Source organism: Nesoenas mayeri, assembly GCF_963082525.1.
Source record: "Nesoenas mayeri genome assembly, chromosome: 2".
Classification (NCBI taxonomy): domain Eukaryota; kingdom Metazoa; phylum Chordata; class Aves; order Columbiformes; family Columbidae; genus Nesoenas; species Nesoenas mayeri.
In genome coordinates this window covers 129925328-130049745 of record NC_137543.1, presented here as the reverse complement: position 1 = coordinate 130049745, position 124418 = coordinate 129925328, and the positions used below count along the sequence as shown (strand labels likewise).

At 41.3% G+C, this 124418-nt stretch overlaps 3 protein-coding genes across 11 annotated transcripts; all 3 read left to right on the top strand.

Annotated features, from left to right (window-relative positions):
• The first annotated feature begins 5131 nt into the window (after window positions 1-5131).
• Window positions 5132-19681, top strand: CCDC126 (coiled-coil domain containing 126). Of its 9 annotated transcripts, none has more exons than XM_080339132.1 (5): window positions 5144-5204; window positions 9274-9358; window positions 15693-15826; window positions 16421-16831; window positions 18390-19681. In XM_080339132.1, exons 4-5 carry the CDS (start codon window positions 16594-16596, stop codon window positions 18569-18571), a joined length of 420 nt encoding a protein of 139 aa, XP_080195258.1. In that variant the 5' UTR covers window positions 5144-5204; window positions 9274-9358; window positions 15693-15826; window positions 16421-16593; the 3' UTR covers window positions 18572-19681. The 9 variants fall into 9 exon arrangements, with proteins under 9 accessions (XP_080195256.1, XP_080195263.1, XP_080195259.1 ...); XM_080339131.1 differs by lacking the exon at window positions 9274-9358 and adding an exon at window positions 14799-14991 and having other exon boundaries at window positions 5184-5204; XM_080339130.1 differs by lacking the exon at window positions 9274-9358 and having other exon boundaries at window positions 5132-5204.
• Window positions 19682-32833: 13152 nt separating this feature from the next.
• On the top strand, window positions 32834-41057 carry FAM221A (family with sequence similarity 221 member A; the record flags this gene model as incomplete). Its single annotated transcript, XM_080339853.1, has 7 exons — window positions 32834-32889; window positions 34383-34556; window positions 35019-35209; window positions 37439-37645; window positions 38400-38510; window positions 39146-39234; window positions 40995-41057. 7 exons carry the CDS (start codon window positions 32834-32836, stop codon window positions 41055-41057), a joined length of 891 nt encoding a protein of 296 aa, XP_080195979.1.
• Window positions 41058-46941: 5884 nt separating this feature from the next.
• On the top strand, window positions 46942-86218 carry STK31 (serine/threonine kinase 31; the record flags this gene model as incomplete). Its single annotated transcript, XM_080364201.1, has 23 exons — window positions 46942-46969; window positions 47061-47113; window positions 48539-48637; window positions 49475-49549; window positions 50298-50456; window positions 52112-52467; window positions 54454-54622; window positions 56571-56686; window positions 57513-57672; window positions 63472-63594; window positions 68809-68988; window positions 71379-71495; window positions 72631-72750; window positions 73195-73326; window positions 74359-74460; window positions 75453-75533; window positions 75889-76014; window positions 77259-77384; window positions 77646-77732; window positions 78514-78663; window positions 79901-80026; window positions 81329-81397; window positions 86033-86218. The coding sequence occupies 23 exons, from the start codon at window positions 46942-46944 to the stop codon at window positions 86216-86218; spliced, it is 2940 nt and encodes a 979-aa protein (XP_080220327.1).
• Window positions 86219-124418: the final 38200 nt, after the last annotated feature.

Sequence of the window (124418 nt, the reverse complement as noted above, 5' to 3'; positions counted from 1 at the left end):
TAAATTTTCAGTTGCAGCCTGGAGAATTGCCTGTCAACCAGAATTTTGCTGAAAGGCTGATCTCTGCTCAGCCACATCGCAAGGGTGTCCCTGTTCCTGTTGGATCCTGTGCGTTTTTGGCACTTCTTCCTCCAGCGCGTGCTAATAACCGCAGCAGCCCGCACCTTGCTGGCAGCAGAGACTCAGCACCAAGGCCAAATGGGTAGTTCCTGAGGTTAGAAAATGTCCCAAGATGGCAAACCAGCTAGACTTGCTCTGCCTGCACTAAAAAGCCAAGAGAGAAGATGAAGATGAATGGCCAGCAGCTGAAGATGGCCCTTTCCATGAGCAGTGCCCACTTCCCTTTCCCAGCCTCTTGCCAGCAGCAGTTGCAGAAAGCTCAGCCGCTGCTCTGTGCCCCAGCTCAGCATCTTCCCCGTACTTCTCCAGGGGCGAGACTTTCCCTTCGTGGCTGGGAAGCTGTTCTGCCCAAATTTCTGCACTAGCTGGGGCTGGTTACATTCAGTTCAGCACGGTGGTAATCAAGAACTGACCAGCTGAGCTGAGCGCTCATGTGAGTGAGTATTCCCAAAAAGGAATGAGCTCTGAGCGTGATTCACAGGCAGGAGGTGTTTTCCTACAAGTCAAACCTCATTGCTACGTGAAGCACAATCCTGGGGCTTTAGGCAATGGCAGTGCTCATGGCACTTGTTCTTCCACAGCCTGTGACATTGGGTTTCCAATAGCTGCTGGGGAGCATGGGCCCACTGGCAAAAAGGCCACACAGAGAAGCCATATTCATGCTGCCCATCCACACGCAGTTCAATCCACAGCTTGAAGTTGCAACAGAGCCTTGACACACACTTGTCTTTATGGAAATGGTTCATGTTGCTGCCCACCTGGACCATAAATGATCTCGACTATTTCTTGAGTCTGTTGTAAATGGAAGGCTGGAACTGGACATGCCAGTCTTTTCTCCTTTTGCTTGGTGAATCAGAAGTAAATAATCAGAGAGAAAATTAACTCACAATGGTAAAGAGGGCAGTATCAGGGAAAGATCTTCCTTGTTCCCTAGGTTTGCAAAGATTTCATGTTCTTGCATGTCATTTACTTCAAAAGTTTTAGTCAACTCCTTAGCCAGTTCTTGTTTAATTACAATTACATTTTCGTTCCTAAGAGGCTAGCCTGAATTTTAGCCTCTGTTGATGCTGCATTTTCCAAAAGTCAGTCTGAATCCACATTGTAATTTGTATTTTATACCAGCTCTACTCCATTCAGCTCCAGTAGATAGATTTGCTCATCTCCCTTTTCAAGTGTAACTTTATTAATAAAGAACTTATTCTACTGCAAGATTGCATACTGTTCTGGTGTAATCTGATTCTGATACTAGCTGATGTTGCCTATTATTTAACTCCAGGAACAAAAGGGAACAAGCATGAAGGTCATGCTTAAATTCTGAGAGGAAAATGCTTACCAGTCTTCCACCATAATGTAGATCACTTAAAAAAAATGGAATATGAACCTATTGCAAATACATAATGATTACACACACAAACTAAAACAAAAGTGGGGAAGGGAGGGAAAAGGTCATGAGGAGAACATAGGACAAGAATATACTTTTTGTTAAGATGTACATATACAAGATCTATCTACAGCCCACATTTTGAAAGCAGCTCCTGAGAGTTACAGTAATATTAGTGCACATATTCAAGATATTTGCATTATTCCAGCAGGATTCTTTTTTTATTGCTGTGATACTAAAATATTCTGGCAATTAAATCTAAAATAAAAATAGCAGTCACTGATACAAATACCCATTTTTAAAAAGTCTAACCAAGTTTACATTTTAAATTGAAAACTACTAGTTTTCTTCACTGTTTTTCCATAACTCTTCTGCATTGTTCTCTACAATAACTTCACCACAGTTTCCTCGAATATAAAGACAATACTTATTTGATATGGCATTTCAACTTTCACTATTTATTAGTTGGTAAAACTGCAAAGATGATCTGTGTCTTTAGGAGCATCTCTGCTCTACACTGACATCACATAATTATATGTACTTTAAGCATACCTTATGGAGCTTTTTAAAACCAATATTAATATACTGTTATAATATACTATTAGCTATAATGTAGTAGTGAATATACAGTATTCACAGTTTGGGGAAAAAATGTACTTTGGGGGGGGTGGGGAATGGGCTCCAATCAGACCTATTCCTTAAGATGAAAGTGTATAAACTACTGGTAAGGGATGAGGAAGAGACAAAAATAGGAGTGGCAGTAGGGCGAGTAGAAGGTTGCATATATTCTTATCTAAGTATACAGAGCAGAGGATTAATCGGTAAAGTAGGAAGGCAGCAGGTACACTAATCACAAAGCATATTCATCAGAGTGCTGTTCTCTAGCCATTACCATTAAGCAGTTTAAATGTATCATGAGAGAGGACATTCTTAATACATATTTGCAAAGGACAGAGCAATAGCTATGCAAATTAGTGTCAGAAGGGCTGTCTTCAGATAGTGACTAGCACAGGAAAGGAACAAAGATAACACTGCAGCAGCAACCTATTTTTTCTTTTTTGCATTGTGAAAAATAATACAGAGCAGTATAGCAAGTTTTTACTCCCACATTCCTGGGCTTTTATCTATCTTTGAAATGAGCTTACTACCCATAAACATGAAGACCATGTAAACAGTGTTAAGATTTTCATATGTTACTGAGGAGAAAAAAGGTGCTTGATATTGTTTTGTGGTGTAGTTTTTACCACACATCTTGGATAAGGAGAAAAAGCATCACATAATATTGTGAGGTGCACACTCATGAAAGATGACCCAATACATGAGGCCTTCAGGCAAGAGGAATTAAGAACATTATTAATAGTTGAGAGTTCCTGTCAACAGAGGGTGCTTTTATAACAGATACAGATTTCTTAATACAATTTTCTGACCTCCACAAGCAAATCTTCCTGTGATTACACCATTGACAGATTTCCCTTTCCCTAGTAATCTCTAAGTATCACATAAATTGTATTTGCGAAGATGTTACAGCTGTTCACTGCATGTCTGTGAAAATAAAGGATTAATCACTGAGCAAATAGTACAGTAATAAATGACAGTAAATAGCTGCAGTACATTTGCTATGTGAACTCCATTTCAGACCATCTGGTTTTGATCTTTTTGAGGGGAAATCTTCACAAGAAAAATACCCACAGAAACTGTTGAGGTTGTTCTGCTTTAGAATATACGTCTATCAATAATTTTATTCGTGCTGCATGATACACAATCTGTTCACTCAAAAGCTTACTTATCAAGTTATTTTTATTTTTAATTTTTTTTGCCTGTCCTCATTCAACACTGCATAATTTAGCAGAAGACCTTTGTCCATGGGATGGATTGCATAATCAAATAAAAATATCAGTCCTTTGATGCAGCTTCTTCTGAATTCTCTGTGGGAATACAGCCCACAGTATTCAGTTCAAAAATTGCCTAATTATCGCGAATTTAAAGAATGAACATAAATATTTTCCAGAAAGAAAAGAAACATTTCAAAAAAATATTTCACAAGACTCTGAAATAAGGGACTGCAAACTAGAAAAGTTTCAGATGCAACTGATTGACTGGCTGACATGATACCACCTGCCAACACTTCTGTCTGTCTACTTAGGTCTAGGCCACTAACCCCTCTGATGTGTCAATATCCCTTTTTCTATTAGACCAGTGGATTTCAATGCTTGCTTTTCCTGCATCTAATCCATGCAGAAAAGGTTGAAAACCAGACAGGAGCCAGGCAGCCTCTGCTACACGCTAGAAAGGAAGGAAAGCTGCAGGGCAGGTGTGGAGGTACGGATGGGCAGGTGGAGTGGTGATGGGATCAGCGAGCTGCCAGGACAACACTTGCTGTACCTGTGTTTATTTTACAGAGGATGCAATGTTGCAAGCAGAACCTTCCCCTACATTCACCTGCCACATCTGCCCTGTAACTGGTACCTCAGCTTGTCTATGTAGGGACAATCCTGAAGGGATCGAGCTGGGGTGAACAACAGATACTCCTGGTTGTTAGCAACACTGCCACTGTTGAACACGGCCTTATGTTTACCTTTAGTTAGCTGATACCGACTTTCTTTAAATATCACCTGGCAGGAAAAGCCTGAGCCTACTTGCACAGTCCTATACCCAGAATGGATTTCATTTGCGGTCGGAGTTTAAGTACTGTCCAAGCCACGAACGGTGCAGCTTGTGCAGCTGCGGGTTACAAGACCGAGAGTGTGGACGAGTCCCTGACTCATACCTGAGGGACAGCCCTCACTCCCGGGGCCACTGTCAACATGCGTTTTGGCCGTTAGAGGGCAGAAACGACACCGTTCCTGGTTTGTACTTCTGAAGGCAATCTTTGCTTACGGATGTCCCTGGAAGTGGCGGCCACGGCCACACAGCTTCCCGGCTTCCCCGGGGGTTCCTGTCTGGAAAAGGAGGGTGAGTGTTTCCAGGAAGGACCGCGAGGCCTGCGGTGACCTGCCGCCCGCCCGGCCCGCACACAGCCTGCAGCGTTCCCCGACGACGTGCCCTGCAGGCAAAGACCCTGCGACCTGCCCTCCTGGCCCCAAGCGAGGGGTGATCTCATTTATGTTTATAAACGTATAAAGGGTGAGTGTCACGAGGATGGAGCCAGGCTCTTCTCAGTGACAACCCATGGTAGGACAAGGGGCAACAGGTACAAACTGGAACACGGGAGATTCCATTTAAATTTGAGAAGCAACTTCGCAGTGAGGGTGACAGAGCACTGGAACAGGCTGTGGAGTCTCCTTCTCTGGAGACATTCAAAACCCACCTGGACACATTCCTGTGTAACCTCATCTGGGTGTTCCTGCTTTGGTGGGGGGATTGGACTAGATGATCTTTCGAGGTCCCACCCAATCCCTAACATTCTGTGATTCTGTGAGGCGCGGCGCCCGCAGGGGCAGCGGCGGTTACCGGCGGTTACCGGCCAAGCCGCCGCTGCTCACGCTCCCGCCTCTCCCGCACGGCGCCGCCAGGGGGCGTGCCGAGAGGGGCGGACACGCCCACGCATGCGCGGCTGGCAGCGCGGTGGGCGGGGCGTTGCGGCAGCGCTCCCGACCGGGACGGGCTGGGGGGGAGGAAAGGGCGGGGTCTCAGGTGGTGCGTCGCGAGGCGGGCGGAAGCGGAGCGAGCGGCGCCTGTCAGACGGTGCGGGCCGGGAGCGGAGGTAGCGCGGGGTGCTGGGGGCTCACCCGGGCGGCACGTCGGAGCGGGGGATGGGAGAGCGGTGCCCTGCGGAGGTGGAAGGGCTTCCAGCTGCGTGGGGGCGGTGTGAGGCTGGCGGAGGCCCGGCAGTCTGCGTGGGGAGTCGGGGCGGCTCTGCCGGGCGAGGGTGCGGGGGGTGGCTGGGGGTGGCGAGGCGGGAGCCGGGTGGCTGCAGGCTGGCTGCAAACTCAGGTTTTCACCTGGCCTGAGCGCCCCGCTGTGTTCTCCCCCTCAGGCTTGCCCCCCTGCCTCGGGTCAGGCTTATCTTTCCTCTGGCCCTCGCGCCCCCCCCCCCCCCCCCCCCCCCCCCGCCTCGCCGGCATTCGTGCAGCCGCCAGGTCCCTCTCCTCCAGCCTTCCCCCGCGTGTCCTTGTGCGGCGGGTCGCGCTCCTGGGTGCGTGGGCTCCGGGTGCTCCCTGCGGGCCGGGCTCCCCTGGGCTCCACCAGCCCTGCTCCCCGAGCTGGCGGTGGTTCGAGTGCAGGCCCCGCTCCCGAGAGCCGGGCCGCGGTGTGCGCCGCTGCCCGCCCAGGATCCGTGTTCCCGCGGGTGGGTAACTGTGATGCGGTGTCCTTGGGCGCTGAGGAAGCAGTGAAGGAAACAAGGTTTGCCTGTTTTCCTTCTTCACTTGTAGTGGCCTTCTTGTCATAAGCTATGACTGCAGTGACTCTGCAAGACTGATGTCTTTCTTGTGCTGTAAGGATGTAACTTTGAAAGAGGCAAACCATCCTTAGGGTGATGTGATGGAACTAAAGAAGGAAGAATTTTTTTTTTAATTCATATTCAAGCAAAGGCAGGATCCTTAATAATGTTAGTTTAAGTGATCATCTGGCACTAAAAAGTTTGCAAAAAAAAAAAAAGGCAAAACATTTGTTTTAACTATAATATGTATTATAATTATATTTTATATATACTTAGTTATATGAAACCTTCTGACAGCAAGAGCTGTGGAATAATTCTTCCTTCTTACAATATAATAAAAATCCTTTTATAGGTAATATCTTAAGATATTTTAACTACATTTTAAATTTTCCATTAAGTTTAATTTTGTAAATATTTATAGCATACTACTATCTCTAACTCATATCTGTAGGTCTGTTAATCATTAATTATTAATAAACTTACTTTTCCATTTCCTAATCTAACATGGTAGCATCGTGTAAATTCTCTTTTATGTATCTTGTAATCTAAAAGATACTGACAACTGGACTGGAGTGTAATTCTGTGTTTGTGTGCCACAAAGCAAAGCCGAGGGAAATCTTATTCCACCCTATGACATGATGTGGAGTTTCTTTAGTGCAGTTTAGATCAAGTTAACAACTGGGGGTTTTGTTGTTGTTTTGCGCCCTCAGCAGGTGAATTGGGGGGACAGGTTTTCACTGTGAAAAGTGAGCTTTGCAGGAACTGTGACTTTTAATATTTATTTTTTTTATAGCACCTTCAGAATGTGAACATGCTGAACATAATAGCTGAGCATGCATGTGATTTGTTTTAATTGTAATGTAGTGTTTATTTTGGAGCGAATGTCATGAATTGCTGTTTCACTGTTATGAGAATATCAAAGAAAGGAGACAATATGAAGGTGATAGCAATATATTATAAGTAGCGTCTTGTTCTAGTGTCAGAAGAGGAGCGATTGCAGTTTTAGATCAAATGTGGAAATTTATAATACCTTTGTTCCCATTTTGACTGCTGGAGATACCCATGTGTATAAAGCCTAGATTTTTCTGTCCTCTTTTTATTATTTTATGTGTTACAATATATAATTGTTTAATAATTCATGTCACGTACTTGAGAACTCCAGAGGATTATGCAATTACGCTGGAATTCCTTTAGTCTAGTAAACAGGTCTTTTTGCTAAAGCTTTTACAGTTAGAAATAAAGCTGTTTCCTTTACTTTTTTTTTTCCTTAAAGCTTTTGTGGTCTCTTCTTTTAGAGACCTCTTTTGGCTTTTAGCTTCTCGAAGGAGGCATTTAGATAAGCTAATCACATATCATGATTTAGCTTGGGACTTGGATGTCATTTAACTACTAAAAGTAAAGTATTTCCCCTGGAGTTCCTGATCACTTGTACCTTTTCCAGGAATGGTTAAGGGCACTCATTCTTGCATCTTGCCCAAACTGTAAGTAGGATAAATGCATGCTGTCAGCTTAAATTGTCAGCCATGTAGTCAACATTATCGGAAGACCAGTAAGTGTCAAAAATAGCCATAGAATTGTTTCCAGTAGCTGTCAAAAATCTGTGGAGCTCGGTCATTCAAATGAACATGTTTTGTGCTGGTATAGGCTTACTGCTAAAATGCACTTTATGTGGTATTTGTTATTTGGCAAGCTCTTTCACCTGTGGTTGAAAACTTGTACCATTAGGTGGGCTGGTTTTCCTCAACTCAGCATTAATAATAGTCTGCTAAATTTTCTTTTATGATTGTCAACTTTACAAAAAATTATATATATTACCATTTGCCTTTGCAATTTAAAAGATTAATTTTGGGATTGCTCAGAACTAAATGGGTACTTTACCTGCATTAAACAAAGTCTAGACTAGAGGTCTAAACAAGAGGGCTTAAAACTTACTGAATTGGAATTAGTATCTTCAGTAATAACAAAGAAATAAGAAGCTATCGTGACATAAATAATCCAATTAAATTTCTGGGTACCTTCTACTTAATTTTAACAATAAATTATTTTGCAGTGCGTACCACTGTGGTGCTATGGTTAACTACTGTCTGTCATAACCCTTACTATGCTAAGATAAACTGACAAGTCAATCTAGAAATAATAAAAGATGTAGAAGAAAAAGAACTTATTTACCTTTAACATTGCCTCCAGTGTTGTTTTTCTGAGATCTTCAACTAGATCAGCCTTCTGGGAGCAAGTGTAAATCTGAGGCCCGATCTGTATTGTAGTTTTACCACTGAAACATACTTTTGGTGCACACCTTGCACACATCCATAGTCACTGTACCTCATCTTCTGTCATAACTTGCCCACATCCATAGTCAGAGTACCTCATGTTCTGTCATAACTGTGGTTCTTAGGAACCAGGGTCCTTCTATGACCTGAATAGCAGCAGCGAAGCATAAAGAAACCATAAAGCAAAGTGTCACAGATGGAATGGAATGAAGCTGAGATTCCTTATTTACTTTTTTTTCTCTTAAGAAGCTGCTCCAGACATGTAGAAACGTTTTGAAGCCCACATGGACCTAGTGAGAGCAGGGGAACTTCAGCAAGTATAATATACTGTCCCCATTGATATCTGCTCTCTTTAATTTTCTTCACAGCCATTGCCAAGTCATTTCCCCTCTCAAAATCTTGAATCTTGTCTGACTGCCCACAGTCAAGGAACAAAGAATTTCTGGTTTTAAATAGTTAATTTAAAAAGCATTCACTGACAGTAGTAGGCAAACTAAAAGGGGGGAGTTCTGAAAAAAAGCCGGGATACTTTAAGGTACAAAGAAGTACTCAAGCAGACTCCTTAGACATGCTAAATCAAAACAATTGTTGACAGAAAGTGTAAAATAAAACAATATGAATAGGGCTATATGCATTCAAAATAGAAACAAGTCACTGGTATTTCTAAAATACTGAAACACAGAAGGTAATCTAGTGTCTGAGCACTTGGATGAATTTATACCAGAGCCACCATAAACTTGATGTGCTTTTAACTCACAGTCTAGCTACTGTTCTTAGAAGCCTGTAGGAGATAAATCTGTTGTGGTTTAAGATACTTCTGAGGTAGTGGCAGCAGCTGTTCAGCAGTGGCAATCTCTCTCTGCTTGGTGAGCTATGACTTTTGTTGGCCCAGATGTCCTTTGGCTACACTGAGAGACGAGGACTGGAAGGACCATACAAGGAGATTTTCTTCTTTGTTGCAGCACTGTAGAAGCACAGGTGTTATTGGTAGTTGCTTACCCAGTTTTGCTGCTCCCTTAAACCTAATATCTTTCTATTAAATCGCTCAGCATATCCATTAAAGGTATTTCCCAAAAGTCATGGTAGCAATAAGTCAAAGGAATAATTTTTTGTTGTTTCAGTGTTCCTTCATCACTGCAAGTCTGGGGCATGCAGAGGCGGGGCATGCAGAGGCAGGGCATGGAGGAACATACGCTGTGGGAGAAGGTATAAAGATAGATGTCCTGGAAAAGACACCGAGTGCTTGTCAGACTCCTTTGGCAGTGCATTCCAAAAGTTGTGGAGAACTGCAGTCCAGCAGCCGTCATACTGATAGGGTGACTTTTTTTTTTTTTCCAAAAATATGCATTTTTACCTGTTCTTAAGATGTCAGTGTGCTGTATAGTGCTGTCCTTTTCACTTGAGCCTAGCAGGTATTAATATTAAATCCCTCTTCTATTGACTGATCTATGATGCAGTCTTGAAAGACCCTCAAGTCTTGTCAGCACACAAGTACAGCATTTTGATGGACTGTGTCAGGTTTTGCTGAGGTTTTGACAATGGGGTATCCTCTTTTCCCTCTCTGCTGGTGACATTTTTCTGTTGACCAAATTTTACAGCAACAATGATAGGAATCCTTAACATGCTGAGGGTTGATTAATGTCAATGTCAAAAGACATCTCAAATATGCTTTCACTTCTCTGAGGACAAAAATGACTGTTAATTATTTGCTTCTTAGTAGAATATTCTGCTCTTTTACGGTGCTCTGCAGCTGTCTGAGTGAACCTGGGAGCCAAAGGGCAGTGTTGATCCGCAGAAGTCACCAGTATCAATGTGCCAGTACAGGGAAATGGTTTTATTGGCGTCTGTTCAAGAGCTTATGTGCTCTTAAAAATATGAAGAGTGTGATTCTTCCTTGGGTACCGGTTTCATATATGAATGATTTGGATAACATGATTTGTTAAAGGGGGTTTGTGTTATGTATGGAAAGGGAGAACTGAAGTTTCTGTGTATTGCCAGGAATTGTCCTGTGTAATGGGATGTACTTAATTTCTTTGGGCACTTATTTGTCCGCTGCACCTCATGCAGACTTTTTCCTACTGCCAAACCGACAGCCATCTAAGACTGCAAATTACTACAATGAAAATGTCATTTTTGGTGTTCCAAAAAGTCTCAGCATGTAGCTCCTGGGCTTCTAGGTGCTTATTTCTTTGTCCTTGTGTTCAAAGGTTAATTGTCTAGTGAATATGTTCTGTGCTTTTTGTGTGTGTGTGTGAGTCATTCTTTAGACCTCCCATTTTCATTGCTGCACTGCGACTGCACTGATAGGTTTCCAAATAACCTAGAACTAGACTGTGTCCTCCTGCTCTTGGAATGGTCAGTACGATATCTGTCAGCTGAGTGACTGTAATGCTTAAAGTTTTCTGTTGGAGAGTCAGAAAACAAAAGATTTTGGACATCACAGAGGTAAGTGGGCAGAGGGAGCACACTCGAAATAGATGCAAAAAAGAAAACTAATAGGACAGAGATGGTAGAACTGTGGAAATATTTCAATGCCTTGTGATTTTTGTTGTCTCGAAATGTTTGTTGGCTATTGCAGTGAGGTGTCACTGTGCCTGTTTACAGCACAGCTTATTGTTTACTAATACAGTACCCTCACTGTACTGAGAGATGTTTGCTGCCATGAAGTTAATAGAAATTTCTCATATAGACGTAATTTTAGTATGTTTATGAAATTATAAAGGATTTCGAATCAACTTGTTATGCTCCCACTGAGATTGTACTAAACTCTAATTTTGTACTGTAGATTTACAGCAATTATTAATGTCAGCTTTTATTTGTACTGTCCTAATTTCTGTCTGCAGTCTGTTCTGTTACAATATCTTTTTCCCCTTCTGCTGGTTGGATGCAGTCTCCTATGACTATGTCTGACATTTTATTTTTTTAATCTCTGTCTTGGTAAATCACTTAATGTACTTATACAGTTAATATAACAATTGGTTGCAAAGCCAGACTTGCTTTTGAATTCGCTGTGTCATGTTGTTGGTGATCATAGTTTGGCAGTGAGAAACAGATAAGTATTATGGTATAAAATTCCCATTTATTGAGTCTACTTCTTTACTATATTAGTTCATTAGAAATCTGCATAGGTCTCTAGGGTATCACTGAGGAGCTACTGCCTCAGTATTTGGCATTCTATATTTCAGAATATAAAACCAAAGAGGTTACTTTATTGAACTGTATGTTAACAATACTGTTTTCAGTGCATTTTTCTTGGCTTTACTTGAGAGTCTTTTTGATCCTTGAATGGAATTTAATGGAATTCTCAGGCTTCTGTTTTCTCTATTCTTCACCTCCTGTTGACTCTGTTTTGTTAGTTTTTTGCTAAAACTGCTTACTAATAACTACCAAAACCACCTGATGGGCCTGCTCCTTTCTTTTTCTTATAAATAATCCTCCTCATCTGTCTTGTACATTTTTCAAACTAGTGGGTACACACTGTCTCTGCAGCACAGTTTTAAGTTTGCCCTGTTGATGCGGATAACCTCTTCTAGTAGTTTAGGAAGGCTGGGATCGCTCGGGCAGGCTGTAAAAATGGTGATGAGTATGTACTGGTCTTTCATGATACTCTGAGATTGTTTAAGAAAATGTATGAAGCATTCTTTTGTTTTACAGACTTGGCGTTTGTTTGTGTTGTACATGAATATAATCTCTGTGTTTTGCTGGGAGTAAGGAAAGCAGAAATTGAGGAAGACTTTGCAACAAAATTCAAGTATGATTTTTTTAAGTGTGGCATGGTTTCCATGGAGAAGGGTCAGTATTCAAACCAAAGTCCAATGCTGCTGTTTAGATAAATAGCATCAGAGATACTAGAACTTTGCTTTATTATGGAACATATAATGGGTTTTCTGTTGCTTTTTCTTTGGCCGTTGTTCCTTTTGTTTCATGTACTTGATCATATAATTTATAGATGACTGATGTTGGGACACAGCTCAGAGGATAGAGACACGACTTTATTTTGGAGAGGATGAGTGCCTTAGTTCGTTGCTGTCATTGCCAGATGTATGTCAGTGGTTGCTGTGGTACCACTGGACAATGTTAAATCCATGTTGGCAATGCATTTTGCTTTGGCAATACATTTTTTAGAGAACCAGCAGTGGCAACAGTGAAGAAAACCAAACTTTTTCTATGTGAAAGGCAAACCTAGTCTCAGATACTGTATTCAGGAATTGCTTGTAGTTTCAAGTTCTAATGTTGCCCCTGGCTTGAGCTTGTCATTTTTGGAATTAGTTAGATATGCATGTTGATTTTTCAAGAACTTTGAAAAATTGTGGCTGAAATTAGTCACTCAAGGCTGCCTATTGAAAGGATTATCAGGAAGATACTCTGTCATGGATTCTTGGATTGATGTTTTGCCAGCACAGTCAGGTCAGGGGTTTTGTTCGATTTGGTTTTGGTTTAGTTGTTGTTGGTTTTGTGTTTTGTTTCCTTCTTTTTTTGTTGTTGTGGTTTTGTTTGGTAAAATTTAGGTTGGGGATTTTGTGTGTGTGTGCGTTTGTTTGGGTTGTTGGTTGGTTTTGTTGTTTTCCTTTCTCTCCTCAGACTTTCAAATTTTGTCCTGGCTGTACTCCTTCATCTTCATGGTTGTCATCCTTTTGTCTCAGTCTCTATGATTAGAGATGGTAGGTATTCCAACAGGGCATAGCTCTGAAGTGCCTTTTTCCCTACTGCTCTGTTCCCTACTGCTCTTTGACCTGCTTTGCCATCAAAGCCCTTCAGCTGCAGTTGGGAGAATAGAAAGCCTGGGTTCCTACCTGGGCTGAGGGTGTGTGAGGCAGGAGGTCTCTGCTTCCCTTTTCCCCTGTGCTTCGAGGGGTGAGGAAGGAGGAGTTGTGAGAATGAGGGGGGAGAAGAAAGATCAGAAGAAACAGTGTTCCTTCTTGCATGTATGCTGTTATCTCATGGGATATTACCTCCAAATTACTGAAAATGAAGGTCCATTGTGAGTACAAGTTTTTTTTTCAACTATAATGTTCATGTAGGGAAGCACTGACTGTTCAGGGCAACAGTGGTGAAAAATATTCCAATCCACCCATCTTATTTATTGTGCTATTTTCTTCCTGATTCATACACCTGCTACTCTGATGCCATTTTTTCCTACCTGAAAATCACATGGGTATAAGCTTGCCTTTTTTGTTGTTTTTGGTTTGGTTTGGTTTTTTGTTGTTGTTTTTCATTTGTTGTTTTTTGTTTTGTTGTTGTTGGGTTTTTTGTTTGTTTGTTTGTTTGTTTTGGGGGGGGGGGGGAGTGGGGAGCATGCGGGGAGGGGTATTGGTTGTGTTATTGTGACCCCTCTTTCCTCCCTCACACTGTGTAATCTCAGAAGGCTCTTGCAAGGAGTGTTAGGGGTCACTAGAAGTACATGCTTGAGGAAGAAAGAGGAGACCAAACCTCCAGAAGTCTGAAATTATACTGGAATTCATTAAGTGGGAACAGCCTCTAGAAATGCCTAGGAAAAGTGACAAGTACAAATACTTCCTTTCATTTTGGTGCACTTGACTCCCAGTCTCTTTGCCCAGAGTCAGTATTTGGGTGTCAGGCCCTTTGCCCAGCAGGTGAAGTCCTCGATTTCTGTTGGTTTCAGCCATCAGCATGTGCGCTGTGAATCACATTTACATGGCAAAGCCTCAGTCTTCAATTCCTGCTGCTTCTTGGCGGGAGTTTATTCAATCTGTTCCATTTGGCTGGGACTCTTATCCTGGCTTGTGGTCTTACTTACAGCGTGATGGCAGAGTTATTTCCACTCCAAAGCTCTGTAGTGATACTGTCCAAATGCTTCAGGATGAGATATGGCTGGAGATCTGCAGGGAGCTGAACTTAATTTAAATTCTGCAGGAGCTATCTGTTACTTTCAGCCTTTTAAAAAATAATATAAAATGTAGACTTTGGGAATGGGGGTTGAAACTTGTGGTCTCTCCTTGAGAGATACTGTCTGGTCTTCTGAGCCATCACGTGAATACAGTATTTCTGGACCTCATATGTAAATGTTTTCCATCATATTGATACTGTTCAGGGAATATGTAGATGCATAATGATGTAGGTGCAGTTTATGCTTTAAAATCTGAATGCAGAACCGTGGATTTGGCAAAGAGACAGGGAAAAGAAGTTTTGGTTAGTTCATGTTCAGGGAGGATCTGTTTCGGGAAATCTTAAACTGCACAGCTCCAAATATTCATGCTGATACTGTAGAATATAACTTTTTATTGTTTTCTCTTATTTTTGCACTTAAGACAAATTTGTGTCTTAAAACATTTTTTTGGGGGGGATAAGCACATTCTTTTAACAAAGTACATTCCACTGAATTTCCAGTGGGATTTCAAATTATTGCGTGTTGGCTATTTGTCCATGTGCACAGTCATATACCACAATTAAGGTGAAGTAAGCTATTCCTCATTCAGTGACTTGTGATTAACCACTTACTTTTGCTGTTGGGTGTACTAATGTAAGATTTGGTTCGTTTGTTTGTTTAATGTACTGGCAGTTACTGCAGGACATTTTACATGCGATAAGTTACTTTACTCTGACTTTGGTGTCCAAGTCCTAATATTGCCCCTGCCTTGGCGTGATCATTTTCAGGATAATTTAGATATGCATGTTGATTTTACAGTGCTTTATAAAGTTGTTACCGGAATCAGTCCTGTTTGGCTGCCTGTTGAGAGGATTATCTGAAGAGTGGAGGGTGATTGAGAAGCACAACTCGAACACGGCTGGCAGTGGCACTTGTGTTTGCCACAGACCGTGGTGTGTTGGCATAAGGCCAGTTGGACTGGTCAGCAGAGATGATGAAAACTACTGTGGAGGTGGAGTTAAATTTAGAGTAGTGCTTAGCAGGATAAGAAATTTGGTCTCAATATTCTAATAAAAACAGAGACCTAAATACCACTACAGAAAGTCTGTTAGAGAACTCTACTAAATGTGTGACTTCTGTCTGAAAAGCACTCATGTCAAGTAATACGTCGGGAAGAAAGGGGAATAACAGGGAAAACGTAACTACTGTGTAGAATGAGTAGCTTTATCCAGACTATGTTAAATAAAAGAAACTATCTCACAATAAAGTATTGAATAATTGGAGTAGTTTCAGAGGTGGCCGAAAAATGAGAAATAAGGGGTATGCACATGCAAAGAGACTGGAAAGATGGGATTTCATTGGGCACAGAAAATGAAGAGGAGAATGAGACAGATGTAAATATATATGTGTATATACATATATGGTGAATCTGTCACTGTCTTATAACACAAGAAGAGGGACACATTTCAGTGACGTTACTACCAAGTTTTTTTTAAAGTATGTTGAGATCAGTTATTTGGCATTCACATGTATGCATTTATAATAAAACAGAAATGGATTCTTTGATTTTTCCCTAACAAGCTTGAAGCTAGTTTAAAAAATGTATTTCTGTTTTAAAAGCATGTGGCTCGAAGTCCTCAACTTCAGCCACTCCATGTGAAAATGAAGATCTCTTTAGCCCTGCACTTCGTTTGTTTGTTTTTTCCACTGCAGAGCTCCCTGAAGATGTCTGGCTCATATTGCTCCAAACTGTCTGGACACTTGCTGTTTAACTGCTGAAACTTTCTTACCATTTGTTTTTTCTCCTGAAGCCTTAAACTACTGAGGGATCAGAACTGGCTGCAGTGGTAAGACTTTCTTGCAGTGGTAAGAAAGACTTTCTTGCAGTGGTAGTAAAATGCTAGAAGTGCAGTGCATTCATTTTGGTTTTATTTCTTTATTAGAAAGACCCCAAAACAAAAATCTGAGTGCTTTACAAAACCAGAAGGGGATGATGCCCAACTTCTAAGTAACTAACCAACCCAGAAACTTTGTTCTGTATTATTATATGTTTATACTTGCCTTATGCTTCTAAGTGAGGAATAAGAATCAAGTGAATAATTTCACAAGATCTTTTTCTTGTCTATAGATATCTGCATATGTCTCCTCAGAATGTTGTGTGTAAGGGTTTTACAAGTCTCTTCTAGATAGTGCATTTTGTTTTAAATGCATTTGGGTTTAATGTCTGCTCAAATTAAGGTATTTAAAATACCAATTTAAAATCGGTAAAAATAATAAGAAGAAACCTTGTAAACAACAAGTGAGATAGAAAGATGACTGCACCTCTAAGCAGATACAGTAAACAGTTGTGGATTATGCAATGATACTGCATTTGAAAACTGGTATTTGTCCTTGATCTCAGCAGCTGTAGCAGTTTTGAATAACCATGTGACATTTTACAGATTTCAAGAATCAAGACCAACTAAAAGATGAGAAGGTGTATTCAAGATGATCCATCCAGAAGACTTTTCACTTCATAGAAATGTCATTTTTGTTTAATATGTGATATAATTTGAAAAAGCCAAGTTCAATTACTTACCGTGAAATTAAGACACACCTGTGGCCTTCATCAGAAATGTTTCTAACATTTTCAAGAAAAAATATGTCCCAGAAACTGAGTATGTTTTTACTAGTGTTTGGAATCATCTGGGGTTTGATGTTGCTACGCTACACTTTTCAGTATCCAAGACGCCAAAGCAGTGCCGAGTTGCGTGGACAGATATTAGATCTAAGTAGAAGATACGTCAAAGCACTGGCAGAGGAAAATAAAAATTTAATGAATGGTGGCGGTGGAACCTCTATGGCAGGATATGGTAAGAGGAAAAAACCATACTGGTTATTAAAATATCTTTTTTTCCTGAAAACCGTAAAGTTACACTTTTTTTTCAAAGTCACGTATACTGCTCTTTAAGAGGAAAAAGCTCTGTAGTAATAGATTTTATTTTAGATTATTCACTGAAATTGAAGATTAAGATGTGGTGCAAAATCAAGTAGCAACATGGGATTTTTGTCTTCCAGGAATTTTTTAGATATCTTCAGGTATATGACTGTTGTCACTTGTAGGATTAACAGTAACACTGACGTTTTTTTCTGAATTTAAGCTATCGAGGAATAAGCGCATGCTTGGTACAGGGACAAAGTTTTAGATTAACTCACTTCAAGATTCCAGATTCTTCTCGTGCCTCATTGCTAACTTTCTGCTTTTATTTCTTTAATTCTCTTTAAGTAGTAAAAGAGCAGCAGAGAGCAACATAGTATTTGAGTTTGCAGTCTTGAGACTGCGAGGCAATTACGAATTCCGTGGAATCTTCCCTTGCTTTAGAAGTACCATTAGAGATTAGGCCCTTGTCTCTAGAGCTTTAGTTCTTGCTGCATCATATCTCTCTCTGATTGACCTGATATACACTCCTAAACAAGAACTAGTTAAATTTGGAGAGAGGGACTGACCTGAGATTTTTTTTCTTCTTTTTTTTTTTTTTTTTTTTAATTTACTACCAGGTTTTTAATTTTATCCGGGTCAGTCTTTTTTTCCACCTTCATACCTGTGTTTTTCTTCCCTAGTTTGTGTGGTTAGTGAGGAACTGATTGGGGGGGATGAGGAAGACAGAAAAAGTCTGTGTGTGTTGGAAGGATCTTAACACTTTGTAAAGCCTGTTAAGTTTGTTCCTGTTTTCCAAATCTGAGAGAAGACAGTGATACGAACATTGACAACAGTGTAATTAGTTTCTGTCGAAAGGTCTGTTACTGTTTTTGTGTTGCAGAATATGGGAATTTTTTAGTGTCCTTTCTTGTGTTCTCTAATCAGTATAGGCCTAAATATATGGATTTTTTTCCTGCTTTATAGCTTATGGAAGAAGTGATAAGATACTTTCTCATAGCACTTTTTCTGTGAGATAGATCTGTTATTTAGAGGAAAGCTTTTAAGAGCTACATTTTTTTTAATGTTGGAAAGTATTTAAATATATTCCATTGCTGTCCAAGGCTGAAAGGTAGCCTAGCTGGGTATTCTAGTGCTGTTGTCTGGATGAAATTTGAAATATTTCCTTTGAATAGTCACTAGTCTAATGTTCCAAGTAGTGCTTTTGTTCTTACAATTGAATATTGGCTTTGTTCACTCTTATGTATAGTTCACTCTTATGTATAGTTCACTCTTATGTATAGTTCACTCTTATGGTATCTTCTTTGCTTAAAATAACAGAAACGGTATTAAAGAAAAGTCCAGGTATTTTATTCTATACTTGTATACTACTGTGTGCTCTTTCCTAAAAAATATAGTAGGAAGGGTAGCAAGTCTTAAGATGTGAATATATTGAAATAGCAGTTCTTTTCCATACATAGTAAGGATCTAATTGTTTTTTCCATTATCTTCAGCTGATCTTAAGAGAACAATTGCTGTTCTTCTGGATGACATCTTACAGCGCCTCATGAAATTGGAAAACAAAGTTGATTACATCGTTGTGAATGGCTCAGCAACAAATACAACTAATGGAACAAGCAATCAGGTGCCAGTAACTTCAAATAAACGTGTGAAGCCAGCGAGCAACATTAGATAGCAAACAGGGCTGCTTTGCTGCATCTATGATACATAATATTTAACATAAGCTTTTTATCTCTGGCTACGACAAAGCGGTAGTTGGCTCTAAAAGCAGCATAAACTATTCTATTATACGATGTGCTGGATCTATGTAGGCCTAACTTATGTGCATAGGTTCTTAAAGCATTATTTCATTGCCTTAGAGCAGTATTGCTGACGTGATCTTTGTTGTCTTTAAAGATATTTTGATATCCTAATTTGATGTAGGATGCCATTGGATAATAACAATAAATGGAAAGCAATGGGGAACTTGTAGGTTTCTAAAGATATTTATTTAAGTATAAATATAACATATCTTTTGGATAGGTGAGCAGTATTGTAGTTCATTTTTTTTATGATCTATGTTAAGCTGAGGTAACTGAGGAAAATGCATTGTTAAACAGATGTTAGAAAATGTGTATACTTACAATATTTTGTTACTCATTTACTAAAACAATATTAAATTAAGGATAGCATTTTAAAAATATGACCCAAAGAATGTCTTTATTTGCACTATCTGTGAGACTAGCTACAGAGAATTTACTGTATATTTAAAAAATTTAATTTTAATAGGAAAACATCCTAGGTAGTAACACTGTCCAGGTATATCTTTACACCTGAGTTAGGGCAGTTAGTTTATCAAAAGCAAGTAATAATGTGTGATATCTTAGATGATTATTTCTTACAAAGATATTTAAGTGTATGTATTTTGTAATTGCAGATAAAATTATTTAAGTGATGGAAATAAGTTTTGGATCTGTGAATACTGTTTATTTGTTGCTGTTTCTTTTTAACTTTTTAGTACCTTGCAATTTGTGCTAAGTATAGCATACCATCTCCCTGAATTGCTTTTTTTGATCAGGAGGAAAAGCAATGAAGGGAAACCAGGCATCTCTGCATTTAACAGAGATGTGCACACTAGGGGTGTCTTACGGAATGTGTGAGAGCTAAGGTGATGTTTGCCTTACGTCTCCGTTAGCCTTACAGCGCACTGAGCTGCAGTGTGGATGCACTGGATTTCAAAATGTCACTGAAGTCATATTAAAGAGAAAGTGCCACTGAGCCTGTTTCTTAAATCGTACTGAATGCTGTGGGGGGAGGGAGGGTATGTTACATTCAGGGACTTTTGTCAAAAGTGTGCTGTGGGTGGGGTTTTGGGGGTAAGTGGGGGTGATGTAATCCTATATTAAGGAAAAAAACACACCAGTAAAACTGGAGGTGCTGGATGATGTACAATCCAAGGTTATGCGTTTTTTCTTTTATTCCATTTCTGTGCTGATATTCTGGACTATTAAAAAGGAAAATACAGTTACAACCTTAGTATCCAGATTTTTTTTTCTGTCACATTGTGTGTAAACATGCACTCACTTCAATGCAGAAAGAGAAAAATAAATTTTTAATCGTAATTGTAAAGGCTCCTGGTTTTGTTTTGTTTTTTAACAGTCTTGTCATTCTTGTTACCTGTGCTCTGTGTGTTTCTGGATTGGCAAATTGTATGCCTCTGAAGTTTAGTAGTTGTCTGGTATTCTTCCTGCTCAATCACAAGGTTTATTTGCTCTTGAAATTCTTACGCCCTGATACCTTCCTCAGGTTAGAGGTGAGGGGAGAGAGAATGAAAAGAAAATAAAATAACTGGTTTAGGTCTATAATCTTTAATCTCAGAGAGGAGAAGACAAGTGCAGAACTTTTGAATCTGCAAGTCTCTATGGACAATGTGAGGATAGGTTTTCATATCTATCTCTCTGTGCTTTTCATTCCCTGAGTACTTGATTGGTACCAACCCAGACCTTGATGGGTGGTGTCCCTTTGTGCTATAAACAGTAGTATAAGTAGTTTTTATGTGTGTTTGCAAAGTGACTTTTTTCTTTTATTTGTAAGGCTATGTGAAGTCTTAAAGTTTTTGAGGGTTGTCAAAGAAGTGTAACACAAGTTGCAAGGTGAACATTTGTCACTACATGCACATGCAGCTTGTTTTATGCAGGGATTTCAGAGACAGAGGTGCTACCTCACATGCACTTCTGCACTCTTAGTAGTTCATGGTGCCATTAGCAAATAGTTGTTTTTCTCTCAGGTTTCAGTAGTACAATGGCTCATTGGAATTAGTTTGCACTTGACAAAAATGTAGGGAGAACTGTGAACTACCTGTATCTGGTGGCAGAAATGTTCCATTAATGGATATAGTTGAGACAACTGTTTGTCAAGAAGCAAGTTAAATACTCCAGTAGCACCCTACATCTAATTTTACGTGAAACCAGCATTATTAGGGGTTGATACAGCAATAAGTCAAGTGTCTGTGATACATCTTGCCCGTCTTTTAGTGGCCGATCTTGTTCTGAACTGTACTGCCATGCTGGGCCTCCGAGTTGTGTCCTCTCTTGGCCAACCATCTAGCACAGCGCTGCTTCCATGGTTCTGTGCTCCAGCAGCGCTGAGGGTGAAGCTGAGCTGAGCTTCGGCCTTTTTGCTGAGAAGATGGCAAAACGAAACTCCAGGTGTACGGACTAAGGTAAAAAGGGTAACGAGGGATAAGGGGAGGGTCTCAGCTGCCTTTTCTATCAACAATAGTATGAAGAAGACATCAGCATGTTCTACCCTGCAGCCTCCTTTGTAGGATATTTTGGGAGGCGCAGCAGGCCTGCAGTGGCAGAAGGTTGTGTGAAGAACCCACGGGCTTGTGAGAAAGCAGCAAGAGGAAGTCTACAGTTCACCCCAGGTCCGAAATACTTGGTAGCATCACAGCCTTTTGTTGTGCTGCCAAACATTTTAAAATTATTTTTAAGGAATAGTTAAATAGTATTTCTGCTGTGCTGCGGTTTTTATGATGCAGCTATGTATGTCCCACTTCAGATGGTATCACAAATGCCCCCAAAGTGATCTGCTTCAAGTTTTGTGAAATGTGGAATCGCCTTAAGGTTGGTTGGTTCTTAGTCTAGATTTCGTGTGGGGTTTTGTTGTTGTTTGTGTGTTTGTGGTGGTGGTTGTGTTTGGTTTTTTGTTTTGATTTTTCTTTGGAGAGCAGGGGCATGTATAGCCTTTATATAAGAGTTCCTGATTAGGGGCGGGGTGGGGGAAGAGTGGTGGTGTTTGTTGTGGGTTTGTTCTTGAAATCTTTTGGTAAATTATGAGACTTGAATTTTCGCAGCTGTGATTCGCCTCATGAGTGTTTACCAGCTGATTTCACTGGGTAACTTAGTACTGCTGTGCCTGTGAATGACTGTTTAATGTAGGTAGCAAAAAAATGTTCAAGATCCACTCCTACACAAAAATGTTTTGAAGAAAAATTGAAAGAAAATACTGTATTGATTGCTCTCTAAACAGCTAGAAGCATCACAGGTCTCAATACAGTTCTTGCGTTCCACAACCAAATAACTGCCAGGCAAACATCTTAGGGAAGATTTTCTTGATTGTCTAATTCTTTTTGTTGCTTTCCTCATCTAAATAAATAATTTTTGAATCTCACCAATGTAACCTTATTGTATTTAAGGTATCCAAGCATTGCCTCACAGTTGTGTGTGAAGAAGTACTGTGTGATTCCACATTAAAGAAACTTTGGGATGAATGGATGAGCAGATACTCCACTGAAATACACTGAGATGGCTCTTGGCAAGCTGCTTGTCCACCCTTACAATCACAGAAGTTTGCTGATCTGTTTTTAATGAAATAATTGAAAAAACAGAAACATGGCACAAGGATGTAGAGTTTCTTGTAATCAGCATGGTGAAACATCAGTATCCTTGGCACCCAGTAATATGCCTAACATATGCAGTTGTCTGTTTTTCCAAGTAACTGCTAAATACTTGCTTTTTATTAACACAACTGTTTAAAGAAGCTGCCTAGATGGGTCTGAATTCTAATTGACAATATTGGCTAGTGCAGAGGTTTCCAAACTGCATCATGTCTGTAATATGTGCAAGTTCCCCAAGTGACCCAGTGCCTCCTGGGCAGGTACGTATTCCCAGAGGCAACTGCTGCTGTTGTGGCCTTTGTTTTGTGGGAATGTAGATGCAGAATAGATTTAGAAACCTCTAGGAGAAGTTCATTTAGAAAAATGATTGCATAAAATTTAACATCCCGGTATATTGTGTTTTCTTAAAAACATATTAATTCCTCAAAATACTCAAATCAATGGAATGACTTAAATGTCTAAAACATTTCTTAATTGCTGTTGTATTTTTAAAGGTGATATAGAGTGTCAATTGACATCTTCAACAATCCACTTATGACCGTACTTACATAATGATTGTGTCCTTTCCTTAGTTTGTACTTTATAAAACAATGCAGTCTGCTGTTAGGTTGGTGCAAAAGTAATTGCAATTTCAGGCTGTGAATTTTAAATCATTATCACTAGGCTCAAACACATCTTTACTAATCCAAGTATGAACCATTACAGTCAACATGTTTTTGCCAACGAGAAATAAGTTTGTTTATTCCTGTAGTGTAAAAATCAGTGCTTTGTGATTTGACTAACTCCTGCAAAACATTTTCTTCATTCTGCTGGTTGTGGAAGCGTTTTCCCTACAAAAAGTTGTTGAGATGTTTGAAGAAGCAGCAGTCAGTTGCCTAGAGGTCAGGCGAATATGGCGCATGAGGCAAAACTTCATAGCCCACCGTGTTCGTGTTCAACTTCTGAAGCGCTGGTTGCGCGACGTGCGGTTGGGCATTGTTGTGGAGAAGAATTGGGCCCTTTCTGTTGACCAATGCTGGCTGCAGGAGTTGTAGTGTTCCGTGCATCTCATCCATTTGCTGAGCACACCTCCCAAATGTACTGGTTGTGCCGGGATTCAGAAAGCTGGAGCGGATCAGACCAGCAGCAGACCACCAAACAGTGACCGTGACCTTTTCCTGGTGCAAGTTTGGCTTTGGGAAGTGCTTTGGAGGTTCTCACTCCAACTGCTGAGCTGGTTGTCACCAGTTGTCATATAAAATCCACTTTATTGCATGTCACAATCCAATCAAGAAATGGTTCGTTGCTGTTGTGTAGAATAAGAAAAGATGACACTTCAATGGCTTATTTTATTTTTGGTCAGCTCACGAGGCACCCACTTATCGAGCTTTTCCACCTTTCCAATTTGTTTCAAATGCCAAACGACCATAGAACTGTTGACTTTGAGTTCTTCGGCAACTTCTCGTGTAGTCATAAGAGGATCAGCCTCAATTGTTGCTCTCAGTTGGTCGTTGTCACCTTCCAATGGCTGCCCCTACACTCCTCATCTCTTGTCTCCTTTGTGAAACTTCTTGAATCACTGCTGCGCTGTACAATCATTAGCAGTTCCTGGGCCAAAAGCATTATTAATGTTGCAAGTTATCTCAGCTGCTTTACAACCCCTTTAGTACTCAAATAAGAAAATCACTCAAATTTGCTTTTTGTCTAACATCATTTTCATAGTCTAAAATAAATACAAACAGCAAGTAATAAGTCAGTAGCAAAAAAAACAAAGTGAGAAAAGCACTTATAGTTAAACACCGGTGGCATCACATGCTACTGAATGATCTGATCTGTAAGTGATCTTAATTACTAGAAATTTCCTAACTATGTTTGTCAGTACCTCCAGCAAAAAACTTTCATTATTAATTGACCCCTGCTTGCATATGAGCTTACATATTCCCTGTGGCATTCATCAACTCATTCTGTTCAGTAGATGTCTAATCATGTTCTTTCTTTGATAGGAAAACTGAAGAGAAACATGTTGGTATTTTAAATGCCTGTAAATGAGTGTTAATAATATGCAAACTAATTTTTGTAGTAGCATAATGTATGATCATGGTTAGAAATTTATCATAAGAGTACTGTTTGCATTTGCTTTTGAGTATATCAGAATATTGATAACAAATGTGGAGGGAGGAAACAATTTGAGGGAAACTGTTTCTGTTATTCTTTATACCACTTCCATTCCTCTCATTTTCAGAATAGCTAATTAGAGATAGTCATTGCATAGCAATAGAATGACTAACTACTTGAAAACGATGACCTGAGGTCTAAAATATTTTAAAAGTTATTTTTAAATTATTTATTCTTGCATTATCAAAGTGGCTATCTTCAATTTAAAATAGGTATTTAACTGAGATAAATTTTAAAGCACTTGTCAAACTTGTAAGGATTTTTAAAAATCTAAAGGGTCACACATTTTATTGTTAACAGAGGGTGTTGAGAGCGACTGTCAACACCCTACGCAGCATTAAGCTGTTGCCTTTGTTGTGTAGGCAGCACCTTAGGGCTCACAGAGCTGTTCTGTAAGCGAGTGTCCATATGTTCAACCCACTTTGATATGTTCAGAGATCCTGGGCCAGCATCATCCGTATGCTACACCACAGCCACAGGAGGTAAAACACGCCATCTGCGTTTCTGTTCCTTGTAGTTACTGTGGAGCATGGCCTCTTCACTGTACCAGAAAGCCTTTTTTAAGCCTTTTGGGTTTTTTTTTTTCTGTCCTACTATTCAAAATTATTTGATTGTTTACCATGGAAAATCTAGGTTGATTCAATCTTTCATTAATCTTAGTTTGGGTGTCCATTAACATTCTTTTAGAAGGGTTGAGAGACAGGAGAGATTTCTCTGAATCAGAAAGGTATTCCAGTACTCATGGTAGCACAATAAAACAGTGGGTGCTTGAAATAGCTTTATTACCTAAGAAATCAATTGATCAGTTATGAAGTTTTTCACCCTTTAGATTTGTTCCCAAGTAAGTCTATGAGCACAAATGTGGATCCAAGCAGACAGTGCGGTGCTAATAAGCTGAACATGGTGTCTTTATCACAGAAAACACTTGTTGTGATCAAATCCAGGAACAAATCCTCAGTTTTTAAGACAGGAGGTAGTTCATAGGACAGGTGCTACACAAAGAATCACTTTTGATTTCGTACTCTCAATACCTTCTCACTGACGTTTCACAGGTAATCAGATACTCTATGCACAATATAGACCAACAGGTGTAGCCCTTGCCCAAAGCTGCCCAGTTCAGAAATACGGCTCTGCTCTCCGGACCTGAACTGTATTGCAGAGCACTGTTTTTAGCAAAGGTCTTGCACAGATGAGGGACATCAGCCCGTGACATGGGAGCTCTGCCCATCCTGTGTGAACTGTGCTTGCCAGAGCTCTCCCCCCACCTCATGGGCAGAGCTGGGATCTCTGGCACCAGCGCCAGGAGGGGCTAAAAGGGAGCGGAGTGGCCCATGTTGGAGTCTGGTTCTCATCTTTCCAACCAAGGTTACAAAGAACGAACTCCTTCGGTGGCTTCTACAGAAACTTGGGCTGTTCCCGCCCCCTTGGGCTGCCCCTGGTGACCCCGCCCCCTGGCCCGTGGCCCTGCCCTGTGACGCATAGCCACGCCCCTGGCATGTGGCCCCGCCCTCATCATGCCGCTGCCCCATCGCCCCGCCCCGTAGCCCCACCCCTGTCTCCTGGCTCCGCCCTGTGGAACCGCCCAGTGCCCGTCGCTATCGCCCCGTGGTCCCGCCCCTGACACGCCCCTCACCCCCGTGGCCACGCCCCCAACCCCCGTAGCTACGCCCCCGGGTTCATTTGCTCCCTGGATTCGGTCCTTGTGGTGTTCCGGGTCTGCGACCATCACATTGCATTGGCCATCACATCATCGAATCACGGAATTATTTTGGTTGGAAGAGACCCTGATGATCATCGAGTCCAACCGTAACCTAACTCTGGCACTGAACCATGTCCCTAAGGGCCTCATCTATTCGCCTTTTAAACACCTCTACCACTTCCCTGGGCAGCCTGAGTGCTTTACAACCCTTTCCATAAATAAATGTTTCCTAATATCCAACCTGAACCTTCCCTGGCAAAATGTGAGGCCACTTCCTCTCATCCTATTGTTTGCTACCTGGGAGGAGAGACCAACACCCTCTGTGCTACAACCTCCTCTCAGGTAGTTGTAGACAGCGATAATGTCTCCCCTCAGCCTCCTTTTCTCCAGGCTGAACAGCCCCAGTTCCCTCAGCTGCTCCTCATCAGACTTGTGCTCCAGGCCCATCACCAGCTTCGTTGCCCTTCTCTGAACTCTTTCGAGTACTTCAATGTCTTTTTTGTAAGGAGGGGCCCAAAACTGAACACAGGATTGGAGTGCTGAGTACAGTGGCACAATCACTTGTCTAGTCCTGCTGGCTACACTGTTTCTGATACAAGCCAGGATGCTGTTGGCCTTTTTGGCCACCTGGTCACACTGCTGGCTCATGTTTTGGCCACCTGGTCACACTGCTGTTGACCAAAATCCACAGATCCCTCTCTGCCAGGCAGCTTTACAGCCACCCTTCCCCGAGCCCGCAGCACTGCCTGGGGCTGTTGTGACACCAGCGCAGGACCCAGCACTTCCTGGCCTTGTTGAAACCTCATACAATTGGCCTCAGCTCAATGATGCAGCTGGTCCGGATCCCTCTGTATGGCCTTCCTACCCTCCAGCAGATCAACACTCCCACCCAACTGGGTGTTGTCTGCAAACTTACTGAGGGTGCACCCAATACCCTTCTCCCAGTCACTGATAAAAATATTTGTATGGATGCACTTCAGCTGGGCTGTCGATCCCACTACCTTTTTCCAGTGAGAAGCCCTAATTCCTTTGTGGTCATGACGCAATTTGGCTCTGATAGTGACCATCTGTGCTACTAACCTCAACTACATCTGAACTGTCTGAATTAGTGGCACCAAAAAAGCAAAGATCTTGCCTCAGTTGTGGTTTGTTTTGTGGTTTTGGTGGTTTGGTTTGTTGTTTTGTTTGTTTGGTTTGGCTTGGTTTTCAAATACATGGCTATTTCAGTTAATTGTAGAAAAACAAAAACAAACAAAATAATAAAACAAAAGCCAAACAACCCAAACCCCAAGACATAGAAACAAAACAAAACAAACCTAGGGCCCCAAGTTTCTTTAAAGCATTATGACACAGAGCCACTTCCAGGTCTTGTCTGGGATTTTCTCAAAGTGGCGGGCTATGCTATACCTCCTGTGTACTTGGTGATCACTAGCAATTTGGCTTTCTGTTTGTAAAACTACAGTTTTCTTCACTTGGCTGCTAAAGAGCTTGTTTGTATCTCTGTGGATTCTCCTCACATGATGCAGTTGGACCAGCAGCAATAACTGTAGCAAAAATATATCTATCAAGAACTGAGGAATCAGCAGAAACAGCAACAGCAAAAATCAGTTATTCATCATCATCATCCGCAGCAGCAGAAACATAAGATCCAGAAGGAGTTTCTACAGGACTGGGGTTTGAACGTTGGCTCAATGCTACAGGACCTGCATTAGCTGAACAAGACTTATCCAGTCTGACCAAACCAGCGTTGTCCAGTCTCTTCTTGAACACCGTCAGGCTTGGGGCTGTGACACCTCCCTGGGGAGCCTGTTCCAGTGCTCCACCACCCTCTGGGTGAAGAACCTTTCCTAACGTCCAACCTAAACCTCCCCAGCACATCTTCCTGCCATTCCCTCAGGTTCTGTCATTGGTCACCAGAGAAGAGATCAGCACCTGCCCCTCTTCTCCCCTTGTGAGGAAGCTCTAGCCACCATGAGGTCTCCTCTCAGCCTCCTCTTCTCCAGGGTGAACAGACTAAATGACTTTAGCTGCTCCTTATATGGTGCCTGCTTTTAAACCCTTCACCAACTTTGCAGCTCTCTTCTGGACAGTAGCTTTCTATCCTCTTTATCCTGTGGTGCCCAGAACTGCACACAGTGCCCCAGGTGAGGCCGCACCAGTGCAAAGTGGGACAGTTGTCTCCCTCACCTGGCTGGCAATGCTGTGCTGGATGCACCCAGGACACCATTGGCCCTCTTGGCTGCCAGGGCACACTGTTGGCTTATGTTCAACTTGCCATCAACTAGAACCCTCAGGTCCCTCCCCGTGAAGCTGCTCTCCAGCCTGTTGTTCCCCAGTCTGTATGTACAGCCAGGGTTGCCATGTCCCAGGTGCAAAATCCAGCACTTGCCCTTGTTGAACTTCATGTGGTTGGTGATTGCCCAGTTCTCCAGTTTGTCCAGATCCCTCTCCAGGGCCTCTCTGCCTTCGAGACTGTCAGCAGCTCCTCTAATTGTGTGTCATCAGCAAACTTACTTAGTATTCCATCAAGTCCTGCATGCAACAATTTATGAAGACACTAAAGAGTGCTGGCCCTTAGATGGATCCCTATGGAACCCCACTAGTGATGTGCATACAGAAAAGGTATCTCAAAAGTCTTCAGTTTTGTGCAGCTCCTGTGCAGCAGTCTGTTCCTCAGTACATCCAAATTCCCTGTCTGCAGAGCTTCTTGCCCTGCTTCAAGGTCCCCTTTTCCTCATCTGTTTCTTTTTCAAAGCTTTGGTTACAGGATGAGTTTTATTTCCCCTGCAGAAACAATCCTGACTTTCTAATGTGGTTACCTGAAGATGTATTGACTGCAGTGATGACTTGCTCCCATCTGTTTTCTGCCTTTAGGAGGGACCTGTTCGTGTTCAGATCTCGGTGTGACAGAATACACGTGCTGTGTTGCAGTGCTGGCTGCTCTGCTGAAATTTCTTACGCATGTGGCTCAGCCGCAGGACAAATGCGCAGAGCATATGCTCTATCACCTTATTTAGATACTGTTGGAAACCTGAGAGTCTTCCCGTTGTTTCAGCTCTCTCTGGGGGATGTTTTGGCAAAACACTGCCTTGGTCCTTGTGACATCTCTCTTCACCTTCTGCTTCGTTGCTGGTGACTTGCGCAGTGCAAAGCAATCTGGAGATTTCCTTGAATTGCTGTACCTTTTTCAACAGGCACCTGTCATTTTATTGTATGGAAAAAGCCTACCCTCTTGGGTCTCAGTTTGACACTCTGAGGGCTTGTAGCTTTTGCTAACATGCAGAGAACAATTTAAATATCCATTTCCTAAAGCTCAGTTAAAACATACACTACATCTTTTGCTCACATATTCAGTCACTATGTGACCAATATGTTTTTACCAAGAGGAAGCAGTCAGTTTACACAGATAGTGCAGTATCAGAAATAGCAGTCTGGGGTCCCTTTACTGCAGCCTTCGAACACATTGGAGGGGTTGTTTCAACACAGTGGTGTCTGTGGCACATAGAGAGGAACTGGGAATTGCAGGTTGCCAGTCTAAGAACCATCTTTGATTCCCAGTGTTTCCCAAAGTTGGCGTCCTTTTGTCTTGAACTATGAAAAAAATACGCATTTTATAATGGAATAGCTTTCAAAGAACATCAGTGAATTAGAGGTAAGATTTATTATATCAAGGGGCTGCTTGCATGTTCTAGATGAAATAAATCTTTGTTCTAGATAAATGGGAGGGTTTTGGTTGTGGTGGTCGTTGTTGTTGTTTAATCAACAGCTCTAGATTCTCTCTAAAGCACAAAGATAAGGACCGTTTCTGCTCTGAAGACTTTTACAGTTGAGTTCCTTGATAATGTAATTGGATCGTGTTTTTCACATTCTCTGTGGATTCCTCCATTCACTAAGAATGAAACTCCCCATAGGTATAAACTTACCCACTGAGGTAACTTAGAGATTCAAGATCTACAAAACAACAAGTAGTGAAGGATTGGCAGATGGTAGTGGGGAATCCAGGGGAGGTGGTTTCTTTGTTAAATGTATACATTATGGCACAAGTAATATAATGCATTAAATAATTATTAAATAATAATTAAACATACATTTTATCTTATGCTGTTTATGTTCTTTAGACCTGCCTCTAAATATTGAATATTAAGCTGTTTATTGAAAAGTATATATTTGCAATGGATTTATTTACAGTAACCTCATTTTACTCAAACTAAAAATCAGAAACTTTTGGAATAGGGAAAAAACATGGAGAAATGATCATGGTTATGCCAAAATTGTGTTTTCAGAGATGTCTTTTCAAGTAAGCATTATACAAAGGCTTTAACTTCTTGGCATATATTTTTTTCCTAGTTAACAAACTGAACACTAGAATTTCAAGACAGGAAAATAGCTGATTATTTGAATTAGTGCTTTTATTTTTGCTAGCATCTTTGACATCAGCTCAATTGGTAAAACACAAAGAACCTTTCTTCTACAGTAGACCATTGTCTGTCAAAACTAAAACTGAAGAAAGGCTTGTTTGCCATAAAGCTTGTATTAGTTGATCTAATAAAAGATGTTACCTCTTCTCAACGAAGTTGGCAAAACTAAACATGTAATCCACAACAAAGAGAAGACTTGTTGCCTGGCAATAGTCAGCTTGGTTATAGCTCAGCAACAATTACAAACCACACCCTGTCCCTTTACCCCTAATTAACAGAATAATGTTATTGACTTTCATTACATTACTTGAATAAGGAATGAAAACTAAAGTAATCCATGATTTTGTTAGCATTTCTTTGACACTACATTCCCAGGATCTTTTATTTGTTTCCAGTGCACAACAGCGCCATGGGAGGCAAATAGGGATCAGTATTGTCTGGAGCACTGAACTTGTGAAAATTACTAACTTCCATGGTTTGTTTATTTAGCTTGAGTAGGAAGTCAAAGGTTAAACAAGACTATGGCAGCAACTCAACCCTGAGTAAGTCTTACCAACGCACACTATTTATTCCTAGTGGGACTGCAGTCATGGCAGTCCCCTGACATTCTAGGAAGATGGACATAGCACTGTAGGAGGAAATTCACCCTGCTACTACAATGTGCTAACATAGTTAATGTTACTGTTGTTGAAAACCTGCACCTCTGAGCTAACATGTAGTAGCAGAACAAATATATACTGCCGTGCACTGCAGAGAAAAACAAGGCTCACGTACATCTTATCGTGCAGAAGCACTGCACATAATTACACAGAATCCATACAACAGTTTTCTCTCGGTGCAGCAGTGTCAGCTAAGAGCAATTAGAGTTCATCACAGCTGTGCTTCTGGAGTAAATGCAGTAAGGATCTTTTTTTGGTTCAGGCAGGCTAGAGGAAATTTTAGTAGGCAAAGAATACAATTGTACTTTGTACTTCGCCAGGGTGTTGTATAAGCATTCTTATGCCTGCAACATACCTCCTGTGTAAATTCAGCTTTTCTGCATGCTCTGTACTGCGCACAGAACTGCAGGGCAGTGAAGGTATGGTTTCAAGGTGTACCTAAAGGGTACAATGCAGGTTGCCTTTGTGAGAGGAGGTCCTGAGACCTCCCCATCTCCAGCTTGAGCATTCCCAAGGTTTTCCCTACCTTACATCTGCCAGCTGAGTGTCACGGAATCAGTGACCAATCTAAAATACCTCTCACCTACCCACCAGAAACCTGGTGGTCAAGGTGAGGTGTAAATAGTAGCAGCAGCTCAGGGCAATGTGAGTGCAGGGGCAGAGGAAGGACAGTTGGAGGAGAACAAGTACTTAGAAGCAGCAATGAGGAAGGACAAAAGGTGATACAAACCGAGCTACAGACGCTGAAGGACGTATGGAATGATATCATCAGCACCTCAGTGAACTGGCAGAGGTAAAACTCCCAGGAAAACACAGGTCAGACCCTGCCATCTTTGCTCACAAAGAGTGGTACCTTACAGCACACAGGAGTCCATTCATTCATTACTGGTATGTGAAGGGAAAGTTACATCATCAGAGAGAATCAAAATTGCCTGAAAAAAATACATACTTCTATGAAAAAGATGAGTTTACCTTACCAGATGAATCAAATTTCATAGGAGATTATATTTGATAGTAATTTAAAAATAAATAGAAATCATACAAATTCATGCAGTGAAAAAGCTAGAAAGGGCTTTCTGAGTTATTGAACACATAGTTGGGCAGGACCAAGAACATCTCACAGATATTTAACTACTTTTTCCTCAAAATACTCTAAAGGTTTCTCAATTCTTTCACTGTGCATTTTAATTAAAAAATAAATCCTAATATCCACTGCAAATAATCTTTCTTACGAATCAGACTGTTTTCTTCTTGTCTTAACCTCGGTAGTATCACACTGTCGAGTTTTGTATCCTCTACTTTCTACAAATCCTTTTCCACAGTACTAAGCTTAGGCAGTTATCCTAAATTTTATATTTGTATGTCTGATTTCTCCTTGTTAAGTAAAGCATTATTTTCATTATCAAATTTCAGCTGTACCGATGCTGTACGGATGCGGTACAGACGCGTTACGGATGCGGTACAGACGCGGTACGGACGCGTTACGGATGCGGCACCGGTGCGGTACGCGCTGCTGCGCGCCTCCAGCAGCCGAGGCCGCGCAGCCGCCCCGCCGGCCTCTCCCTGCGGCCGCTGCCTGCGCTCCAGCCGCCCGGAGCGTTGGCGGCCCAACGGCGGGGGGCCAGGCATGGAGCGGCTGCGGGCGGATGCGGCGGCCCTGGACGAGTACGCGGAGTACCGGCGGTGAGCGGGGAGACGGGCCGCGCCGCCGCTGCGGAGGGAAGAAGGGCGGCGCGGTGGCTGGGGCGGGGGCCGGTTGCCTTCAGCTGCGGGGGCGGCAGCGGTTCCCCCCGCAGCGTGTCCCCTGCGGAGATCCCGGCGGCCCGGGCGCCGCGCTGCTCCTCCTGAAGCCGCCTCTCCGGGGTCCGTGGCGGCTTCGTTGTGTCACACACCGCACACCCCCGCGCCGTTTATTCCCGTGATTAACCCCGTGCGGTGCCCGGGAGCGCTTCTCGCCCTGTGCGCCTGGCCGGTGTGAGGGCATGTGGTATATGTGGGCTGCCTGAGGCGTTTCTGACATGCCCGCAGTCTGTCGGTCTCTCTGGGGTGGTGCCGGACGGTCACCTGCCACCCATACCGCTCTTTGAGGAAACAGGCTTTCGTGCACCACGAATGGAGTTTTGTGGTGTACAAATGCGTCCCCTTATACTCCGCGTGTCTTTGCTCATCTTGTTGTCCCTCCTCTTTGAGAGTTGAGCAAAATTAAACACAAACCCAGTCACTATATTGTGGTCTTAATGTAGCTTAAAAACCTTGACAGAGGTGGTAGCCACGGTGGTGTTTCTTACAGAAGTAGCTATGCGCTCATTCCGTGGGCGTCAGCTGGGCTGATGTGCAAATGTCAGTGATGTGTTGACAGATTGTTCTGGTGCTGTGCAGTACTAGCAATGCCCAAATCCACAGAATATTTGACGAAGAATCACTTATTCCATATGTTTTAGCGCGCCCAACAAATAATAACTGAAATATTTACAGACATTAATAAATTAGCCTTCAGTATAGTTAAGTGGTGCAATTAAGTCTAAATTGTATTTTACGGATTATAGCAACTGTCTTCACTCGTCTCCATAAATGTAGAATTTGGATGCTACTCCAGAGTTCCAGCTCTTCAGTGACCTTGAATTTGAACGCAGGGCCTGAGGGGTGGGAAACCGCTGCTGTCAACTTCATGTGCAGAAACTAGCGTAGTTTTCTTGCGAAGCAGAAGCCAGCCTGGATGTATTGTCACTTTGATGGCAGTTTGCTTCCCTGCTTGCAGCTAAATAATCTAAGTTGGACTAGACTAAGATCAGACAATGTGACCCAAGTCTGCAGCACGGTGTGGTGTAGATGGGTTGAGTGCCAGAGGTCATTCAAGAAGTTCGAGGCAGAGCTGGCTGGTTACACAGCCCTTGATGCTCATTGCTTTTTCTGCCATATGAAAGGACTTTGGTAGTTTGCTTTATTAATTTTTTCCTTCTTTCAGTCTACCAGAGCAAATTTTTTAAGAGCATTATTCACAAAACTTCTCTGAAGATCTGCTATAGTTCTGTAAAATGTGTATCACTAGAACAGTATTACAAGAGAGATAATTCTTTTGCATTTACAGCAAAGGTGTTGTTATATATATTTGGAAAAATATCTTGAGAAACCTACTTTTATTGTATTTTATTTTTTTTTAAATGACATGCTTACAGAATTGTAGGTGATGATGATGGAGGAAAGCTCTTTACCCCTGAGGAATATGAGGAGTACAAAAGAAAAGTATTACCCATTCGGTTACAGAACAGGTTGTATGTGAGCTGGAGATCACCAAGTGGCATGGACTGCAAGCTTGTGGGACCAGAGACGCTGTGCTTTTGTACTCACCGGTAAGAATATTTTCATTTTTTGAACTGTTTTATTTTTTAAGATCAGAAAAATGAAAAATGTTTCCAAATACACTACAGTACATAATAGGCAAGTTAACTTAAGGTCTAAGGCTTGAGAAAATTCGGTTTTAAATCATAAGAACTGTTCTTGAATCTAAATCTCAATACTTTTTTTAAGACCAACATTATTTTGCGGTCTTCAGTAAATTTGGCTTCAAGGCATGAGTTGTAGATCAGATTGATTCTGGTAGTGTTGTTAAAATGAAACATAAGGATCTGTGATATTTATGTAATGAATGGATGTAAAAGCACCTGATATTATGCATTTGATGAATAACAATTAGCAGTAATTAATATAAAGATGTTTCAAAACAGAACTTACAAGATAAAATATAAGCCTTTCAGTTAGTGTTCTGATAAATACTAACAAAGTTATAAAAGGTATTATTTTTTCTGTTTTAGGTATAAACAACACAAAACGGACTATGAAGTGATTCCTGAAGACCGTCCCATTTGTGTGCCGTGCAGAGTGAGCCGTTGTCCGTGCCAGTCCTACCACTATGTCCCTCTCAATGGCACGCAGCCCATCCGCTGTAGATGCAAACACTTCGCAGACCAGCACAGCGCAGCACCTGGATTTTCCTGTAACTCCTGTAAGTTCCTGAAGGGCTTTGCAGCATCCTTGCCTGGGCAACTCACCAGGAACAGCGTGTTAGGGGTCTGTATTCTGCCCAGAGCATTAGGTACGTGCCGCACTTGTCACTGATGTGTGTTCTGGTCCTTGCAGAAGGATGGCAAGTGGGAAGGAAAACATTGCCTGTTGCACAGGAGGGTTCAGAACAACACCCTTAGCTTCCCCAAGTTCTGTGAAGGAATGCAAGTTTCCAAATGATGCGGTTAGGTACATATGTGGACAGCCGCCTGAAGTTAGGCAGCATGAAGGCACCCTGTTGGCAGTTTGTCACTTCCACCACCATGTACATGTGACTTTTCTGCTTGAACTTGGTAGTTTGAGGGACAGAAGTGTTGATCTCTGTTCCTCTATTGCCTGGTTGAATATAACATTAAAGTGTTTTTACATCTTTTCTCAACTCACTAGGAAGTAGCGCTATGTTCCCTGATAGTACTATAGTTAGCACTCTAACAAAGCAGTTCCCAAGCATACAGATCAAGGGTTCAGAAATGAAAATGGGAATGGAGTTTCAAGCAAAAGGTTTGATAAGGCATTAAGAGGAAGCTTTCTGATTCAGCCGTTTGAGGTTATGGTAATGATACAGCAGTAATTATTAACCATAGAAACTAAACAATGCATAAAGATGTTTTAGTTTGAAACCTCAAATTACATAAGCTAAAGATATTTTTGTTCCGTAAATTTCTGTCATGAAGTCTGTCTAATTTGTACAGGAAAAATCAGGAACAGTTTTTTTGCTGGATGAGAATCATGTCCCACAGAACAAAACATAAAATATTTATATGATACCTTTCAAGAACTTGCTTTAAGTAATGTGAAAGTATTAAATGTGCAATTGGATGATTCAGACTGAATCCTTAGAAAACAAGGTTTCTAATAATCATTTACATTACACACTTTTTCTAGTGTTTCTCAAAAATATCTAACACTTGGTAGGGCTTCAAAGATTACACAGAAAAGTGCCAAGATTTGCTTCTGTTTTGGACTTTTGGTGTTTGAACGTGCTGGTATTAGTCTGGCCTGGTGTTGTATAAATCTAATGTGACAGATAAATTCTATTTGAAAAAACATTGCTGTTGCACTTTATATATTATATATATGCTTTATTTTGTATCCAAACACAGAGTAAGAGCTTTCTTACTGAAGAGTGCCCAAAATTATATGAAAAAACCTTTAACATTTCCAAGAATGTGACCCTTGAACTTATTACACAAGACTTAAAAAACATCTTTCTCGGTGCTCTGCAAGATGAATTGTAACTGGCAGTTGGAAGCACAGTAATTTGTATAATGAAACATTTGCAAAATCAGTTCTTCAGTTTCTTGCTCACATCATTGCTCCAGCAGGGCTTTGATAACCGTCTTAGCTGTACCAAGGGCAGACAGATCACTTCACTCTGTTTCTGAATGTCACATGTCATTTGTATAACTATTTCAGCTACATCCTGCGGCTATGTAACCTTAAAAAAACCCCTGAAAGTCCATCTAATGGTACTTTTACATAGAACCCATTTTGCTGTTGCTACAGCCTCTGTTTACTACTAATTTTGCTATTTTTAAAAGACATTTAAATTGTGATTTGTCTCATAAATGCGATTTGAAGTTTTCTGGCCATGCAACATTGACACGTGCTGTACACCTTTGGAGATAATACTGCCAAAATGCTGGCACATTGTCTTCTTTACTCAGTGATAGAATTTTTTCTCTTTTATTTTTTGTCAGGGGAGGGACAGATAAGGGTGTTACTAATGCCAATGGGCACAAATTCCAACATAGGAATTCCAATTAGATACTACGAAAGAAACATCTACTCCAAGGGAAGACCAGCATTGGTCCAGTCTCTTCAGAGAGGTGGAATCTCCATCCTCAGAGGTACTCAAAACTTAACTGAATGAGACCCTGAGACTGGGATAACCTCTGTGATCTAATCCCCACATTTGTCCTTTCTCCCGTTTCATACAGCATTTTCATACCATGATGAAAAGAGGCTGTAAATGGTTGCAGCAAAGACAGCTGATTGTTTCGCCCCAACTCATGTATGTGCTTCCAAATAGAAAGCAGAGCTGGATGCTTTTGCAGTGAAGGAATACCAGTTATTGACAGGATCGGTTTAGGGAAACACCACTTTGTCCGCAACAAAGTACAAATTCCATTATGGCCTCACTCATTACACTTATTTATTTGTTTATTAGGTTCCAAGTGTTCGGGCTTTCATAGTTGCTTTACCTGTGCCTGTGGTCAGCCAGCGTACGCTCACGAAACAGTGGTGGAAACCAAACAAGAGCGCTTGGCCCAGGGGAAGCCGGTGGGGCAGGACGTTCCTTACGCTGCCATGGGGGGGCTGACGGGGTTCAGTTCGCTGGCAGAAGGCTACATGAGGCTCGATGACAGTGGAATAGGTAAGTGTGGCTGACCTGAGATTAAATTTTAATTCTCCAACTAAGTAGTTTTGAAAAGTGGTAATTCAACATAGATTTTCAAAGTTCAAAGGCAAACTGGATCAACAGGAGCTGGACTTAAGACAGTTGTTTGTTTGTTTGTTTGTTTTTCCAAGCAGTCTTTAGGTGTGAAAAAAACACTATGATCATCTTGTCCAAATTCCTGTAGTGAATTGATAAAAAACCACTTCATCAATAATCCTCATGTTCAGCCCAGTAGCTTCTGACTGAAGTGGAGCATATCTTTTAGAAAGAACTCTGTAACTTCTGTTTTTCTCTTAATACTGCCATATTATATTTACATTAATCCTTTACCCTAATACTGCCCAGGTATCTCATGGTTATACAGTTACAGCATTTTCTTTTTCAAACTTAAAGTTTAATAGCTCCTCAGTATAAAAAAAAAAGAGGTCACTTGTAGAACTATATTTTGACAGGCATGTTAGTTGGCCTTGATACCTCTGCTACTCTGTGATTTTGTGTCATTTAGTAATTGACACATTTTGTCCTGAGATACTGTTTTTTTTTTATTGTTGCCATGTACTCATTATCTCTTTATTAAATTCTGATCCGGTTTCCTGAGTTTGAACTTTAGAAAATAAAGCACTGAATGTTGTAGATATTAATCTGTAGCCTTGTTTTGACCCCATTATGTATGTTCTTAATATATCTTGTGAAGTTAATTTTTGTATTCATTCAACTTATTTTCTAACAGGGGCTCCTTCTGCTGAACTTTTAGAATCCCCTATTACCAGCATGGATCATCCATTTCTAAAAGCATTTCAGGGACCTTCTACTTCTGCTCAAACTGTCTCACAGATAGCAGGTACTATATTAGTAGGGTAATGCTGTTTACAAGAAGTATTTAATATCAAATTAATTGGTTTTATTTGTGACTTTAAGGACGCTTAGTGCTAAAATCAAAGTTAAAAATTAAAATGAGTATTGAAGCCTTGTTATGCGAAAAGTTAGTACAACACTCAGGTACTTGAAGTGCTTAGACTGTTTCGTTACTGCTTGTTATTTTTGCTCATGATATGCTTTTTTAACTTTAATGATCTTTTTCTAGAATTTGGTCTCTTCTCCATTAATGATGTAATCTATCCTTTGGTAAGCTCATCATATCTGAATGGATCCTATATATTCAGCACAGTCCTGTGAAACTGCCTTCTGCCAGAAAGTCTTTTACGGAATTATGGATTCGTTATGCTTATTTTATGTCCCTTATTTCGTATGTGAATTTAGCAATTAGTGTAACTGTTGAACTCCTCTCCGACTATTTATACAGGTGCTAGCCCAGACTGAAGAAGTTACTCTTTGGTCTCAGTTGCTGGAGTTTGTTACTTGCCTATAAAGATGAGTTCTCATGTTAAATGTGTTTTGCCAGATGTCAAACATAACAAATGGAATAGCAAGTATCATTAATGAAAAAGGTGGTGTGGTTGGTTGGTTGCTTTTCAGGGAGCTCCAGTGCCACGGGACAGGTTTCTCACGGAAAGCATTCAGAAGATGATGACATGGCTTACTTTGAAAAACGTTATCAAGAACGGGCAAGTTACTACATTTATTGCTTAATTCAAATAGATTTTCAGAAGAGGATGTCTCAAAAAGATGAATGTATGATTTAAGTTGCATATAAATGCATTATATCATTTGTTCTCTTCCCAAGAAAACACTAGCTTCTTAAAACAAAGTTTTAAATACAATTATGAGCTATTACAGGATTTCAGAGGTCACTCATGTCTGGGATGATATTGACCTTTACTGGGCAGATTTTCACTGAAGTAACTCCATTAGAGAAAATGAAAATATTTTCCTATCTGACAAAAAAAAACCACAACAAAGCAGACTCACAGAAAGTCTCCAGTAACATTTAGGAATGTGTGTTTGCTACCTCATTTATAAAAATTTATGATGTTCTTTTTCTTACGAATGTCTGTGTAGTTAAGCTAAATCTGCTTTGTCTTTCTTAGATGACCTGAATCACTCCCCTAGTGGTGTCTCCTCCACCCCACTGACTATCTTAAATTTAAATGCCCTGGAATATAGGTTACTTAGATACTTAAATACCTGTTCTTTCCCCACATTCGCTCCTTAGCTCCACCATCTCTGCTGGAGAAATGTCTTGACTGTTTTTGAATGCTTTTCCAAGGCAATGTTGCATAATTAACTTTTAACATCTTAACTGCCATTATGCTTGCTGCTTGCAACAAGGTGTTTGTTAATGAGGCAGTTGTTTGAGCTTTGTAAAAATTTAAATAATTTTCTTTATTTTGGAAATGATCACAAAATATGGTAATATATTACAAATACAGTATCAGTTTATAGAAGAAAACCTTTTTTCTATCAAATCCAAATTGCTACATTTCTTTTCCCCCCCAAGATTTTATTTTCTTTGCAAAAGGCAGTAGGAATTTCAGATAACAAACCTCAAGCCTCCAAATATGGAAAAATGTTTTAAAATGGGTTCCTGTGTAGATCAACAGGATTGCTTAGCAGTGAGTTCATTTGTAGACATTCAAATAAGTACTGGGGCCTTGCTTCCTATGACACTATTCTATGGGGGAAAAAGTTTTAAAAATATTATTTTATTTTTTCTTGTGTTTTTGAAAGCAATGTGATATATTAGATGAGATGCAAAAGTACATGCATCCCTTTCATATAATAGCTCTAAACAGAATTTCATTCACTAATGTAACAATACTCATGTACAACTGACTGTTGCTTCTAAAAACAACAGATATATTTGTTTGGATTAACAGTCTTACAGCAAAATAGGAGAGTTAAATGTACGTGTGTTGGTAAATCGTACCATGCTGTAAGAGCCTACTGTGCAGAAAAGTCTTATGAGAGGAAGACTTGACCTTGTGGGTCAGTGAGGAGATACTGTGGTGGAGGTTTAGCATGTACCTCAGCAACAAACCTCCTATGTGATTTTGTGCATGCTGGTTAGTCTGTGTCTGTTCCATGTCTGTAATAAAACTTATTTACCTTTTGTTGCCATAAAGATAAAACTGTGAACACGTGAGGCACTTTGGCCTTGAGGGATAGGTAAATACCTAGATGGCCATTATCAGAGATAGAGGCAGCTCTGGTTTGAATAGGGGAGGAGCTGCAGAGCTCGGGAACTCCTTTGTCCTACAATGCAAAACACGGCAATGCTAGGTTGGACTAATAATGATCTGTAGCTCTCTCCATTGCATATATCACTCTCATAAATTGGTGACTGGATGTAGAGATTTAATATTGCATTACTAGCTGACTTGCAAATGGATGCTTGAGCCACTGTTGGTGTCTTTCTTTGTTACAGCTGAAAAAGGAGAAGGCTGCTAAACGGAAAGAGAAAAGTCCAGTGCCATCAAAGAAGCCATGAGATTAATAAAGAAATAGTTATTACATGGCACAACGTTAGGTGTTGTGTTGAAGAGTATTTTTTGCTGTGCCTACCTGCATACTTGTATTTCTTAATTTCTTTATTCTACTGTTTCAGTCTGTTGCTGAAATTAATTTTTAATTATCTTCTTGTAATAAAATTGGTGCTTTAATCAATTTGTTTCTAATCTCCAGAATTGTCACATAGATATTCCTTTAAGAATGGGAAATCATATGTAGAGATCGACAGAGCTACTATTTAAGATCTGAGACAATAAGCATGTGTTTAAATATGACAATGTAGTAGGGCAAAGAAAATATATGCCCTGTTCTTAGACACACTTTATTTGTAGAGTCCTTAGAACTCATCGTGTTCATAGATTTTTACTTAGTGGAATTTGCTCTGTTAATATTGACATTTTAATATTTTCTTTTAAATATATTTTTCTTTCTCTTGGTTTCATTGCCTTTACGTAAAATTCAAACACAGCCTTCTTCTCTCAGCCTTCTCTGGGCTCTGTTCTTGCCAATGTATAAATATTTTTTACATGTCAAATTCTGTACACAGGTAAACCCACTTCCATACATAATTCTTAGCTACTTGAAAGGATCCTGCTGGTATACCTTCTCCCAGATTTCTCTAGCAGTACTGTTCTACCAGTTCTGTTTGTCTGATACTGTCCATAACAATTATTCTAATACACTAAACCTCTGAAAACATTGAGTGGAAATGGATATGCTATTTATTACATGCAAACAAATAATAATATAGTGTTTGGTATAAACTTATTTAACCAACACATTATACTCTTTCATCACGTTTAATCCAACACAGACTGAGCCCCTCAAGAAGGGAGATGTGCTTTTGTATTCTTTGGCCATATTCACAGCTGTGGCAGTATATGTTGTGTTAAAAGCAGGGGTCAGGAAAATTTAAAATTTGGTAACTTTGTGTGGTGGTTTAAATCTGCAAAGCAGCACAGCAGGAACTCGGTACAGAATAACTGGCAGAGGCAGCAGTTTAGGAAGCAAAAGCAGAGCCTGACCTAACTTAGAACCACAGAACAGTTTGTGTGAGAAGGGATCTTCAAACGTCATCTAGTCCAACCACCCTGCACTGAGCAGGGACATCTTCAGCTAGACCAGGTTGCTCAGAACCCTGTCCAGCCTTGAATATTTCCAGGGATGTGGCATCTACCACCTTTCTGGGCAACCTGTTCCAGTATTCTATAACTCTCATTGTAAAAAATTTCTTCCTCGTGTCCAGCTTGAATCTGCCCTCCTTTAATTTGAAGCCTTTGACACCGTATCCCACAGCATTCTCCTGGAGAAGCTGGCAGCTCATGGCCTGGATGGGTGTAATCTGTGATGGATAAAGAACTGGCTGGATGGCCAGGCCCCAAGTGTTATGGTGAACGCAGCCGAATCCAGTTGGTGGCAGGTCATGAGTGGTGTTCCCCAGGGCTCAGTATTGGGGCCAGTTCACTTTAATCTCTTTATCTGGATGAGGGTATTGGGTGAACCCTTAGCAAGTTTGCAGACAACATTGGGTGGGAGTGTTGATCTGCTGGAGGGTAGGAAGGCCATACAGAGGGATCTGGACCAGCTGGATTGATGGGCTGAGGCCAATTGTATGAGGTTCAATAACGCCAAGTGCTGGGTCCTGCACTTGGGTCACAACAGCCCCAGGCAGTGCTACAGGCTCAGGGAAGAGGGGCTGGAAAGTGCCTGGCAGAGAGGGATCTGGGGATTTTGGTCAACAGCCGGCTGAACATGAGCCAGCAGTGTGACCAGGTGGCCAAAAAGGCCAACAGCATCCTGGCTTGTATCAGAAACAGTGTGGCCAGCAGGACTAGACAAGTGATTGTGCCACTGTACTTGGTGCTGGTGAGGCTGCACCTTGAATCCTGTGTTCAGTTTTGGGCCCCTCACTACAAGAAAGACATTGAAGTACTAGAAAGAGTTCAGAGGAGGGTGCCCAGGCTGGTGAGGGGCCTGGAGCACAAGTCTGATGAGGAGTGGCTGAGGGAACTGGGGCTGTTCAGCCTGGAGAAAAGGAAGCTGAGGGGAGACCTTATTGCTGTCTATAACCACCTGAAAGGAGGTTGTAGCATGGAGGGTGTTGGTCTCTTCTCCCAAGTAGCAAGTGATAGGATGACAAGAAATGGCCTCAAGTTGCACCAGGGGAGCTTTAGATTGGATATTAGGTAACATTTCTTCAGATAAAGGGTTGTCAGGCATTGGAACAGGCTGCCCAGGAAGTGGTTGAGTCACCATCCCTGGAGGTGTTTAAAAGCTATAGAGATAAGGTTCTTAGGGACATGGTTTAGTGCTAGAGTTAGGTTAGGTTGTGGTTGGACTCAATGATCCTGAGGGTCTCTTCCAATGAAAACAATTCCATGATTCTATGATTAAGGCCTAACTTTTTTAGTCTCTCTGGAAAGCAGGGAGGTGTAAGTCAGTTTGTCCTTTAACATACTTGAAGATGGCTCATGTCCTGAAGACTTTTCAGGTGGTATATATGGACTGAGACTTTATATCAAGAGCAGGGATTAAAAAAGGCCATTTACCTTAACTCTGAGCTATGCTGCCATCACTACAGATGCCAGTCAGAGAGATTAATCTATTACTTTAATTAAAATGCAGAAAATATCAAAATGTGTAATTAATATTTTAAAAGTACCTCACCTTTAAATTCTACACTGTGACATACTGCTTTAACTTCAATAAAAACATTAATTTTGAGCTCCCTCTCCTGGTCCTAATACGTAATAGTTTCTACAGATACTTGATCTCATAAGTAAATGGGGATTTCACAACAGAATTACAAGAAACAAACAAATGTAAATTGCATTAGCGAAAAAATGGTAAATAAAAATGTATATTGAAAAATCAGTCTTCAGAGAGATCATTACAAGCTTAATAGTTGAAGTTTATTCTACTCCCCTATTTATCCCCATAGCTCTATCCATTAGGGGATGCAGTTCCAGAAATGCATGTGTGTATTTCAAAGATGAGGTTTCTCACAGAAAAATAATGTTACAGATAGAGGTTTTAATAGTTACAGAAAACTTGTAGTTAGTGTTTGTTTTATAATGATAACATTCCTTTTTACTTTTAGGAAACAGTGTATTGTGCTTTTATTGTCATTTTGAGTTAAAAGTATTTGTCAGTTTTAAAAGTTGCACAAATTCAGTCTTATTAAACTTTACTTTGATCATCATGAACTGGTTTTATCAAAGTAGATTTAAAAAAAAATGTATTCTATGCTTAAGGTTACCTAAAATTTCCACTTAAATTATACAAAAGCTATTACATTTATTTCATGGTTATTTCTTTTTAGCTGGAAAACAGGTGGGATCATTACAATATCAGCTGTATTAAGTATTACTTAGGAGTTCTGATCATTTTTGGCCCTTTTTGATAACATCAAAGTAAAATAAACTAGTTTTTCTTACTAGAAGGCTTACTTTTCACTTCTTGGTACTCATGTAGTACTTTGCAGATTTTTTATTCATATCTATACATGAAAAAAACAGGTACGATTTATCTCATAATACTGCTGGCTGTGAAAACTGGACACAGATGTCATGCCTTAAGTGAAATTTGCACCTAACTGAAATGCCTCATTTTTATAGTAAAAAAAAAAAACAAAACAACATCATTTTGTATGATCAAAATTGCAGCCTCCAATGCTATTGAAAAATCTCTTCATAATTCTATTAAGAAAATTTTTGTAAAGGTAAAAGCCGAGACTAAATGCTAATAAGTTTGCCATTACCAGTGGTCATTAAATAAGGAGGTTGGTTTAACATGTACTTGTTGATGGTTTGTTTTCCTGAGAGCAGTCGAGAACTTTGACCATGATATCATGGAACAGATAAGTTATCAGTTCATCTGTATGATTTATTTCTGGGCGTACATCTGCCATTCAGCTGGATGCATGATCTGTTTCTGACTCTAATCCAAGGAATCTGGCACGGGGGAAATGGTTTGTTGTCACACACAGAGGACTCTGGGCTGGCGCGTAGGTCTTAGGCGATACTTCAGCACTTCCCATTTTCTAAAAATATCTGGCTTTCAAATGTTTTTTTTTTTCCCCATTACTTAACACTCTTAGAGTGTAGAACAGCATTTTTTTCACTACTTTTAATCACCCTATGAAAAGGTTTACATATACTTTGGTTATTTATGATAGGAGAGAGTGGTCAGTGATCCCAAGTGGAGGGCAAAGGGCTCCTTCCCCTTCTGTGCGTCTCTGATACTAAATATGAAATGTGTCTGTCTGAGGTTTGGGAGGAAGGGGAACGTAATGTGTGAATACACTGACAGTGCGGGATTTGTGCAACTTTGTCAAGTTGTCAGTGTCTTTGCAGCGAGTCGTGTGTATTCAATGGTTTGCAGGTGTGGTGTCTGTATGTCCCTGGAGTCACAGAATGGTTGGGGTTGGAAGGGACCTCTGGAGATCATCTAGTCCAACCCACCTGCTAAATCAGGTTCTCCCAGAGCAGATCACACAGGAATGTGTCCAGGTAGGGTTTGAATGTCTCCAGAGGAGACTCCACAACCTCCCTGGGCAGCCTGTTCCAGTGCTCTGGCACCCTCAAAGTGAAAAAGTCTTTAGTGGTAGTTTAGTTGTAGCCATGTAGCCTAAGGAAAGAGAGAACTCTGCAGTTAGTGATAGTAATTTTTCTTAGTACAAATATAATTTAAAAAACCAACAAAGGCTTTCCAGTCTAAAAGGCCTTATACAGGTGTACATGTTTGTGGGTTTTTTTTAATCACCAAAGATCGTGCTTTTGTCTAGAAGCCTACACTTGCTTTGGATCCCTTACCATTTGCCTTCTCATAAATTGTTATTTGCTTTACGCTGATTTAGCTCTAAACTTACATTCACCATCCCTGCGCAGGTCATCCCCTGACTGGGCACTAAGCCCATGTGCTCCTGCAGTCACCTCCTTGGGAAGTCCCAGACTCAACCCTATCAGCTCGCTTGTGGAACGCTGGCACCGCTGCCTCAATAAGGGCTCTGTCAGTTCTTGTTCTCGTACCAAGTAAGGCAGGAAAATTGCAAATCACAGCACGTGAAAGCAAGAGGCGAGCACTGACACATGGCACAGGCGGAATCGGATCAGAACCTTCCAAAGGTGTGTCGAGGCTGGTGGAGAAGATGTCAGAGTCCCCGGGTTTGTGCTTCACAGCCAGGACGAGCACGCACCGACCGCCACTGAAGGGCACATGACCACGGGGTTGTAGCAGCAGCCTGCTGCCTGCGAGCTGTCCCGAGCGGGGTGGCTCGGGCCGAGGTCAGGGGCCGCCCGCAGGCGGGAGCAGCGCCCGGGGCACGGCGCAGGCACCGCCCCGCTGCCGCCGCTGCAGGGGAGCGGAGGCACCGCCGTGCCCCGCCCGGGGCCGCATGCGCAGGGCGGGTGGCGGGAGTTGCGGGCGGCAGCGGGAGCACATGCGGCCGCGGCGGAGCCCATCGCCCCGAGGCGGCCCGGCCGCCGGAGACAGCGGCGGGGCCGCTCGGTGGGCGGGAAGCCTCACCGGACCCTCGCTCCCGGGCTCCCCGGGGGGGCACGGTGAGGAGTGGGCTCTGTGCTGCCGGCGGGAAGGGGCGGTCGGTCCGATCCGGTCCGGTCCGGTTGCTTCCTGGCGTGAAGAAGTGTATTTCAGTAAAGAAGCGGGCGGCTCTGGGTTGTCAGGGGAAGGACCGAGGAGCAGCGCGGGGGGCGGCGGCAGGAGAGCGGGACCCCACTGAGCAGCACACGCCGGGGCCTTCGGGGCCGGGCGCTGTGGGCCCTGCCGGTGCCTCCCCACGCCACGGGCCTCGGGAAAACGCCCTAATTTCTCTTTTAACTTGTGATGTTTCAGAGCCAGTTGTCATGGACGGAGACACAGAGTATGACAAAGGTAATTCGAGGTGGTTTTCAAACCAAATAAAACACACACATAGTGTTACACTTGAGAATAATTATTTTTCTTTCCTTTCCCCTCCCTCAAGTTGAAGATGTCGTGGGCTGCCACGTTGAAGATGCTGTGACATTTTGGGCACAGGTGAATTAAGAGAATATTTGATTGTAACTGAGGTGTTTCATCTTATTTCCCCCCTGCCGAGTTTCTGTAAAAGTCAGAATAAATTACAGTATATGATGTTGGGGGGAAAAAAAAGAAGTTACTTTACATTTCAGAATGGTAAGTTTATTGTGTCGATTTAAACTGAAATCTGTTATTCTTTTCTGAAACGTCAAAAAGAATTGTTCTTCCATCCATTTGAATTGTAGCTGGGTTTTCTTGAAAATTTGGTAGCCCCGATGCCGAAAAAAAAATAATAAATTGAGGGTTAAAATATTTGCTGAGTGAAAAATGCCGTAGGAGGCAGTCGGAGCCCTGCCAGGGTGGATCCCCTGTCCTCAGTCAGTTGAGCATGTGGAGCAGTGTTCATGAAGCTTGACATGGAGGTGGTTCAGAGATGCTTGGTCCTTTTCAGTTTTGTGTAGATCTGCAGGAGGATGTTGGAAGAGGGGAGTGAGGAAAAGTAAAAAACCCCAAACAATGAGTAGTTTACATTAATGTGGAGGGGTGCAGCAGGGAGAGGGGAAAATCCAGTAGTACCAAAACTTGTCTTTTCTATTTGGTCTGCTGGCTAGTTGGTGTGTGCATGTTAATTTGAGACAATCAGAGAAGGTAATGCTGCTTGTCATGTCCCATTAGGGAATTTGGGGAGGGGGACCAAACTTCACTCATTCTGTGTATGGAGTAGCTTCTTCTAAAAGGGATTTTTAGATGTAATAGTCATAGGTAGGTAGTTCTCCTTTAGGTTCTTGCCCTGACATCCTGAGTGTCAGTCACAGTGGTTTTAATATTGTAAGGTTAGGAGTATACTTCTAAGGTTAACACAAAGTTCAGTTGCACTAGTATTTTCTTTCCTACTCTGAGCTCTGGATCCTTTCCTTTGAATTACGAGTAGAATGTTATCTAACAAATGTCATGTTACTGGAATTTACACAGTTTTACAGTGGTTCAGATACCAAGTTATAACTGGAAAGACTGCTTCTCAGCTAAACCCAAACCCAAGTCTTGCATATAAAGAGAACGAGGGGCGTGCCAGAGCTGTTACCTTCTTGTATTAAGGAGAGAAAGAAGAACACCACCAAATACATACTAAAATTTGTGAGGATAGATTGATAAGTAAGATCTGCATACTACTAGCAGAAGCTGGTAATGAAACTGTTAAAAAATTCATTGCTAACGATTTATCTGGGATATATTACCTGCCCCTTATCTGTTTCATTAATTTGGGGAAGAAAATGAGAGCAGGCTTACAAATACAACTAAAATAATGAAGATTGAAAGCTTAAGGTGGGGCATCGCTTGTCTCAACAGCAGTGCAACAGTTTTGATTTAATTTAGGGCTGTTATAAGCCATCATCTATTAAAAGTGACAATTAATAACTTGCACCCTCTCTCCACACTCCTCAGAATGTTGATAGATGTAGTGACCTCGTGAAATTAAGTTGTGCGCTGGCAGAAGCTTGCCCTCGAGCTAATGCAGTTTTTGGCAAACCTGATTTTAGTAAGGTAAGTAGATTGTGTATATGTGGAGTTTGTTTTTCACCTGGATGTAAAAGCCTTAATTCTATGCAACCAGTTTCTTAGGTATTTTCTTGGTATTTGATGATGCTCTTGGTTGTAGTCTCTTAAGATCTGTTTAAGAACTGCTGGCTTTCCTAAAGATAACGTTTATATTTTGTGAGCAAGTTTAAATCTTTCTTCACTTAAGACTTAATTTAAATTATGCAACCATAGTTTTTTAACACTCAGGAAATACTACAAGAGGGTAACATACAGAATGTTCTTAAGAAGTTAACAAGGGTGTATTTAATAGCAGTTCTGTGACAAGCATACAAAGAGCGATGGCAGCTTTGGTGTTTGTGTGTGAAATGCTGATGGCAAAGTAAGGCTTAAATAAAATGACTTATCTGAACTATTTGTGTGTACAGGTAAATGACCTTCTACGCTCCTCTTGAAAAGGAAGAAAAAGCACCAACAGCAAACCCAGCATGTTTGTGGTGTGACTGGCCTGTTCTTTGTCGGGCTTACTAAGCCCTCAGTGTCAATAAAATGTAGCAACACATTAACAGAAAAGCCACAGGAGCCTGCTGTGTAAAATGCTGGTGTTTTTCTAGTTGCAAAATTTTCTTTGAGCTGTTGTTTTTGGAGTAAAGGATTATGTTTTTTAAGCATTAGCATATATTATTTTGAGAGATAAAATAGAAAATGCATTACTTTTTTTCATACTGATGTTGGGATAATTGTAGAAGAATGTGAAAATAGGGTTTGTAATGTATTACAAATATTTTGAGGTATACTTATATTTTCAGAATGCTATTATTGATATTTTTCCCCAATTTCCAGATTTATGGTGGCTGTTTTTCAGAAGATAGATGTTGGTACAGATGTATGGTACAACAAGTGATCAACAATGAAAAGGCAGGAAACATTTTTTTAAAGTCTTTGATTGTATATCAGTTCTATGTGCAGGATGGTAGGAATAAATGCAACTCCTCTTTTTTAAACTTGCTGTGTAAATGCATTTAAAAACAGTAAATATACATGTGGGATGCGAATTCAGGTGGCCTGTAATTTTGAAAAATGCTGATAAAAAGACTGGCATACGTGGCATACTTGGGAAGTGTGGTTTGTATCTCTTGATAAAGAGATTCACAAGTGGTAGTTGCTGTTAAGCAAAGTAATTTAATTTCAAAACATCTGAGTGGGGAAAATGGCAGCGTTTGTGTGACTTGTTAGCACTGATGCAAATGACCTGAGACAGCTGTTAATCAGCATTTAGTGACTGATACAGAAGGCTAGTAGTTCCTATTTAAAGTGATAATTTCTAGACAGGCTGGTTGGCATGGAAACATTAGATTGCATATCTGTCAACTGAAGTAAGTCTTCTGTAGTGCTTCTCAATTGTAGCCCTTAGATGAAAAAAAATCTGCAAAGATCTGTTTTGTTATTTAAAGTTTTGTTGCTAAGCTTTTAGGCAGGTGCCAATAGAAGACATTTCTCTGACCTGGTTCCTTCCTCTGAAGGGTGTGTATGTTTTGTCGAGAAGATCCTGATCTCCGCAACATGCACATGTGTTAAAATGCTTATATTCTAGTAGTTGTCAGTGCATATTTCTGTAGGAGATTCGTGTAGCCTCTGCTGATTAGATTTTATATTATTGTTGCAGTGTCAGGTCTTGTACATTGACTATGGAAATTCTGAGGTTCTGAATAGATCAGACATAGTTGAAATTCCACCAAACTTGCAATCTCCGAGTGTTGCCAAGAAGTACAGACTCTGGGGACTGCAGATACCAACTGATCAGAACTTAAATATGTTTGATCAGGTAAGTAACACATTTTGAAGCATTTAGATGATGCAATCTGTAACAGATACTGTCACGTATCAGCACAGTGTCACCAGGAGGAGTCTTTGAAGAGCTGGATGTTTAACTGTGAAGGCAGGGCATGCTGGGAATGACTGTCTGGTCGGTTGCCCTGAACATATTCTAGAAACTAAAATGATTTTGTCAAAAAAGATTCAGGTTGTGCTGGGACGTGATTTTTGGAGTACACTTCTACCATCTTCAGAGCTTCAGGTCTATTTCTGACTTTCCTGAGTTCTTTCTGGCACTGGGGGAAAAAATACCTCTGTTTCTTTCCCTTCAGAGGGAAAAATACCTCTACTTGGTCACAGGACCTGTGATAAATTGACTGACGTCTGTGACGTGCTTGAATGCCCTTTGCCTGGGTACTGTACATATCTCTGCTCAGGACAGAGAAGAGTGGGTGAATGTGAGTGGCAGCAGGAACCCTGTCATCCCTCGCCAGCAATGAACGTGACAGGCTCAGGAGCTGAAGCCAACAGTGCTGGTAAAAGCTTTGAGCCCTCTTGAGTGGCACTGGTGGCTGTTGGTCAAGTTTTACTCGTGGCAGTCTGTGTTTCTGAGACACCACGGTGTTAATGGAATGCTGCTTCAAGGCTTGTCGCTGGCACTGCCCCTGCTTCACCTGCTGGTGGCTCGGGAGCAGTAGTTGCCAAGGAGGAGGCAGGACGCTGCTGTCCTGTCCCTCTGTCCTCCAGAGATCTGCACACCCCTGGTGTTTGGTCTCATCCCTGTGGTCCTGTTGACATTTCTTAATGTCATTACTTCAGACAGGGAAAAGTCTCTGTTCTCAGTTCCCTGGGGTTTGGTTTTGTGTAGTGGTGTGGATGTTGTTTTAAACAGTTCTTGTTGCTTGAGGTAAAGCTTTATTTGCTTGCTTGGTGTAGCTTTCCTGCCCCCAACCCTTCCTTTCTTAATTTTCAGTAAAACCAGCTTGTTTTTAGAAGTGCTGGGGCAAAAAGAAAAAGAAAAAACCCTGCTAGTAAAAGATATCTTTCTCCCAGATGTCTTGTGAAGGTCTTGAGTGCATTCCTCAGTCTTCCAAAGCTGTTTTTCTTTGATATTACTGATAAAACTGATAGCTGCCAATTCTGGCATTTCCTGATTTCTAAATGAGTAGTTTCAGTAAGGCAGATTTCCATAGGGTAAATACACATAATGATTCATTTGTCACTGATCTGCTTCAACTTCTGGACCACTTATTCAAAGACTGTTAAACAATGTAATAATTAAAATATGTTTTTCATTTTATTTTGTATAATAATGTTAAATTGTTGGTCTAGTATTCTTTAGAAGGCTTGGATAACCTGGTTGCCAGCTTCTACTGAGAGTTGATGGGACTTCTGTCACTTACCAGTAACACCGAATTATTCAAAACTGAACACTGGGGGAAAACTCTTGGTGCTGAGGTCCAGTCTGGCATTGACAGTGATTAGATCGCGTATAGTGTACAGATGCAGCACTGTTGCAGAATAAATACGTTAAATGTAAACTTTACCTGTGCAGCTCCTTGGGTTTTGATCTTAAACATGTCCTCTTGGAAGAAAGATGACTGATTGCAACTAAAAGCATTCAGAGTGTCCAGTACACAACTTCATTGTATTTTTATTTTACAGGGGAAGAAGTTCTTGAGCAGCCTGGTTTTTGAAAAAGAAATAAGAATACGCCACAAAGCCAAGCATGAAGATGGTACCATTATAGCCCAGGCAGAATTTGAAAAAACAGATATTGGAGAAGAGGTGGCCAAGGCAGGGTTTGCTGAAAAATACACATCTCCAGGAAACACAAAAGATGCGGAAGACAGAAAAGTAGATGTTATGCAAAACCAACATCGGAAGATAAAAGTTCCAGTTCCCCTGTGGGTAAACAGGTCTGATCATGCACTGTACAGCATCCCCAGAGGACGCCTTGACCAAGTAGCTGCCAGCACAAGGAATCACAGTGTCACCGGAAACCTTATGTTTGGCCCGAAGTAAGGCAGTGGGATGTCATAGAAAACTTTGTCTGAGTGATCTGAGTAGCGTGGTTGCTGGGATGTGGGTACATGAGAAGGTGGAAGGGGAAGTGAATATCTAAACTACAAAGTTCAGTTCCTGTCATTCCAGCATCAAGTCATGCTAGTACTCAATGGAAGGGAAGTACATGTGAGTCCGTGTGTGTGTGCATGACTTCAGACATTAATCTGTAGAAAACTGTTTGTTAGTGTTGTTGCTGGTTGGATTGCTTGTTCTTTCTCATCTGATTTCCAGATACAGACTGTTTTTAGGTACCTCAATACAAGATTTTGAAAAAGAAGGGAGGGATAGCATGTAGTCAGCAGAGGAGAAGGTACCAGGAAGCTTAGTTGAGAGTGAAGGCTGCAGGACATCAGGCCTCTAGAAGATTTGGCAGTGATAGGTGATGCAATGATGTTTGTTTTAGTACCTGTGATATTTCCAGAGACTGGCCCTTGAGACTTTTTGTAGCTGTCGTCTATTTACCTCTATTAACAACTCACTGGACACGAATGTGAAATGTAGAAGTACACTTGCCTAGCAGGACACGCGTATTTTGGTGATTTATTTGTGTTGGAATGTAACCATGTATGCTTACAAGAAATAAAGCCAGCAATCACAGTTTGAAGTAAGCTTTAGGAGGGATAACGATGTCTTCGCAGCTTGTAATTACATTGACAAGAGGTGGTGGTAAGTTGGCAGTTACAACAGTTGTTGTCAGAAATCTTTTTAAAGAGACTTGTCCTACAGTTGCTGAGGTTGCCATGGCAACGGGCTGCTGAGAGAAATGTTTGTAGGCGGGAAAGATGGTACTTGGCGATCAGAAAGTTGAGATGGTGTAAGAAGTAATGTTCTCAAAAAAACAGGTTTAGAATTTGCTAATGTTCCATAATTTGAACTTCTCAAGACATTTTAATGAATTACCTGAGGGCACGCCTTTCCACATACCAGAAGGATGCCAAATATGTTTTACAGTTAAATCATTTAGGCAAGTCTATGCTGTTAACAAATACTATTAGAATATAAAACGAAGTGTTCTTCAAAAAGTCTACAGCAAAGTGCCTCATCTGGAATTATTTTGATATTCTGATATGCTTTATTTTCTGAGTTATAAATATGCTCTGAATCTGATTTTTAAAAAGCAAACTGCTTTTTTTTTTTTCTTGTGCTCAGTGTTGACATACTTTTGTATACCAAGCTATCCGGATGGGAATTAAACTGTTAAATTAACGTATACTGTGATTAAGTTAGAAAAGATGTACCCATCATTAACCAATTGACATGATAAATGCTTTCTGACCACCTGCAAAACGAGGGGATATTTTTCAAGTTTTAGATCCTTCTGCATGACAAGAGGGAGACAGACGATAAAGTAATACATTGTTTAGAAGTAGAGTGCTTAGTTTATATTTAACTAATAATAGATGTAAGTAGGAAACCAGACAATTAAAACTAACATCATCAGTTATTTCGTCGCATAAATGTATGTCAGAATTTTCAAAAATTGTAATGCATATGTAATAATGATGTGAATATAAGCAACGCAGAAGCATCCAGTCTTTGGAGCACTTACGGAGGATGATCCCCAGTGTTCCCCAGTGCTGATAAAATGAAGAATGCCGCTTAACAGTATAATTGACTCTGCTGTTAAGTTTATTTCTCAGTTTCAGGAAAGACTTTTGAGTTAGTGACTATGTAAACATATAAAGAGTTGTCTTCACATGGTGTATTTTCTTTTTCCTCTGTTTTGTGTAACAGTCTTTGTAAAGACTGGTGTGGAGAGGAAGACAAATTCTGAAGAATTGTGAAGTGTGAAGTGTGATTGTGTAGGTACTTCTATAGTATTTTTGATGTGGTGTTCTGTAGTCATTACTGAAATTACAATAACATGAAAGAATGCATATTGTAGTTTGTTGCGTTTGTTTTTATTTTGTAATTAATTCCTCTTCATTCATTTTTAAAAGGGAAAAAACACTTGCTTGTACCTCAGTGCCAGATACCAGCTTGGCCCAAACAAGAGGAGATCAGAAGCTGTCTGACGAGAAAGAAATTCTCAGAAAGGAGAATCTAAATCTCATGCAGAGGCAGAAGGAACTTGAACTGAAGGTTCAAGAGCTGAAATGTGAACTTCAGGTATGTGGAAAAGCAAAGAAGATGCCTCTCTCCTCGTTGTGTTTCTGTCAGTGTTCCTGTCTTCATGGTTTCATCGTACTGCAGTTGTTTGGAGTAGAGAATGATTAAACTGGTGGAGTGGAGACTTGTCCTGCCCTGGTGCGGGGAGATGGTGTCAGTGTGTGTCAGCACAGGTTCTGCAGCCCAGGTTGGACCCGGGCTCCCTTTGGTGTGTATGCTGGCTTCTGCCACGCTTGGTGCAACTGCTGCTTTGAGTGTAGGCGTTCAGTTTGAAGGTGGAGTTTTGCACTTTGGGATTAAAAACACGCTTTGTGTGTAAGGCTGTTATCCTTGCCTTTTTTTTCACTTGCTTGGAGGAAAAAAAACCAGCTTTCTGTGTGCTGGGCTGAAAACTCGTAAGCTCCACAGAATCATAGCAGCTGTGGAATTTTAGAACTAGATAAAAATGCTTATTTCCTTAATTGCTGCTTCATAGAAAAGATGCTTATGTTTCTTTCCAGGGGAAGCTTATACTGTGAAGCACAGTACTTAGTTACTGGTAGGCTTAAAAATGCTGTGAATGGTTTGAAGTGTGATAAACAGCAGTAGTAAGTAGAGCTTGTGTGAAAGGATGTTGTGTTTGCACAAATTCAGAAAAATGTTGGGCAAACTCTTATCTCTATAGATACCAAAGGAAAATCTGCCATTGTGTAAATCCCTTTGACACCCCCAAACCTGAACTTGCTCACAGCGATTTCCTTTTTCTTGTGGAATACAACTCTTCATAACCAGCTTTCCTCTTCAATTACCTCTACCTAGAACACCTCTGCTGGAACATACACTAACCTGTCATTGCACAGATTCTCCATTAGCTGAAGATGTGATGTTTGTGCTCTTCTATGCAAAGTAAATTAATAAGCAACAGAATACATGTCTGCAGCTAAGAAAAAGTACTTCAATGCAAGGGGTTATTAGAAGCATTCCTTGTCTATAGTCTGGTGGTTTTTTTAAAAGCTGTTTTCTGGAAATGTTAATTACTTTTCAAAAATGTTGAATGCAAGTAAACTGCTTTAAAAGACAAGGTTGTGGATGTTCTTTTATGCAAGAAAATAATTGCTCTTTGTAAAAAACACTATAGGAGTCAATGTTTTATTCTAGAAGGGTGATGTGGTGACTTTGAGGGGTACTTAAAAAGACACCTTGCAGTTGTGAGACTTTGGATGGTCATTTGTAAATAGAAAAAACTATTTAAATCCTTCTATGTTTGTGGTTTTAATTTGTGGGTGTATTTTTTTTAACATGTAGCAAGTCTGAAAGGCTAATAACTTTTGAAGACTGTGTTTCATTACCTAAAGTGAAGTTTATAAAAGCATCTCTGTGGTATGAGAGAAAGAGCTTTTAAATTTAGGTTGCCCCTTGAGTGTAGCCTGATGTGTGGGCTTTTTTTGGGTCAAGAATATTCCTTGTAGGAAGGTCAGGATGGTTGTCTATACAGTGAGAGTTGTTGTTTTGCTGCACCATTTTGTGGTATGGTAGTGATGAGAATAAAGAGTTTAATGAGATCGTGGACTTGATTTCCCTGAACTAAGGGGCTGGAAGTTTCCAGCAAGGAAAGAAAAATTTCCACGTTGTCTGAAGACTTGCTAGCAACTGGGGAGTAATTGAAGAAATACACTTGAACACATCACTACTGGAATGAGAGGGGGAAAAAAAAAGAAACATTAATCTTTAAGAAACTATTAAAGAAAATAAAATTGTTCTCATTGGTTTGTATATCTTTCTAGGCATTTTGTTAGTGTTTTAAAGAGGGTCAGCTCTGTGCATGTATGCACGTGTGTATGTTTCTCTCTAATTTTCAAAAGTCTAAATTATGGTCTGCATGTTAGCAACCATGGATGAACGTTGTGACTGTTGATCTATCTTTACCTCTCTCTGTTGAATCACTGTCCAAAAATGATTAATAATTCAGAAAGAGAAGGAAGCATCCAGGAAAACTGCTGAAAGTTTTGAGGAAACCCTACGTACTTACGTTGGAACAAAAATGAGAAGTTTGGCTGCTAAGGTGAAGTCATTGAAAGAAGTTAGGTATGTGGGGTTTTTTTTATCTAAAATAGTACTATTGATCATTGCCCTGTTTATCTCTTGAATTCACGAGTGCTTATTTGTTTCCCAAAAGTTTCATTTTGTTTATTTTCGAAGAAAAATGTAGTGTTATATACAGAGAGGAGTATTCTCCAAAAGCAAGGCTGAAACCTAAGCTTTTTGGAAGCTCACATTGGAATTTGCATTGCCTGTTTCACCGTGTTTATCAGATGCCTTCGGTTCACTTCTGCTCCTTCACTGCAGCTGTTGCAAGAGCTTTCAACTCCATCTTCAAGGATGATGCCAATTAGTAAATGCAGCTAGTTGTTCAAAGTTGCAGTGTAGTCAGAGTTCCTTGTGTATCTGTATTGCTGTGAGACCTGTATATCTTTGGGTAGTTCGAATGACTCTTCTAGTTTTAAAAGAAGAGACAAAACTGTAGTGGGAAGACTTGAAACAGAAATGACCATCAGCTCCTTTAAGAAGGAATATATAAATTGCTGTATATATTTGTGGGAGATGAATTTAAAAAAACAATACCAAGAGAGGAAATAGGAAAAAAAGAGAAATTAAAATCGGGAGATTTTTCCATGTACAGGCTTGTCAATACTGAGGTACAATGAATGTATTCTTGGTCCTTCTCCCTCAAAAAAGGTTTAACAGCTGAATGAGACAAATTGCTGCTGCTGCTACCTTTTGAAAGAAACCAGGCTATTAACATGGCAGGTGCTGTCTCATTTAATATGTTCAAGGGGCTTGAATAGCATTTTTAAACTGCTTGAAGTCTGGAAAAAATCTGGTAAAATGTTGTTTCCTCCTTACAACTCAGGCACATGAATAAGAACACTCGTTCTGGAGAGCAGCTCTCACAAGCCATAAAAGCAGTTACAGAAGGATGTCTCACTGCTCCATGTTCCTTGGAAAAACTGCAGAAGATTTGGACAGAGTATGACTTGGCCCAGGACAGGATTCAGTTATGCAGAAATGTGGTACGATGGAACTATTTTTTTCTCAAGAGCTATAATTTAACAGCTATTTACAGAGTATTTTAGTCTTTGTAGCTGGACAGCATGAGCACAGTCTGGAAATGTCTGCCCTGTGCTTGATAATGTCAGAGGCTTTGCTGCCTTTGCTACAACTGATGCGTTTGTGGAGCGTTATTTTGTGTGTTAAACCCAGACTTTTTGATGCCATCATTTTGTAAAGAAGTATATGGAAATCAGAACATGGTAACTAATAGGTTTCTGTTCTGTGATAATTAGAGACTGCTTTATCTGTGCAGCTGCAATATGTGTCTTTAAATCCTTTTGTTAAAGCAGTCTGTCACTACTTAGTGTGTGGATCCGTCATAGTGGGGGCATAAGGAGAGTTGTACGCAAATACAGTTGTATAGGAGGATGGACTTGTATAGGGGAAAGCTGCCATCTAGTGCAACTTCTCCGCAACCACAGATCTGGAAAAGCCTGCCTGGCTGGGTGGGCAAGGCTGTGTTGATAAGGATGATTATGTACTGTGTCTCTTGTGTGAGGTGACGCTGCTTTTGGGAACGGGCAGGTTCCCCTGTGTGAGGCAGGGAAGGGATGGCAGCTGTGCCACAGGGAGGATGCCAGCAAATGTGTTGTGACTGTTTTCAAATATAACATAAAACTTTTTGAACGTGTTTACTTAAGAAGTATTGCTGTATTACATGGAATTTAACAGCTCGTGAAATGGACTAGAAAATAATGAACCATGAGGAGAACCCAAGTCAGTTCTGGTGTTGCTTGCGTGGGGGAATGTATTAAAACATGTATGGCATGGCACGCATTTGATTGTGGTAGGTGAAAGGAAACTCAAATGTTTAAACTTTACAATGATAGGATAAGCATTAATAAGCAGGTGACATTTTAGTGTTGCAGCTTGTATGGGGGAGCAATGTGTAGAAGAACAGCTAAACTGCGTGGTACCCGGGAGCCAGGGATTCACCGGCACGAGCATTTCTTGGGTGAATTTCTCATTCCATGTGGAATAGCAGCAGTTGCAATTTTCTGGAGATTATGTGGGCTGGCTGAGCTCAAGCGGGTCCGTAAGCCTTTTTGAACAACAGTAAAGCAAAGCTGTCTTAGAATTTGTTTTTACCCCCCTCATCCAGTTTTGCTTTGACTCAGTCAGGGCTGGGGATAGAGGGGAAAAAAACCTCTTAATGTGGGCATGAATCGGGACAGATACAGATACAGTGGTGTGGCTGGGGAGTTTCAAAATATTCATTCAGTAGAGGAGATGGTTGCTTCGATGTCGTTCAGGTGACAGTGTATATGGGTTGTTTTGTTTTGTTTTTGGCTGGTTTTTTTCAGGCAGCATTCTTTCATGAGAAGCATCATGAAAAGAGGTTTCATTCTTGGAGAGCGCTAGAGGTTTTTCTGATGGACTAAGTTGTTGGAATATGTTCAGACAGTCTGGGCATTGTCCCCTGTTTCAGTTGTGAATCGCTAACGATGTCACATCTGCATGTTGTCTTGTGGTGTGTTACACGGCCAAAATATTTGAAATACTGCTGAAATGAGCTCACAGCGCTATGCTGCTTCTGGTAGCTCCCCATGTGCTCATGTAGCTCTCTTTTGTGTTTACAAGGTGTGGCCTCACGCATGGCTTGAAAACTAGTTTTGTTCAGAAATCCACAACACACCCCTGGTTGCCTCCCTGCCCATTCTGACTTTGCTCTTGGTTGCCTAAGCTAAGGTGTACGTGAATGGTGGCATGAAATCTTACCATTTTTCAAGAGCGTGCTGTTGTTTAAAAAAAAAATAAAGATAAAAAAGAAGAAAGAGAAATCTTGCTATCTGAAGAGGGAAGTTGTGTTGTAGTGTCACCAGTATTTTAAAGGGGGAAAAATGAAGAAGACATGAGTTCTGCTGGATGTCAGGCATCTTCCAGAGTGGCTGAGAGCTGCAAAGGGTATGCAGGTGGGAAGAATTAATTTCATTTTCAAAATGAATTGGTAGCAGCTGGAAGCAGCACATCTCAAGGCTTTTGTGGAATTTGTCTCAAGTATTTTGAAGACTTCGGTAGGTGAAGGGTACGGAACAAGAGTTTTGGTTGCACTGTGCTAGAGCTACACTGCCGCAAAGGTTGTCCCATTTCAACGTGTAGTGTAGTGACCTAACTTTTTTCCCTGAGAATCATTTTGATTTTTAAAGATCTATTTTATGTGCTGTAACATGCCACGGAATCTTGGCTCTTCTATTTTCAAATACAAAAATGCCCAGGATGCACACAGTAGAAGGGTGCGCTTGTTATTCTGTCTGTCATTCGTACTTAAGTTACACTGACTGTAGATAGGCTGGCAAATATTTTTGATAGTGCAACTGACTATGTTGCTGTCACTAACTTTGTTTCTTGCTCAGTTAAAACCAGGTACATGTAAATCCAGTGTACAGGGAGCCCAGTGAACCCAAACAGGTGGATGAGATAGCTGGCTGTTAAACTATAGCAGTCTGTTGAACGCTGCTTAGTCTCTCAACCTGACTGTCAAAAGGGGTTTCAATAAGTTAAATCTTGCTATTCAGAACATTGCCTAAGCAATGTGCTCTTTAGTTAACCTCCCTGGAGCGCTGATGCCCTCTCTCACTGTCACAAGCCTCATCTGTTTGTAAACTCTTGGGTGTGAACGTCTTGTCTTGCTTTTGGAGAACCTAATCCATCTTAAACAAATACCACAGACATGAGTAAACCAAATGAAGTTCGGGTGCAGAGCAAATTGCATTATTTCAGTTTTCATTGTTTATGCTTTTATAGTTGGTTTATACTGGTTTAACTGTGTCTCTCCTGCATACTATCCCAAAAATGAAGATGAGCAACTAGAGCATTTGTTGTAAATAAGGTATTTATGTAAATATGTCTTGGAAACATAGGAAAATCATCAGTGAACTGAGGTAGTACTGGGGCATGGTGTGTATGAAAATAACAAAGATGGTTATTCTGGAGTGGAAATGCTCAAAAATATAGTCAAAACGAATTATAGAATTTGATGTAAATTGTGTGCCCAAATAGGAAGGTAGTGGTCCTGATAACTTAACCAGCTCTCCTCTGAGATGTTATGGGGAGGATGGCAGCTTTACAGATGAAAAAACAGGAATAAGTAGGATTTCCCCTGATTGCAGTGTAGGCAGATACCCATAGTAGTAGGGTATAATACAAATTCTCACTTTTCAGACATTATAGACAGTGTTTTATGGATGTGTTGCTTAATTTGTGGTTTTGATTTAGAAACTTATTGGAGACTGTAGGGTATATATTCAGCATTTTTTGTGGGAAGAATGAAAAAATAATCACGCCGGTATTTAAAAAAGGGGATCTATTCAGTTTCTTATTTTAAAAAGGTGAGCAAGGATGGGATAAGTAGAGCTGTTTAATGAGGATGCTGATACCAGAGCTAGTTTCAGCTATTCCATATACTGCAAAGTACTAACTTGGACTGAAGGGAGCCAAAACCTGGGGCCAGAAGTAGAAATAGGCTCTAAAAATTGATTAGAACTTGTCCATGGAGGGGATTAATTTTTTTTTGTCTTGCTTATGAGGTCACTAAATCACGCTAAAGCAAGAATGTGTTTATGAGGTGATTGCATTGTACATAACCTGCTCTTGTGGACTTCGTAAGCTTTGCCATAGTTACCGGAAACAAGATGGTAAGCTCGTGTAGCATTTGGTACGACAGAGTCTGTGGTTGTTCATGGAGTTTTTCGTTTGTTTGTTTGTTTTTGAGAGAGAGGTATAAGATGGACCAGACACAAACTGAATTTTGTAGTTTGAGAAGCCTTTAGCCTGTTCTAAAGAGTTTAAGTTTACTGTTTGCTGTTGTGATGAGCTTATATCTTTGTAAAGCAGACTGAAAATACTGCCTGTGTACTAAACGCTCTCTGAAGTTATTTAACAGGCATTAGCTGAGCCGTGATGTTGGAAGGAGACTTGTCCTGTGGCTCCCGAGCTGTCTGGAGTTCCTGGATTGTCGTTTAGTCAGGTGTAGAATGTTAAATGTACTCTGGTGTTTGAACTGTTATTAATTGGAGTTTGGTTGCCTGGCTAAATCTTCCGCTACATCAAGTCTTACTGCCCTAGGTTTTGAAGTAATATTCTGCAGAAATCTTGTCTTGTAAAGGAAAGAGGACCCTGTGTCATAAATAGTACTTTTTGTGTAGTGTGATACAGTATTCTTTTACAAACTAGCTCCTGTCTTGTGCAGGAAAAACAGCAGGAAGTCTGTAAAAATTGTGTGTGCTTTTGGTCACCAGAGATGCCCAAAAGGTGCAAAAGTGCCTATTAATATTTTGTTGTTGTTCTGTATTTTTAAGTGCTGAAGTGATAAGTTGTGCCCACCTTCTGTAGTAGAACTCAATCCACTGATTTTTATTATCCAACCCACCATTGTCTGGCTGAATTACAACATCAGTCCAACTGATAATCCAAGTTCGAAAGCAGTGTATAGCGGAGTTTGGGGTTTTACTTTTAGTTGGAGTTTGTCCATCTTTCAGTTTCCAACCATTGGATCTCATTCTGTCTGTTACAGGCAGAAGGTTTCTAGTCTGTCTTCCATGGATACTGATCAACCCCTGATTAAGTCAGCTTCTAGGCATTCACTGGATAAACTAAATTTAAAGACTCTGAGAACCTGTGTTTGTGTATACATATTTATATTACAGATATATTTATATTAAATATTGCTTGTTAGTAAGAAGCGTTCATTGCACTGTTTGGCTCCATATAAAACTGGTATTAGTGCCATGGTTAACTCTTTTGTTGTTTTCTGTTTCTTGACTGCCTTCCACACTAGACTTTCTAATTTTTTTTGGGGGGGGGAGGTGGGAAGTGAATGAGTGTCAGGACAGGATGTTTTAGCTACTTGAGTCATATTGCTTCTTATATTTTTGGAGATGGATGTAGAAGGGAATAGCAAATTTTACAGCAGAGCTGTAAAACTGTAGTTTGGTCTTCTATGTTCATATATAGTTTCATATTTCTGTGAGCGTATTGGGTTAAATCACTGTGAAAAGAACACTGCAAACGTGCTTCTGAGTAACTTGCTTCATCCATTTTGAAAGGTTTGGTTTTGGTGAGTCTGTGAAGTACTTCATCTGATATGAATACAGCAGGGTTCCTCTCCAATTAGCAGGACTAGTCCTGCCAGTCATCCAAAGGAAACCATTTTATTTTCTAGAAAATTATCTTTAATGATCTTAATGCAGATAATCAATAGGGAGCTTACAGATCACGTGTCTTTCCTGCTAGAAGACAAGGAAAAAAAATGGAAAAAGGTTGTGTTTTTTGGTTTTTTTTGTTTGTTTGTTTGTTTGTTTGGGGTTTTTTTGTTTGTTTTTTTTATTCTAGAGTATCCTTCTCAAGCAATAAATCTCTTGCAGTCTGACTTGATGAATGTAATTTGGCATGTACCCGAGTGTGGATGATCCAAATTCTAATTTCTGTAATAGTATAAAAAACTGCAAGACAACTAGGATATATTAAGTTTACAGTGGCAGTTAGGACTCCCACTGTTGTCAACAGTCACGCAGAAACTGTTTCTTTAGTTGTCTGATAACATCATAGTTTTTACACTGTGAAGGATGCTGCATTTGTGCAAGGTGGTCATGTCATAGGAGCAGAGGTCAAAAACAAAATCTGCTTTTTCACTCGTTCCTAGTCAGGGATGTATTGTACTATTCCTACTTTTCAGGGATTAATGCTTTTTTGTATCACTTTACACATTGTGTATGTGGCATTTGGGTGTGAGCTGCTGACTTGCTTTTCCTTGTGCATAGGATGAAAGAGATGAACTGATTACCAAGAGAGATGAAGTGCAGCAGAGCTTGTATTCAGCAGTGGAAGAACTAATTTTGGAAGTAGATCAACTGCCCCTCACTGAGCGCTCAAGAACATTACAGGTAAGGAGGTTGCTTTTATCAGTATTGATTCTGAGATACCTGTGGAGGGTGTTTCTTAAATGTTTTATAGTTTGAGATCTCGAGAGCAGCAGATGAAGCTTTACATAATGCTTCTGAGTTAAATTGTGCGTCTGTAGTTCTCAATGTTACTTGTGATCCTGTCTCCTGTATGTTTTGTTTCTAGAGGCAAATTATTATCTAGCTCATGGATTTGAAAGCAGCTTTTCTCTTATGGTTCTGTGTTTGGTGACTGCCAAGGCTTCACAAAGCACACAATATTTAGTAGAAGGCAGGTGTTAACAAAAGAACCTGCAATTAAAACGTCTGTGCAGTTGTCCTGCAGATTGTGGCAGTGGGTTTTACGGTTGAATTATAGACTTTCCTTGTTAAGGTGGCTGTACACTGTGGATTAGTGTAGCAAAGTGTAAAATGTTTAAAGCTATTTTTGTTTTGTTTTGTTTTCTGGAAGGGTGAGAATTAAACAGTGTAGAAGCACATGTTTATACCAAGCTCTCTTTCGCACCCAGCCAAACCAACAACAGGAAGTGGGGAAGTAGACAGGGAAATAGGCTCTGTAGAGGCAGTAAGAACTTTTGAGGAGGACTTTATTAGTAGAAATATTACCATGCTGGTGTTTCTGGCCTTTGCTATTAGAAATAGGTTCTTTTCTTCTTTATAACTTCAGATATGTTACTTGCTTTTATTTTGATTGTGCAAGTGTGTGGAGAGGGGAAAAGGGTTGGCAATAGTTTGACATTTGCCTATACAAATTCCAGAGATGTATTCGTTCACACTTGTATGAGATTGGGTTCTTACGAAAAATGAAAGAGATTACAGGCTGCACATAGGTTTGTATAAGGTTGGAACTGCACTAATAAATGGAAGCATTCAGGTTTTCGTGGAATTTCTTAGTTTCTAATGGAATTATTTTTCAATGTCATTCAAAAAATGTTTTGATACGCTTATTTTTTGGTTATAGTCTGATATGCAGATTGGTGTCTAATTAGAAGATATATTGCGTGGATCCTCTTTCTTCATTTCTTCAGACAGAGGAAAGTTGTGGTGTTGTTTTGTGTTTGATTTTTTTTTTTTTGGTGTGTGTTCAGAGGTTGTGCTGTGCTAATCCACTAGGTGGTAGGCATTAAGCATCTTCTGGGTAATTGTACTGAAGTGACATTTTAATAGTTTTTTGAAAATACTTGAGGGGGAACTGAAATGCTACTAGGTGTGTTAAGAGTATTTTGGGCTCTAGCTTGATTGTGTTGGTCATCCTCTCTTGCCTTAGGAGCTAGAAGATAAAAATAGTTTTCCCAAGCAGCAAAACAGAAATTTTTACCAAATATCAGTGAGAACCTTGATTGCAATTTTATAGAGCTGAAGAGGTTGTGCTATGCCGTCCTAGATGAACAAGTGTTTTTCCAGTGTCTCTCAGAAGATCAGGAGCATGGGAACTAACGCCCCTCTCCCTGAGTTGTGTACTGCAAAGCTCTGTTACATGACACATCTCTTCTGATTTCTGTTTTATACCTTCCAGTGAGAACTGCTGTTGGCATGAGCCACAGACAAATTCAAACAGCTTCAGCCACAGCTGGGTCTGACTCACTAGAATCGGAGTAAACAATTGTTGGGCTCCGTATTTTCCAAGCAATAATACTGCGTTGGTGAAGAGGAAGGCAAAGAGTGTGGGCATGCACCTAAATTACTCTAAAGCAAGCGAGGGTGTGATCTGGACAGCTGCCAACTGCTTTGTGTTAAGTGTCTGTAAGCATGTTTCTTCTGCCCCAGGCACAGCCTGTAGCAGCTTGTTCTGTGCTTACTTTTCAGGTGAAAACCACCTGAACGACAGCACAGTCATTGGTCCCAGCCAGCATGGGTTCATGAGCGGAAAGTCCTGCTTAACAAACCCAATTTCTTTCTATGACAAGGTTACCCACCTAGTTGACCAAGGGAATGTTTTTGGATTTCAGTGAAGTCTTCGATACTGTCTCTCACAGAATCCTCCTGGAAAAGAAGTCCAGCATACAGCTGGATAAACATACAGTACAGTGGGTGAGCAATTGGCTGGCGGGCCGGACTTAAAGAATTCTAGTAAATGGGGCTATGTTGGTCTGGCAACCAGTCACTAGCAGGATTCTGCAAGGATCCATCTTAGGGCCAGCACTCTTTAGTATCTTCATAAATGACTTAGAATCAGGATGTGAGGGATTGCTTAGTAAGTTTGCTGATGACACACAATTAGAGGAGCTGCTGACAGTCTCGAGGGCAGAGAGGCCCTGGAGAGGGATCTGGACAATCACCAACCACGTAAAGTTCAACAAGGGCAAGTGCCGGATTTTGCACCTGGGACACAGCAACCCTGGCTGTACATACAGACCGGGGAATGACAGACTGGAAAGCAGCTCCATGGAGATGGTTCTGGGGGTTCCTGTCAATGGCAAATTGAACATGAGGCAACAGTGTGCCCTGGCAGCCAAGAGGTCAGCTGTGTCCCGGGTGCATCCAGCACAGCATTGCCAGCCAGGTGAGGGAGGGGATTGTCTCGCTCTGCTCTGCACTGGTGCGGCCTCACCTGGAGCACTGTGTGCAGGTCTGGGTGCCATGGGATAAAGAGGATATAAAGCTACTGGGGAGTCTCCAGAAGAGGGCCAAGAAGTTGGTGAAGGCTTTGAAGGGGAAGCTGTATGAGAAACTGCTAAAGTCACTTGGTTTGTTCAGCCTGGAGGAGACTGAGGGGAGACCTCATGGGGCTACAGCTTCCTCACGAGGGGAGGGGAGGAGGGGTAGGAGTCGAACTCTTCTATCTGGTGGCCAATGACAGAACCCAAGGGAACGTCAGGAAGATGTGCCAGGGGAGGTTTAGGTTGGACATTAGGAAAAGGTTCTTCCCCCAGAGGGTGGTGGAGCACTGGAACAGACTCCTCAGGGAGGTGTCACAGCCCCAAGCCTGACAGCGTTCAAGAAGAGACTGGACAACATCCTCAGGCACATGGTGTGAACTGTGGGGCTGTCATGTGCAGGTACAGGAGTTTCACTCAATGGACCCTTGTGGGTCCCTTCTGACTCAGGACATTCTGTGTTTTGACTTACCACACTTGGAGATAGTGCCCAGGACAAGTGCATGTAGGCTGCTGAGCCACCTTCATATGGCAGCTTGCTATCCTTCTGGAGCCTGTTTCTGTATCCATTTGCTGGTGAAGTTGCTTGTGTTTTAGGTAAGAGTGTTTATAGTATGAAAAATAAACAGGTAGAAATAGGGTGTAACTTGCTGGATTCTTTCCATGAGGACAGTCTGTTGGAATGCATGCAGATGCTCTTCTGGTGTAGCTAGTGCTGCTGTTTTTGTAAGCAGGATGTGATCCTGGATGTGGAGCTGTTACTGGACACTTTTCTCAGTTCTGTCACTCACCTTTTGGCTGCTGCTAAATGGGCCATTTTTTTTTTCTCCCTCCTTTAGATTGGTGCATTTGAATCTGGCTTCTCCCTTGCCATGCCATTTTCTACCCATGTGTACTCTGGTGTATTAAAATCCAGCTGTTCAAAAAAGAATGTGAGAAAAATCTGTTGTGCGCTTGAGTCATTTAGGTAGCCTCCATGAACTTTGCACATACCTACTTTTTGTAATTGCTTATAGACAAGTGTATTTGTACAAAGCTCATGTCACCTGGCTCAGTTGAAAATCGCTGTTTCAAATGATCTGTTGTACTAAATGAATGCTGTTCATTACAGTAACTATTGCTATTAAACTAGTTTTAGAATTTTATAAAAATTTTATAAAATTGAGGTTTCTCATATAACTGCTGTGTTCTAAGAGTTTGAAGGGCTCCTGACAAGTGGCATCAAGTTCTGTCATCTCGCTTCTTTTATAGTATTGGCTGTTGAGTCTCAAGGGATGCGAAGATGAAAACCTCTCTCAAGAGAAGGAGAGACAGAGTTGGTGTGGTGGTTTTTTGTTGTTGTTTTTGGTTTTATTCTCTTTTTCCATCTGCGTGACCTAGGTGTTGTTTGGGAAGGTCTGTGATATTTAATTCAGATGTACTAGGATCTGAGAAAAGAAAAGTAGTGAAACACCATATATAAGCAAACTGTCGGGAGCCTTTCTCAGGGTTACTTTAGTTGTCTTGTCTGGAATGATGTGGATTAGTAAAATCGTGTATTTTGAAATCTGCAGGATGCTATTTGTTACAAAAGCACAGGTTCATTCAGTCAGATCCCACTGTTCAGGGAGGATTTTCTCTTGTGAAATACAGGAAATTGCCTGCAAACACCAATGTAGGTCTCAAGTATTTTCCAGCATGGGACTTTACACTCAGGTGCAAGGAAGACTGCTTTCTGTCAGGACATTGTCTCCACTGATAATTGACTGATACATTCCTCTCTGACCTCGCTTGTTCTTCAGGTCATTTGACAGACTGCCTTTTGTTTAAAAGTGGTTTGTGTTTGCCCTGAGCTTTAGCCTGGATGCCTTTCCCTTATGTGTAGCACTCGGCTTGTTTTCCAATACAAGTGAAAGGAGGTGGACCCTGTGCTTCATGTACTTGCAGAATACCTGGCTTTTAGATGGAAATAGAAGTTTCCAGACTGTGAAACTCGTTTCAGAGTGCTTTCAAGTGTCAGGCACGTAGGTAATGCCTGTTCCATCTGGGAATCAGTGTGACAGTGAAGGTGCATCAGAAGAGATTGGTCTAGTGACTTTTGAAGGGATGGACCAGCCCAGAAGCATTCCTTGGGTATCTGGCTGCTCACCTTATTTTTTAGTACAAGTTCACTTGGTTTTCTGAATTTGAGTAGTTCTATGAGGAGCATTATAAATTGAACCCCATTTTGATCTTTCTCCTAATGGACAAGACTTTGAAGTCCAATCCATAAGGAAGAAGAAACTAGACTAAAAATGACTTCTTATGAGCTGTTAAGCTTTTTGTGGTGTCTTTTCCTTCCATGTTTTGAAGGGAAAAATCAGACTATGATCTCTGTACAGGATCCTTTTCTGCATTGTATTTTCGAGTAGACATACTGCCACTAGATCTGAGAGGAAAGTAAAATATAAAATATACTTCCCTGGATATAGAAAGTGGCCTTTAAAGTAGAAATAATTCTATACCAGAAAGTAGTGCTAACTTCTTCTGCGTTAAATGTCTTGATTTTTATAGATAGTGTACTGTCACAAAATTGTTCTGGTTTGCAAACCTGTTTTCATTTGACTCACTTGATGCACAGGAACTGTCTGCTTCTCTGGAGATGGTGTATGGCCAGGGTTCTGAAGCAGATGACTCTGAGGAGGTATTTCAACAGTTCTTAGAGTGGAAGAGTGGTAAAATGAAGAAGTTAGTTTGTGTCAGAAATGATACAGACACAGCTCTGCAAATTCTTGCTGACTGGTTCGGTGGCATCTTAAAGGTAAGGTTAACCCTAAATCTTTCTTGTTGGTGAAAAAGATGAAGAATGATGCTGTCTAACTGAGCTTGTGAGGAGCAGGCTTTAGGAGGGACAACTACCTACGGCAGGGAGATTGTGTATATGAGCAGCGCCTCAATACAGAAGGAAAGGTAACACATTGAAGAATGGAGTGTAAATTTATCTTTATTCTTAGTGTACCTTTGCAGTGAGCCAGAGTTTATGCTTTTTTATGAAAGGTCATCTTTTGTATAAGGATCAGTACTTTTATGCAAGTATAATTTTTATATGGATGTTCTCTATTTTTTAGTTTTGTGACGGAAGTTCTTCAAGTGGTCATTTCAAGTGGCCTTTGGATAGAAAGACTTCAGATTTTAAAAGGTTCTGGTTCATAAATGCTGCTGAAAGAGGTGATGAAAAATCACTGCAAAGAACAAGCCAGGCTGACTTGACATGATCTATGTACAGGATGCAGACAAATATATAATAGAATTTTTTTCCTAATTAAAATGCTGAGTGTGAAGAATTTATGCGAATAAAATGTCCATTTCTGTTTGCATGTCCTGCAGTATTTTCTGGAATACCATTCTGATCCTGTGTCTCTGAGTTGTGGGAGGTTTGGAGCATTGAAGTTGAGTGTGTGTTACTTGTCTTAAAAGCAGATGGATGGTGGAAGTAGGTTGCCATTGACTTGGTTCTGCTTGTGAAGAGAGTGCAAAGTAGGGAGGTAACTTTGTGGCTTTCCCTTCTCCGTGCTTAATATCTATGTTCTTGCTCAGTTATGGACTCCTGATCTTCCTGGGAAGACTGTAAAGCTGCTCTCCCTCCATTTCTGCAGGCCCAGCTTCCTTGCTCTGTGTCTTGTTGCACTTGTGTGTAGAAGTTCTCAGTTTGTGTCAGCGTAACCTTCCTGCCCATGTGAATTGTACAGAGTCCACCAGGCTCGTGCCTTTTCATGGTGAACAGGTTTTCTGCCTTTGCATTTCATTGTACCCAGAGGCGCTGTTACAAATAACCATGTTCCTTGACTTGACAGTAAATGCTGTACAGCAGCAGTGTAGACTTGATACATGTCATGTGCAGTATAATGTTAATGAATGTAATTACCTGCAGATATTTATAATCACATCAGTTACTAAAGGGGCAAACAAACCTGCAGTTGAGTTTCTGTGGTTGCTGGATGCAACTCAGGGTGGTGTTGTGCATGTATGAAAGTGACTGAAGTTCGTTAGTGTAGTGCTGACTTTAATTTAGCTGTTTCAAATCTGAACTTTTCCACAAACATTTCAGAAACACAGGAAATACAGACTTTTGGCATGGGTTGGTAAAGCACTGCTAGTTAGACCAAGGAAGAAATTTTCATTTATCCTTCTTAATAATTTCAGCTTTTGATATGCGATTATTCTGTTGCAACTTAAGTTCTAGCTCCTCTGTTAAAAAAAGTGTGAGCACTCACTTAGAGCAAATGTTTCTTTGAAGTGTTTCCCCTCCCCATATTTTAAATAGATGCTTGTCTTCCTCCCTTTCTGAATCCAAGTTAATGTCACGTAGCATCAGTCAGAAGCTGCAATAGGAAACAGGTCAATTGCAGACAAGGAAGTTTTCAGAGACTGGGCAGCTCCTTTCCAGTGTGCAACTCCAGGCTTTGCAGAGCAACATGTTGTTTGAATTTGGATCTGTGGAAGTTTTTTGGTTTTAGTTAGGTTAAGGCAATAAAATGTTTTCACAACCTTTAGCGAAATACACGTGCTTGATAGGTAAATGAACAAGGTGAGGTTTGCAGGTTATACTATTATGACTGTGTATCTTGCATGTTAAATACAGGCCCATATTTTCATTTTAGTTCTTGTTGCCAGTGTAATATCTCTTCTTCTGCAGATATGACTAAAAAGTTTTGCTGAAAACAACATTCAGTGTAATTATAAGTTGATCTTACTGATTTTTTTTTCGCTCTGGCATCTTCTGTATCTTTATATCTCGAAGGTAAATTATTTCTGACTTATGTGAAAACTCTTTGGGTTTCTTGGTGAAATCTTTAACTTTTATTTCACTTTGTAGTGAAACTGACATACTGAGCATCTTTTGTATGACTGAGTGGGTAGCACACATTGATTTTTGGCATGAAACTCAGGAGGAGAAGGATTTAGATTATTCTATTGTTTCATTTTTGATAAAAATCAAAATGCGATTAGGGAATCAACTTCCTTCTTGCCTGGTGAATCTTAACTCTGTTAGTTTTATCACTCAAGTGGTGAGGCAGTTAAAGATGAGATCTGATGCAAATAATGATTAGATTTACAGTATTTGCAGAATTTCTTGCATGTTTTTGTGGTCTGCTTGCCGAATTCTTTCTTTCAATTCCAAGGCTGATTTCGTTTCTTTTCTCTTTGAAGTGTTTTGACCTGATGTCAGAAGCATCTTCAGATTTAGAGGAAGCGGTCAGCAGTGCGGATGAAATTCTCAAAAAGGTTGAGTTGGCCATTTGTGAAGAACTGGATACTGACTTAAATGTGCGTTCTAATCATGCCTATTGTGTCATGACTTCTAGATATTTGATACACCTTTGATTTCAGTGTAATGCTTTTCTTAATGCATCTGGTGAGTTTATTAACTACAAGGCAGCTTTTTTCCTTTTTTTTTTTTCCTTTTTTTTTTTCTTTTTTTTTTTTCTTTTTTTAAGAAATGTGATAAAATCGCTCCAGTTGCTCCCTGGAAAGAAGAGAATGTGTTTTCCTGGCAACAGGGAGAGTATAGCTTTGCATTACAGGAACTTAGCTGTATGTAAGCTTAACTAAGCTCAGGCTTAGCTGTGTGTTAGCTTAACTAAGAAATACTAGGAAAACTGGTTCTTCCCTCTCTATGAGCAGATAAGCTTTCTTTGAGGTCTGCTGAGTTTCACTGCTTGTGTTGAGAATACAGGTGATGAAAAGTTTCTGTATAAAATAACAGAATTACCTCTCTGGGTGAATGAGTATGGATAAATTGACTTTTTCCAGTTTTAAGACATGAATAGGTTTTCATCACTCTCATTTTGCGTGGGTCAAATGTTCTTGCCTTATTGGTAATCTTTTTCTATGCTTGTGTTAACCTTTTTTCCCAGTTATTTACCTTTTCTGATGAGCATTTCCTCCATTCTCTTTTGCTGACTATTTGAGTTACAATACTTGCATCGTCTTTGCAATGAGAGTCCCTGCTGTGCCAGGGAATGGTTGCGTCAGCAAAAGCTGAACCTGTCCTCTAGTGTAGCATCATACTAACAACAAACCAGTAGTTCAGTCTGCTTGTGACTGCTCTCTGATAGAACCGGTGACTATTTTAGAAGAGTGGTTGCATGCTTTAATGCTTCCTATCTATTTAACCACGCTGTCCTTAAAAAAGAATTCTTGCACACCATATGTAATATGAAATTGGACTTTCGCATAGAAGTGCCAATGAGTTTTATTCTATTGAAACTATTCAATGAACTCTTAGACTTGCTAACTCCCTTTTATAGAATCTCCTTAAGAAGAGAGAGAAAAATCTAATAAACAATTTTTTCCATTAACAATGGAATTTCTCAGTAAAGGTTTTACATGTTAAACACTGATGTGTATAAATTAAGAGCAGCTCTCAGTCTTTAATCTCCCTCTGTGTAATTCAATCCAGGAACATGATGAAGCAGAGAAGAGAATAATTATGAGCGCTTACAATAAAGTTGTACATAACATTCATCAGGAGCAAAGTCTGATTGCTGCCATACAGAACAGATACTTGGCCAGTGTTGAGGTGAGTTTGTGCCTTATTGATTTCTGTCACACTAATCTATATGAGTAGCCCTTTCTGACATAATTTCTTTTTGAAAGTTGCTGTCTTATGTTTTTATAGCTTGAGAATGGCAGTTGTGCGTTACCTCAACCAATGCTTCATTTTGGTTAAATACAAAGATACTTTTTTAAGAAACAGAGCAGTGGAAGCTCGAGTCTCTGAATTCATTACAAATCAGTAGTATATAACTTAAAGGGATTGAGCTTTAAGTGGAATGTTGGTTTTCCAGAAGGTGGTTGATGTAATTAAAGTGAAACACAATAAAACCCTCTTCTGTGGGGAAGAAACTGGAAAAGCTGAAGTCAGATAGGCTTCAGGCAGTTCCTCTAATGTGTTGGACTAAAACATGTAAAAATAGAATGCTTGAATACTTTCAGATTTTTTTTTTCCTTCTTTTCCTCCTAGTTCAAAAAACAGGTTGAGGAATGGCTGAATAGAAGACCTGATATTAACAACTTATCATCAGTTAAGAAAACTGTGAAAAGCTTAAAGGCCCAGTTAAGGTGGAAGCTGGTTGAGAAGAACAATTTGGAGGAGGTATGAAAATATTTACAGTGTTGGTGGCTTTGTCTGTTGTTTTTAAAATTGGTTTAGAAACATGAATTTTGTCTGTTCCAAGTAAGTGGTAGCAATATAGAACAGTTTGTTTTCTGACCTGAATTTTGCCTTTAATTGTGGAAGTTTGACAGTCCCCTGAGACCACGTCTGAATGGCTTTTAAAAAAAAACAAACCAAAAAAATGGGTCTATAGCCACCTTTCTGTTTCAGTCCCCATCTGTGCCACTGTGCTTTTAACCAGGTCCCTCTGGTGGCGGTTGCTGCTCACAGCACGCACAGTTTTGTCCAGCTCTTTTTACTGTGCTGGCTGTGTGATTACTGCAAGTTTCGACCTCATTAATAGTAACTGCATCTCCGCTTTAGTGACAGAGGTCAATGTTTGTTCTAGTTTTCAGGGTTCCCCACGACCCCTCAGAGAAATAAAAAGAATGTAAATATTACCCCAGTTTCAGTGCTGTTTGCTTGATCGCACATTAATTATTCTGATGATGCTTAAGGAAAAAAAGAACCTGCATGTGCCTCTCTGTAAGCATTGTAAAGGGGCAGTAAGCTTCCAAGAGGGATTTAAAATGAGACACGCTAATGAAATCCATTGGGAAAAGGGTTCCTGAATAATGAGGTGACACGAGGGAAAAACCTGCTTATGAGAGAAAAAAGTGAATGATTTATACAACCAGACATTGCTTGTAGATGAATGATGTTGCTGTTATGAATATATGTGATCAGCTAATTAAAAGAAAAATGCTCTTTGACTTAGGAACTAAGTAGACAAAGGGCTAGAACACTTGGTCTGTCACATAAATAATTGGAACGCCTTTCTCAGTGATCAGGTTTTAAGAGATTCTCTTGGGTTTCCAGGAAGGAAACTGACTCAAATACACATTTAAGAATATGTTCAACTCTAGAATGGTTATGTGGAAGCTGTTTTTTAATCTTGATATAGTAGATTACCATTGTTTGGTATAATAGCAGAATGAGAATTATACACTAACTCTGTTATTCCTGATGCAGTCTGATGATTACAGTGAGTGTGAAATGACGAGAATAAAAGAGGAAATTGCCGATCTGCGAAACAGGGTTCTTCAGGAAATATCCAAGGAACAAGAAGAGTATGTAAGTATTAAACTACTTAGGGAACTAAAACCTGTATGAGGCACATCTGTGTTTCTGTTGCTTTAATGTCTTTTCTGGGTAATAAAAAAAAGTGATTTTTGTAATGTTGAATGTTAAGATGGCCCAGTGAGACTGACGGGAGAAGGCATGGAAGCTCATCAGTTTTATATGTATTTGAACACCGATTCTTCAGACCTTCCCCTTCTTCCTCCCTCTATAAGAGGATGAGGGGAGAAAAAAAAAAGTGAGCTGTAGTTCCCAATCCAGAAGAGCTGCAGGTGAAAATGTAAGCTCAGTCGCTGAAGAAAAACTGCATTTCTTGCAAGAAGGGGAACTGTTTCCTTATGACTAGGTTAAACAACCTTTTATACTGTCGCGAAGGAGATCACCCATTTTCTAAGTCCTCTATATGGAGGGAAGAATTGGAAATCATTGCCTTGTGAGTGAGTAGAAGGGCACCAGGATTTGTGATGCTGATGTTCCTACCCCTGCAGCAGTTTTGTGTGTGATAGTTACCTTGCAGCATTACAGCTGTGCAGGATCTGGGGTCGCTTGAGATGCTGTCCCAGTCTGTGGTACTTCTTAATTTCAGTCTTCCTCCACTTAATCCTAGTGAAGTTGTTTTCCTTTCTTTAGACCTACCTGTAGAAAAGACAAGATGTTTTCCATGATAGTGCATGAGCTGTTTGGGTTCTTCATATTACTCACTGTCTGAGCTTTCAGAAATCTGTGCATATCAAATTTGCTGTATTAGTGTTGTGTGCCATTGTTTGTTTCATATTTTGTTGAGTGTATGTGGTGCTGATGGATGTGTTTTTGTGTGTGTGTCTAAAAGCAAATAGTGTTGTTCTGAGTAGTGTTGTTGAAGAAGGTGCAGTCATGGTCAGTGTACATTTGAATGTCCTGGGTATACATAGCAAATATCAGTGTGTGTGTACATACGTGTCAGAAACTAGTGACCTGAAGCTGTGGGCCTTGTTTCCTTCCTTTAGGAGAAGCTTACATATTTGGTACAGAAATGGTTCCCTGAGTTACCACTTCTTTATCCAGAAGCAGGAATTCTAAACTATATGGTAAGCAGAGACTGTGTTTGCTTGCACTGCCGGTTATTGTTTCATGCACTATCAAGGCTCTGCTCCGACAATGCATCTCTGTCCATTGGGGTGACATATACCCTGAGCATTGTTTGTTGTGGTCTTCCTCCTTCTCCTCCTCTTCTGGAAGATGTTCAAGGAGTGCATTTCATTAGCTGAATCATCATGACAAATCTCTTGGGAAGAAATGCTGTAACTTTTTAAGATGTCCCATCTGTTTTTGTGCTTTGCTAAGTTGAGTGAGGGAGAGGAGAGGTAGTCGAAGCCTCTGAATCCTGCCAACTGTGAAATGCCCTGTGCTTACCCTGAGTATCTGCCTGTGCATGTGCTTCAGAACTCTGGAGGACTTCTGGCCTGCAGCCTGGAGCGAGATCTTTTGGATGCTGAGCCCATGAAGGAACTGAGCACGAAGCGCCCTTTAGTGTGTTCAGAAATTCAGGGCCAGAAGGTTCTTTTAAAGGTAATGTTGGCACTGTATTTCAGTTGTTTGCAGTATCAGAGTATGTTTGGGATTGGAAGTGACCTCAGAAGATCATCTAGTCCAGTCCCCCTGCTGGAGCAGGAACACCTAGGTGAGGTCGCACAGGAACATGTCCAGGCGGGTTTTGAATGTCTCCAGAGTAGGAGACTCCACAACCTCCCTGGGCAGCCTGTTCCAGTGCTCTGTCACCCTCACTGAGAAGAAGTTTTTTCTAAAATTTAAGTGGAACCTCTTGTGTTCCAGCTTGATCCCATTACCCCTTGTCCTATCATTGTTTGCCACCGAGAAGAGCCTGGCTCCATCCTCATGGCACTCACCCTTTATATATTTATAAACATTAATAAGGTCACCCCTCAGTCTCCTCTTCTCCAAACTAAAGAGACCCAGCTCTCTCAGCCTTTCCTCATAAGGGAGATGCTCCACTCCCTTAATCATCTTTGTTGCCCTGCGCTGGACTCTCTCCAGCAGTTCTCTGTCCTTCTGGAACTGAGGGGCCCAGAACTGGACACAACATTCTAGATGGGGTATCACCAGGGTGGAGTAGCTGCAGGTGAGGCTTTAACTTATTAACCTGCTGATTCTGAATGAGCTCCAGTGTTCCTTTCATATCTCTGTGTTTAACAGCCCTTTTCTGGTGTCAGATTTTTTTGTCGGGGTCTGTAGAGCATGAAGCACTGTTTTCCTTCTGGATTGCTTCTGTGTTGCTTACTGATTTTTTTTTTTTTCATAACTTCTGAGGACTGCTGTAGTGCACAGTCCTTCCTCTCTACTGTCTGTTCTTTCTGGTATCTGATGGACCTTTTTTGTTCATGACTTCTTTTTCTTTTTGCGGATGCTGGTTTGTCTTCCTGATTATTTCACTGAGAAATTTCAGGAACTGCTCCTTTTCCCTTGCTCTTCTTCTTTACCAGTGTGCCAGTGATTGGGGAATCAGGGGTATAGTATTCTGAGAGGCACAGTTATAAATATTCTTCTTGCTTTTGACTGTGCTTATTGAAATCTCAAATTAGAGACAAGTTCCCTCTTTTGTTGCTACAGACTTCTAAGATTGAATAAAAAAATATAGTCTACGCAGTTGGAATTTGAGTTTTGTGTTAAGTAGGAGAGAAGTTTATCTGATGGCATCTAATAATATGCATTTCTTCAATTACAAAAAAAAAGTTTAATGCAATAATATTACAGACATTAAAAGTAATAGCTTGGTTATCTGTTTTGTTTTTAAGGGATACTCTGTAGATGTAAGCTCAGAAGCCAAAGTCATAGAAAGAGTTGCCACGTATCACAGAGCTTGGGATCAGCAGAAGGAGAAATCGGGATTATTACAACTGTTGTTCCTTCTTTTCTGCAAGGCAAGATTCAAATTGATGATCTTAATTTCTGGTTTAAGCTGAAAAACTTGGAGTTGGACCTTAAAGCTCTAACATATTTTAAGTTGGAGCATTGAATCAGGAAAGTATTTTCTCTCTGAGTTTTGTCTAAACTGTCTACTTAGTAAACATAGTGAATTCGTTTATCACACATCTGGTGCATGTTACACTTCCCAATATTCCTGATATTTGAAACAATCTGTTTCTTTTTTTTTTTTTTTTTTTTTTTAATTGTTCTTGAAGTCTGATCCTTTGATATATTTAATGGTCCCGTACTACCCAGGAGCAAGTCTAGGAGCTTTGCAGGCTGATACACCTTTAACTTTGGAAGTAAGTATAACTACTTAGACTATCAGCATTTTATTTTGCATGTTTTTGAACTGAACTCTTGTTGTTTTGCTGTATCTTGTGGTGCCTGTACAGATTTGCGCAGAATAGCTTGACTGGCATTCTTAGCATTTGGTCAGGCAGTAGTTTATAACTTTCTCAAAGAGATTTTACTTGGATACACTTTTCTATTGAAATTAATGCCTCAGCTGTATTACCGGTACGTTTTAAAAGTACTGGAGGTGAACGTGTTAAATATTCAGGGACACACATTTCTGTATTGAAGTTTCAGAGGACTCTTGTGTGTGTAATTTTATATTTTTTTTTCTCTCTTCCCTCACTTCACCCCCCACCTTTCTTCTCCCTTCTGCCCACACAGCGTATGGGCAGGTTGGATCATCATCCCTTCTCAAAGAAGCAGTAGTTGGAAGCCAATTCAGTCTTTTCTCTAATTCTGTTTGATGAGTTGAAGCTTCTTTTTGCTGACTTGGAGCTACTTGTAAAGGTCCAAGTTGCATGTGTTTTTTGGTTTTTTTTTTCTCTCCATATTTTTTATATTAGTGATTTGTTAATCAGTGACTGCATTTTTTTCTCCTACCTGGCTGTGGAAGTCATAATAATCTTACTGGGAATTAACCCATAGTTCATAAAATGGAATTAGCATGAGGTTTCAATTTGTACAAACCTTAAAAAAAAAGAAGTCTTGGTTCTGAATAGAAATTTACTTGATACTGTGCTTTGTTTTTTCCATATCTGTCTTTGCAATAAACACTTGAATCATCAGGAGACATTAAAAGTGATGAAAGGAGTGGCCCAAGGTCTGCAAACGTTGCATGGAGCTAATATAGTCCACGGATCTCTGCATGGAAATAACGTGTTTGTTGTGAATCGAAAACAGGGAATTGTTGGAGACTTCGATTTCACGAAATCAGAGGTAAAAAATCCTTAGTGACTTTTAGTCAGAATGATATATCAAAACACAACTGTGTTTGCAATTTGAAATACTTATTGATAAACATTTGCTCAGTGGTGGGGCTCTTATATTGTGAATAGGGTTGAACAGTTTGAGTTTTATCGAAGTTTTTGTAAAAACAATCTGATCTTGGCAGGGGGGAAACAATTACTGAGAGTGGGCTCTGGTTAAGCAAAACAAAGGAACAAAAAAAGAAGTTGCAGTACTTTTTTGTTGGCTGTCTTGTGTAGTTAGTGGTAATCGGCATCATCAGAGGTGAGTGTAGGAACTCATGTTGGAACAAGGGCTGTCCAAGCTCATGGGAAGTCTTTTCCTTCCTGTTTGATAGGTTATGGAGTTCTAGTATCTGTTTTAATCCATGGCATTGTTTGGTAAATTAACAGGGTTTTACATGTTGCCTATATTTACTTGCATTTATATGACCTCTGGAGATCACCTAGTCCAACCCACCTGCTAAAGCACGTTCACCTAGAAGAGATGGCACAGGAATGTGTCCAGGTGGGTTTGAATGTCTCCAGAGGAGGAGACTCCACAGCCTCTCCGGGCAGCCTGTTCGGTGCTCCGGCACCCTCATGCTTGAGTGGAGCTGGTAACCGATGTGTCACCAAGTACTCTTGGCAACCTGGAGACAAGTCTTCTCCAGTCTGGCTGTAGCTGGTGCTGGCTGCTGTCAGGGAAGGGGATAGAAACTCAGAGTCTAGCTTTTATTTTGAGAGTAGGCAGTCCTAAAAATATGCTGGAAAGCAGGAGGGAGGAAGCAGCTAGTTTCAGGTAAACACCAGAAAGTCAGAGAAATAAAAATAGGAAAGCTGACAGAACTGAACTTCAGAACTAAAGTTTTCCAGAATATTGCCAAATGTCTTTTAATATTTGTGGGTTTTTTTTTCTAATTTGAGAAATTTTGCAATTTGTATTCTTTACCACCTTATGAGCTGTAATGGTTCTAGTATGGAGTAAAATCTGCCATTCCTGTTTTTCTATTACAGTTAGCTTGATACGTCTATCATCTGTATCTCTTCTTTTTTTTCTTTGCACACCCCTTTTTTATCATTAAAGGAGGTTTTTACATTTCAGTCTGGGGCAGCACAGAACTCTATGGTGAAGTTGTCTGACACGTTAAAAACGAGGAGGAGATACATCTGCTTCAATGTGCTGTTGGTCTTGCTTGAAATTACAACTGCAGTATTTTTTCCCGTAGGAAGAACGTGCTCTTGCAAACACCATGGTGGTCAGTACCCTGAGCTTAGTTTCTCCTGAACTGAAGATGGGACAGCCAGCTTCTCCAGCCTCTGACATGTATGCTTATGGCTGCCTCCTCTTCTGGGTATGTTATGACTCATGGCAAAGCTTCTAGTAACATAATGGAACTGTAGCAGGCCTATAAAGAGCAAAAAGTGTTGTCTCCAGCTTCTGCTTTGAACTATTTTGGCAAAATAAGTGTTAATATTTTCAACTGAATAGTAAGTGTGGAACAAATGAGAGTTATGATCGTGGGCAGAAGACAGCGCATTTTTCTGTAACATATATACAATGTAATTTGTATAGTAATATGGACAAAGATTATGCTTTTTTTTCCTCATGCTGTGGATTTTCAGTTCTTACTATTTATTAATGTGGTACGGTTTAGTTAGTACACTTTTAGTACCACTATTCTTATCTTCATCTGTTCTAGAAAAAAGGTCTTTGCAAGTAGAAGTGAGTAAACAAACAAAAAAACCCCAACAAAAACAAACAAACAAATCCCACCAAAATCCCACCAAAAACCCCACAAACAGTAAAAATAAAAAAGAGGAAACAAAAGACAGTTTTACAGATGGCTTGAAAAGAATATCTGAGATGCAGCAAGATGGGCATTCTTCTAAAACCTCATCCAAGTTTACCAACTGAATTTCAGATTAACCCACATGTACCTGATCTTGAGCTCAGACTTGGCGGTGTATTGATCATTTGATGGAAAATTCTGGCTCAAGTGTTACTGTTAGGTTCAACAGTTGCCAGTTTCATGTTGGGCAACTGAAATTGTGTTCTCCCGTGTTAAGCAGCAGTGCCACCTTCAAAATTGACGCAGTGATTTGGAGAGTTCTCTGCTGATCTGTGGCACAAGAGCCCAGCGCTGACTCAACAGTCGCTTCCTTTTGCTGTCTGTGTAATTGTTCAGAATTAGAGGCATTTTCAGCTTAACCTGCAGGCAGGGTTTTGAAAAATGCTGTGCTTGGGCACAGTCCTAGGCAATAGTAAAGGCTGAGGAAATTTTACTTCATTTATGGGTACAGGGTTCACATTTGTCTGTTAGAATGCACTTACACCTCAGCATTTCTTAGAATTATATAATCAAATGTACAGCTTGGGCATGGACTTTGAGATGTATTTTTAAAAGTCTCTTTCTTTTCACCTTTACAAGTTTCTTTTGATACTATTTTTCCACTTGTTTTTGTGTAAGGGGAACTTGAGCCCCCATGCATGTTTCACCCTACTGTGAAATTAGGAAAAAAGCCTTTCCCTCCCATTTTTCTGTAACAATCCATTATCACTTGAAACCTGGAATCTCCTTGACTGATATTTGGTTTTATTAAACTAAAGGGAAAAACCCACCAGTGTTACATATTATGTATCTTTTCATTTACAGCTTTGCGTTCAAAACCAGGAGTTTAGCTTAAAAGAAGATGGAACACCTGATGTAGATATGGTTGTCATGGTACGTCAGTTGTCAGATGAGGAAGATTAGACTGCTCTTGTTTAGGGGTATTGAATTGATTTCCTCCCCTTCCTTCCTCCCCTTCCTTCCTCCCCTTCCTTCCTCCCCTTCCTTCCTCCCCTTCCTTCCTCCCCTTCCTTCCTCCCCTTCCTTCCTCCCCTTCCTTCCTCCCCTTCCTTCCTCCCCTTCCTCCCTTCATTGTAAGTGCTGGGTTGAGAAAATGCTCTTAATTGACTGTTTCAATAATTCTAAATAGTATGCACAAATTGAATGATGTTTGAGAAGGTAGAAACCCCCAGAGTTTCTTAATATTTAACTCCAACCTCAGGAGGAGCAGCTTCTTCACAGTTAACTATTCATGGAATGACATCAAGTTACAGATTTGGGGACTAAGTCATTGAGATTCAGCCTCAAAGGAAACATTTGAATTAGGAACTTACCTTTTCTGTACTCAGAGGAGTTGACTTTGTACATCCGTCTTCCTGTGTAATGATCGCACAGTGCTTGAGCATTAATAAAACAGCCAAATTCCATTTTAATTACCTAGATGCAGTTGTATAAGTGCATTGCGCCTTTTATTCTTTGTGGAGGTGGTGTTTTTTTGTTCATTTTGGTTTTGTGTGTGGAACAAACTTTCCTATGCCTTTGAAAAAATGCACAGATGAAAGTGGACCCTGCATGGTATGAACTTGTGTTGCTGCTTTCATTCTTTCTACTCTCAACTGTTCTTCTCTGTGTACTGTATGCCACCAACTGTTGTCACCCTGAACTCTATTTTCAGTCCCTTTTTTGAAGCGTATCCTTGCTCAGTGTCTCAGTATCTCTTTGAAAATAAGAAGTAGACCTGTGTGCCTTCATTTTATTCAATGTAGGTCTCCAACTTTTAAGTCAATCCTTTGCTAACTTACATATCTCTTGGATGTTGATCATAAACAGATAATTTTTTGGCCTTCTTTCTGTGTGCCTTAGTTACTTGAAAACTTATCTTTCCTTGGGTTTATTTTCTTCTGTAACTCTCTTTCCCATAAGCTTTTGGCCTTCTGGCCAAGAGTTAAGACCATTTTTATTGCCTGCTGTCAACCTCTTCTGCCCTTGCTACAGGCAATTCCTTTTCCTCCTTGTAAAAGTTGGTGTAATGAAAGACATGCCACCATATAGTTTAATGAAATTCACTGGGAGGGTTATGGACCTTTTTCAAATAATTAGCCTTCCCAGACTAGTTTCTGCTTCATACTTTTTGCTGTGCATACTTTTCTGCCTGTGTAGCTGCTGATGGCTTTGTTCTTGTCCTGTGTCTTTCCCATCAAGGGATCCCACTCAAGGGATTGCCATTGTGTTGTGTTTTCTTTTTAAATCTGTATGGACTACTTCTCATACCATACTTATTCTGTTGATTTTACTTTAAGTGAGAGCTTACTGTTTTACCTAAATTTGAGGAGGCCATGGAACTCCTTACATCAAGCCTTATACTATTATTAAAATACCTGCAAGCAGGTGACTTTGTTTAGCTTTTAAGTGAAGTCTTGGATTGTGGATAGAATTTTCTAAGGATTATAGGGAAGAAGTTAATCCTCCTGTTTTCCAAAAAAAGTAAATGGAAAAGTAGATGGAAAGGTAGAAAACAGAGCAGTGGAGTTGCTGTTGATCAGATAAATATGGTTTGTTTTGTCAAGGGAAAAAGAAACCCAGATTAAAAAAAATCCCTTTTTGTTGGTTACACTAGTGTATTAATGATTTGCCTGCTTTGTGGAGATAACTATTAAACCATGGGGCTACATTACTAGAGCTGTGTTCATTATGAGCTTAGAGTAGCCTGTTTACTGTGTTTAGGTTAAGAAACTGGCACGATACAGTAGCAGACTAACACAGCCATAGTGGATCCAGCATCTAGGCAGGGTACCTTGTGTATCACTGTATAAACACAGTACTGTAAATAATCTTGTTTTATAACATGACTCTTATCCTCAACAGTATGTCTTTTAATAACTTCATTTCAACAATGTTCTCCAGTGATGAAAGCATCACTGGTAAAGCACAGGACTGTCTACCAAATCCCCCTGCAAAATTATTTCCAGTGTGACACTATGATGGAAAATAAAAGAATCAAACATGTAGCATTTGAGCAGGGAGGTGATCCTGTAAATAGTTTCTCTTATCACTAATTATAGTTGCTTCATTTCTTATTAAAAACTAAATTAATGTCATGAAACACACAGTACTATAGGAAAGAAGATTCACTACTTCATGATTCACCGCTAGGGCTAACTAGGGGTTTTTAAATTTCTTCCACAAAAGTTGTACAGAACTCCCTGCCTGGTGTGTCGTTCAGGTTTATGCATAATACTGAAAAAAAGGACTCTTATGCATAAAGGAAACTTGTTCAAGGAAGTAGAAAAGATTTCCTGGGACGTTAAAAATAGGAGTTAGTTCACTCCTGTTTTCCGTAAAACTTCTGCTGTGATAATGTTTTACAAATAAGGTCTGATGTATGCAAATCAAAGTTTAAATGGCCAGTTTCAGAGTTTCATACTTCTGTGTTCTGCTGCAGCAGGTATCTTCTGAAGTGCAAACAACTGCCTGTATCTCAATGACAATTAATGCATTTAGCCATTATTGTTCTTAGCAGGAATTAATGAATTTTATAGCTTTTAATAAGAGCAAGTTGCTTTAACTTTTTTCCCCTGATGAAAAGGAGCAGCGCTTGATTTTGACTGTGTCAGGTACACAGTCCTAATGACTTTTATCATTGGTGGCAGTTTTTAAGGATCCATCCTGGACGCATGTGTGCACATGCCCCAGCCCCCAAAATCTGCTGGAAAGCAACTTGTGCTGCCTGCAGTGCACATGAACACACAACAGAGTTTTACTGAGAAATGTAATGTTAATAAACATCTTTCAACTGTTTCTTGGGGAATCCTTTAGACCTCTGGCTGTTAATCCTTGTCCCAGTTCTTGAGGAAAATCTGTTTTGCTTTTAAGTGCTTTATCTATAATCAGCTTATTCAGAATTAATCTCCATGCCCATCTGCAGGCTCTTGACAGGCTGGTAATTTCTCTTCCATCTCAGTCTTGTGCCCAAAGGTATTGTGCACTTGTAACTAGTAAAATTTTTGTGGTTTTCAGCAAATGTAAAATTGCCCCAGGAAAATAATGTTAAGCTTTAAAACGGGGATATGAATGCTAGCTAACTGTTGAGGAAAAGCAAAGTTCCCAGCTAAGATCTTGTACCCATTCATTTAGCCATGCCAAGCTTCAGTGTTCAGTGTATTTTAGCATCCAGTTTTGCGTATTTAAAAAAAAAGAATGACCACAATGAAATAGAGTAAACATGATGCAGTGTTATTGTCCCACAGCAATGTTCCTTGTGGAATCAATTTTCAGTTTCCTTGGTGCGAGAAGATGGTGAGAAGGGGATATTTATTGTTGACAGATACTTGATAGTGTCATGAAATGGAAATATACAGGCACAAAGCTTTTCAAGCTCTTTAAATGCTCAGATGTTCTTCAGTTTTAATTTTGCAGAGGAAGTTGTGTAGTCATGGTTCCCTCCTATATTTCATTGCACGGTTTGGATCTTAACTAGAGATTTTCCCTTGAGCATTTGAAATGTTTTGTAAATATTTAACAGTCCTTTGCACCTGTAAAATCAACACTTTTCAGATCTCATATTTTCACCCAGATTTCAGATTGTTTGGGGAGTGGCCAGTTCTGCAGAGCCACTCTGATAATGCATAGAAGAGTTGGAAATTGTCTGCTTGTTTCTGTCTTCAGGTTTTGAACTACTTGTGTGCATTCCTTTGCATCACAGTGATTCTCTCTCTGGGTGAAATGGGGATAGGTGAGCCGTGTGCAGGTACCTTGTGCTTTGCTGTTCCCTTCACCCTGCTCAGAGGTTTGCTGGCTTGGAGGCTGAATAAGCAAACCTTCTTATGGAAGGGTTCTGTTCCCATCGAATTTTGGTGATCTAGATCTCTAGATCAGTGTTTAAGATTGTCATGCAGTCTTCTTGTCCAAATCCTCTTCCTTGACAGCTGATGTTGATGCACAAGTGTAGTAGCTGTGGTTTTATGTTTTGTATATGGGGTCCGGCACTGTTCACGTGCTGAGCATTTAGGCACATAATCCCTTCTGATAAACCCAAAGAGCCTAAGTGTAAGTGATGCGTTAACAGCAAAATAGCTGCTCGTGATTTAGAGCCCATTACTTTGTTCTTTTTTTTGGTCCTGTACTCTTGTAGAGAGAGAAACCAATGTGACAAAACCTAAAAGAAGTTGTAGATGGCACTTGTTCTGTTATGGCACCTGTTCTGTTCCTTCTCAGTAGAAAGACCAAGTTGAATATTTCTCTAATTTATAGTAGTTCAGTGAATTGATATTTTAAAATCTAATAACTCGTGCTCTCCTGTGAGATCTGCTGGCACCAGGTTGACAGAGCAGGTGCTGAGTGCTTGGTTTTGTTGTTGATGAGTGTTATTGCTGTCAAGTGTTGCTGACCATTGGGAATGCTGTGGTACCACCTTTTGTGAGGGCTTTTGGCTCATAGCACTTGGAAGGTGTGTTCTTCAGATACTTGGTTGTTATTTGTAATCGAGTTTGTTTTGCTTACCGATGAAATCCTTCTCCCTCTGTTTTGTAGGATGATAAAGTTAAATCTCTTCTCGTGAATTTGTTCTGCTGTAACAGACTGACAGCTGAGCAGGTGCTGAGGGATGATTGCTTCCTCACAGTTGGTGCGACTCCACTTTCACCACAACCAGGCGAAGAGCATGAGCCTTTTGAAGAACCCAATTCTGAGAAAACAGATGAAAATGTGCTTAACTGAGAATGGAGCAAACCCTACTCGATAGATGAGGAACTTTTCCATCAGGTGTTTTATTGAGACTTCTGGTTTTGTTTGGTTTTCAAATATTTTTTCTGATCTGAAATCTCAAAATAGAAAAGGTTCGGTAGATGCTCTAATGTTTTGTGCTTACACAACCCTCACTGAGTTTTCATTTAAGTATATTTTATTTTAAATAAGTGTTTGGAGGTATAAGTGTGGTTTTACTGATCGTGTTCTTAGTTTATCAGCATTTTTCTTCATCTGTTACATAGGCTTTACATTTACAGAGAATAGGCTGGTTAGATGCCAGAGATCTTCAATTTTGTATCCAGTTTTCTAGTCCTCTTCTTGCTGTGGTTCCAGGTAACATGTTCCTCTTAAAAGTGCCCTAGAGTATTACATTTTTGCTGGAGGTTTTTTGTTATTGCATAGACAAGTTGTTCCTGCAGCAACTGCCTTCAAGATTTAAGAAAAAAAACTATTCGGACAACTGGCAAAGGAAGTGGAGAGTAGCCTGCCTCTTCTCTTTCTTTCTGCATTTGAAAAATGCAACTGGTTTTCTAGAGAAGAGAGCAGGCATCCTCCTAATTGATCTTTTTCAGTGCTACTAGTAACCAAAATACTGTACGCAGGCATTTGCAAAAACTACTGCTTATTTGCTCTATGTGAGTTTGTGTATATATCATCTGTTCTTAAATGTTGTTTGCAATAGCTAGAAAGGTGTGATTTTTTCATGAGCAGGTTTGCCTGCAGCACTTCGCTGTTAAAGTTACCATTGAAAGAATTTTGTCAGCTCCTTATTTTTACAGGAAAATGTTACTTTTTGAAAGTTCTCCTTTCTTCTCAGAAAGAAACAGGTCAAAATGTGCAGAGTTGCTGTAGCAATATCTTTAGCCTCTGGGTGTTGCTCTTGGACAGCACTGTTGGCAGGCTGGTGTTTTGTAGAGGAGTTATTGAGGCTGCGTGCTGTCAGATGGAGTGTAAAAATGCAAAATGTAACAGGCAAGAAGCAGCATCAGGGGAACTGGGGAGCCCTCAGGTACAGTCTGCAGTGGACAGAAGATTCCAACTTGGCAGAACCTTCTCTGATATTATTCTTGGTTTACCATACTTAAACCAATTAGTTTTTTATATGGAATAGCATGCAAGATGCTTCATCCTTTTTTCATTAAATAATAATGATTTTTTTGATTTCTGTAATGTGTGCATAATCAGTGATAGCAAAACCTTTGTTAACAATATTTTTATGTAGAATTTTTTGTGTGATAGATATTTTCGTTACAGAAATCACAGAATAATATCTTGGGTTTTGTCAATGAAAATAAGCAATTTAGCAATTTTGTGGGATGCTTTCCAGATACTGATTGCAGTCTTTCACTGTTAATAAAAGGCTAACTTGAATTCATGTTAAACACTGATTTGAGGTTAGAAGACTAACCTGATGGTTTATGTTGTGCTGTGTCATGTATATTAGAATAAATTTTGGTCAAGTTTTTCTGCTCTGGAGTCCATGCAACCTAAAGTGTACTTCTTAAATCCCCCAATTGCTGACCACCTTAGTTTTCTGAAACCAGAAGTCTCTGTGTATGCTTGATTTAAAAACCTGCAGTCTCTTCAAAATCTCTTCACCAGCTGTAAGTAATATTAATTTTACACGTGGAACTTAGCACACGAGATGAATTTAAAAAAAAATGCAATAGAAGTTTTGAAACCTTTTGGTACGTATGAGTGTCAGGGTACGAGACAGCCTTTCTGTTAAATATTGATTACAGTATTAGTACCACCGGTTCTGTTTGTTTCCACTTTGACCTTTTCTATGGTAATTTTGTAGCTCTGGCTTTCTTTTCATTTCTTACTTGCTGGAGGCCTTAAGTAAATAGGTTGGTTGAGGGTTGTGTTGCACAGCTGCCCTGACAAAGCTGAATACTAATCCATAGTAGCAGCCTGCCTGCTGTTTGGTTTGAGACACACCTCTTTCATCTGCATCTCTTCTGGCTAGAAGATGGGTGCTTGGAGGACAAAGGAGGGAGGCCGAAATGATGCTGTAGGAATGGCCTGTCTCCTTAATCGCTGCTGCTTCTAAGAAGCCCAAATGAAACTTAGTGCAATCTTGCTTGCCATCAGCATTCTGCAGTTTTGAGCAGTGTCTTTGCACAGACCGGCTCGTTGGGGGACCTTCAGGGCTGAGTATTGCTTCACTGGGAAGGAAGAATTTCAGTTGCTGTCATGGGCCCAACACATTCTTATCTTCTTAGGGCCTCTGATGGTCAACCTGCAGTTCCAGGTATTGGTGCTGACGACTCCCTTTCAGGAGGACTGTTAGCGCGCTCAGATTTGTGTTCTCTCTGCACTCCTCACTTTAGTGTCCACCAGTTGTGTGTCAGTATCGGTCTCGGCTTTTGCTCAAGATGTCATACTCAAGTCAGCTGCTACAATTGCCATAGAATTGTTTTGGTTCGAAAAGACCTTTAAGATCATGGAGTCCAAACGTTGACCTAACACTGCCAAGTCCACCTCTAAACTGTGACCCTCAGAACTTTACTTATGCATCTTCTAAACACCTCCAGGGATGGTGACTCAACCTTTCAGTAAATAAGTTTTTCCTGATAATGAATCTGAACCTCCCCTGGCGCAACTTGAGGCCATTTCCTCTTCTCCTATCACTTGCTACTTGGGAGAAGAGACCAACACCCTCCATGCTACAACCTCCGTTCAGGTAGTTGTAGACAGCGATAAGGTCTGCCCTCAGCCTCCTTTTCTCCAGGCCAAACAGCCCCAGTTCCCTCAGCCGCTCCTCATCAGACTTGTGTTCCAGGCCCCTCACCAGCTTCATCGCCCTTCTCTGAACTCTTTCCAGCACCTCAGTGTCTTTCCTGTAGTGAGAGGCCCAAAACTGAACTCAGGATTTGAGGTGCAGCCTCACCAGCACTGAGTACAGGGGGACGATCCCTTTCCTGGTCCTGCTGGCCACACTCCTGCTAATACAGCCTTCTAGGCTGTTGATCTGGCAACAAAGTCACTTAGGAGGAATTAACTCTCTTCAGGCACCTGCAAGCAGCTGCTTCCTCTGGCTCTACCTAACTTTGCCTGCAGATCTGGGATAGGACTGATTTCCTTTGGAAAGAGGAGTATTTTCAGCAAATTGGGAGAACATAATTTCTTATCCGCATGGTTTGAGTGGAGCAATGGGAAGTACTCCTCCTTTCTCAATGTTGCATCTCTCATCACTTCTGGAGACTTGCTGTTCTGTTCATAGCCTCTTAATCTTCGTGCCCACCCTACCATCCATAATAACTTTACTATGTTCTTTCACGTAGTTTACTGGTCACTCTATTACTATTTAACACCTCTGTCTGTGTAGTTTAGAGAAGGGTTTTTTGTACTTTGGAATAAGTTTTTGCTCATAGAGAGTCTGCCTTAACAGGACTCACTAGTTTTTTAACAGGTTTTTCTTTTCATGATGGTGGATGCAGGTTTGTATAGCCTGAAGGTTAAATTATATTCCTTCATAGGCAACTGCCTCAAGGACTTCCCCTAAATGGGCAAGGATTTATTTCATCTGCAATCACTTCATTTCGGTATGAATTCAGCAAATCAGGAGTCTAGTAGCTTGCACATTGATGGCTTTCTCAACCACGGTCGATGTTTGAGAGATCTTCATTTGTGTAATTTAAAACACTGGTGAAAAATTTCCTCAGATACATGAGTGTGTTCTGACAGGCACTGAGATGTTGCACCATGCCACACTTCACCTGCGGCTCCTGCAGTGATTGCCTTGAAGCACACTTTTTTGACAGCAGACACCGTGGCTAGATAGACTGAAAATACCTGGCAAATTGGCCTGTCTTTTAGGGTTGTGGGCAGATCTGCTGTTACGACATGGACTTCTCTTCTGTTAGTGCCAGCCTGCACTGTGGCGAGTGCACATGGGCTCAGGTGTTGGAATTGGGTTTTGGCAGCTTTAGATTCAATGCCTGCCATACATCAAGATGGCACCATATAGAAGCATCTCCATAAGTTTAAAACCAGTTGATTTGCCTGGCATCTGTGTGCTACAGCTGGAAGGTGTGTTACCAATAGGTGTGCAGAAACAAGGTTTGACCTGTCGTGTGAAGACGGGGTGTATGTTTATGTTTATTCTCCCCTGTGTTGCCAGTAGCTGGTTTAGCTGCCTGAGGCCTGTGGCTGGGACCCTCTTCCACTTGCTGTCTGGCAGAGCAGGGAAAGCTTGCCAAAACTCCCTGACACGCGTTTCTTCACCTGTGAACTTCCAGCTGTTCCTGCAATCTTAGCGCCTGGTGGCATGGTCAAGCAGGCTGGATCTGTTCTGTCTCGGCAGTCTGTCACAGAGGCACCCCGAAGTCAGTTTTAGGTGGACAACAAGTTCCAAAACAGACTTTATTCTAGCCGGAAAAGTATAGCCAATAAACCAACTAGAAACACGGTTTATACAATTATTTAGCACTCCGACAACATAAAATACAGATTCGGATATCAGTTGAGATTATTGGGGGATGACAACATAAGAATAATGAGGATCCACAATGTGCATGCATTCACTCACAAGAAACAAAACCTCACTCAAGGGTACCCAGAAGAAATAATCACTTGCCTGTGTTAGGTGAGGGATCTTTCAAGGATATATCCAGTAATTAACCACTCACCACAAATGAGGTGCTCTCAATCTCGGTAAGTCTCCTTAGATGGCATCCCACTCTAAGGGGAGCACTCCAGTTCACAGACCTGCTGCTCCGAGGAGACTGCTCAAAGGGGGTCTTTGGCAGGGACCCTGTTTTATAGCCTGGTCAGATCTGGCTGTGGGCATTACAACATGGTCCAGGAGCTTCTCAGCCTCTCTGGGCACCTCCTTTGTTGATGACCCTGTCAATTCCCTGATGGTCCCACCCCTCCTGCTCCCCAGCCAGGGGGAGGTGGAGTCACCCTGCCCTGAGATGCGGAGGACATGACTGTCAGCACCACCCTAGTGTGTACATGGGGACAGTGGGACACAAAAGGTGCCAGGGAGCCATCAACTGCCCCATTGAAGGCTCCAGATCTCAGGAGGATGTGCAACTGCCACACAGTCCCAGTGTGGACTAGAAGCTTTTGGGATCCTGAATGTGGTATTACAAGTTTAATCTGTCAATTTAGCAGCCCTCTGGCTTCTTTATGATCTTTGTCAAGTCTCTGGCCTGGTGTTTCAGCCAAACCAAGAGCTGTACCACCTGGCTTCGGTATACGGGATACTGGCAGACTCAATAGCTCTGGAGAAGGAGTCTTTGTGTGAAATGGAGGAAAATGGTGCATGTGAGCCCTGGGGCTTTGAGGTGGAGGATATTATTCCTCTGAATGACTCGACAGCTGGTTTTGCCCATACCAGTTGTGTCTTGGACTTTCTGCTCTCCCAGATGTGGCCTAGGACGCCTGTGCTGTCAAAGTGCATGTTACGGCCTTGCAAGCAGTACGTGGTTACATGTGGTTAGTTCCAAGGGCTGAGGGAACAATTAACGTCCTCTCTATCACTTACTGAGTCCTCCATGCATTGCTGCAGCTTCTCTTTCTAACCAACTTCTTGAGAACTTCTGTTCCCTGTCCTCACTCTGGTAATAAGGGTTTTCTGTAGCTCTCAAAGACAGTCTGTTACGGTGTTACCACAAGCTGAAAATCTGTGAAATGCAAATTCCTAATACTGTTGCCTTATGTACCCTGTGGTGGGTTAAGTTATTGCCTGTTCTCTCACCTTGACCTGTCAAGGCAGGAGTAGAGTAGGCACAGGGACAGTCCTTGAGTGAGAATGTAAGAGTTACGTACCCAGTAGATGGTCTTTCGAGTGTCTTGAGGTTCAGCAGGAGGATTTTAATTGGTAATTAGCACACTTCAAATTTTTATGCTGTGCTTGCATGAACTGTGGTAAATTGCAAGCTATGCAAGCCCTACCAGCTGAGACACTGAACAAACATGAAAGAAGCCTTCTGCAGCGTGAAAGTCACATACACGGTGTGTATAGCCAGCACAACTCAGAGGGTTTCTTCGTGTACAGGTATCTCACTTTCAGTTCACAGAATCTATCCTGTCTCCTTCAGGAGAGAAACCAGGAGAATACCCTTGGAGCAAATAGATTGAAGATGCTTTGGTCCAGCTCCTGTGAGGAAAGCTGGATGAATACTCAAAAACAAAAGCCTGCTGACCTCTGTATCAGGAGATAGAGGTGGAGGCTGCTGGAAGTGGTTTTATTGGTTTTATTTGAAAACCTTTTTTTTTTTTTTTTCCTCATAGGACTTTGTTTAAACTTGAAGTTTTCTGTTGGGAAATGCAGATCTGTTCCATAGCAACTTTTCTTCCTTCTCCTAATTTAGGATCACCGTCAAAATGATGATGCCACAAAAGCAATGCCAGCCTCATTTTGAAGGCTGGTTTTTGCTACTATCTCTGTTGGGGGTGTGCAGTTGTCATAAGCTCATCAGTCTGCCTGTCATTTTTATCCTCTGTCCTTACCAGCAAGAGGAGGAGCTGTTGTTAATTTGTTCTTCGAGTTATCATCTTTCTTCTGTAAAGTTGTTTGTTTTATTTATTTTTATGTTTTTCTTAAACTTTGTCAGAACCTTTTGTTTGTCTGTTTTTAACTTCTCCATTGGCACAAGGATGGACTACTGTGGCTACCTGTTCTCTCTGCACCTTTGTGTAAATCTTTTCGTGCAACGATCAATTCTTGTACTTGCCTATTTAATTTTGTAGTGTCTAGATACATTTCAAGTTATCATGGAATCATAGAATGGTTTGGGTTGGAAGTGACCTTTAAAAGTCATGTAGTCCAACCCCCCTGCACTGAGCAGGGACATCTTCAACTAGATCAGGTTGCTCAGAGCCCCGTCCAGCCTGGCCTTGAATTTCTCCAGGGATGGAGCATCTACCACCTCTCTGGGCAACCTGGGCCAGTGTTTCACTACCCTCATTGTAAAAAATTTCTTCCTCATGTCTAGCCTGAATCTCCTCTCCTTTAGTTTAAAACCGTTACCCCTTGTCTTACTGTAACAGGCCCTGCTAAAAAGTCTGTCCTCATCTTTCTAACAGACCCCTTTTAAGTACTGAAAGGCTGCAATAAAGTATCTCCAGGGCCTCCTCTTCTCCAGGCTGAACAACCCCAAGTGTCTCAGCCTGTCCTCACAGCAGAGGTGTTCCAGCCCTCTGGTCATTTTTGTGCCCTCCTCTGGTCCCTCTCCAACAGGTCCATGTCTTTCCTGTACTGAGGCTCCAGAGCTGGACACAAAACTCCAGGTGGGGTCTCACCAGAGCAGAACAGATGGGCAGAACCGACTCCCTCAACCTGCTGGCCATGCTTCTTATGCAGCCCAGGATACTGTTGGATTTTGGGGCTGCAAGCGCACATTGCTGGCTCATGTCCAGTTTTTCGTCCACCAGTAAGTACCCCCAAGTCCTTCTCCACAGGGCTCCTCAACTCTCCCAGCTGTTATCCATGTAAGATACTTCTTGATAGCATGACTGCTGCCAAGGGAGTGGAGGACAGACAAGCCTCTGGCAGTTCTTGTATGCCATCTTTTTTCCAGTGGTTCCACACAGAACATAGCAAACATAGTTTGTTTTTACTAGGATGATCTGTGAACCTCTTTACTGGAAAGGACACACACAGTCATTTTCTTCCCAGAGGCTCCTCCTTCTTTTAATACTGGAGAGCATTGAAGAATTCAGGTTTGTTTGGGCAGGCTCTGCCATTTTCACCTGGTCCTGTAGGATGCCCGAGGAGCAGGAGAAAATGTGTGACTTGCAAGAGCAGGTAGGGCCACAGTTTCCAACACATCACATAAAAGAAAGAAACATCTCAAAGTTGTTGCTGTTGGATGGCAGTATGTTTACATTAATGACCTTTTCCTAATAGTATTTTGAAATATTTTGTCAGCAATATTTTGACTTTGTTGTATTACAGTGATATATCTTCAAAGCTGTTAAATGGAGACATCTTGTTCTATCAAGGCCTCATAGTTCAATGGCTGTAACCCAACAGCCTTTGTATTTCATTAATTAACTCCTTACATTGTCTCTACAAACATCACTGTTGTAGAGGGTGAGAATGGTTTGGTGCTAATGTTCTCTTGGGGACACCATTATTTGCTTTATGGTGCTGTTTGCAAGTAATGTGACTCTGAGACTGATTGTTTGAGTACGCTGTAGTGATTCGTCACGGAGCAGCCTTTTTTCCTCCAACTTAATAACGTCTGGATGTGTGCTGCATATTGTCCCACTGTTTTACTAGGGAGGCAGCTAGTCTTTAAAGATAGGATCAAAAACTTCAGTCTTATTTATAGTCATTGGCTCCCACTGCTGGAAACAAATGGCGTAGGGAACTCCGGGAGGTACTGGATACCAATGACTTGGTTTTCGAACACCACTTTTCCTTCATGGGTATTTCTGTTTCAGTGAAATTCTCTCTAAAAAAGGTTTTGATAGGAAGCGTAAGAAGCATGCACCAAAACTTGTTCTAAGCAGTACATTTGAAGAGTACTTGGCAGTGTCTATAGGTACCACCCATAGGTAGCAGTATTATTTCCTGCTGGTTCTAACTCTACAAGAAGTTTCTGCTTTAGTCCTTTGCAAGAACACAGTGGCAGGAAACAACCTGTTAATGCTGTTAAATGGGCCAAAATGCTGAACTTGGTTTATTGAAAATGTAAACATTTTCTAGTCAGAGCGTACTAACAGACCAGCATGTTGTGTTAATATCTTAATACTATGCCTTGGGGCATTTATAAAGTTAATCTTTTGACATTTTTATTTGCTTTTGGGCTCAACATCACGATTCGTTTTGTATCTTTTAGAAGTTCCATTTATGACTGTCATTTAATTGATGGTAACTACAAATTATCCTAGCTGCAAAGGAATACATAAAAGAAATGCAAGTAGTATAATTTGGAACATGGTAATCTTAGTAGCCTGAGTCATGAATTTCATCATCTGCTGCAGTTAGTATCATTTTATGATTCACAAGTCTATTCATTTCTTTTTTTAGTGTGTCATCAGATAAATAATAGCTCCACAGTAAGGTGTCAGAATTGTCTTGTCTCACCCCAGTCGTGGGAGAGAATGCAGGTTTGATCGTTCCTATGTATACATAGTAAATCGGCCCCCTGACCTCTTAAATCTGCAAAACAACTTCCCGTGCTTCAGTGGAGCATTTGCTGATTAAGCCGTCCAGATTATCAAATGACCACTACCTCAACCTAAAATTTATACTTTGTTCAGATTGTTTTGAAATGCGTTTGTTCATTTGCTGAAGGTGACCTACCACCATAGATCAGTGCACAGACACTTACAGAGTGGCCCTGGGCTCACTTAAGCGAGAAGTAATCAGCCTTTGCTTAATGTGAAGTCAGCGCTGCTACAGAAGTACTGTCGGGCCCTTGAATGGTTGATGTCTCTAATTCAATTAGAGAAAACATGATCTTTTTGTTACTCTCTGTGGCTTCACTTTCAGTTTAAAATCCTCAAAAGGTGTGGGTTTTTTTTTTTGGAATGTCCTCCCTTTTTATGTGGCGTGCCAGCAACTGTACCTGCCACCTACTAACTTCATCTTGAATTCTGAAAAGCTCTACAGAAAGGATCAGCCTTTATATAGAGGTGGGTAGAGATACATTGCTAAATCAGAACTTGCATTATTCAGGAAAATGAATTTGCTCTACTAATGTATGTTACTTCTTTTCAGGTACCAGCTTGGTGAGGAGAAAGAAGTTATGGACATGTAAATATACGACCAGCCTCTTTGTACCCCTGGTTGTTCATTATATAATCAGTATCCTCAGTTCTTGTTAAGATTCCGAGTTTACGCTAAGGTAAATGTCATATAAGCTTAAAGTGCTGAGATATTTGCTTGGCACAGGCTTGACAAAGTAATGATACAACCATAGTGTGCTGCTAAGAGGTGGCACTTTTCACTGAAACAAACCTTGATTTTATAACATACTTGCAGGCTCCCCTTCTGCCACATCTGTCCAATGTTCAGGACAGATGAAACTGTCCTTTACATGTGTGCATACCTGTGTGCGCCCTGGTGATTGGATTTAGATTCCTCCAGGACTTCCCAGCTTTCATTTCATCCACTCATGTCTCTTTTCTGGAGGGCTCTGTGAATAAGTTGGTCAACTGTGCCATTAGAAGAGCTATGTTACTTGTAGAATGATCTGTGAATTGTCAGCCACTGTTTAATACCACTGCTTTTTCCATTGTTTTGATAAGTCGTAGTATGGTAATTCACTATAATTTGCTTAAGTTGCTGTGCAAGATTGGGTCGCTTCTAAAGAATATGCAAAACCACGTCTTTTGACCATACACTGACTATCCTAGTAGCCTCATAAACAGGTTAAGTTAGCTTTAGCAAATTCAGTGCCAAGCAACTTCAGAGTAAATCAGTTGAAGACGGGATTTTTTGAGACTTACAACATCTCCAGTGACCTCAGTGCTACTTATCTATCTTTTCAGGAGATACCCTTTTTCTTCTACTTTTTCCAGACTTGGACATCGCACATCATGGAAGAATAAAAACTCATCAGAGACAGTTCAGGGAGGAGTATGAGAAAGCCAAAGGTCTACAAACCAGGACCTGTGTGATGGAAAGAAGACTTGGGTAAAGAGGGGGTGGATTTTAAGTCTTCAAAGAGGTAAAAGCCTAGAACAGAGATGAACAAAATGTACTTATTACTACTTCTGCCCTTTGAGGATTAATGGGTTGATTTTTACAACAAAGGAAGTTAAGGTTAAACATGAGGGAAAGAAACTTTCTAATTCAGCATAGTTAAGTGCTGGAATGTATGGCTGAGGAGGCTCAAAGCATCCAGTACTGTAGTGAGGTAAGGCAACTGTCTGGCAGGAATGGCAGGTATGTATAACTACTGTGGTGTGGAAGATGAGCTGGATAACTCTTATTCTGTGCTACTTAGATCTGTCTTTATATATTTTTTTAATGTATCACTTTGCCTTCAGCTATCGCTATTAGGTAGGATGGTTTAATCAAGAAAAAATGTGTGAACTTGGAGTACCTCAGACTGAGTAAATTAAAAAGTAGAAACCTGGGTCAGAATCTCTCTTTTGGAGATGATAGGGAAAGAAGACCTAGGTTAACTGCATGGAATTGAGATGTTTCTGCAGCTCCAGCCCCAGGAAGCTTAAAAAGTGGCTGGCCTTTTCTCTCTGTTGGAAGCTGCACACAGGACTTGCTCTGTACCAAAGGCAGCTTGACATTTGCAGAGACCTGCAGCGCTTGATGTAATAGGTTCTGCCTGCAAGGATGACTTCAGCAAAGGCTTTATCAATTGTAAAGTCATGTTCACTACAGGTCTAAATCGGTTTTAAAGCATTTTAATGCCTGTTGTCCCTAGCTAGTTGTCAAATGCAGTGCTGCAAGCAGTAACTGTGTTTTGTGACCAGAACATTATGGGTATATGATTAGTAAGATACCGAGCTTTGTTTGGATACAAGGCTGAAAACACCCACGGATGTCTCATCCTGTTGGGAAACATTCTATTTAGAGTATACTGCCTATATGTCTAATCTGCCATGGGGGAAGAATTGCCAGATAACACACTGCCTGCTGGTGAATTGTCATCAGGCTGGGCAGGAAGCTGTATTTACATCCGTATTTACATGGGACCCCCACTCACCTCCCAGAAAATCTGCTTCAAAGTGAGACTGACTTTGTCCCTTGAGAGAGGTTACCAAAATCCTATCTGCTGATTTTATACCTCTTGTTTTTTTACAAATTGTACCTGATGGTGAAAACAGGATCTTTCTACACAGGTTGTCATCTGCTCTTGGTTCCCCATCTGCTGTGCTTGTTTGGCATACCTGCAGCAGAAGTAGTTACAATGATCTAGTCACAATTGCCTTCAGGCGGAGGAATAAGCAGGAGAAGGAGGTGGACTTCTGAGAAATACACCTCCTGCTTTTGTTCAGCTGTCCCTGGTAGGAGTACTATTAAAAAAATGATGGTACACAGAGTATGATGCGAGCAGACTTGTTTTTAAAGGGAGCGATGTGCCAAGCGTTCCAGAAGAGATTCAATTTGTAGAATGTTTTAGACCGTTAGCTCATACTGAATTTTTACTATTAGCATCTTTCTCATGAAGCCTGAAAATCCAAGATCAAGGGTGAATCCTGAACCAGGAGAAGGCAAAGAAACCCACCATACTTTGCACTCATTAAATTGAGTAAACAGAAATTGAAGTGTCCCCTCTCTCATAGTTTGCTTGTTGAGATATTCTTGGCCGTGAGTGTCCTTCTGTTCCTTGTATCCCTGCACAGGAATGGTGTGCATGTTATGTTGCTGACCCAGAGAGGAACACTATGGATGAAAGCATGTACGTTTTCTTTTAGACTACAGCATTAACATACAGCTCCTGTAGTAATTCTCAAATTACATATGCACAAGAAAGACACTGTCATTTCCTGGAAAATATGAAAATCAGTTTATCCTGAGCATATAGGAAAGATGTAGGTCTAGTATAGGTGTATCTGGACAAAATCTGTGTCGTGTGAATTCGGTGGCTTTTTGTTAGTCATCCAGTGTTTTTTGGGGGGAGCTAAAACTGAGATGGTATTCTTATAAAGTTTCTTGTAGTCTTTTAAAAAAGTTTAACTGAAATGGTGATGGAAATTCATATGCCATTAATGGAAAACAGGAAGAAAAATATGTGTTTGAAGTGAGAGGCAGGGGCATCAGGTTTAAGGCTGAAAGTCTCCTTCTCTAAAGTTACTGTTGATCTAGCTATTACCATGTGCTATATGTTGACACAGGACAGCCTTCATCAGGCGTGGAGAGGAGGTCTGCGTTACTACACTGTGTGAAAAAAGACTTCTTGCGACAAGCTAGGAATTTGAAGAAATGCATGTAAAATCAAAGGGAAAAAGGAAATGTGAAGCTACTGTTTAACTTAGGGCAGATTTTTGAGAGTATGCTCTTTGTGAAAGTGAAACTTAGTAGACCACTGACATGGACATATTTTGGATAAATTTCATTGTCCTCTTCAGATGAAGTTAATGTATCAGTTCACATCACCTGTGCAGTTTCTTCCATGTGAAGGAACGTTCTGTTCTTTGCAGGAGCAGGGTGCAAAAGGAGTTGTTCCACTTTCATTGATGTAATGATTGATCTCCATCTGATTTTCAGTTTGCAATTTGTGCATTTTATCTTGCTTAATCTTGTCTTCTCCACTGAATCGCTTGACCCCACTGTGTGTCTTTTGGGTATTTTTCCTTTGAGTGCAACTTTACGGGGCTGCATCTCTTCATATGCTAGCTAGCAGCACAGAAGGCTTCTCTGTTCATGTTCAGGTGTCTGCTCAAACCTTGCTTTCTTTAGCAGGTCACTTAAAGGATACAGAACACTCTCTTTGCAACATCAGGCATTTAGCTTGCCACGCAGACCCATGGTTCACTTGCACCATTTATGATAGAATCAATTTCTCCAGATGCCGACGCCTTTAATATATTTCCATAACAATAGTGTAAAATGCCTGTTGGAAACTGTATTTGTGGCTGTTGATTTTCATGCAGGAGGAGGGGTTTGCATCCTCCTACTTTCTCAAAGTGTTGAGGTGTGAAGTAAGTACAGCCTCTTAGGGGTGATGCTTAAAAAATGTGTGTGTGTGCACGTGTCATCAAATTCACTTCTCTCTTGTGCTGTGACTCAACTTAGTTACTCTTCTCCAGGAGTCATTAGCTGTTAGGGCAAAACCAGTTTGCATCCAAGATCTTTGTCTCCTAACTCTGCTGCTGACAAAGATACAGAAAGGCACTCAGATGTATCTAATCTGAAAGCTGACATTTTAATTTAATATTCCCCAAGATGATGTGAGCAACCCAGGGCATGCCAAAGCAAACCTTACAGCTGTCACAAGTGTGTGGGTAGACAGAGGTGTGATGTACACATGCTAAAAAAAAAAAGTAAAAAAAAAGACAAGCTTGTGATGATTTGATTTAGCCTCTGTATCCATTTATGTGTTTACTCTCCCTGACATAGGCTCCGCTTGCTTGTTTGATTATTGGGCTTGTAACAGACACTCAGAACCAGCGTATCACAGAACCACAGAGTGGATGAGGTTGGAAGGGGACTCTGGAGATTGTCTAGTCCAGCCTCCTGCTCAAAGCAGGTTACTCAGGACCATGCTCAGTCTGGTGTTGAATATCTCTACTGATAGAGACATCAAGCCTCTCCAGGTAGTCAGTTCCAATTTTTGACCACCTTTACAATAAGAAAAAAAAGCTTTTTCTTATGTTTAAATGGAATTTCTTATAGTGCAGTTTATGCCCTTTGTTTCTTGTCCTTTCACTGGACACTGCTGAGAAGAGTCTGGTTCAATCTTCTTTACAGCCTCTCATCAGATCTTTATACATTTGATAAGATCACCGCTGAACCTTTTGTTCTTCAGGCTGAGCTCTTGGCCTCTCCTTCTGTGGTAAATGCTCCAGTCCATGTAGCCATCTTCATGATTCTTCACTGCACTCGCTCCAGTATGTCCATGTCCCTTCTGTACTGTGGAGCCCAGAACTGGACCCAGTGCTCCAGAGGACTCAGTGGTGCTGAGTCTTGGGGGAAGGATCATCTCCCTGAGACCTGCTGGCAATGGTCTTTCAGCCAGCGAAGGGAAGATGCCTGGGATGAGGTGTTTGAATGTACTGCTGTGCCCCTGCAGAGCTGTCTGGTTGTGTAAGTACTTTGCATGGGCACATGGTGTGATTTTGGTAGCTGCAGGCTGTGGCAGTGGCAAATATGAGTCTGAGAACACTTGATGTAATTAAACTGAAAGGAAAATCTTTTGTCACTTGAATGATGAGGGACGATGTGTTGGCACTGATGGGGGAATTTCAGTGGAAGGTTTGGGTGCTTGTGATGAATGTGAATGCAGAGATTTGCAGTAACATTTTTCTGTGCTGTCCACAAGAAATTAGGCTATGGGCCACACTGAGCAGCAGCTACAATAATGGGCTCAATGTGTGTGTTTTAAGTCCAATCTGGAGCTGTTGTTGCCTTATACAAAGTAAGACCCTGCAATCACATATCTCTTGTTTTCAGTTTCTCTTCTCCATTCGCTTATTGTTAGTTACCCATTTATTCCACTTGGTTTAGAAAAACAAGTGCAGAAGGGGTTTTTTTTTGTGTGAACTTGTGTGGGCCTGTTGCGACAAGGCAAGTGGTAATGGTTTTAAACTAAAGGAGAAGAGGTTCTGATCAGACATGAGGAAGAAATTTTTACAATGAGGGTAGTGAAACACTGGCACAGGTTGCCCAGAGAGGTGGTAGATGTCCCATCCCTGGAGATACTCAAGGCCAGGCTGGACAGGGCTCTGAGCAACCCGATCTAGTTGAAGATGTCCCTGCTCATTGCAGGAGGGGTGGAATAGATGAGCTTTGGAGGTCCCTTCCAACCCAAACTGTTCTGTGATTCTATAACAAAGCCCAGAGCTCAAGAGGAGCCTCTGGATGCTGCGTCAGCCTGGGTGGTACCTTACCTGCTGCACAGGTGCTGCAAACCTCTGTGCAGTTAAATCAGGAACCGAACAGCACCCTTGTCTGCTGCCTGGAGGAGGCTGTTTATTCTCAGTCACCTGTTTGCTTCAAGAACAGCCTTTTCTTTCCTGCTGGATCCTACCACCTGTGGGAGAAGTGGACATAAATTTTTTGGGCTATGTCACCGATCTGAAACAAAGATTTCTAATAAACCAAGTCTCTCCGAAGCTATATATCACCTAATTCCCCTTACTAATTTGCTGATGAACCTGACATGACATAGTCTTGCTTTAGTTGGATTTTATTTTGATTTTTGAATGTTTCAGCACAAAGGTTTGCCGAGTACCTTTTCTATTTCTTACAGTACACCCTCAATGCAGTATTTTGTCACTTCCCGAGGTGTGTATCAGCACCTTAAACCTTTAAACAGTAGTGCTTTTTATACAGAGGGCAGTAATGTTTGTACTGATGTTTTTGTAAAAGAGCCTGTTTGTGACTCCTGCATCTGTGTCTTCAGGCTAATATGCTGAAGGGTGCTGTAAACCCACTAATTGTCCTCTGTTATGACACTGTCAGGCGTGCACAGCTAATCTCTGCAGAAAGGCACCAGCACTACTGACCATGGAGATGACTTGTTTTGTCAGCTTATTGCCACAGAACCTGCTGACTTGGAAGCCAGATGCTTTGCACCTCATAGAGCAGATTATAGTTTCTGAAGTATTTTGAGGGCCAGATACTTTTGCCAAAGGGATGACTTTGGAGGCATATCTTATTTCTGTACCAAACCACATATTAGCTTCCAGTTGACACGTTCAAGTCTTGGGTGACAAATCTTGGATCTAGAGCCCTGATCTTAAAGGAAAGCGAAAAACCCTGAAATAGTAACTGCTTATGGAATGGGAATTCCATGGCATCCTAATGAAACTTATTCAGGAAACGTGGTAACAGCAGGCAATTAATTCCTGATTTTCATCCCACTGGGACTTGTGTCTAGTTCTGTATCTGTCTTCAGTTATCTTTGGTAAAAGCTGAGATTGGATAGAAAAAAGTGTCTGCATTTTACAGCTTCTGAGGTTTTGGCCCTGGATCCATTGAGTGTCCCCTTTGCTGTGCACTGAGACTGAGGAGCAGATCCTTCCCACTTACATTTTCTGTAGTATGTTTTTTTCAGCCACCAGTTGGTGCCCTGAGGTGAAGAGCCCCAGCCTTTGACTGTTCCAGCCTGCGCACATCCCCAGTACTTTCTTCTCCAGAAGGTGAGGAGTGCACGCCAAAGAGGATCTGAAAGCAAGATGAAGGTACGAAACTGCCAGTTAGTATTTGAGGGATGTGAACAGGTTCGTGTATGGCTCTTGTGTAATCACTTCTGGATGGTAGTGTTCTGCCCTGGCCAATGCACTGTGAGACTTTGTGTCAAACAGAGGTTTTTGGAGAAGAATGTAGGATCTAGGAAATGTGTCTGGGAATTGTTTAGAAAGGTATGTCATTGTAAGCTAAAACCAAGCAAATGGGAGGAAAAATGGGAGATTAAAGCTGGTTAGAGAGTGAAAGCAAGTAGCTGCACTGTTGAAACTGAGGACAGACTTGCCCTTTTGAAGTTAAAATCTCATCATGGGTTTACTAATAAGGAGCCACTGCCTTCATTGTAACTGGGACACTGGTGTAGGAAAAGTGGAAGAGGCCTGACCCAGCTGCTGCAAGGGAAACGCCAGCCATTCATTGGCAAGAGGTTTTTAGGACGTGGCTGGGTGAACCTCTCTGTAGTGGAACTGTTTCAGGACAAAGCCTGTAGTGAGCTACATGAATGAACTCTTTTCCATCTCTAAATAGCACAGTGCATTGGATGTTCTGTCCTAGATGATGAGTGTGGAGTCAGCCACGATGAAAGGTAGATCCAAACTGAAACGAAAGTGGGAGTTTTTCTGAGAAATCTCTTCCCTATAGCCCTTCTGGGCTGTTGATCTCATTGCTCACTGTGGTCGGTGCAAAGCATCGGTCTGTTCCCACGTTATACTCCTGCCTTCCCTTCTGTAATTGATGCTTTCTCATAAAGTACAGAACAAAGTGTCTTGTGTGCTGTACGACTAGACCTCATTATTTCTTTCTGTATATTGCTTCTGCAGTTGAAGAGAGGCAGACACCCCTTCCACTACTGTGTGTACCTCCTAGTGGAGTAGTGTGGCAAGCTCAGTGTGTTACAGTGATGGATTATTTCCTTCCAGTGAGGGATGAGGTCTCCTTGCAGAACACGTTGCTATGAATGTGATTTGTAACACCAGAAAGATATTGTAATTTTTTTAAAGGCTTGCTTTTTCTGACACCTTTCTTTCACAAAAAGGGTCATGAAGAAAGCACATTTAAGGACAGAATTCAATAATCTGAGAGGTTTTAAACACATTTGGGAAGGTGCTTGTGTTCTTTACATTTTTTAATATATATCACCCATGTATCACAGCTCTCTTCACAAATGCAGCACCTGCTCTGCTGATTGGGTTAGACTTCACGTTCTTGAAGATGAGATTACATTCTTAGCAGCTTACCTAGGTCAGACATCAAAGCAGTCTGAAACTCATCCAAGATGAGGTTACTAACTTGGCCTTCTTGCACTGAGAAATTCACAGATGGAACACAGTCTTCCTTGTTTTTCCTTGCTTCCCAGGGGACCTTCCTATTGTCATAATTCACTTTATTTTTGGTCCGAGGTCTCACTCTGCTAAGTGTATGAAGTTTTTCTACCAGCCCCACAAATCACCAGTTGCCTTCCTTTGTATGGTAGGTTGAATCCTGGGGATTTAATATCATTACTGGAAATGTTAACAGAGCCACACATGCTAATATCATTACTCTGGTTTGATGTGTAAAAACAAACAAGACCCCGCATAGCAATGAAATGGTGGTGCTCATGCTCTCCACTTCTCTGCTCAGTGGTGAACAGCAGGAGCAGTGGCTGGTTCATACAGGTCAAGAATCTTACTTAAAGTGAACCATCACCAGCGCTGCAGTGATAAACGCCCTTCTTTGCTGCTTAGTCCATGATTTTGTGTTCTGAAGAGCACAAAGTCCTCAAGGGGCACATGGGAAAGTAAGGGAACGGTGGAATGACCCAGGGAGTTGGTACTGGGCAAGGGTCCTTTCTGCCCATTTTTCCTGCCAGTTCAGTCCCATCAAGTGCTAAGTCCTGTGTTCAGGTATGGTTTTGCTGAGGTCCAAGTGTTCCTGTTGTTCTCCAGCAGATAGGAAAGGTGCAGGCTTTGAGTACTCCAATCCAGCGTGAATTCTACATAGGAGCTACTGCAAATGGGGACGTGAGCTCTCCTGATGTGGGCTCTGAGAGATCAAGCTGAGTGCACTTTACTTTCTACAGACTCTCAGGCTTTGTGGCTTGTGTGTGAGATGATGAACCAAAGCCTCAAGGTCCACGTGCCAGATGTTATTAATGGTGATCCTTTGCTGGGGCTTAGCAGCATTGGTTGGAAGGCCAGCTTTAGAAGTGCTTTAGGTGTTGGTACTCAGACTTCTTTGCTGAAATTGTTTTGAAAGCAGGAAAGAAATGAGAGGTAACTCCTGTGAATACAGTTGTCCTTGAAAAGAAACCATCTGAATTTTTGTGTAGTTGTCTTGGCTAAGAGTGTGCTTGAAGTACCTGATGCTTATTAACCTTCCTGCTATGGAGAAGTAGATAGGTATTTTGACTCCAAGACCTTAGTATTATGTTTTTTTTTTTTTAAATATATGTTTTTTGGTAGTACATGGGTCAATCAAACTCACTGACAGACCAATCATCTCATGACACCTTAATAGCTGCTGTTTCATTATGAAAATAAAGAACTCCGTGCAAAGCCTCCTTCTATAAGGAAGGGCACATACACATAATTATAGGATGCTTTTGGTGTTTAAAAAAATAAATTAAATGACTAATACATTTTGCTGGTGGAACTGACAGCTGTAACAAACCTGCTTGTCTCATCAGCTGTAAGCTTTTATCTCTGCCTTGTACTAATGAATAAATCATCTTATTACATAAAATTACATTCTAATTGCTCCTGTGTCAGTCTGTTTCAGGTTAGGCCTAAGCAGTAAGGTTCCCTTGGTGCCTGGGTTTTCCCTTTCTGCTTAACTGCTGAGCAGTCACAGTTACAAATACCTGGGAATGGGCTTGGGGAGGAAGAAAAGGAGAGAGAACTGGGAGAAGGCAGGAGACAGAGGGAAAGAGGGGCAAGAGGGGTTTTGAAGGGGATAAGGCATAAATGTAGGGGACACAAGAAAAACCTGAAGGAACCACTGAATGAAAGAACCAAATGAAAACCACATAGAAAAGCTAGTGGGATGTGAGTGGGAAGAGAGGGAGAATGAGTAAAAACTAGGGTGAACCTTCTTGTCTTAGGCCTTGTGTAGAGCATCTTCTGGGAGCTCATAGTATTGGCTAAACAGCTGGGGCTCTTTTGTGTGTCAGGAGATTTTCCTCAAGCTCTGGCAAATTGTTATGGTCCAAGTTCTCCTTTTCCTCACTTAAGATGTTACCTGGAAAACATTAATTAGTCATTTAATACTGTAGAGTACCTCCACTCCTCCCCATCATCAAGTCAAATGATCGATTCTCAGATTAAAGCAAGTGGCAATTTGCGTAGGGTTTGTGTAATAGCGAAAGTTTTCCAAATTAACTGTAACTAAATGACTTGGAATTCATCCTTCATCTACCAGCAGGCTGTATCAAGTCTCAGGTATTGATTTTTGCTTAGGTTGATTAGAAAGAGGACCGAGAGTAAGTTAGACCCCATTGAACAAAACCAAGTGCGTCTGTATAGGAACTGTGCAACTTTAATTAATTTGGTTTAATAACTAATTTAATTGAAACTTCCTGTTGTAGAGAAGGCATTTGGAAATGATGGTGCAGCTCCTAAGTGACTGATGTAATTATTTGCAAAAGGGAAAAAGAGTCAGACTTTTTGTTACTCTTCTAAGATGTAATAGAATGCCATCTGGAGTTTTTCCTTCTGTTAATTTTTAATATGAAAGCAACCTTGCCTACCCTAATTTTTATGAAAGATTGGAGTACTAGTAGGATCATGCATTATAAGCAAATGAATCTGGTTAACAGAAGGCAGCATGATTGTTTGTTTTAAGACTGTTTACAGTACTCTTTTGTATGTTGTCTATAAAATAGATTTATCTTAAAATCTTGGGAAATGGAAGAAAAGCTGTTAATGCTGAGTATTCAGAGCCCTATTTCCTACCTGGTATTTCTGGGTTGTTTCGGTGAAAAGATGGAACATTTCCAACATCCCTACATTTTGTTGACAAAAGTGCTAAACAAAAAGAAGTCTTACAGTGAACAAAACAAACCCTTTGGGCTGCCTTTCCAGGACATAAAATAGAAAAGGAGATCATAATCCTTGCTTTGCTTTTTGTTTGCCGAGTCTCTGCCTAACAAGGTCCGTATTCCTGTAACTTGTTCTGAGAAGAGGGAGTCACTTTGTAGAGGCTGCACAAGGAGTGTGTGGGATCCTTGTTTTTATTTCAGGTTTGGGTGTGGAAGAAAACTGGCAGTCTTTTGGTTTTGTTGGGAAAAATGAATAGGGAATTCAGTGTCTGTTCTAGCGCAGGGAGGCAAGAATAACCCCAACAGATGAATAGAAGCAATTCCTTGATTACTTTTTCCGTATGAATGCAGGCAGCCTGGGTTTAGCATAGACCCGAACGCAAAGGTTTGTTACAATTCCAAACTCAAATGCTGCATCAAGAATTTATCTTCAGTCTAATTGTCACCATGGACATTATATTGAAGGAACATTGTGACTTCTGGGGATTGCTATTAAGGGTTGCTTTTGATTAAGAGTCTTTCAGGTAAAGTGGTTTCTATTTTTGGTGCTGTTCCTTTTTGCTGCAGTTTTCTCCCTCCTGGCACTTGAAGTACCTCCTGCTACCCGTGGCCGTGGTGTGTTTAATGCTCTTGGGTGACTGGACTGCTTGGTACCAGTTCTCCTGAAGCTGTGGGGATTTCCAAGGAGAGATTGAGACTATTCACTTGTGAGAACATTTAACACGTGTCTGTGTACCTTCTGACGTGTTTGTGTGCAGCTGGATTGAAGGATTAATTTGGACTGACATGGTCCTCTCGGAGTTTCAGCAGTAGGAGAACTTCACAAGTGGGCATTAATTACTATGGGTCATGGGGCTGGTACAGGGAAAGGGTGGTGGCACAAAGTCCTGTTAACAAGTTAGGAAAGAGGGGGTAAGCTGTGATATTACAGTGTTCTTATTCTGACCTGTTATTTGAGTCTTTTGTCCAAAACCAACTGAGAACAACATGTAATTAATCAACAAAGAATGTTTTAAACCTTTAAAAAGAAGAGGAAAAAAAAAATGGCCTGATAGTGGCTGGAACCAGAGGTTAAAAACATAAATGGGATAAATGAGCTGTGAAAGGACAATATGCAGTGACAATGGGTTAAATTAGTGAGAAAGACTGTATGGTCAGTGTAGATTTGGTCAGGTCCCCATGTGGGCAAGAGTAAGGAACTGGACAAAATGAGAGAAAAACATTTAAGAAACATTTAACTGTAAGAAAAAACAGCAAAGAGATGTTTTGAGGGAATGCCGATGTTTAAACATGAGATGGTGAGTTTAAACAGACAGTGGTGCTGAAGAAATGTCTCTGAGAAGGATGACTTCTCCAGGTTCTGGGAGAGGGGGCAGCAGGCACTGGTTGTGCATGGGTTGAAACAGCAGAGAGAGAGGATGCTGAGGATCCGCAGGGTCCTGAACATCCTGTGAAGCACCAGAAAAATGGGAGTGGAGGCATGTGCTGTGGTCAAAGATGGATTTCAGGAAGCAATGGTAAAAAGACTGAAAATTAGTCTTCGGGAGAGACAGAGATCAAGTTTATCTCTGTACAGTATCTAATGAGAACTGTGGCTGGATATTGATGTGCAACCACAAGACCATTGATGTGTCTAAACTACTCTGGTCACTTTTGCCATGCAAAGTGAAGCTGAACTGAATGCAGAATAGAGAGAAGAGAAATCTCAGACTAGAAGGCACGTGTGTGAAGACAGCCCTATGAATGCCATCTTTCTGGTGCTTGTCAGTCAGACCCTTGCCATGATGTTAGGAGGACAGGATTTGTTCCCATGTGCTGATGAAGGAACTAATTGAGGTAGAATCAAACACAATTTTTATTTTCTGAGGAAAACCTGTAAGCCGCCTTCTTTCCATCTCAGTTTTCCAGCTTCTTCTAGTTCCTTAATGTGTGTAAAGCTTAAATGGCAAAAGGTGCTGACTTATAACATGTCATCCACAAATAAGAAAATCTGCTCTGCTGAGCTCACAGCACAGTATTATAGTGCTGCCAAATACTTAGATTAGGTCTACCCTCTACATTTTATATTGTTTTCCAAAGAGTCTCTCTTAGGCTACTGAGATATACTAGCACTCATTAGTAACCTTAGGGCTTTGGATTTTTTTGTTACTGTTGTCCCATTGTTGCTTGATTAAAGGTCAGATCTAAGCTAGAGCTCTCATTGATTTCAAAAGTGCCAAGTAGAGATTGTAGGTTTTTTACTTTCTGTACTAATGCTTTTCTCATTATAAGTCGATGGCAGTGCACGGCCAGGCTGTGCAAGCAGACCCAATCTGGGCTGTCTCAGCAGGACTGAGTCAAGACGGAGCTGGTAGCAGCATTGAGACCTTGGTGATTATTGAACAGGAGGTGGCTTAAAGGTTATGAAAACTACAGCCATAATAAGATAAATGGGGACGGGGGGGAACAGACCCAAGCAGTTAATGAAATGGGAAAAAAAATAGCAATAGGAACTGAGATGAATTGGTAGGACTTTGTTTAAGCACTTGTAAGAAACAAGCTGCTGGGTCCTGTGTCAATGGGACATGCACTATGTGGACTGAGTGGGAAGTTAATAACAGAGAAGGCTGGTGTTGCTGAGAAGAGCTCAGTATGCTCTTTGTCTTACAATTCATTAACAGGACCACAGGCTCACTTTTTCTGGAGATATTTTTTCTTAGAAAAGAAACTGTAAAGCTCTATGATTGTCAGATCAGGTACACCAACAGTTAGTGCCATTAAACACAGGGTAACGTGTAGCCAGATCACCATAGGGAGTTCTCCTAAGATAGCGTAATCAGCTAAAAAAGCAGCTTAACTAATGGTCTGTACATTTCAGTTGCTTATATTGAGATCTCTAATTCAAAACCCGCCTGGACACGTTCCTGTGCGACCTCACCTAGGCGTTCCTGCTCCAGCAGGGGGATTGGACTAGATGATCTTTTGAGGTCCCTCCCAATCCCAAACATACTGTGATACTGTGATATATAAAAAATTTGTAAATTTCCTTCTGTTAAGAGATCCCAGCTCATTAAATGTGCAGCACCCCAGGAGATGCTTTTTGTTCAGCTCACCTGTGCATTAGAGCAGGCTGGCGCACAGAGCAGCTGCTGCTGCAGACCTGCAGCTGCCGGGCGGTGAGTGAAGTGTGCAGCGAAGGGCTCCTGGGAGAAAACAGTCTGCTGCTGTAAATCTGAATTCAGAGCAAGAAACTAATAAATGTTTATTAAAGGGTTTTGGGGGCAGGGCTGTATGGGATAGTTATAGGGTTGATGAATGTGGTTGGTTTTGCTGCTTCTTTTGTTTTCAAGTGGGTGCTGTGGTAGTTGTGTTTTGTTTTTCAAAGCTGGAGCCATACAGTCTGTGTGTCAGAGTTGAGCATATAATGATTTTGCAGTACTTCTCTGTTTTATGATCTCATATTTACTGATTGCTGCCTGCTCTCTGCCGATCTTTTATGGATTTTCATATTGTCTCATTGGCCTGTGAAGACACAAGGTTGGGAGCCTACAGTAGCAACAGAGCTTTTGTACATAATTTCTTCACCCCAGACAGCATCATGCTCTTCCCGCTTCAGGGGCTTTTCTTGTGCAATGGGTTTTGTGTGTCACTAGAACCAGAGTGAACCAGCTTGCCATTCTGCACGGACAGAGGAGGAGTGGTCTGGAGAAGATGAGCTATGTGTAATGCAGACAGTCAGGCCCTATCTCATAACAAGCAGCAACAATATGCAGTATTAGCAGCTAAAGTCACTTGGTTTGTTCAGCCTGGGGAAGAGGAGACAGAGGGGAAACCTCAGGGCGGCTACAGCTTCCTCACAAGGGGAGGAAGAGGGGTAGGAGCTGAACTCTTCTGTCTGATGACTGATGACAGAACCTGAGGGAATGGCAGGAAGATGTGCTGGGGAGGTTCAGGTTGGACATTAGGAAAAGGTTCTTCACCTAAAGGGTGGTGGAGCACTGAACAGGCTCCCCAGGGAGGTGTCACGGCCCCAAGTCTGACAGTGTTCAAGAAGAGACTGGACAATGGCCTCAGAAACATGGTGTGAACTGTGGGGTTGTCATATGCAGGTACAGGAGCTGGACTTGATCCTTGTAGGTCCCTTCCAACTCAGGACATTCTATGATTCTGTGACTATCCTAGAGATGTGTGGTCTGTCCCATCTGGCCTGCATCCCAGTGCCAGCGCAGACTGTGGCAGCAGCATAGTCCTGACTGTGGATGTGTGCCGAAGACATATTGCTGTTCCTGCAGTGTTGGCATGTGGCATTAAAGTAGCCTGTGTCCTGCCCAAGGTATCTGTACTGCTCATTTGCAGGTCCATTTTGTATCGCAAAGGTTAAAAATAGTGCTGATTTTTATGCGTTACAGTGCTGTAATTGGAGTAGCAGGGCTGAATAGCTGTGGAGACTGTGGTCTGTGGACTGCTCACCCTTTGGAGCTGGGGAGGTGCAGGGAGGTGGCGAGCCACGGTGTGAGCAACTGTGGTGCTTGCGACTGTGAGCAGCCTCATCAGTTCAGTGGACATAGTGCTTGCCTGGTTGGGCGCTAGGGCTTATCTTGATTCACAGATGTAATACTTAGAGATCTGCCTTCCAGAGCGCTTGGCCAGGCCACCCTGAAAGCTGAGCTTTGAAAGGCTCGCTCTGTGAGGCTTCGGCTCATCCCCAGGGTTTTCTTCCTGCTGGCAGGGGCTGCAGGTAGTGGTTTTTGTCCTGGTCCTTTTCAGCTGGTGAATGCCTTTCATGGCCATTCTTTCTGGTGCACTTTTACAGCCTCTGCTGCTTAAGGATACTGGAAAGTGAAAGTGAAGGGCAAATGGAATGGATGGTCAAGGCAATGGGGCAAGGTGGGAGTGAGTTGGACAGCAGAGAGAAGAGAGCAGTAGACAGGATACAAGATGGCAGGTGAATGTCCTCCACTGCCTCCATTTCAGGCTTTACTGGTTCCCTCCTGCTGAGTTTGAGAGGGGAGGTCTAGTTTTGAGTCAGCTCATTCATAACACTTCCCTGGGTTTAGTTTGTTTCGCAGACTTAAAGAAAAAAAAAAACAGGGCCAAGGCAAAATTGAGCCCAAGTCTGGTTGGACCTGGAATCCTTTGATGAAGACGCCTGCTGTGAGGTCAGCCATGTCACCGGGAGAAGCCCCTGGGGTGAGATTGATGTGCCGGCTCTTTCTGAAATAGCATGTAGATGAGTATTTGAGTTTGAAAGCCAAACTGAAATCAAGGCCCTGCTTTCCCCCCCTCCCCCATCTGAGGATGGGCATCCCTGTCCTGCCTGCTTTGTAACTGTGATCTGCGTGTGTGCCCTGACAGCCATTTCGGTGCTTTCTTTTTTTAGTAACTCAAGCTCGGTTAGTTGTGTTTCATCTCATCCTGGAATTTTTGAAAGAACTGGCACTCTTACACAGCTCTCTTTTTTGTTTTGCTTTTGTACTTACTTTCGTACATTTTAAAAACCTACTCATATGTTGACATAGCATCGAAGCAAACGTGACCTACCGTTCCCCGATAAGAGGCAGTGTAATTAATTCCAAAGACTTTCCGCTGACAGAAACCTTTGCCTTCCTCTGAACAGCGAGAGCTGTTCAATTATCCCGGAAGGCTGCATGTGGGGTGGGTGTACAGATCCCCCCACCTTCCCAGCACTTTCTGAAGGACTGCTGTATTGTCATCTGACAGAGTCACTCATTTCCAGATAATTGGCTTTTTAAAGGGCATCTATAGGACCCAAATAACTCCTGGCATACTGTTTGTACCGTTGACCTGCCAGGTTAGCAAAGGTTAGACTTAATTGCCTCGTTTATGGCTAATGCATTCCAGTTTTGCTGTTGCTGCTTCTCCAAGGATAATTGCTTAGACCAGTGTTTTTGCTTCTGAAATCTTGATGAAAAAATCCAAGGGTCCTGCTTTGTGGATAGAAATGTTGCTTTCATTGTGAGAGACAGGGGTCACATAAAATCCCGGCGTTAAGGAAGTGACCTCATACGTGGACGAGGGGCTGTCTGGGTGAGCCTTGCTCAGCCCTTTGACAGCTCAGATTCCCCACCAAGCCCCATCAGCAGATCTCCTCGTGCGCTGCAGCTGATGGCAACAGGAAGCGATTTTCAGGCAAACTGTCTAAGTCCTGTCCATGGACAGCACATGCTCTGTGGGTACAGGAGTGGTGTAAGGGCCTCTCATTTTGGGCCTCTGGAGGCACCCTCCTTTGGCTACAGACTGTGCCTGGACATCGCTCTGTGGGCAAAGGCTGGTGCTGAAACCAGAGGAGACACAAGGCACCTTCTGGGCTGCTCCAAGGTGTGAACCCAGCACTGCTCTTGTGCGCTCCGTGGAGTTAATCCTGATGTTTCTACAAATATGTTTCATATAGATCTTGTGTATGTCCACAAATTTTGGTAGTGAGGACGGAGCAAACCTGTGCCAGCGTGTGCTTCAGTCTCATGGGAGTAGTCACACACGTGTACTCTGCTCTTTCTGGCACCAGGTTTTTCATTTTACTCCTGTTTTGCCAGGAGTAAAATGAACGCTGCAGCCTTCAGTGCTTCCATTGCAGCTTTTGAAAGCCAACGCTATACACACGGTTATGGTTTTTGTTTATTTTATGGTTAGGGTAGTTCTAGCAGAAGGTTTTGAATGAACAGCTTTCAGACACAATGTCGTGGCTGTTGAGAGGAGACCTATACTCCAGCTTTCCTTAACCATCTCCTAAGGTCTCTGAGCACCAAACCGTGGCAGCCCAGGAAAAGAGCCTTCTGACCATGGCATCCCAGAGCCCCTTGAAGCTGCCAGCTGTGAGAACTGAGTGTAGGTTAGGTGTCCAACCATCATGAGCTTGAGGTGCTCAGAGCTGTGTATCCAACTTCACACCAGTGTCAGAGGCGCCAAGTTGTCAGATGCGGCCTCCTCCTTCAGGGCTTCCCTGAATCGGTTCCCACTTGATTAAATCACAACCTTTATCTAAAGAGCTGGTCTTGATTGACGGCCCTTCATTTAATAAAGATGCCTCTGTTGTTCTTGTGCACGCGGTGAGGGGGGTTCGTAACTTTGCTGTAAGTGCTTTTAAAGGTGGGGAAGGGCAAGCTGACTGTCAGTGTTAAGTGTCCAATGTGCTCGGGGGACATCTCCTCCTGGTGTGTCGCCTATGGGAATGGTCACACCAGGGGCACCTCCAGCAGCCAGATAGCTACTTTATTCTGTCCCTTATTTGTGGAGCTGAGCAGAAGCATCTGTGAGCCAGATCTGATCCATTGGGCTTTTCCCTCTGGTCCGTTGCCTTCACGTGGGAGTGCAGGAGTCTGGCCAACGTGCAAACTGTGGGAGAGCTTGAATGCTTCTTACTGTGCTGGTGCTCAGTTTTGCTGAATGTGTGGAAGGAGGAGAGCACTGGCACATTCAGCCTGTAGCAGTAAGAAGGCTGGTTCAGGAGATAACACCATGCTGAGGTGCCATCTCTCGCAATAGATTTTTGGGAGTGTGTGTTGGTACGCAAGATTAGCAGCAGAGGTAATTAAGGAGGCAATTTACTGTTCGATGTGATGGAATTGCCATCAGTTAAAGCAGGGCTAAAGATCTTTATAAAATGTGTGTGGTACTTCTGATGGAAGTGATGGGTTTAGTGCTGAAACTCCTGGTGTGAATGTCTTCAGGGAAGTGTATTCCTGCTGCTCTTGGGAATAAATCCCCGAGGAAGGCTCTCAGTTCAGTTGTGGTCACTGGAAACATTTATAGAAAAGAAGAAACGAGAGATGAGCAAATAAGGTGTGGTTACAGATGCTAGTGAACATTGAATTTCATTTGCAGAAATGTTTAAGAATATTGTTTACTCCCTTGGCCCAAATCTACTTTTTGTTTCTTCCAAATCACTTGCCTTCCTGAGGAGAAGGTAACAAACCACGTAAACAATTGGTTATTTTTGCTGTGGAAGTGAAGGTGGTTGTGCCAGTCTTTAACCACTTAGCTGTCTGTCTCAGCATTAAGATTGTTTTGTTCATAACATTGAAACAGGACTTTTGTGCTTCCTGGAAAGAGATGCAAAGCTGACTACAAATGGCTGTTTAAAAAGGAGCTCCAAGATTTTTAATGACACTTAGGAGATGGTTTAAAGCAGTAAAACAAGAGATTATACATTCAAGCTTGTTTTATGGTAACTAGGAAGGATTTTTTTGGTTGTAGCTTATCATTCTGCAGGTTTTGATTGAATGTGAAATAGCAACCAGGTTTTTAAAATGGCTTCGGCAGAGTGCACATGGTTTAAGTGCTGTTCTGAATGAGGGAAAATTATGTTCCTGATGTCGGCATGCCTGGTTAGCAGCGATGTGTGTCCCGGGAGACAGGAGCTAGCGGAGTTCCGTGCCTGCCCAGGGACATACTGTGGTGAGTGACCTTCATTTGTGCAGCCTGGTCGCTCCCACTGGGATGCGTGTGGCCGCTAGTGTTTCCCTCTGCTTGCTTCGGGTGGCCGAAATCTACCGTGAGGACCAAAGATCTGCTCTCTCCAGGGTACCATCCCCATCCAGTCTGAACACGCATCAGTGAAAGGCCACAAAAAGCAAAAAGCCAATCTAATAAAAGCATGTAGCTAGCGGGACCTTGATAATTAAACACCTGCATGCAGCAACTGTAGGACTAATTACTCTAGCTGGAGCAGCTGTTCAAACGCGGTTGTATTCAATCAGTGCCCTCAGACTTAGCAGACATTTAGAAGAAAACAGCACACTGCTCAAAAGCCCACCTTCACTCACCACTGGCTTTGTGCTGATGAAACCTTCAGCTTGTTTTATTTTTTGTTCTTTGGCTCTTTCTCTCCAGGACCTAATCTCGGAAATGTTGTTTGACTCTGCCAAAACCTACATATTGAGGATTAAATGAATGCCACAGAGATCCTGAAATTGTATCCAGTGCTCACCTTGTTCTTGCTGAGCACAGTCTGTAAAGCTGCTTGGTTATACTACTGATGTTTTAAAAATGAAGAAGAAAGAAAGAAAGTACAAACACTGTAACTTGCAGCCAGGTAGCAAAGGAAATGTGTTTAGAAGCAAATGTCATGGTTCTGTGTGTTTATTCTTGAAATTATATCTTGGGATTCAGTGCTGATACAAGTCAGTGATCCAAGTTTTGGGTATCCCATCAGGCTGTGTGGCACTAGAAGAAGTTGTGTGTTTCTGTGGAGACTGATCAGTATGGAGTTGCACTGAGAAAGACTGGAAAGATTTTATTCTGTATGATCAGATTGAGATGACCTGCCCCTTGGGTGCTCTCCAGAACATCAGCAACACGGATTATTCAAGGTTTTCCTTGAGCTTAAAGTAGTAGATACCTTCTCAGTTTTGACTGAGAAACAGGAGCACTATGTTAATTTGCTGCAGCAGGGCAGCTGCAAAACAAAACCGTGATGAGAATAAAGAAGAAAAACCTGGGAGCATTACTTGTGGGGAAAAAATAAAAAGTAGGGCAGAGCAAAGAATAATGCCTTTGGATTTTCTTGAGAGAAAGTGACTAGAAAATGGAGAGGGTCTTTTTTGTCTGTGTGTGGTATTGTGGTTTTGTTTGTATGTGGGGTTTTTTTGTTTGTTTGGTTTGGTTTTGCTTTTCTTTGTTTGCTTGCTTGTTTTATGGTTACCAAAATTAAACTCTAGTTTGCCTGGGCATAACTGAACATATTATTTTTGTCTGAATATTTCCATACTTCTGAAAATTGCCCAGTCTTCAGAAGTGCAGAATTTTGTGGCCAGACTTTTGCTCCAGTCCTACAAAGGTCCTCAAAGCAAACAGAACAATCATTTGGATTCTAGTTGCAACATTTTAATGATTTAATTCCAGACCAATAATTCTTTCATTCCACAACTTTGCTGCCTGAAATGTCTCCAAATGTTGCCTAATACTGAAAACCAGGGTAGTCCTTGTGTGGTATTTTCATATGATTAAGAAAATTCTGTAATAAACATGTAGTCTACTTCTCCAGGATACAGAGCAGTTCATCCATCAGTCTCTTCCATCTCAGTCTTGTTCTTCAGATTTTGAGACTTTTTTGCTGTGATACAGAATATATGATCATATCAAGGTGAGGAGGTTTCCCATCAAGTAGATGCTATATGTAGCGATAACTCTTACCAAATTTAGTCTGACGAAGCACTAATGCCTTCAAAAGCCTCAATGCAGCTCAGTGTTCCTTGTGACAGAAGACACTGAAAGGGGATTTGTTCCAGGTATTGAGGATAAATGTAATTTGCACAATTAGGTGTCTGTTTTCAGTGTGGGGACATGCATTCCTGGGGTTACCCTGCACCACTTCAAAACCTTTAAAATGTGTTAAAATGAAATCCTTGCATTTTCTTTACTGAAGTACCAATATGTTTGCAAATATTTTATTAAAAGTCTCTTAAGATGCTTTGCCTTTTTTTTTTAAAACCCAACATTTCCTCACCTTCCTGACACTAGAGATTCACCAGCTCATTCCTGTGTTTCTGCTTCTCTGAGCAGGCTGGATTTCCCCAAGTTATGTGGCAGGTTTTTGAAACCAGCAAGTATGTTCTCTCCAAGCAACAGCAAATGGGACGTCTTTGTTCTCACTTATTTCTTTCTTAGAAGGCTTTGTGTAGTAAAACCTTGTGCTCTGCCCTTGTTTCCAGTGCCTGCCAAGTGGCAGGTTTCAGAAAAGAAGCTGGCAGTGTGGTGCTGCTGCGATGGAGCTGCTGGCTCTGCTGCTCTGCGGCTCCTTTGTGCTGACTGGGATCCTGTTGTGCAGATGTGACCCTTGCCTTTTGGGACACCTCTGTCTGCTGGCATTGTGAGAAGAGGCCAGGGGCTGCACCATGTTGAACATGGCCAGCTCCAGTGGATCCGCTGCAGGACACAGCTGAGCCCATCAGCCAAGCTGGTGGTGCCTTTGGGAAAATGCACTCAAGAAAGGGCAGAAGATGCTGGACAGTCAGAAGAGGAGGGAAGAAGAAGAATGAGAAACAACAGGCTTCAACTACAAGGTTGGAGGAGGAGGCACTCCAGGTGCCAGAGCAGATACCACAGCCCATGGAAGGCCCATGGCAGAGAAGACACTGCTCTGTACTGGCCATAATCCCCCATCCCGATCCACCCCTAAACCTCTTGGAGTGTGTAGAGGAGGTGGGAAGGAAGGAAGGAGGTTGAATGTGGGAAAGTGGGGAGGAAAGATGTTGTCTGCATATTTGTCTCTTTATTTCCTACTACCCGTATCAGTAATTAAATATCGCTTTTAATTGGCAATAAATTAAGTTAATGTTCCCCAGTTTGAGTCTATAAGACTAAGTGATCTCCCTGTTTTTAGATCAATGCACAAGCTTTCTAATTTCTGTTCTTCCTATTTACTCCCCTGTAAATAGGTCTTGTTGTGGGGGCAGAGAGTGAATGAGCAGCTGGGTGGGTGTTTGGCTGTTAGTCAAGTCCAACCCACCACACCTGTTCATGAAGACTGGTCTCTGCTTTGGTTCTGGAAAGATGGGAATTTAAATGCAGTTCATGGTCCAGCCCAAAGGATGTTACTTAGAGAGAACCCTACACCTGCACCTAGTTCACTCTGTGACAAGATTGCTGCTTGTTTCAGTGTAAGTTCCTGACACAGTGAAGCAAAGACTTCTTTTTGTGTCTTTTAAGGTGTTAGGACTCACAGATATCTTAATGGAAATGAAAATGCTGATTTATGGGGTACAGCACCTTAATGGAGATGTGTTACGAAGACTTTGGCTGGGCCTGTGTCCTGGGGTTGTGATCCAGCTTTTACAAATAAGGTGAAGTCAGAATGTAGCCCCAGATGATGAGATGCTTGCAATTAGGTAACACAAGTGTTGGGTTTGCTTGGTTCAGTTTGGAAGGGGTGTAGGGGAAGAAGAGGAGGAGCCTTCAAGTAGGCTTTCAGTGTAGGCACAATTGATGCTCCTCAGAGATATAAGATTTCTTAATTTACAGGCATTTTTGCAATCTGTATATGTATATACACAGACATGCTGTTTGTGCACATGGGGTGCATATTTAACAGAGGGCTAATAGCCATTGTGTCACACGAGAGTATAGCGATATAAAAACTGTAAATCAAGACAGCCCTCTGAAAGTGAGGAAGTGTCTGAACAGGAATTTATGGGCTTCGGTGCAGAAATGGTTTTGTCTGTCATCAGTGCTTCATAGCAGCCCAGACTATTTAGTCATAATCTTTCTGTCTGGAAATAAAAATCTATGGGTGCCTTTGACAAATGTTATAATTGCTTCTAGAACAGCATCTTTGTATTACTGTTTCTCAAAAATGAATCTTGCTACCTTTATTAGCATGGTGTTTCTCTGTGCCCCTTGCTAAGAAAAGAAAAGAACATTTTATGGAGTCAAGATTAAATTTGTGCAGTTCGTTATTAGTGACGAACTTAGGATTTTATACATCGGGGAGACTGTATTCTGCTTGCAATTAGGTGAATTTTAAATTTGGCGTTTATAAATTGAAAAAATATGCCATTATTTAACATCCAGTACTCTAGATACCTCTCTTTACCTGTTTCAGTTGGTGAATTTGAACAGTGACGTGCAGAAATACTTGTTTCTCCAAGGGTATGACAAATCTTGTTCAATTGTTCACACTTTTTTGCCCACAAATGGCACTAACGGTCTTGTCTGCTGTATCTTTCCTCACGATGAATCACTGCAGAATGAGTTAATAAACGAGCAGGTGCTACATAGTTCATATTCTCCTGTATTACTATTGCTTATTTAATAATATTCTGTTCTCATTCTTGTCTTTTCTAACTTGTGTGTCCCTACCTACAGTAATATCCCAGAGAATCACAAAAAGGTTTAGTCATTTAAGATATAGCAAAATTAGGTGCCTGAGTCTTAAAAGGTAATTTTCAGTTGTTTCCAAACCTTTGGGACCTAAATCATGAATGTGCTTGTGGGCTGTAGAGTTTCCATCCTATCTGTCAGTCCCTGTGTCTGCAAGACAACAGCTGGTACATAAAAGGTGTGCTGGAAATAATGGCCATAGACACTCTTGCCCAAAAAGATGACTAAAAGAGAGGCAGTGGTGTCCTGTCCCCAGGTATGTGGAGTTGGTTGGTGGTTATGATGTTTATCTATGAGCAATGAGACCTGGCATTTCCTTCTCAGCACCTTGCTCTAATGATGCTGGAGTGGGAATAGCTCTTCTCCTCTATGCAAAAGCATTGCTGGTTCCTTTGACTCATGACAAAAAACACAGCTCCAGACCAACAATGTGGCTTCTGGCAAGCTAAAAATCTCCTTCCCCCTAAAGAGCTGCAAATTTCCAGTACTATTAGGAACAGTGTGTGGATTTGAGTCCTCTCTGACTGCTGTGTGTGGAAGTCTTGTCTACAGCACAGCCAGGATGCTTGGACAGTGATTTTACTGTGCAAAGAGTGGGGGCAGGTGCTGCTCTCAGATGAGGTCTGAAATGGCTTTGGAAATAATCTGGTGTGATCTAGAAAACCTGTGAATCCCAAACTGATACAGGTGTTTAAGCCCTGGGAAAGACTGGGGCTGAAGGCAGAACTTCCTTGCTGTCTACCTTAGATGAGTCTATTGAATAGTTTGAAATTATTTCCATACTGAGAGGCTTTCTCTATAATTCAGAATTACAGTCCCTTTCCAGGTGCCTGAGAGGAAGTTGCACATCACAGGATCACAGAGTGGTTGATGTTGGAATGTACCTCTGCAGGTCATCTGGTCCAAGCCCCCTGCTCAAGCAGAGTCACCTGGAGCCAGTTGCCCAGGACCATGTCCTGACAGCTTTTGAATATCTCAAAGTAGGGAGACTCCCACAATCTTCCTCACTTTTAGCTCTTCTGAAAAGAGCCCTTTCTTTCCATGAACAGTGGTAGAATAGACTAATGCAAGAATGGTTATATCTGCAAAGGTCATCTGTGAGAAATAACGTTTCCTACCACGAGTGAGTTCTGACAAAGCAACCACAGAGTAAATTGGTTGAAAGGAGAAATGGGAGAGAGAAGTATTTCTTGTCTGAGTGCAATCAGGCTCCAAATCCTGAAAGGTGCTGAACACACCTGATACCCATCAACATGCATCTTGCATGAAGATGAAGGTGCATCTTCACCTTCAGGAACTGGGTCCTGGGTCAGTTGTGTGCTTTTCATGTCAAACTCTACATTCTGGTAAAAAGGGCCCCAGTGTAGTCAGTGTGTTGGGATCAAAAGGGCTTGTTTTTCACTTTTCCTACTTACGTGTAGTGGTGATTAACAGAGTGTTAGCTACAGATGGTTTTATTCCTTTTATGAGATGTTTCTGCTCTCCTTGCCTTGCTGCAGTCTGAGGGACCTACTTTCATTTTAAACTGAAAGACCGGAGAGCAAATGCTGGCAGTTGTGAAGGCTATTGCTTATTGCATGTGAATGTACTTTGAAAAACTGTGGTTGCTGTTTGCCTTGAGCTGTTGGGTCGTGTTTTGTTTGTTTGTCTTTCTCACTGACATTTTCTAGAAATATATTTATACATTTTCTTCTTGTATTTTAGATTGCATGGCAGCTGGTTTAATGTGTGTTTAATAGCTTTCTCTCCCTCCCAGCAAGGGCCTAGTGATAGCTTCTGTCCAGGATTTAGTTGTTTGGAAGTGCTATTACCATGTAGGATATTGACAGCTATCAAAATTCCCCTGTAGAGTTAAATCTGTATAGATGCTATTGGTCCACTATGTACCACTATGGATGGCATAGACAAACAGGTATAGATTACAAGCTGTGATAACAAATGGCTATAAATCATATTGTCAAGATTCAGGCTCTGACATTGAGATGTGTCGATGACTTACTGCTTTCCTGGAAGCTATAAGAATGAGGTACTCAAAAAGGATCTTGGCATATTGATCTTTTTACCACAAGCAGCTATGTTGTATGATCTAAAAAAATTTGCCCTTTTCTGTTGTTAGAACAACTTAGATTTCTTGTCTGCTTTAGCAAAAATGAACTAAGTTGTTTGGCTTAAGTGATGGTGGCTCTTCCCTAGTGCTTTTCAGCAAGTGAGAATAAGTCTATTAATAATGCTGATAGCTGACTACTTGATGACTCAAGAAAAAAAATTGTTTATTGGACCCTAATACATAACTTGAAGAAACAAAAGTTATAGAGTGATGGCTTATGTTAACCCACTCTCAGTGATTCATCAGGAGAGTTGGGATTTAGTGACTTTCATGCCAGTAATCAAGTAAGAGGCAAAAACTCCCTTTCTGGTTGGCTGGCATCTTCATGCCTCTTTTTGTAAAACTGTTTTAGATTCAGGTTTACCTCCTCTGAGGCATGTTATAGCCTGAATCATTCATTTTTACAACTCAGTCATCAACCCTTGCTTTGTTCTATTTTCAAAGGGAAAAAATAGATCAAACTTTGTTAATTGTTCTCTGATTATTTTTATTTTCAGAAATTGGAAAATATAATATTTCTCTGGCTTTTTGTTTGAATTGTCTCCTATGCATATCCTGTGGACCTTATTATGTGGAGATCTTACAGCCCTGAAGTGTGATAAAAGTATAATCTTAGACTTAGTTTGCATCTTCTCTATCTGTTGCATACACATAAGGACAAACATAATACTTATTCTCGTCAGGCCTCCAAAATGATGGTCACATAGGATTTAAATGGCTTACAAAGTGCCTATATTTCTACAGTGTCTAGTTCTGGGACCTTCCTATCCTTGGAGGGAACTTTATCCCATGTAATGAACTTCCAGGGTTGTTCCCTGAGCACTGAGAAAGACTTCTGAAGGGAACAGTTTTATAAATTATCTGTGATGTCCCTTATTTTGTATAGGTCGTAATTTCATCTCTGGTGTGAGATTCTGTGGGAGTTCCCTGTGATCAGCCTGCTACATCCTGTGATGAAGGCAGGTGGTTGCGGTGTCTGTGTTTTGAACTACATTTTTGTTCCAGTTTCTGGTATTTGTCTTCTGTCTGAACCTTTAAGTTTTAAAAAAAGTTGTCTGCTAAGCAGAAGGGACCCCTGGTCTTCAGGCAGAACCTCAGGAGTGTTTGGGGTGGAAGACAGTAACCATTAGTTAGTGAATTGATGACTAACCAATAGTCTTTTGATAATAGATGCAATTCATAATAATTTTTCACATTTAATTTATTGTCTCCTGACATGAATCTTCCATACTTATATTTGTGTAACTTGTGCTGAATGTGCCAGTTATATCAAACCAGGTAAACCAGAGAAGGTAGATTGTGAAAGAACATGGAAAACTTCAATTCATTTTGCTAAATGTGGTCCTAAGAGAAATGTCCTCAAGAGAAGCTGCACCCAAAGAAAAGGAGCATTTGTGCTTTTGTGTAGTCTGAGAAGTTTTACAACAGTGGTTTATTTCACATGCTAATCTGCAGGGATCTGGGTAATTTTAAATATAATCGCAGTGTATGGGACCTTCCCATCCTTGGAGGGAACTTTATCCCATATCCCAACTTCCAGGCTTGTTCCCTGAGCACTGAGAAAGACTTCTGAAGGAAACAGTTTTATAAATTATCTACCATAGAGCAGAGGAAATTGAATAGGTCTTCTCGAGGGGATAGTCAGGTGGAAGATGGAGCTCTGTCCCCCACTTCCCTGGGTAGGTGCCCTGCCTGTTACCAAACCACATATTTTCATACAAAAGATGTCACAAACCAACATGCCTGGGAGGTGGGACCTCACGAGCCATTCAGGAATGGATTTCAGGGTATATTTTGGTGGCAGGTTAAGTTCACCTCAGTCTGTGCCACCTCTGAAATGGCCACCGTGGCCCTTTGCCTGCCTATTTCTGCTCCATTCCCTGTGCCAGCATTGACACGTGCAGCGAGCTGGATCTGGTTTCGTTTAGCCAGCAACCTTCTTTTTCAGGATTAATTTTCCACTGCATGTCAGCTTGTGGATCTGGCTGGCCAGATGGTCGTGTGAGCAGGACCACCAGCACAGGGCAGGAGCTTGTGGCTGTGGGCACCTCTGCCCTGTCTGGTCACAACGTGGGTTTAGATCATCTTCACCTGACTGTGAAAGTGCACCAGGAGGGGACAAACCGATCTGCTGGACCGAGGAGCTTGGCAGGTAACGAAACACAAGTTTGTTTGGACCTGCCTTGTTAATGCTGGCAGCGCAGCTCATCGTGAGAACAATCGCTTTGTGTGGGAGAAAGAGAGGGAACAGATAGTGCCACTCAAAATAGCCCCTTACGTATTAAGACTGTAAGCAGTAATTTTTCCCCTCTGAACACCCCTCCTGTACCACTGGAAAGGTGATGTGTGGTTTTTTTTTCTTTCAATTAGCTTTGCTGTGGAGTTCTTTTTAACCATTTCTGCTGGTACTGTCTTTAGGGGGGAAATCCCAGACCTGGGCCACTCT

Bases quoted from the DNA above. Each gene is read 5' to 3' on its own strand.
- CCDC126 (XM_080339130.1), top strand. From the start codon at position 16,594: ATGTTTCTAACATTTTCAAGAAAAAATATGTCCCAGAAACTGAGTATG. The intron at 16,832-18,389 runs GTAAGAGGAAAA...CATTATCTTCAG, and splicing joins AACCTCTATGGCAGGATATG to CTGATCTTAAGAGAACAATT.